We start from the raw sequence: 141,032 nt of genomic DNA, 5'->3' as shown, positions 1-141,032 counted from the left end.
GGTCCGTGACTGGCTCTCCTCTGTGGAGGATCCCGGAGCTGAGATCTCATCTTTCTGGCTCATCACCAGCATTTACTACTATTTGCATCACCGTAGTGGCAGAGAATCTCATTTCTGAACCGATAGCCAGGCTGTGTAGGTACAGAAATTGGAGTCCTGGAGGAGATTCAGGTCACCAAAGACAAGCTTTCTGAGAAAGCAGTTTGTTTCAGCCCCGACTCTGTACCTACACTGATCACATGAACTGGGCTAAACGAGCCAGGGAGTCAGGAAGGATCAGCTCAGAGGGAGATATTTGTCCTTGTGGATGTCTAAAATTAGGCAATATTAGTCCTTTGATGAAGTGCATCCAAACCTGATCAAGGCCTGACATTTTTTAAAGAGTAAATACTGCTTTGTGGATCTGATCTGGTGTTCCTGTCTATCTGTGGGACAGAGGACTCAATCTGAGCATCCCCAGTTGTCTCCTGTTGCAGCTCACCAGAGGAAGAGAGTGGCAGGATCTGAATGGAACAGTTCAGGTGTACTCGGCCACCCTCTGAGTCCAAGTGGAGATCCCTGCCTTCCTACTTCTGTGGTGTTCCCATCCTGCCATGTAGAAGGTAAGGATGCAGTTTTCTTCCTCTCAACACACCCACAAAGTATGTCCTTTCTCCCCGTTTCCCCATCTTTTGCTGCCATCTTAGCAGGAGCTGGAGTGCTTCAAGAGCTCACAAAGGGAAGGCTTTATCCTTCTCCTGACCACATGTCCCCAGCATGGCTGGATGCAGCTGAAGGAATGGGTAACAGCTCCCCCACAGGACTGTTGGGTGCCTTCTCCTCCAAGAAACAATCCCCAACCCCTCCATGCTCCCCTCCCCCCCTCCAAGGCCTCCAGGGTTCTGAATTACAGTTGTGTCACAATGGGACAGAGTTTTCCCTTGACCCTGGAAACCCGTGGCCACATAGGCATTGGTGGATCCCATCCCAGACATAACCTGTCCCAGGAGGTCACACCTGTTCACCCTCTGGGTGGCTCTGGGGCTGCTGGTGGTGGGATGCCTCCGTCTCATCCCTTCTGGGTTCCAACAGGCTGCTCCCCTGAGGTGTCCATCTCCGTACGTCCTGGTTGGGTAAATTTTGCTTTGCTGAACTTGAATGAAGTCAGTCACACTCTTGCCAATTTGAGTGCCCAGGGGTCTTACGGCCCCAGCTGAACCCCTTTCCTCCTGCCAGTAGCCAGCTTCAGACCTCCAGGTCCCCTATCCCTCATCGTGGGATGGAGGAGTGGATTGGTTTGCTGGTTTTTAACTGAGTGACTTTTCTGGTGCAGGTTCCTGGTTCACCATGGACCTGATGAAGAAAGCAAGGCGATGGAAGGTGAAGTACGCACAGGACTCTCATCCCCAGTGGTGTTTGAGTAATGGGTTTGCTGGGTCTGCTGGTCTGGGAAGATAATAGGAACGGGTGACAATGGGATCCTGGGTCCTGGCCAAAGGCAGACACTGGTCTGGGAAGCCCAGAGGAGGAAAGAGAGGAATGTTAGGAAAAAAAATACTGAGAATATAAAATATAAAATATAGAATCATAGAATATAAAAGTGGATGACTAGCAAGGCAAGGTGTAAGGAGCCCTCCCTAAGGTGCTGTGTGCCAGTGGATTTATTAGTAGGGGATTATTATTAGTAGGGATTCCTTTTAATCACAGGGAAATGGGAATGCAGACCCTGCCTTGGCTGGCCAAGCCACACCTGTGTGGTGGATGTGTCTGTGTAGCAGTGGAGATCACAGTAACACCTTCAATTAGAGCTCATCTCCCCCAGCCCTTGCCATGCACTGACAAGTTATCACATCTAATGCTCTAGTATGAAAACAGCTCTTGGACCAGCCTGAAAGCTCATCTCACCAGCTTTCCTGGCTGTGACAGTGCTCATGGTGCATGCTGAGGGAGGAGACAGAGCTAGTGCTTTCTCCCTAAAATCTTCTCCCAGTCTCCAGAAGTTTGCACTGCAGGGATTTTCAGGGCTAGGGCAGGTGTCACTGGCCTCATATCCCCTGGCAGAGTTTTCCTCTGTGGTTTCTCCAGTCACTTTGCAGAATGAGTATTGACATTAGCCAGCACTTTAAATATGGGATAACCACATAGGAAATGTTACTGAAATAGAAGATGGAAGCATGTGCTGATTTAACTTGAGAGACACTGGACCTCAGCAGCTGATCAAAGTATTTCAGCAGCTTTATATTAATGCTCTGCCTGGGGCCATCCAGGCAGTCAGAGGAAGCTTGAGAGAGGCAGAAGGAAGGTGTTGTTGCAAGGGACTGCCTGGGACAAGAAGAGACCCAGAAACCATTGCCAAAAGAGGACAGGACCTTCCTGGCCACCCTGCTTGGGGCTTAACTGAGCAAGGAGTTGCCTCTGTTGCCTCAGGTGGCCCACGGGACAGACTGTGCCCAGAAGAGCAGCTTATCCTCTCCTGAGCTATGAGGGAGCATTTTGGGTTTGTGACATTGCTTTTGAAGGCTTCCTCTGAGACTTAGTGTTTCTTTGTGTTTGCCTTCTCTCGCTTTTAGCTGCCTGCAGCACTGGACATGTACAAGAGTATGTACCAGAAAGACTTTTGCTGGCACAACACCTACGAGCCACCCAACCAGGAGAACGTACCGGTACCGTGGTCTTTTCCTTGCTTGTCTCCTTAGCCCCTTGCTGTCAGCCCCTCTCGTGGCTACAGGACAGTTGGGGACTGGGATGGTGCCAGGGGGCAGCGGGCATGGGTGCTGCCTGCACTGGCAGGGTCTGCTTTGGTCCCCACCACTGTGACCCACCAGCAGGTCCCATCACGCCCAAATGCCCTTGGCTTGTGCCCCCATCCCTTCTGCTGGAAATCCCCCTTGCACCCTCCGGTAAAGCTGTTCGTGGGGAGGGATGCTAATTACGCTCATTAAGTCAGGGCACTAACGACTGGTTGCTGAACCGGTGCCTAAGCCTTGGACTCCTCTTGCTCCCCGTGGGGCTGATGGAGTGCGTCAGGATTAGACCCATCCCGGTACCGCCTTGAGGAGGGGGATTGCGTTTGGGATGGAGATGGCTCCTTGCCCTGACAGGGGCCTGAGAAGACTCGGGGAAGCTGAGGTTGTTTTTTCTCTAATCTCCTTGCAGTGCGAGCGACCCCCTGAGCTATTTAATCTGATTTGCCTCGCTCCGCCTGCCCTGGCTTAATTGCTTGTGGCAGCCCGGTGGGGACAGCTGCGGTTTGCACTGGGCCACTGCGGAGAAGTGGTGGGGGGCATGTTCGGTTGCTAAAGTGCTTTGGGCTCATACGAGAGAGGAAAAAAAAAAAAAGTTGAACTGGGGAGGAAAAGGGGGGACAGCAACAGAGAAATCATTGTGTGAAGGTGCCCACCGGGGCAGAGGGGCTGTCTGCGGCCACCGCTGCCATCCTTGCCTGGGCAGCAGCCTGGGGAGCCCTCTCCTCTCTTCCCCTTCTCCCCTCTCCCCTCCTCCTGCCCCGGGGAGCGCTCCCGCTGCCAGCAGCCTTCATTAGCGGTCCTGCTCGGGGCTCCCGCTGTTCTCCGGGCTGGCGAGGGCTTCCCGGGCAGCCCCAGCCTTAGGTGGCTGCTCCACTTCCAGGAGCCCAGACCCTGGCTGGAAGGGCAGAGTTTAACCCCTGCCTGCTGGAGCACAGTTTCCAAGCCATGCATCTCAATTTCTTCTTCGTTTTTTTTTTCTTTTCCTTTATTTATTTAATTTATTTAAGAAAAAATATTAATTTTATTTTCTGAAGGCTGCACGCTTGCTGTGGAGGTTGTGATGTAGTTTGGGAGATAAGAAAGCAGGGAGCTATATCTGATTCTCTTGGGTCGCAACTCCCTTTGGCTCCTTATTAGTTCCTAAGCCCTGCTGAGGAAAGCTCTCCCACTGGAGAGCATGATGATGAGGTACTTGGGAGGCCCAGGTTTCCCTCTTGACCCTGATAGGATTTGTTCTTTTTTAAGCGGATAAAACAAGTGTGATGTGAAATTTTGGGCAGTGACCTGCTCCCAAGGGAAAGGTGGAGAGCTCCTTGGGTTAAGGAAGAAAGCACTGGCTGGTGAACCACCTGCACCATGGGCTCCTGGAGGCTCCTGTGCCTCTGGAGATGCCCTGTGAGGAACTCTGGCCATCCTCAGTGGGGGAAGCCCCCAGATACAGTTCCTGTAGCTCTGCAGCCTCCACCTGCCCTACTGTCAGCATGACGAAGGAGAAATCACCTTTGGGAGAGCCCTGAGGACCTTGGAGACTCAAAACAAAACCCACAGAGACCCAACAACCACCTGTGAAGATGATTCTTGCTGGCCCCAGCAGCATGGCAGAGCTCATAGCAGGATAGTCCCTTCCCAAGCCCCTAGAAAGAAGCATCTGGAGATCCAGTTGCAGCTGGAGAGGCTGGAGGCAGCAGCTCCTCCAGATCAGCCACACCAGCAACCCCTTTAGCCTTTCCCTGACATGACTCTCTCCCACCATCAAACCAGTGCTTGTGCTGTGGCTCCCTTCCTCCCTCCTACTGGCCAGCAGAGTCCCAAGCTGTAAGACAGACAGACAGACAGGGAAGCTGTCCCTGCACTTTCAATGACAGTTATGGATCTGCCCTGTGGCTGTTGTATCCTCAGGGATACCAACCCCACCAAAGCCCAGGCTTTGCTGTGCACAGGTAGTGAGTGGTGCACAGGTAGTGATGGTGCTTTACAGCTGCCCTTCCCAGTCGCTGCCTCTCCGTTCACATGGGGCTTTTTTTCCTGCAGATAACTTCATACCATCCTACTTCAGATGGCTACGTACCACGGTGCTACCTACCCAAGTCCGAGCCTCCCATCCAAGCGACACCGGGCCGGTCGGGGAAGTTGGAGATCCTCGCTGAGCCGCAGGAAGGGCTGCTCTGTTGTTGCCGGGATCTCCCACCTCCTGCTCAGGCAGCCGAAACAGAAGGTAACCCCCCGTGCTGGTGCCAGCCACTCTCAGACAGCTGACTGACCACATCCAGCCACCTGAGGGTCTGTCTACCTGGGCCTCTGCCAGCCCCACTGGCCCGTGGTCCATGCTGGCTGCACACACATGGATGGCAGCATCCCAATGGTGTGTCGGTGCTGGGCTGAGCCTGGCGAGGATTAGCAGCATGGGCACAGCACCCTGTCACCACAAATGCATCTCCCAGGCCAGCTCAAAGCACAGATTGCAGTGAGCTGGGGTCTTGGAAACATCTCAGTGCATGAAGAGCCCCTGCTAGCGAGGCAGAGTCTCTTAAGGGTTCTTCACAGCTCTGTTGAGACAGAGAGAGATGCAGTTAATCCCACGTTGCAGATCATGAACAGAAATGCAGGGAGGCAAAAGGACTCTGGGGTTGAGCATGGGGGATTTGGGTGGTTCAAGCCCCTTCTGTTAGGGGTATCTGTCTGACAGCAAATGCAGCAGAGGGGCTCGTAGCCAGCCCTCAACCACGCCTTTTAACAGCTTGCTTGCAAGGATTAAAATGCTGATGGGAAGACAGGAAAGCTCCTGCTTGAGGGGAAGAGAGCAGCATTGCTCAGCAATGCTTCAGGAGCAAACAGAAGACATGGCCAGGAATGTCCTCTCTGTTCCCTGAGCTGACCTCTCCCAGGGTGGGATGTCTTTGTCTGGATCCTTTCACAATCAGTGGGGAGCAAAGGCACAGCCATCCTGTAGCTTAAATGCCACCCTGAAGATAAGTTGAAGTAAGCCCCAGGAGGCTTTCTGTCTCTCCACTTACTAGAAGGAGATTCTGACAAGCAGCTCATACGGATATGTCTCCACATGGACAGTCAATTGTCCATTTGGACAGTCCATTTAGGCTCCACTTAACATCTGAGGACTTTGAGCATCTCCTTGCCAAGCCCATCTGAAGCTGTCTTGTGATGACAAACTCCTGAGGGGTTTTCCCTTCCTGCTCTGCCCCTGTGTATCCCAACAGTGCAGGACTTCCTACAAACCTTTCCCTTTCATACACAGACCTCCTGCCCTCCAGGGCAACGTGGAGAAATCATGGCTCCTTCCACTTGCTTTGCATCAACATAAATCCCTGCCTACTTGCGTCATGAACCAGATCAATGCAAAATTGATGCACCTCAGCAAAACTCTGCTGAGCTGACTGGGTCTCCCTGATTTATGCCAGCTGAGACTCCAACTTGCTCTGGTTGTTTACTTGCTCCCACCCAAGGGTAGGATTTGGGTGAGTGACTGATGGTGATTCCTGACTAATGCATCTTCTCTCCTCCAATGTCTCAGGGACGATGCTGCACAGGGAAAAAGTGTCCCCAGGCTTGGTCTCCTACGTGCAATTCACCCAGGATTTGTACCGGGAAAGGCTGGACAATGCTGATCAATACAAAAACAAGAACCTGAGCTCATCTGTTGTGATGGAAGGTCAGTGGATGGAGGTTCTGGCAGCTGCCCCTTGTGATGACTGGGGCCTTCAACCTGGCTTTGGGTTTTTTAATTTAACATGAGACTGAGGAAGGTGAAGGGAAGGTGATGGCACAGGAAGAGTCCACAGAGCCCCATAACCACCTGCCCATCATTGGGGAGAAGCAAGGCAGGGAAAACATTTATCTTCTAGAAGAGGCTGGAGGTTGTAAATGATTTTTCTTTTCATCCCGATCCTACCTCAACACTATTCCCCAACCCACATTTTCCATATGGCCACCATGGAGCACAGCCCTGCTCAAGTGGTCTCCTGGAAATAATGTCCCAGCACAGGAACTGCTGCTGCAAACCACCCAGGTGCATTAACAGCCTGACATGGTCATGCACGTGTGAGATACCTGTGACCTCAGCCTCGGTAAAACAACAAAATTACTTTACTAATGACTCATTATAGAAATGTGTCATTTTTAAAACACACGGAAAATCTGAAATATCTGCAATGGGCAACCCCGCTTTGTTGTGAGAGACGTTGTGAGATGTTTATCCACAGGCAGATATGCTCAATCAGGACACATCAAGCTGTTAACATACAGATGAGACATCTCTGGAAGGGTTGGATAGGAGATGGTGCCCCTTCAAACCACTTCCACAAGGATTTTTGGGGAAGATGATAGCATAACAGATGTGATGGTCCTCACTTAGGGGTTAAGTGGGCCATGAATCTCTTCCCTTGTTTAGTTCCTACTTAATGGCATGATGGAAAAGAAAATCTAGGCAGGTGGGGAAAATATATACCAGGTGACAAGTCAATGTCCAGACGGGAAGAGCACAAGATATCATTTCCAGGTCTGCTTTGTGTGGCTTCCCTCACATAAAAGGCTATGGAAAATAAGGGCTGGATAATCTCATCTAAAAGACCTTATCTATACCAGGGAAGCAATTTTTGCATTTTTCCTTGGCTAGTCCCTTCATTGTGGTGGCTCCAGCAGGAGCACTGGAAGCACAAACAGCCGATGGAGCTCAGAAGGGGAACACTCAGACTGCACGATACAGGAGACAGAGACCTCAAAAAAGTCTCTAAATTATTTGGACTCTCTTTCACTAGACTGCTCTGTACTGACTGAGAGAAGTACCTACCAGCTGGATTTCCCGCGCCGGACAGGAGTCCATGGTGGATTGTACACAGAGCAGACGAGGCCTTCTCCCGTTTTCCCTGCAGACGGCCGCTTCAACCAGTAAGGCAGAAGTGGGCTGGGGAGGAGAGGGTGGATGGTGGGAGTTGGAGACAGGGTAAGAGTAGGGCAGGGAGGTTTTGGAGCTGGTTGGAATTGGACGGTGTTCTCAAGTGTATTTCTTCCTGTTCATGTCATGAAATCAGCCCAAAGGAATTCTCTCAGGGACAAATCCATTCTCAAAACCTGTTTAGCCTTTTTTGAAAAGTTTTGCAGTTGGGTTGATAAGGGTGGGGAGACAACTGCTGGGACAGCCTCATCCCTGTAGAAAGAAGGTGCTGAGATCTCTGTGGAGCTGGGGCAGGAGGCATGTCTCATCATTTCCATGCCCAGGCTTCCCCTGGGAAAGGGCTCTCTCAAATCAAACAAGGCAGGAGCTGTTTGCAATGTGACTCATCTGCACACTATGAACCAAACAGGCATAAACGGCTCCTGAGTTCTCATTTCTCACTGAAAGGCAATTCTCCCTGCTGCCTCATGCCCCCCACCTTCCCCTAACACACATATATTTCAGCTCTGCATTGAAGATTTTGATCTGTGATCCTGGAGTTATATGTGGGCTGGAGACCGAGCCTGTGTAATGGTTGATCCAGGTGGGAGATTGATCCCAGTGACAGCCGTGGTGTCGCAGCATCTGCGCCATTCCTGATGGAGACAGGCTGTTCCCTCTCTCCCCAATGCCAGCTGGATGTGGTTTTGTTTGCTCTACACAGTCTCCTGGCTGGGAGGTCAAATGTTGCAGAAGGGGAAGCAGGTTCCTTGTCCTGGTGCAAGAAGCAGAGGATGGAGCTTCTCTCCTTCTCCCCTTCTCTGTGTTTTCTGCAGGGGCCGCTGGGTATCTGAGTATGCAGACAGCTACAGTGTTTCTTGAAGAAACTGGACTGGTCCACTCCAATCCCTTGTCCATGGATGCTGTCTGGAAGGACATGCGATGGAGACCGCGATGCACACCGCGATGCCCTGAGTGGTGCTAAGATGACCATGGTAAGTACCAGGATTACCCATTTGGCCCTGAGACTTGGGATTTCAGGGCCTGAGGTAGTGGGAAAAAGTATATTCAGTCGTAGGGGCTGGTACAAAATACCATGAGACCTGAGATAAAATGGTAAGAGCTTCGCTGCTGGAATGTTCTTCTGAGCAGCAGCATTTGTCCCTTCATTGCAGGAGGGCTGGACTAGATGACCTTCAAAGGCCTGTTCCAACCCAAACCATTCTAGATTCTACAGTTTTCTGGGCTCCTAGAAAGTGGTTATCCAATCAGATCTAATTAGTGGGAGAATATTTTCACCATGAGGGTGGTGAAACACTGTCTGGGTACAGAAGAGGGAGGGGAATGGCATGAAGATGTTCACTGGGTGATAAGACTGGGTCTGAGCAGCCTCATCTAAGCGGCCCTGCTGGACCATGACACCTACATTATTCCATGGTTTTCTGGTTTCTTTTAGTACGTGTTACCTATGTTGTTCTGTGGTTACAGCTCTTTGGCCCTCCAAGCTGCCTGTAATATTGCTCATCCAAGACGCTGAAAGCCTGGAAACCTCCTCTCTTCCAAACCATGTCTGTCAGATGTGAAACGTATGGCAAAGACCTCTTTAAGTGCAAATTATCATTAAAATCTCCCAAGAACCTCAGCTTTTATCATTGTCAGAAAAAGACTTTTTGGGGGAACAGTGTGGGCTACAGAGCCAAGTCCACTTAGGCAGTTTCAATTTATGTACTTTAAAGAAAGCTTGATCGTAAACTTTGTCTCTCAGCAAGAAGTATTGTGCGTTAAACAGCACTGCTGTGTTAATTTACTCTCTAAATCCTTGTGCACTCAGGGGGTGAAAAATATCCATGTTATCCAGGGCGGTTGAGTGCCAGCCTTGCAGAACTCCTTCCCCTCGTTTGTATTAAACACCTTTTTGCAGGGTTTGGCCATCAATTTCAGCTAATGCTCGGCAAGCTGGAATTGAGTTTGCCGTGTCAATTTTGGAGATTTCTAGGATTTCTGAAAGGAGCAAGGCGGCTCCCAGCCTCAAGATGGCAATGGAGAGCCGCCGATCCCAGACCCCGGAAGGGCTGATAGCCCTTTTGCTGTGGCTTTAGCGACCTGACTTTGGGTCTTCTAAATTGAAGCCAGAATTGTCCTGGAGTAGATGGTGTAGAGAAACCTCTCCCTGACTCTTGAAAGGCATTCCTTTTAATGGACATCCTTGCAGTATTGAGGGATAAGCATGAGCTAAAATATCAATATTAAAGACAGCAAATAACTTATTTTACAGTATCAAGCATCCCTGGACCTGCTGGTGACAGGGACTATGCAGACACAGTAGCACTGGTCCCTGCCTCAAGGAGTTCATCATCTAAGGGAATCACCTCTCCTGCTTCCTTACACTCTGCAGGTGTTTCAGCTCATCACCACTTACTCATGGCAAATTTACCAATTCACTTGCTGTAGAACCTTAGGAAAGTCACATGCTGGCTGTGTTTCCCCATGGGAAGAGAAGCACTGGGGGATTTAGCAAAATGACGTCTGGCAAGGCCAAGCTCCAACCAGATGCTGCAGGGAAGTAGAAGGGTCCAGTATTCTGCAAAGCTGCTCTGGCCTGGGGCATTGCTGACCACAGCTCATGGATCCTGAGGGTGACATAGAGAATTTCCACTGGAGTTAAGTATAGTGGACTAGTGCCAATTTTGGAGGGGAGAAACAATGAAACTACCTTTAACTTAAAATACAGGGGAAAATACTTGCTTACATCAGAGACCCCTGAGGAGACAGTTTGACTTCTTTGGGGAACGAGACCATGAGACTAGAGATGTTCTCAATGGGAAGACATACTTTTGCACCACTTAGAATTAATCCCATGGCCTTACTGATAGTTTCTCTTACAAAAAAGCATCTTTATCCTACGTCCCAGTGGTTCAGACAGGCTCCTCCAGCTGATTTCTGTGCTGCTCCCCTGTATCGTTTGTTACACTGACTGGGGCTGTGTCTAGACGAAAGCTCAGAGCACATATACAAGGTAAAACCACTAGGAAAAAGCACGTTGCTAAATGTTAATCGAGATGGGCAACCACGGTGGAAACAAATGTCTGAATCAGAATATACAGTTGTGCTACACCCCGTCAGGAGCACTAATGAGGATAATCAATCCACAGATGGATGCTGGGTTTGCTAAAGTGGTCCTTAACTGTGTGCCAGGGAGAAGGAAGGAAGCTGCTGATATTGAAGATAAATGTCCTTCCTGGGTTTTCTGGCAGCCATGCTTGTTTAGGCACTTCTCACTTTTGGAGACCAGCCTTAGAGACATGGCTTTGGAAACCTGCTCTCACACATTTCAGTCCCTGCCCAGGATCCAGCCTGTTCTATCCTTGTCTCCTGCCATTTCTTTTCCCAGAATTACATTTATTTTCTTCCAAACATTTGTTTCTTCAGTCCTCATTGCCCCATCCCAACATGTCTACCATGGCAGTGATTGCTGTTAATGCTTTTTTGCCCTTCCCACTCCGTGCTAATGGAAATGGTGATGGTCCCATGGCAGTTCAAACACACAAAAGGGCTCTCATGCTGCCCCAGGGAGTCACTTCTGTGTTGTAACAGGGGACATTCAGACTGCATGCAAATATATCCAGGTGACAGAAAATCAGCTTCTCTATTTCCCTGGTGCTTCCGTGGATGGATTCTCTTCACCTGAGTGACACAGGGTTAACATCAAAGAGCACTGGGGTCAAAAAGAGGTGAGAAGCTCTAGCTAATACTGGCATTACCTCAACATCATTAGTTCTCAGTCCTTTTTCTGCACAACCTGGGCTCACAGCACCAGATGACGCCAGCCATGACCTCAACAGGATTCAAAAAGGAATGCACCAGGTTTTACACTAGTAGCAAAGTCCAAGAGGAAACCTCCAAAACAACAGAGAGAAACAAGTTGGGCATGAGTCAGAATGTGGCTGGTGGAGATTAAGAGATGCTTTCCAGGACCTTGTTGCCTTGTTATAGCTATGGTTGACCCAAGGCATATTTCTTCAAAGCATTTGGTGCTACCCTGTATCCAAAACAAAGGAACTTCTGGATGGAGGCTGCTGTGATCCACCATTTCTCTGGTGGGAAACTCACTGGAGCCATGAGAAGGACTTCAAGTACAAGTGATAGCATCCACAGAGAGTCAGAAACATGTTTCCTCTTAGGACACTCGGTACCATCACAACCCAGTGAATGCAAAGTTTGCAGGTTTTCTCCCCAAAATACATCTCCATATACAACTTTAGGGAAAACAGGTTTTTGGTAAGGCTGAAGTGATGCTTTTTGTGTGGTGAGGTAGTGCCATCTCCTGGGTGGAAGGGGAAATTCTCATTCTGGAAGTGGAACACGTGGTCCCAACCCCTGGCTGTGCACGTTCAGTCACCAGCAGCTGGGTGTGTGCCTCCTCCTGCTAAACTGCTAAAGAAATGTCTTCCTCATGATTCATAATGGAGATGTCTGTTGAGGGCAAAGGGTACTCTGGGTTCATCCCTCATCACCATGAATATTGAAGTCATGTTTTCCATCTTTAACTTCTTTTCTATTTCCAGTGTGGAGAGCAGACTGAACCCTAAGCCTTACTTCATGCATCCTTTATGGAAATATTCATTCAAAATGATCATAGGTTGGGTAATCCAATAATGACTGGTTTTATACTTTGAGGCTTTTTAGATCTGTCCACAAATTGTCTCATTATACATCAGAGGCGTAAAACTTCCTTGTTCAGTAGTTTAGTGAATCTCACAGTGCTGAAAGGCAGGATAAAATATGTCTGTGACCATGCTGGCCCACCACAGAGCACCTACTTTACCAAGGAGTGACTGAACCCTCAAATGTATTTGATGCTGCCTGCAGCTTGCATGGGAACAGGAAAAATTCCACTACAAGCAGCTTCATTGGAAGAGCATGGTTAGGAAGACGTGGTGGTTTGTGACAGAACAGGCATAAATTTTCAGATGTAATGGGAAGCTGAATTTAGCCCAGAAGAGTCCCAAGCATCAGTGCTTGGGATTTCAGTGGTATAATGTGACTCTTATAAAGAGAAGCACCTGCACTAACACTGCTTGCACACCTTCACTGCCCTGCAAACAGTGTTGGTCATGAATGCTACCACCGCTTGGAAGGTTGCAAGGACATTCAAGGACTGATCCTCAGCCCATCATTAAGCAATCGCCTTTTCTTGTTTTGGACAAAATTCTTCCCATGGCTACCACCCAACTCACAATTATGCAAATAATCCAGCATATGCTTATTGTTAATAGAGCAACAGTTAAGGATGTAAATCCACTGTTTCTGAAGCCAGGTCTTCTCTGGTCAACCCTGACCACGGCTCAGCAACAACCTGAGCAGAAATTATAAGCAAAGGGAAAGAACTTGCCAATTAATATTTCACCAAACTATGATTTTTATCAAGGGATGATGGTAAAACAACTCTTTTTGAGTAATATGGTTTAATGAAACTTTCTTGGACAAATGATAGAGTCCAAAACAGATGGAGAGAAAGAAAGAGAAGAAGCATAAAAGGTTTATTGTGGTGCCTTGGCAGTCCAGAACAAAAGCAACTGCCAGCTACTACACCCCATTTCCCTAAATTAAGTCTTTTGCTTTCCAACCAGCCTCAACTGGCCTCATGCCTGTTTCCATGCTGTTTCTGTGTGGTAGCTCAAGTGCTGTCAGTGTTTGGGACCACATCCCAGGCTTGAATGTGGGACACCACCTTCACAGAAATTCATAAGCACTTAAATGGTCTTCACTGCCTTTTTTGGGCTTGCTTAGATGAAGAGAGTTTCTTTGACTGGGTTAAAAATGACATAAATCATCCCAGCAGAAAATGAAAGGGTTGTATTCCTGAGCTGTATGGTTCCATTTCTGGTGCACAGATCTGCCTGATGCTGCTGCCAGACAAACGTGAGTTTGCAGTTATAAATGACCACATGAAGATGGCAAGTCCTCTGCATGCAACTGCCTGACCTGTGCTCTGCTCAGAGGCAGGTACCAAAAGCTTTGTCTCAGTTCTTGTTCTTTTGGAAAGAGACACATGTACCTGCTGTTGGGCTTGGCACTGGCTCCTCCATGTGCCTCATGGTCAGCTTGCTCACTGCTTGATGGATTTGCCTCCATCAGATACAAACCATCCTGGTAAAATTGGAGTTTTCCACTGATACTATTTTTTTTTTTAAATTACAAGCAACATATTCTGTAATACATTTTGATTTTGCCCATATTTTTCAGTTCTCCTTTGATGAGTCAAAGTAAAATGTTTCAGCCAGGGCTGGGCTGACTCCTCCATGTTTTACTTTTCTCTTTAGATATTTGGTCACTGGACCTTCAGAAAACTGTCTTTGGGTGGCTTGAGCCTTCCCTTTACTTTGCAGGTCATTCCTGGTGCAGAGGACCATCTCAGGTATGGTGGGATTATGTGGCCTTTGTAGACCTAAGCATTGATGCTCTCTCAGTGAAGAGTGGTGCCATCCAGCCAGGCCTGTCCTCCAGAGCAGGAGTCAGTCTTACATGGAACTCAACCAATATGAAACATTTCCCTTTTTTTTTTTAACATTGTTAAATGGAAACATGCTAATATTTGGAGACATCCAGCTATATGTGTCACTCGGTGGTAAAACGAGATGCCAGAGCAATAGGAAAAAATAAGTAGGTTTTAATTCTCTGCAGGCTGGATATCAAGGGAAAATATTCCCACAGATGATACATGGCTCCTGGGTGGGTTGCTGATAATGAACCAATTAATTAAACAAGTCAACAGGGCAAACAGTCACATCAGAAAGCTCCTGCTCTAATCAACATGTGAGAGCCTTCCAGCATGGAAGCTGCTCCTTCCTCTGCCAACTGCTCCTGGTTTCCATCATGGTTCACACTATGAGATTCCACTGTATTTATCTGAGGAATGTGCATATAAAGACATAAATAATTACAAAAGTTAAAACAAGCACTTCAGTGTTTTATTTTAATCATATTGTCTCAAGTGCCACATCGAAGAGCAGATACAGGCTGAGATGTTCCACCTGTATAATTACCTATACTTTCTTCAATTCAGCTGTGACACTTTCTAGCAAAAAAACCTAATTTGCCTGGAAGGCCAGATCAGCTGCCTTGCACCATATGTGACAGAAGGGTTCCCAAAATCAGATTTAATTTCTTACTGTGGCATGATCACCCCTGTGCGTTCCTGCGGGGACTGGTGGGTTCACATACCCTGAAAACTGCATCCAAAGGCTACTAAATTCCCTGGAAAGATTTCTTCTAGTTTTGATGGGCTCAGAATTTTTAGCAAATAAGTAAAAAATTTTTAAAATTAAAATTAATAAAAATCAGTGAGAGGAGCCCCCCACCATGGCTCTTTGCAGTCCCAAAGCTAAAAGTACTCACCTTCCTCATCGCCCTTCCCTGCCATGGTTCCTGCAGTTGTTCCATCTCCCTGTAATAAACCAAATAAACCCAATTTTGCTGCTACAAATACCAGCCTGCAGGCTTTATGCTAACTGAGCCTTGCACTGGCTTTGCAAGACGCTAGTGCTGAGTGAGGCTTGTTCACAGAGTGGTGCTGGACGTGATGGAGCAGTAGAGATGAGGTAATAACAGAACCCTCGAAAATAGGGGCACTGGTTCAAAACAGAGCCCTGAACCTGTGAACACCTCACTGAGGATGCTGGAGAAGTACAGCCTTGAGAAGTGGGAAACATATGTTTCAAACCTAGCAAAGAAATCAAGAAGTGATGAAACAGAAGGAAAGCAGTTTAGCAGCAACTGGTGTGCTTGGGGAATAAGATGCTCTCTGAGTCCGTGCAGCACTTGGGGGCTGCCTAGAGGCTCTGACATCTTATATGTGACCTTGAGCTTGGAGGAGGCTGAGAGGCTCATCAAAGGGGATGAAGCTCCTTGTGGGGTCACTGGAGCAGCAAACACACTGCCTGCCCCAGGGACACTGATGTTTCAAGGAGCTTTTGGCGTGTGGGAGGATGATGGAGGACTTGGTGCGGTGGGACATGTGCCTGGATGGTGATGAAACCATTACTTAGATCAGTGTTATTTGTGCCTGCCTTGAAATCCAGGCACATATAGGGAATGGTGTGTGTTCAGCAGCCACGCTGCTTGTATCAGTTTCCTGTTTGCCTGTTATATAATAGATGGGTTTTGTTCCAAATGGAGCTGTGTGGCCAGCTGGAGAAATGCCAGCTCTGATGCTCTGGCTTTTCATACAATTCTTTCTGATTCCAATATTGTGTTTGCATGAAAAACATCAAATCAACCATTTCTGCAATCCTTGGAAGTCATCCAACTCCAGTCCTCCCTGAAGGTCGCACTGGTGAGACATGAAGGAGAAGACCATACAGAGTTCCTCTGTTAACTAAGAAAGGGGTGGGGGGCTTAGGAGAAGAGGGTTGTGGTATGGATATGTGGGATGGAGAACAATCTGGAGATCCCCAGGCAGAAAGGAATGACTGCAGGTTGTGGGAAGCAGATAATTCTGGTTGGGAATGGGGTGTAGAATGTCAGGTGAGTGTGAGGATGGGGTGTTTTGTGGTTTGGGGAGCAAATTGCTATAGGTCAAAAGAAGTTTGGGAATAGTTTTTGAACTGGAATCAGACCTTTTCCTTTCACTGGCACATTCCCAGCTTTTAAAGAGGACAGAAAAACAAAGGAACTGTGGCAAAGACAATACTTGGTGTTTTAGAAAATGATAATCCTCTTTTTCCGTTCATTTTGGACCTAACTTGATCAACCCCCTTTCCCAGGGCAGAATCAGCAGTCCCTACAGTCAGCATCACCCTAACCATGCTTGCACATGATGTTGGGTAAAATCCACCTGAGTTTTCATGTGGTTTTGTGGCCAAGACAGTTTTTCATCCTGAATGAACACTGCATTAAAGGGGACTCTCTCTTCCCCCCATATTTCACCTCTGGGAAGGAGAGGAAAAGTTCCTGAGTGTGAGTCCCAAATTCCCAGGCCTGCAGCTGCTGGGGAAGCAGTGACTGGGGGATTTGGGATGCTCTTGAAGATGGGACTTGCATGACAGGAGAGAAATCTCAGGGGCTGGAGAGAAACGCTCCCTCTGAGTCACCTCAGCTCTGCAATGCAGGTGCTTGCCTGTCACTGTATTCCTCACTATTTTGACCACTATTCTGGGGATGACCAATGTCTGAGTCACCCCTCATAAAGCTGCTCATGGATTCACATTTTCCCCGGTTACTCCACATCCTGCAATAGATGTTTTCCTATTCAAGAACTGTTTGGGGTTTTTTTTTTTCCTCATTGGGCGTGGCAGAAACCCACTCCTCCATCCCTTGATCACTCAAAACTTTGACCAATATGAATAATCAGTAGTCTTGTCTTGGAGGGGGAAGGGTAGCACTGAAAACTGTTAAGTCTTTTTGTTTGTTTTTATTTTATGGTTTCCAAATCTAAACAGACTGTGGAGAATGGGTTTAAAAGGAATCCTGTGATGCTAAATGAGATGGTCAGGGAAATCAGCTGAAGCACTGGAACACGGTGGTCCACATAACTGAATTAATGGCTTAGTCCAGGACTCTGCAGGACAAACCTGCTGTAAAGGATAAGTGACAGTCCATGTGAATGAGAGCCAGTTCTGACTGCTCAGCTTTGTGGCCAGGGTTTGGTCTTGACCACTTTTGACTTAGCACTGTGTGTATATACATTTGTGTGCATGTATGTGTATGCATGTGTGTGTCTCAGCCTAATTACAGGCTCAACACTGTGTTTGCAGGAAAAATCAGCATGTGCACCCCACGCTCCAGGTGTCCCAAGTGTCCAAGTTACAGCTCCTCTTAATCAATTCCTTGTGCATCACACCATACCTCCCTCACACAGTCTCCATCTGCCATTTATCCATCACAAATCATTCATTGATACAACTCTTTTACCCACTTGTTCAACACCCAGGCAAGCTCCAGGAAGAATTCAGCTTTGGGAGTTCAAGTTTTAATGCCACAGTTGGAATTGTCTGGCTGCACACCTTCCTCTACACAGTACTGTGAGCTAACCTTTGCTTGTCTTGTGATACTTTAGAGACATTTATTGAGAGATATTAAAAAATGATAAATATTCTTCTCTTGAGCCTACGTCAGGTGCCATCATCATGTAGTTTTTCTGGCAGCAAAGACTCTGCAGAGAGCTGAGAATGGGTGGTTACACACCTGACACAGCATGGGAAGGAGCATATTTAGCTGCCAGATCACAAATGGTGAGTGGTGATATCCATTAACACAGAAACATCCCGGTGGTGCCTGCATGCCCCTCACCTCCAGGTCAGCACTAATTGCATTGCCAGGCTTGGCCACACAGCACAACACACTGTGACAACTAGCAGCACTTTTCTTGTGAAGAAAGCTCGTAGATTCAACCAGCTGAATATAAATCTCCATTGGCAACTCATGAAATCTGCATTTTTCCCCCCCATCCTGTGTCCGGGAATACAGCACTGATGCTCTGTGGAAGCCTATTATGGGTCAGTGGGAGCTCTGCAGTTATAAAACAGAGCAAGCTCTTTCTTCAGTCAATTTATTGTGCCAAGTGCAAAATGAAGCTTCAGCTTTTCACGTTGTGAACCAAATATTAAACCCCCAGGGTCTGGTTTTGTTTCGTGAGGCTGCCATGTGGCACTGGGTAACGAGTATTGGTTTGGTCTAACACTGAACTGGGAACTTCTGTGCAGCTCAGACAACTTTATTCTCAGGCTTTTTCTGACCTTCAGACTAATTCTTATTGCAGAAGCACTGGCTTCCAGGTGTGGACCACTGATGGCTACCAACACAGGTGTGTTTCACTGCTGGGGGGTTTTGCCTTCTCAGAATTGCACTGTAGCAGTGACAAATGGGCACAGCAGCAGCAGTTGGAGTCACCAGCTGGAGACTCACAGGGCACAGTGTGAAAACCAGTATGGCCAGAGTTCTCACTGGGGACTTTGGCTTATACCAGGAGTCTCAAAAACACCCTCGGGACAGGTGAGAGCACTGTAAGTAGGCTTAAATCCTCCTTACATCCCTGTTCAGACTCATGCCTTGTTTCCTTTGAGCCCTGGGTGGGCTCAGAAAGCTGTGGGTCAGTCCTGGTGTGCAGAAACCCGTTGTTTTTGTGAACAGATCTCTGAGTGCCTACAGGAGCCCTGCAGACTCCAGCAGATTCCTTCCCCATGTTTGTTCATCCCCAGCTGACATCCCAACTGACCACACTTGGCAGGCACTGTCAGATGCATTTGCTAAAGGGTTCCTGCAGGTAAAAAGGAAAACAAACCCCTGGTTTTGCTTTATCAATGCTGAAGAAGTATTTTCTAAAGGAGGGTCGCTTCCCAAAGTGAGTTAGAGGCCAATGTCTATGCCATAAAGGGATTCAAGTACACAAGTCCCAGTTATGGCTTTACTAGGCAGTACTGGAAGTCCATGTGTTCCCTGTGTTTTTGGTAGGAAAGGTCTTTAGGCAGTTGATCATTTGACAAAAAAAGAGGATCCTAGTAGTCTTCATGGATGATCCAAGTCCATCTATAATTCACATTTGGGTTATCATTTGGGACTGATGACCTTTCAAACAGGACCTGGTCTTGCACAACTGCTGAGAAGGCAGAGGCTGGGAACCAGGCTGGGGTGGGGGAAGCTGCCCAAGCCCTTCTGCTCTGCTGCAGTTCCTCTGCACACTGAGTTCCCACCAGTCTTCAGGACTGGCAGAGACCAGAGGGCCAGGAGCTTACAAACCACTGGAAAATTCCTCAGTATGGCAGGAAGTATGGCTCTTTGGGGAAGGTGGACAGAAATGCTCAGAGCATCCACCTTACAACACCATTATCCTCTTTTAGACACTCATCTGTCTGGGTTTGGTGCCTTTGACCCCACCACAATGCAAAGGGAGAACTGGGAATGTTGGAAACATGATCCAGAAACAGTGGAATGGGAAAGCTGCATGCTTTATGCGAGGTAATGTTGAGCCCAGCTATTCCCTGGGAAATCAGGTAACTCCCCCCGTTTTCATGGGCAAAAAGAAATTTCTCTTCTTCATGACCTTTTCCTTGTAGCTCAGCCCTGGGATCTGGTGGTGAGGGCCATGGTTGAGAGGAGGTGACACTTAGCTTTGGAAAAGCATCTGAAGAGATAACTGTTCATTTGCTAGTTTCTACCTGCTATCAGATTGAAAAAAAGCAAAAACAAAACAAACACTTGTTTCTCAGTTCAATAAAATAAAAATAAAAATTCTTTGTGTTTTGCTGACTTGAAAAAGGTGACAGTGGTCCCCTATTTCAAGGAACAAAGAATGATGAATAACAGGAACCTAAATCTTTAAAGAGCAAACCGGCTTTTTTTGCTTAAACACAGAGCTGGAAGTGTAAATTTAAATCCAAGCACTAAGTGGAAACAGGCTATTTTTCATGTGTCGAAGTTTGAAATGAAAAATATTGATTCGCTCCCGCCTCATTTTTTTTAATTCCACGTTTATCCTTGATAGGGATGAGGGCAAATTACGGAAAAAAAGGATGCCACTTCAGAAGAAACAGCAAGTGTGACACTGTAACTGGTAACCCATAAATTATACAGGGAGAATTGCTGCTTGTTTAATCTCAGACTCAAAGCCAATCAATACATTTTCTAGCTTGCACTGATGGAAGTTCACAGAGACTCCCGGGTACCTTGGTAGCATGTTTTGGGTGAGCATTGACTCTGCTGCTAAATCTCCACCTCTGAGGACCCACTTCTGCCTCTGCAGTAACGTATTTTCATTATTTTATGCTACACCACAAGCCAGTGAAGAGGTGCTGCTAGGTAACTCCAGCTAAGGAGTTTAGAAGATCTTCAGAGGAAGACATTTTCTTCTTTGAAAAGATATGAACACTGAATTTTCCCTTTATTGCTTTCCTATAGTTTTGGTCTTACAGAAAAGCAATTTCACCTGAGAATCACCTGAGACTAATGTATCTTTATAAAATATTCTTGTCTTCACTTTGGAGATGGTTGTTTTTCGCTGTACATGATTTGTTTCTCAGCCAAACTAAAAATATTTTTGCATTTTTGGTGGGATTTTTCATTTTCTAACAAAACACGCAGCAGCCCTACACGCAATCAGGTTTGTGAAGATTCCAAATAAGTTTCCCTTTCCCCAATACCAAGTACGAAAAACTGGATTTCAGACTCATCCTGCTAACAGCAATGTTTCCTGTATCCTGCTGTCCCTCTCTTATGGATTTTGGGTGGTTTTGGTAAACACAAAGCAATAAGTACACCGAAGTTGTTGTTTTTTTTTATATCAACGCCATCAGCCACCTCTTCTGGACACCAAGTATTTAAGTACCCTCTCAAGACATTGCACAAAGGAGACTCCATAAGAGTTTATGTTATTTTATCTTTCTTTTTTGCCTCTCTTCAGGCATTTTTTGCCAGTCTCACTCCAGCTTTTGAGACCAGTTCCTTTAAAACATGTATTATCATTCAAGTGGCGGAGGATGCTGGCGCAGATCAATTACTGCACACGCTCCTGCTTTAACAGAATTGCACATATTGGCCTTGCAACCCACAGAAGCACGGAGCCCACAAATGAGATGCTGCTTATTTTTGAAATGGCAGCATTTCTATCACAGGGACCTGGGGAATATGGTCAATACATAAATCAGCACATAGGGAAAAAGAAATTTGAGTGGCAAGGTTCTGCTCCGAGACCTTCAATTTCGTGAGTCATGCGGTTCACAAGCAAAGGTTAAAAATGTTCTTGGGCTTTAACTTGTTGTAATGCAGGGGCTGCCAAACTCCACTGACTGCTGGGTCTCTAGAAAAAAAAAAAAAAGGAAGAAATTTAATATGCAAGATTCTTCTCCTAATGCATGTTTAATTAAAAACTTAATTGGTTTGAGCTAAGTATTTCTGAACTCTGGTAAAGTAAATGAATATTTAAAGCTCCCTTGGGGCCATGATGGCAAGCACTAGCCAGAAAAAATAGGATTTTGTTTTACCAAAAAATGAAGGCTTTAACATGACACGATGTAGCACCAGGACCTGTCAAGCAGCCAAAAGTCTGAAATGGGCAGTGGGGGGGAAACCTAATATTGCAGGGTTTTTTTCTCTTGCCAGAAACTCAGTTTTGTTTTCTGTTTTCCAACAAATGTTTCTTATGGGGTTTTTTGTTTGTTTGTTTTTTGAAAATTTTTTTGGTTTTGGTTTGGTTTGGGTTTGTTGTTGTTTTGGGTAGTTTTTTGTGTTTTTTTTTTTTTTTTTGGTGGGGGCAGGAAGTAGGGGGTCAGAAGGTGTTGAGGAGGTTTCTGTGTAATATTTTTTCTTCTGTTTAATGGAGTAGCATTTCTTAGGCAGTCACCTCACTGGAAAGTGCTAAAATTGCTCTAATTAGAGCAGCCTTTTGGGACATTTCTGGATGTTCATTAAAAAAAGAGACAGCACACAGTACTCTTCATTAATACTCCATGCAACATGAACTATAGAAAAGAAAAAAGGAAAAGCCATTGTCAGAAAAAAATATCTTCAGGTCCCTCTTAACCTTCTGCAATAATCTACATAAAATATCTGACAGCCTAAAAGATGATGACCCATCAAAGGAACCCATTCACCAGGATGAAGCTTTTTGTTCAGATGTGTTGTGGCTGCTCCATCCCTGGAAGTGTTCAAGGCCAGGTTGGATGGGACTTGGAGCAACCTGGTCCAGTGGAAGATGTCCCTGCCCATGGCAGGGGGGTGGAACTGATGACCTTTAAGGTCCCTCCAAACCAGGCCTTTCTGTGATGCTATGATTCTACGAAATGCAGGATTCTGTGTTCTGTGACTTTGACTTGCAGCTAAATCTCTGCTGGGTTTTCCACACAAACCTCAGACATTTGGAGACCACCCAGCAGAGGCCAGACAACAAGGATGGTCACCTTTGGGAAGGTGCACAGAGAAGAGGACAGAGACCCTTCCCCACAGTAAGAGCCAAAAAGCTGGAGCTCTGCTTCTTGCAGTGTCTGATTTTAGCACATCAGAAGCTGAAATCACTATCACCTCATCTTCCTCTGTTGGCTCATCCCCAAGCTGCAGGAATGTACTTATCCCTCAGAATTAATGAAGCAGAGCATGTAAAATGCTTTAATTCAGTCTCTTACATGAGAAGGGCTCAGATCCTCCCTTGGATGCTTGGGGACATGCCCATTTCTTAGAACATAGATCTGAAGCTGGTAGCATCCTACCCCTGGTTATGTAGCTTGTGAAGTCTTTGCTGTCTGTGGTGATGGTTTCAGTTCAGGTCATTTTCCTCATTTTATTCCTGGTATAATGTGGGATTCATCCCTCAGAGCCAAAGGACTCTTCTTCTGCCATGGTTTTAATGGATAAGCACTAAATTTTTTAGTATGAGTTTCTGTAAAATGCAGCCACTTCCAGTCAGATTGCCCAAAGACTCCTAGAGATGCTCTGCCAGCTGTGCCAAGCAAACCACTGGATGGTGGGATGAGAAGGTTTCCTCAGCCCTCTCACTGGGTTGCTTTGTACCTCCTGAATGAAGGGACCCAGGAAAGCTTCTCCTGCTCCTCAGACATTTTGCCACACACTTGAGCTCCTGAGGTGGCCACTGAGCTCAAAAGGACATTTATAGGAACATCTGAAAAAAATAAGAGGAAATAAACTCCCACTCTGGATGAACCCACACCCCACCAGTGACAGAGGTACTGCAGATCTCCTCTGATTTGAATCCATGTCTCTGTGCTACCACACATCCCTACCTACGCACACTCATGTCCCAGCCGAGCAGACAATGTGGACAGAAAATCAGAGGACAACATGCATTTCTGGTATTGTCAACCCTTATTTCTCCATAAAGGAGCTGAGTTTCTGTTGCTTTTGAGACAAGACCAAGCAATTTTCCCATTGTGACAGCTGGATACATATTCCCCAGAGCTTAGAGAAGTCCTTGGTATGAGGTGGTGAATGAAAAGTACCTCAGGTGTGTATGCTGTCTAGATAAAGGAAAGAAAAGTCCTGCTTAACTCACTCTCAAACAGAAAAGAGCTGAGAAAATCCTGAAATTGCAATAGAAGGGAGAAAAGTATTGCTTAACTCACTCTCAAATAGGAGAGAGCCAAGAAAATGTTTCTGAAATTGCTTTATTGAGATAGGATGCAGAGAGCAAAGCTTTGCTTCAGGTGGTGTTCACAGTCAGACCCAAACAGGACAGTGCCTCCCACCAGTGTCCTGGTGAGCCTGAAGGTCACTCTGACCTTAATCTGCTTTTTGTGGATGTACCTGATCTGGGAAATACCAACTTTGTGGCTATGGATAGTGTCAGATCTAAAGGGGTGAATGGCAACTTCATCATTAAAGTCAGAAAAACATAGTTTTGCAAAGGAAATAAAATGTGTCAGAACATCTTATAACCTGTGTTCTTGTTTGTATATGGTTCCTTTTCTATGTCCAGATTTTATTTCCTTACCTTGATTAAAACTGACTCAGTCAAGCTGCTAACATAAATAGGCTGGATACCAATGCTTTGAATCCAACCTATATTTATCTGGCATAAACTATATTTGTCCAGCAAAATTCAGTGTCAAATAAACAAACATAGCCTGGCTTCCATGAAGACAGACATGAAAAATGGAATAACCAAAAAAAAAAAAAAGGTTTAGTATTCTAGATTAGGCAATGGGAAGCAGATAATTATCGGGAAAAGAGGTCTTTGGGGGTCCTTAGAAGTCAAGCCTGACACAGCTGTCAACAGAAGTAAATTTTCAGACTTTGTTCATAAGTTACTGGTTAGATAAAGCAATTAGTTTCATAGTTCCACACAGAGAGAGCACCTGGTGCATTGCTTTATGTGAATGCTTGGGAGAGAATTACTGAGCTGGGATATCAGGGGGAAAGGGGGAAAAAACCAAATATGAGAAAGCAATGAAATGATACAGAGATCTGCTGGGTGGACACGATTCTGGCAAGGCAATGTGCACTCACTCTCACCCCCTGCCCCCAGTTTCTGTCATCCTCATCAATGATGTTGTTTTTCATTCCCTTCCTCACTCTCTTTATATCTGTTCCTGGAAAGGACAAGGTTTTGATGAGAAGGATTTTTGTCCTGCCCCTGAAGGGCCATGTAATCCAGCTCAAAGTAGTTCATCATTTTATCAGACAAGATGTATTTTCCTCTATTCAGCCTCTTCTATATCACGATTTATCAAATGAATCTCCCTCCCTCCTGCTCCTTCTGAAAGCCAGCAGATGCAATTGCAAGGTGGCAGAGGGCACAGCTGGGCACAGCTGGGCATCCCCAGTACAGATGCCAGGAGCCGCTGGCAGGAACACAGGCCTCTAACAACCTACCAACATGTGAAATGATTCTTGCTGCCCTCCAAACTGTTTCATTTTTTCATCTGCCTTCCCTGGCTTCGTATTTATATTCCAGTCCTTCTCTTGCCATCCAGATTTAATGGCCAATAATATTCACACATCATGCAAAATCAAAAATCCTTGGAGTATAATACATAATTTCCAACACATGCTTCTTTAATCTCCCTGAGGTTTACTTATCTTTGGAAGAAAGCACCATTTCCAGAGTTTAATTTCCCATCACAGTGAAGCGGTGTGTTTCTCATCCTGCCAGTTCAAACACATCCTCATTTCTACAAACACTTCCATAGACATTCGGATCAGGTGTGTGTTTTCAGCACAATTATCCCACAATTATCCCACAATTCCTGGTGGAACAGCAAAGCTTTGACTTCTCTGATCAGCTTTCCACCCATGGTGCTGTGAGGCATATTGCAGCATCAGTTAAGCTTAAAAAGACAAGTGATGTGTGCTTTTACATGCAAATGTTCTATGGATATGTCATCACCATGTTACTGAAGTTAGTAGAAGGTTTTTCTATACTGGCAAGAGAGTTATGTTATACAGCTCTAAAGTATTTTGTAACTGTAATTGTCGTTTTATTGACAGGTACTGGAAGGAGGGATCATATTCTTAAAAAAAAACAAACAACACCTTCCACTAGATCAGGCTGCACAAAGTCCCATCCAGCCTGGCCTTGAGTACTGCCAGGGATGGGGCATCCAGAATTTGCTGCAAAAAACTGTTCGTAGTTCAGGCCTTAAGGCTTGTAAATAATTTTTAGCTCCTCAAGTGAAAATCCATATTAAAATGTGAAATATTAACCTTGCCAGGCAACATTTTATCCTTCAGCTAACGAATCACATCAGTAAACAAGTCTCTCCTGGATTCAAGATGAAATACCTTGGGGAAAAAAGACTATTAATGTGCTGTTACTGTGCTCTTCACCATAAGGTAGTCTACATTGTGTTTGTATTTATGTCCATTCCACTTGATCTGGGTAGGAAGGGATAAGATTTGAAGGGTGATGTCCAATTAAAGATAAAAATAAGCCACAGATTTACTTGCCCAGTGACAAAAACATGATGCAGCTTTCTGTAGAGAAGAGCACAACATCTCAGTGCAGCGTAGGATGGTCTGAGATATTGACAGTCAGAGCCCAGCTCTTCTCCTGCACACAATTTCCCTGTCCACCTGAGGATTTCTTTGTGATTTGTCATTTCCTACCGAGGATCTTTTCTGAAGAGCAGGCACCACCACCCTGACGTCACCCAGCGAGATAAAAGTCTGTGCTCCAGGCTCCTTGGAAGGAGCCATCGGAGTGGAAACACACACATTTCACAGCTCAGCAGCCAGACTTGGCTCCAGTCATGCCAGGAAATGCTGTGCATGTGAATGAGACTCAGCACTATGCTCTGGGGATGGGACATTAAACAGTGAGAAAAACATTTTCCGATGGGATTGTAAAATAGAAATGAGACTGGCTCTTGCTGGAAATGGCAGGTCCTGGCATCAGTGCCATGGAATCTGAGGAAGAGCATTTAAGAAACTCTGTGTTTCAGAAGTACATTGCCCATCTTGCTATGAAAGGATGAGTTTCTTCAAAATTCTCCAGGATTTCAGAAGTAACTTTGACTTTTTAAAAAAGTTACCTATTTATTAAATAGGTAACCTATCTACAGCAGATTCATCACGTCTGGTGTTGTGAGATTGAGACTTAGTCTTTTGATCCCATCTTCTACTCAGCCCAGTGCATTTTTCTTTGGCTCTGGTCTGCTCTGACGTGCTTAGAATTGCAGAATCACAGAATGCTTTGGGTTGGAAGGGACCTTAAAGATCAGCCAGTTCCAGCCCCTCTGCCATAGGCAGGGACACCTTCCACTAGCCCAGGTTGTTCACAGCTTTTCCAGTCAACCTGTTCCAGTGCCTCACCACCCTCACAGTAAAGAATTTCTTCCTAATATCTAATCTAAACCTACACTGTGTCAGTTTGAAACCGTTCCTCCTCATCCTGTCTTCTATGACCTTGTAAATAGTCCCTCTTCATCTCTCCTGTAACTGCTTTAGGCCCTGGAAGTGGTTCATGTCTCCCTGGAGCCTTCTTCTCCAGGCTGAACAACTCCAGCTCACCCAGCCGGTCTCCAGAGCAGAGGTGCTCAGGCCTTCGGATCATCTTCATGGGACTCCTCTGAACTGTTCCAACTGGTTCCCATGTCCTGCTTGTATTGGAGGTCTCAGAGGTGGACACCGCACTGCAGGAGGCCTCAATATCTGTTTGTAGTCCCAGGCAGAGGAGAAGCTGTGCTGCGATAACCAGAAGGATTTTCTGGTCTTCCCCTGAGGTTTGTGAGGAAGTAAAATGCTTACTGCACTGCCACTTTGCAGCCATGTGAGAGGGGGCATCCCAGTGAGGATGTCTGGGGTCTCACCATGGTGTACTGGAGACCCTCCTCTGCACCACCTGGTCCAGAGCAGAGCTTTCCAGGTACCAGCCTTGCTCCTGCACGGGAGGTGCCCATGAAGATGTAATTCAGAAGAGGGTTCCACTTTTTTCTTTAAAACAGGAAGCCCAAATGATGGTTTAACAGCCCTTTATTTTAGATGCAAAGCTACATTTGAATTCCTAGATTAAAATTGAATTCCTGGACAGCCTGATTAAGGCAGGGCAACCCCCAGAGAAGCTCTCAGCTTGTGTCTGTGGTAAAAATGTAGCTTGCAGTCCCATCACAGTGCTTCCCGAGGTTTATCCAGGGCCAGAAGTTCAAGCTGTGATAGCAAAGGTTCAGTAGGAGCAAGCTTTGGGTTTGGTTTCTGTGGCTGCTGCAGTAAGAGAGTGCATGAGAAGAAGCAATTCCCAGGGGATGGTGGTGTTCAAGACATTGTTCTTCTTGGGCATTGCAAAATGTGGGTGTCTCCTCTTCCACTTGGCCAATGGTTTGTTCTTCATCTCTTCTGGGATGCACAAACGTATCACCCTGTGATGGGGAGCGTCGCTGAAGGCACTGGATTGTCCTTAGTGGCTTATCTTCTGCAATGTTTCCAGCATGCAATAATCCCAGATGCCTGGTGAAATCTTCCTCCCATCTTCTCCCAATCACTCAGCCTAATCCTTTCCAGTCTGTAATCGAGCCAAGCAGCCTTGAGAGACACTAATGTGTTTTGTGATTGTAGTTTGCTTGCCAGCGTTTATGACATTTGGAAAGACAGTGGTGAGTCATGCGAGACAAATGGTTAGTGCCTTCTATTTTTTTTATGTACGTATATAATTAGATTTTTCAGCACAAGAGGAAAACAGCCCCTGTCCCCTTGTCAGGAGAACAATAAAAAGGAAAAGAAATTTTCTTTGCAACTTTTTGCAGGCTGACAAGTGGTTGTGAGGATAAGTTTCTTAGATGGCTTTTTTTCTTTCAGAGCTACACAATAATTTCAGCGTTGTTGCTAGAAATACATAACAGAGCCAGGAAACATAATTATTGGAAGCAAGTAAAACATGGCAACTATTCAAATAGATACTCTATCCTGATACAGTGTGTAGGACATACTGACTTTTTCCTCCAGTCGTTTGTGTGTGGGCATTTAGTGCTCTCCTCCCTCCCAGGACACATTTTGTGTATCACTGTGCCCCTGGTGTCTTTTCTTCCAAGGTTAACAAAAGCCTTTGCATCTGCCCTGGTGGTCTCTGCAACAGATCTCTAGTGTCTACTCAGTGGAATTGCTGACTAGATTTATCATTTTCCTCCCTCCCTCACATCTGACGTGGTCTAATAGATAACACGCAGAACCAGGGTTTTTGTTTCAGACCATGACGTTGAGTCATTATGCTGTTTTTGGCAGGCAGTGAAGCTTAAAAAAATGTCCACTCACTTCTGATGACTCAGTTTAAGCATCTTCATACCTCTTGGGCTTGAATTTTCCGATGGTCTTTGAGAACTCAAAGAACACACAAGGCTTTGTTGCACAACCCCACTGCAAACCCAGCCAACGCATCCCAATCTGGGTGCTGAGGAACGGAGGTGGCCATAATTAGGGAGCACTTTGGGGAACGTTGGTCTTACTCACCGGGTTTCGGTTGATTCCTTATTAACATAAGGGTAAAAATACCAAGGCTCCTTCCTGCCAATGGGCTTCTGTTTGCACAACACAGGGATGCTCAGTGAAAGTGCCGCGGTGTAAACAAGGGCAGGGAGCGTGCCCATGTTGAAACCCTGACCATCTGATAACTGGGACATGCCCTACACATGCAAAAACATTTTGCTTAGAAGTACCATCAAACTTCTGGAGAAATTTCCCCCACAAATGAAAGGCATCTGCCCAACAGCTACGAAGAGATAAACAAGCCACTTCAGAGATGTGAACAAGCAATTTCGTGAGAACACGCAGCAGATGCGTGCGCAGTCCAGTGCAAGCTATCCAAAGTTCCCAGGGAGTGTCCTGATGTCTAACAGCTGGTCCTACTGTAAAAATCATTATTGCTTTCAAGAAAACTCAGGGATGGTTTCCTGACAGCCTTATATACCTCCGTGCGAACTATAGGATACCTGAAGCACAGCTCTGGTTGTTATATTATCAGCCAGTGCAAAAGGACTGCGATCTGGCAGCATCAGATCTATTATGCCTCTACAGAATGAACTGCCCAAGGTATTCCCATGGAGTGATGAAGATGCAGCTGGAGCTGCTCACTGCTGTGTGGAGGGACACCAGAGTGTGGCTGAAACGAAGCCACAACGAAAGACTCAAACATTCAAGGGCATTCAGGAGCTGTCACTGTTACAAGTCACAAGGCAGAGCTATGCCATTTCTGTTTCTGAACATGCTTTTACAGCTTATGAGCCTCAAACTCTTCACTAGCTCAAGGGTCCATCCATAATAGAGCAGAATTTGGACACAAAACTCCATATATCAATTAAGTCAGTTAAGTACCTACAGCCCTGCAGCTGAGGGGTTGTGAGCTGAGGTATGGGGAGAGTGACCACAGCTCCGTCTGGCAACCACACTTTGCTTGTTGGTACCAGCTTGTGTAGAATGACAGAAAAAATGGATTTTGAAACTCATTTTCATCATCAAACAGCTACCAAGGGATACACTGTCCTCTCAAATGAGTCAGGCAGTCTGTACCTCAGCAGTGCCCCTGCAAACCAGCCCTCTGCACTGCTCTGGTCTCTGCCAGAGCTGGCCAGTCCTGCTCTCTGTCAGAGACTACATCCACATCCTGAACTCCAGGAAAGACTGGACTGGGTCTGCACTTGAGTGGGAGATGCCTGCCACATTTTACAGTTTGGGTTTTGAAGAGAGAAATTATGACTGCTCTTCTTCCTCTCCAAGTGGAAGTGATCCAATGATCCAAAATTGCCTGTAACTGTATATCCATCTTCCTCCCTTGAATTAATGGACGATGTGAAAATAAATTCTGATAAACTCTCTCCTGGGCTCTAGTAATTCCCATGGATTTCGCTAAGAATGTTTTAGGTCTTTCCAGTTCCCTTGAAAATTGGGAATATGCTCATTTTTCAACAGAGCGACACAGGCTGCAGTTCAGCTGAGGCACACACAGAGACGTGGAGGTATTTGCAGAGTTAAAAGTGTATCCAGAGAAACATTGCTGGAAGGCAAATGTGGAAGGCAGTAGGAATACCTGTACTATTTATTTCCAGAATATACATTACATAATTTAGACAGGAGAAATTAGGAGTTTATATCTCCCACACAGCCATTGGAGAGAAGTGGGACCACTTTTGGGGTCCGAGGGGCAAGTGGAAGCAATGTAGAACAGTTGAGATGAGTGCCTGGCACAGGCAATAAAGTAATCCCTCAGCGTTCATCTTAGGAGTGAATAAGTCAAGGTAGAAAGATTACAAATCCCACCTGAAAAAGGAAATATAAATATATGAGTTCTGATGAGGGAAAATTGCAAGTGAAATTGTCAGGTAGAATTCATCAAGCACAAGAAATGTCTCAGACGCTACAACACATAAGATATTGAAAAAAGCACAATCAGAGAGCTCAGCAGGTATCATGTGTCAAAGGAACTTCATTGCCTGGGCTGATGACTAACACCACTTACAGAGAAATCAAGCCCAGCATGCCAATGCAACCTGACAGTGAGCACATCTCAGAGGCAGCTGCCTCTGATTTGTAGGGCTGCCAGAAAAGTGGTTAGCAAGTGCCTTCAGAGGTTTCTGTTCAGAAATCCTGTCAATCAGCAGAGTTAGTAAAGAGTTATTTAACAGTCGAGACAACTGCTTGTACAGTTTCACACCTGGACAGACAGGAAAGCAAATGCTCATTTCTTCCTTCTACTTCTCACACCGCTGCCCTAAGAAGGGGCTGAACAAGAGGCAGCGCCATCAGTGCCCCCCTTTCAAGAGGCAAGGGAAGAGAAAACACCAAAACAAACCTGCCACTCCTACAGCCCTATTTACCCAATTCCACGTGATTTACAGGCCTTTCTTATCTGTTATTCTCTGTGCATTTCTTAAATCTCCACATGTGGTGGGGCTGTCATATGCCATGGCAGCTGCCCCACTGCTGAAGCCGTGAAGTCTAAAAGCCACCAAGGAAAGTGTTTTCTTGTATCCTTCCACTTGGAAATGAAACACATTTGGTCTGAGCTCCTTCCCCCACTCCTCAAGGGTTTTAACAATGCTTTCCAAGTGGGTACCAAGTGGAAATGAAGTCTCAAATCATTCTGAGTATCCCATCCCCTGTACCATCTTGTTTGCCAATTTAAGGAGTTGTACCTCAGTATCTGCATAAACAGCTCTACTACTCCTCAAATTTTCTGAGATCAGGATGCTTTTTATATACAAAAGACTCTGCAATGTACATTTCCTATTACTCTGCTCGTGGTAAAGATCAGAAAGCCAGATAAATTCTATTTTCTCTCACTTCTCCCTTTCCAGATAGCACTGAATATAATGTAAAACCAGAACCCCAACAACCCGTGACATCCTAAGAATTCCTGCTTGACAATACCCTTGAAATTCCAGTAAATATTAAATTGTGTCATGTTTTTTGATGGTCTGTAACATCAATCAAAGATGGGATTAATACAAGTGTCTGACACAGTATTTGCAAGATCTCTGTCCAAGCCACTTTATTCCTCTTCTAGCTGTTATTTCCTCTGCCCTTTTTTCTGAAATTGGTGCTATTGAAGAGCTGCAGGCCTTTGCTATTATTCTCTACTCCATAAAAACTCAATTATTGGAGTCTGATAGCCTGCCTAGATTACATGAGGACAAAGAAAAGCCCAGCAGGAGGAAAGCATGGCCAGGTGACCCTCTGATACTATGGACAGAGGCAGAGACCCCTCCAGCCCCCCCGGAAAGGTAATTAGGTAGAGAGGCAAATTCTTTTGGATTTTTGAACTATTTTTGCACTATCAATTCAAGGGAAAGAGAGGTGGAGAAAAAGGGGGGTTCAGCAAGGCCAAATGCAAGGTCCTGCACCTGGGTCGGGGCAACTCCTGGTATCAACTCAGTCTGGGGATGAAAGGAATGAGAGCAGCCCTGGAGAAGGATTTGGGGGTGATAGTGGATGAGAGGATGGATGTGAGCCTACAATGTGCTCTGGTAGCCCAGAAAGCCAATTGTAGCCTGGGCTGCATCCAAAGCAGTGTGGGCAGCAAGTGAGGGGAGGATTCTGCCCCTCTACTCTGCTCTGGTGAGACCCCACCTGCAGTGCTGCATCCAGCTCTGGACCCCAAACATAAGAAGGATGTGGACCTGTTGGAACAAGTCCAGAGGAGGCCACAAAGATGCTCAGGGGGCTGGAGCACTTCTACTATGGAGACAGGCTGAGAGATATGGGGGTGTTCAGCCTGGAGAAGAGAAGGCTCTGGGGAGATCTTACAGCACCTTCCAGGGCCTAAAGGAAATTATGAGAAACATGGGGGCAGACGTTTTAGCAAGGCCTGTTGCCACAGGAAAGGGATGAAGTTTTTAAACTAAGAGAGGGTAGATTCAGACTAGAGATAAGGAAGAAATCTTTTGCAGTGAGGGTGGTGAGGCCTTGGCACAGGTTGCCCAGAGAAGCTGTAGATGCCCCATCCCTGGAAGTGTTCAAGGCCAGGTTGGATGGGGCTTTGAGTGACCTGGTCTAGTGGAAGGTGTCCTTGCCTATGGCAGGGGGGTTGGAACTGAATGACTCCAAAATGTTCCTTTCAACACAAAATATTCTATGATTCTGTGATTCTATGGAAAATATGCTTTAGGAAAGTTCTGTTTAAAAAAAACCAACTAGCTATTATTTAAAATTACAAGGTTTTTCTCATTTGCATAATTTTATATATAATATATAATTTTAAAATATTAATATAAAATGCGCTATACTTAATATAAATATGTAGATTTATATATAATTTAACTCTATTTGTCGCTGTTTGGTTGTCAGTAAATGGAGAAATAACAGACTCGGTACCAGATTTTAAATAAAACTCTCAATCCAGAAATTATTTTTATTATAACTTTGCTCCTTTTCCCTGAGTGGCTCCAAGAGCTCAGCTGGCAAAGAGGACTGGTGAACCACAGACAGAAACTTTTCTTCAGGTTTGAATACTGTTGATTTTGATTAAAATAAAATATTTTTCTCAAATTTCAGTTTCTATAAAAGCCTTTTTTAAATAAAATGTAAATTAGAAGATAACTTGAAACACAATATTAAAGAATTTTACACCAAAGTTGTCAAAGCTGACATTTTCAGAAACAGATGGAAGCTTATGTTGACTAAAGTAATGGAATCAATCAAAATTCATAAAATACTCTGATCCACAAATAAGAAATACTTATTTCTCCAGCTTTTCCTTCCTTCCTCCCTTCTTTCCTTCCTGTCTTCCTTCCTTCCCTCCTTCCCTCCCTTCCCTCTAGTGGAAAAACATAATTTAAACACTATTTTATTATTGTCAAAGGGTAGTCTGCTATTTCTGAATACAAAATGATCCAAACATGCTCTTCCATCACAGTTTAGTTATCAATGTCAAACACAAACCCAAAACCTGGGAGGCCAATGGCCAGCCAAGAGCTGGGCTATTCCAGGGAGAGAACAGTAAATCTGGGTTTCTTTGTTTTTCACCAATCCTACTCAACAGATTTCTTTTCCAGACTCACTGAGAAAACTCTCCAAGGACGTTTTTGGTTATACGTGAAGCCACAGTCCAAAACCTCTGCAATTCTATTTGGAAAACAGGTGGGAAAGGAGAGGGACTTACTGGTGACAGCAAGCCAGTGTGAAGAGTTGATGCATTTGGGTGTGATTTAGGGGGTTGTTTTGGAACAGGGGCTATGGATGAGGTTTCCACCCAGGCACTCACAGAACGAGATTTTCACACCTTTTCTTGCCAAGCTCATTTTCTACCAGCTCATTAAGTTGAGTGAGCTCCCAGAGGAGTCCGAGAGGTGTCAGTCACTCCCTCAAGCTCAGACCTGCAGCTGGGAAGGGGGCTTCTCCTTTGCAGGCAGCCAATTTAGCCAAGTTTGCCCCCGGGACACGCCTAAACAACCCACCGCCCAGCTTCCAGCTGCTCCAAAACCCAACACCCACCATCCCATCGCTCCGAACCCGACCCAACTTCCCTGGCAAGGCAGGGAGGGACTGGGCAGGTGACATGTCACCAACGCTGATGCCACAGGTTCCCCTTCCAGTCTGTTTTGTTTTTTTTTTGGCATTTTGATTCATGAACAGAACACCCTATTTAGCAACAGAGGAGACAACCCCACTGAACGCCGCTTATTTTTATTTTCATGCATCAGATCGCCGTGCCCCTGCAGCTGCGGCGGGGCGGAGGAGTGGGAAGGGCTGGTTTGAAGGCAGGGGAAAAAAAAAAAAAAAAAAAAAAAAAAAAAAAGCACCGTTTCTACGGGGAGCCCCGGCTCCTAGAGGGATGAAACGGCTCCCGGCTGGGAGCGGGGAGGCGCGGGGAGGAGCGGGGCAGGGGGAGGCGCGGGGCAGAGGAACGAGCGGGGTGGCTTCCAGAGGGCTCTCTCGGTAAGTGCTGCCGCCGGCATCCTCATCCCCATCCCCGGGCAGATCCTGAGATCCCCTCCGCGGGCAGGGCTCCCCGTGGGCTGTACTGCCGCCCCTCGCCGCTCCGGGTGGGACTCCCTCTTTAGCAGGCTTCCCCCAGGCAGGTCCTGTGCCCCCCGCCCAAAGGACACACATCCCCAGATAGCGTCTCCCAGCCCGGGCAGGGCTTCTCCCGCTCCTTCCCCATCCCCGAGACAGACCCCGGGCTGGTTCCCCCTGCCCCGGGCTGATGCAGGCGCAGATGTGCTCTCCAGCATCCTCGGGATTTTGCCCTACCAGTGGCCGGGGGCTTTGCTCCCCGGAGGGTTGGCATTCTTACTCCCCGAGTTTCGGAATTTTGTACCCCCGGGAGTTGGGTTTGGAACCCCGGGGCTCCCGATTTGCACCCCAGAGGTTGGTGTTTTTGCGCTCAGGGACTGGGGATTTGGCACCCCAGGGCTTGGTAGTTTGGCAGCACAGGGACTGTGTGTTTGGCACCCCGGCTCAGTCGCTCCCCCAACACCAAAGGGCACCCCCATGTTTGCAGAGCGGGTTTAACTTCGCCTTGAGTTTTACTGCTGTGGTTACGGTCCAGTCTCTCCTCTCTCCTCGGAGCAGTGGTTGCGAGAGAGTTGCTCTGGCTGTGGAGGAGCGTGCCCGTCTGCCGGGGGGTGATCCCAAACCGCTGTGCCGGCTGTAGGTGCGGGTTCCATGTCCTGCGCTGGGGCAGGAGTCATCAGCCTCACGCAGCCGGGCTGGGAGAAGCTCCGTGGGGAGGGATCCAGGAGCCCCGAGAGCTGCTCTGAGTCCTTTGTACCCTGCTGCTGAGCAAGATCCACGCTCCGGGCTCAGGGATACTGCTCAGCTGCTTCAAGCCGGCCGGCTGCGTTCAGCTGTCAGCTTTGAAGGTAAGGGTACTGTTCTTTGCCGGGTTTCCAGCCCCGGAGCTGGCAGAGAGGCCGTGGGAATTGTTCTGTGCCGATTCCACATCTTTAAATGTGGAAAGAAACCATTCGTGCCCCGAGAAATGCTGCCCTTCAAGTGGGAAAGTTGGATAGAGGGAGGGAGAAGGAAAGTCAGTGCAGAGGCTCGGTCGCTGTGTGGCCTCCTTGAATGCAGATTGTACGGGTGGAAGCATCCCCAGGGATGTTCCTGCTCCTTTATCACCACACAGAGCCTTGCACTGTAATGCACTGTTCAACAAATTACTGAGCTGATGCAGTTTTCACTCACGGGGAGGAGGAGGAGGGAAATGTGTTTGAGGTCCTGGGGCAGGTGTGATTTTCGAACCTGCTGCCGTACGTTTGTTCGTTCTTGGTTTAGCAGAAGAGCAGAGTCTGACAGCAAATATGTTTCCAGTAATATATTTCCATTTTTCATCATTCCTGTAAGATTTTAAAGTGCAGTCAGCCTTGAGATTGCAGAGCTTGTTTCTTTTTTTCCTCCCTTTCCTACCTTTTACTGACGAAATTAACCTTTTGCTTGGGATTTTTCTGCAGAATAAATTAGGTCAAACTTTCTGGATATTAAAGGGAAACTGAAATGATGGGGTTGCTTTGCTCAGGCAACCTGAGAGCAGAATCTCAGGCAACCTGAGAGCCCATGAGTTTTTTTGAAGGGAAGTAAAACTGTAATAAGAACAAATAAGAACAGTGCAAACCCTGAGGCATCTGAGATCCCCAGGAAACCTGGAATGATACCACATCATGGTACAACTGGGCATTTATCCTGTTGGTTTAAGAGGGCTCCTTACAGAAAAGACTGAAAGACTGATGTTGTAGAAAGACTCTGGGGTGTATGAGCATCACAACCCCAAGGGGTTGGTGCAGCTCATGGGAGAATTTAAAAGCTGCAATATTTTAAGCTGTGGAAGTACGTCCCTGGGAAGGATCGCACATCCTGCTTTGTCCCAGTAATTTCCACAGAGATGTTAGGGTTGTCTCATCTCCCACTTTCCTGCATTAACAATTCTCCAGGTGGAGAAGCAGCACTTCTCAGTTAACAGGGACTGTGGATGAGCTTCCAAGGCCCCTCTGCCTGGGGATCCTTGAAAAGGAATCAGGAGCAGGAAGATCCTGTTGTCTGCACTCTAAATTAGGGTTCAGGGTCCAGGCCTTTAGTTTCAAGCAGCCATCATCCCTTTCTTTTGTCGTAGAGAAGTCATGGATGTCAAATAAGGACAGCCTTATTTCCAGTCCTCAGCCTGTCTTTGTGTTGACCAAAGAACAGTAAGACAAGAGAGTTTTTCCCTAATGTTTTTTGAGTGTGGGCACATCTGTCTCCTGGTTTTGTTCATCACTGAGTCATACTCCTGGATATATCCTGCGTTAAGGAACCTTCTGTGAGTTTTTCACTTGAGAAGACCTTTTAACCCAGGCTGGTAGCTAAAATGGCACTTGAGGAGCACAGGGCACTTGCAAAGAGGAACTCTAATAACTGTGTGCTAATGCTACTTAAAGTTTGAGAGTGGTGTGTATTTGCAGAGCAGTAGCAGGGCAATGTTCTGTAAGTAACAATCTGCTTTAATTAGAGCTGTACTAACACTGATACAGACTTAATGACCGTCTGGGAACAGTCATTTGCAGAAAAAGGAAAATGTGGCTTTGAAACCTTCTTGTTTCAGAGTTACATCTAAAAAACCCCAAATAATTAATCCAGACTTCTCCTCTATCATTCTCATCTATCCAAGGCTATAGAACAAAAATCTGACACCATTTTTTTTAAACCTTAAGACCTGGTGTTTTACAAACCAATGCCAGATTTTAAGGTTTAAACCATAGGTTTTTCGTCAAAACTGATTTTTGCTGTTCATGTCTTAGAAGCCCCATGGTCTTCTGGGACAACGTGGGACTGACTGGGTGGTGCTCATTATTTCCATTAAACTGGTTAGGGGTCAGCTTGAGGTGGGAATCAGAGGACTGTTTCCAGACCTTACAGAGGTACCAGAGGTGTGAGGACACCAGCATCTCCCAGCAGATATGGGACATGAGCTGGGAGATGGACGTGGAGCACGGAATGGCCCTTGCAGTGGCAGGTTCTGGAGTTTGGCTGGTTCTGTGGCCACGGGTTGTCTCCATGTGGTTTTCCCAGCTGGCAGTCACTGTGCTGTCTGTGCAGAGCATGCAGGGGGGGAGAATAGGCTGAACAGTTTTCCTGCCAGGAAGTGTGGCTGCATTGAAATCCAACTGTTCTGCAGGAGCTCATCCAGCCTGGTGACATCCTCAGTGGGGCTGTTACAAAGAGTGGCGCAGATTATCCCCTTTCCTGTCAGTAACAGAAGAGCTGGAGACAGGATGCTTTATTTTATTTTTATGGGGTGATACTGGGATGTGAAATGTTGTCCAAGGAACATTTTCATTAAGACTGAGGTACTTAAGACACCCTGCAGACTTCTAGCAGTGCTGGCTCAGGGGGCTGCCACAGAGATGATGTCCAAAAAATGTGCCTGTTCATCTCAGCTTGGCTGAGTAGAAGCTTTCTTTCTTACCTTCTTATTTATTTCTAGACAGCTTTAGTTATTTCTTGATTTTACTTTTTTTTTCTATTAACTTGAAAAAAAGGAAACCACTAAATCCAGCAAATAAATAGAAGTAAAGGGAGGGAGCTGAGGATTTTGAAGGATGAGTGAATGCATGTAATACATGATTACATCCAAGGACAAGGTCAGCACTGCTTTCAGAAAAAGCAGCCCAGCTTCACAATCATATAGGAGTGCCTGGAAGAAGTGAGCAGGTATGTGGATGAGAAGCACCTAGTTGGTGTAGCCTGCTTGGATTTCAGAAAGGTTTTCAATATGGTCCCTCATGGTGGGGGATTTTAAGGAAACTTAATAGCCCTGAGCTAAGAAGGAAGTTCTTTGTGTGAATAAATACTCGTCTTGAAGGTGAAATGCGGGGGGGGGGGGGGGGGGGAAGGGGACAGTGAGTCAGCATGTGGAAGAGAGGCCAGTGATGCTCTTTGCAAGGATAGGGGCTGGGATATGTGGGAACCTATAAACCTCCAGCTGGAAAAATCATGAATCCTGAAGTGGTGACATTCGCAGGTGAAACAAAGTTTAATCAGGGCATGAAGGATAAGGAAGGCCTGACTCAATGAATTGTAGAAAAGGTTTTATGAGGCTCAGTGAGCATTAAATTGGAAGAAGAAACTCAACTGTGAAGTGATGGAGTTTGGGGAAGATGAAGATGAACTTAATTTCCTCATTCTATCCTATTTTCCCATCTAAAGCTGCTGTTACTGCTCAGGAACAAAACCTTTGGGTGGTGACAGCCCAATGGAAAGGTCAGTTCAGTGCTCAGCACCAATCAAACCAGCAAACCGAGCCTGGAATGGTCATAAAAGGGAAGCAGGACGAAACAGAGATTATGCCCTTAGATAAACCCACAGTCCATTTACCTTTTGGAATTTTTTTTGAGTTTTGGTCCATCCCAGAGGCACAGAAGAGCAGGAGGGAGGCACAGGAATCCTCCATTGCTTCTGTACGAGGAATGAGCAAATTGGCAGAGGCTCTTCAGCCTCACTGAGAGAAGAAGAGGGGCCTTGGGGATGTGACAGAGGTTAAAGAGCCCACCAGTGCCATTGAGAGAGAGGATGGGGATTGTTTGCATGATGTGTCTTCCAAGGACCAGCGGGCACCAAATGAAACTAGCTGGTGACAGGCTCAGAACAAGCAAAACCAGGTGTTTCTTTTCATGGTGCATAGCTGAGCTGTGGGAGGTGTTGCTATGGGAGGTCATGGATGCTAAAAGTTTGCTGGGCCAAAGGGGAAGCAGGACAACTTCATGATTTAGAAGATCTCAGAACCATCTTTAGAGGTAATTCTGGATCATAGGCTGCTGGAAGGAAAAACAGATACTGGGGACATTTTGCTACATTCTACCTTACTCTTACAATGCTCCCAAGGCAAAGTTTGGCCACTGTGAGATGAGACATGTAGGACTACAGGGGTTTTTATGGAGACCCACCCTCAGGCTGCACTCAGTAGTGATGCCCTGGAGACATGGGATTGACCTGAGGGTACTGTGCAAGCAGAGCCTGGTCACAGGAGAAGTGATGGTATTTAAATAATAACAGTTTGACGTCTGGAAATAATTCTATACTTCTCTTTTCTCCACAGGTTTTGTCTTTGCCCTTAGCCACACCAGTGTGTTTCAAACTGCTGGATTTTCTGAAGAACATCATTCCCACCTTCCCAGGTGTTTGTGGCACCACTCAGTCAAAGTCTGGGAACTGAGCTGTGGACACAAACACATGAATTTCCTCAACTGGAAAATCCAAATTGAAAAATGATTAAGCTCCCTGTGTGGTTACAGGCAGCACTGCATGGCCATTCAGATTGGAAGATGAAGCTGCCCATGATGGCAGTAAAAAACCTCTTAACTTCAGAGCCTGAAAAAGCACCAGGACAACGCAGGGCAGGGCATGGGCTGGACAGTGGGGTTATGGGAGCAGCCAGCCTCGGCAAGCAGCCTCAGCTGGTCTGGGGGTGGCAAAGATAATGATGATGAGAATGTAGAATCATAGAACGGTTTAGCTTGAAAGGGACTTTAAAGATCATCTGGTTCCAACCCCCACACTTTGTGGACATGGCACGCTGTTCAATGGGATTTAGCCCAGCTGCTTTAATTTTTGCTTTCAGATGTTTGCTTGTCCTTTCTCTGATCTCAGTACATTTCTTTTTTCTTTTTTTTTTCTTTTGTCTCACGCTTCATCTGATGATGCGTTTTTGTTCGCAGAAGGGCTTTTAATTGCCATGAAGGACTTATGCTGCACATTTATCCTCACCCTTAGGATTTCAGACACTTCTAATGGACTCATAACCATGGGACAGTGATGGCACAGGCACAGCAGGGTATGTGAATTTTCCTTGGAGTAAATAAAGCGTAAACAATATTTCTGTCCTTCATTTCACACACCTACAAGTCGTGCATCAAAGTAATTTTGTTTTTCCCCTTTCCTCTCTTTCAGATTTTAACAGTGGGAAGATGCTGATGGACAAAAATGAAACTTGGCTCTCTAATTTCTCCTCTGCTGCCTCCTCCTTTGTGAGGAGAGGGATCGGGCTCCAAGAGGTGGCCATTGGCCTGATCCTCACCCTCATCGACCTGATCACCCTCCTGGGAAACACCGTGGTCTTCCTCTGCCCCGTGGTGGAGAAGAGGCTGCGCACTGTCACCTACATGTTCATCATGTCCTTAGCCATGGCAGACTTCCTTGTGGCCTGTCTGGTCATGCCTTTCAGGTGAGGAGTGTCACTGGTACAGTGACACGTGCACGAACGTCCTTTCCCCCTGCTCTGCATCCGCTCTTTGAGCAGGGCTGGCTGGAAGTTCACCTGCTGGGCTTAACTGTGAGTTGGTGATTATTTGTCCTTCCATGTCTCTACCCTGTGTTATGGATCCCCTCATAATGGATGGAGAGACAATTCCCAAGGGTGTTTCTCCTGCTGGCCACACAGGGACCCTGGCTATCTGAACTAGATATCCAGCTTTGCCCGTGATTCCAGGACAATGAGTCCCCTCTTCCAGGAACAGCTCTGTGTTGCACGTGGGGCCAGCATGGTTGGTAGATGATTTTGCGGGCTCCAACTGTTTGGGGAATGTGAGCTGAGGACTGCATTAAGAGCAGTGACTGCTGATGGAGTGGTTGTTGTATCCCATCTTTTCTGCTGTCTTGGCTTTCTATCTATGTTGCTCCCTTGAATTTCAGTTTGCTCCTCAGTTGGCATGCTAGCACATGCCAAAGAGAAGGAAAAGAAGTGACCTTAGGAGCCAGCTTGGCTCAGGAAAATGTGACAGAAAGGAAAAACAAGGTAGTCACCTGGTGCCTTAATCTCAAGAGTAAAACATCTATTTTGTTCCTGGCTTGGCTTGTTTGAAGGAGTGGCTCAGCTGAGCTTAGCTTGTTGTCTGGGTACTCCAGCCAGCCCAGTCATTTCCAGGCTGAGGATTTCCAGCTACTCTTGCCTTTTGCAAGTGTAAGTGAAACACAGAGGTGGCTTCACTTCTGCTCAAGCTGTGCATTTTTTTTTTTTTTTGGCTATTACTATTCCTTCTTACCCAGCATCATTTCCAAGCTGCAGAGAGACCTTTTACATCAGAGAAGAGGGAACAGGCGTCCACTACCCTGCGGTGTGAGAACATCTGCTAGGACAGCTGCAGATGAGAGCCAGGCACCTCCTCAGCTGGGGTCTGTGTGTGGGAATGTCCTGACAGTAGCATGGATGCTTCTGGAAGGCCACAGCACTCACACCACAGGTTCTGCAGCACCTCTGGGGATAAGGAGGGCTCTAAGGAATGGCAACAAGGCACCCCAGTCCACGACTGAACCCTTGCTTCAATTCTGCATGTCATTTCCCCATCTGAAAAAGAGCCATGAAACCTTCCCATGTGTGTGCAGTGGGACCCTCCATGATGCCTTCATGAGGACCATCACAGTGTAGGGACAGGCTCTGCTGTAGATCGATGTTTGCTTGAATTTTTGCTGGTCATCCCCCAGAACAAAGAGCTGCCAAGGGCTGGGACCTTTTAGCTGCACTGCACCCAACTACAGCAGTTGTTGTGCTCTGGAACAACCTTCACAAGTAATTTTAAAGAGTTGTTGCCAATCAGATGTAGACCAGGCATTGTTTTATCTCTCCTCTGACATCAAATTACTCTTTCTGCCCTTGCTGGAAGCAGAGCCCACCTGAGCTCTGCAGAGCAACAGCCTTGATCTCACTGCATTTAACCAGCAAGCTGGGAAGTTACAGGATAATTAAAGCTTTGCAGGACTAGGGAGTTACTCATCAAATTCACACACAATGATTTCAGAAGCACCCCAGGAGTTGCAGAAAGCTGGTGAAAGAAAGGGGAAGTGAATGGCATCTCATTGAATGCTATAGAAACATGCATCAGCCTTCCTACAGCTGCCATATGTTCCTTCCCTCGCTGCTCACTTCTCACAGGCCCCTCTTCACTTTACTGGAGGTATTTTTGGTATAGTGTCTGCTTTTTGCTAGTGTGTTTACCTCACTGAGGCATTTATGAGCTACATAATGTACAAGCTGCATAGTCTTCCTACCAGAATTTTTTTTTTTTTTTAACCAAGAGTTGAAATCCTCTAGTTTTGAAGGGTGAGATCAGATGTAAAGTGGATCTCTTAGGGCACTGGAAAAAAGCTGTGATAAATGAAGCTGTGCAGATGTAAATTTGGGGAGCTTTGTGGGGCAAAGCCCTTCTCTCAAGGCACCTTCTCGGGATGCAGGCAAGAAGCACAGGTTTGGTTTTTAGCCATGCTCCACCTGTGGGTTATTGCCCTGGGTTGTGCTTTGAGGATGAATACCTGCTGTCAGAGCTGCATCCTCATCTTTAGTATGATGAAATATGGCATTACCTCCGTGCAGTCATGAAGAAATAGAATCACAGAATGGTTTGGGTTGGAAGGGACCTTAAAAATCATTTAGTTCCGCAACCCTGCCATGAGCAGGGACACCTTCCACTAGACCAGGTTGCTCAGAGGCCCATCCAACCTGGCCTTGAAAACTTCCAGGGAATGCACAAACTCAGCCCTTCGAGCTTTGATTTCCACCTGTTTTCTCTCACAGTATCATTTACGAGGTGACAGGGATGTGGCTGTTTGGGAAGCTTTTCTGCAAAGTCTGGATCTCCTTTGATGTCATGTTCTGCACGGCATCCATTGTCACACTGTGCTTCATCAGCCTGGACAGATACTGCTCCGTGGTGACCCCCTACCACTACTCCAGAAGGATGTCCCGTGGCAGGTGAGTGGAGTTGCTTCTCGCTTTGGTTTCCTCCAAATTGTCACTTGGGCGTGGCCTGCATTGAATTTGGACCAAATGAGCTACTGACAGCTGCTGCCCAGAAGCAGAGTGTTGTGGCAAAAGGGTCTTTGCACTGTTTAAATCTCTACTGAAAATGTTCCACGTGGTGCCAGAGAAGAGGAGGATTCAGCTGAGCTGGTTTGATGGTGCTCCTGGAAAAGCAGTTTTTGAGCTAAGGATGGGTTGCAAAATGGGTAGAAACCAGTGATACGGGCTGATTGGACCTAAAACTTTCACCCTTTAAAGGCATTTCTTGGGCATTTCATAGAATCACAGAATGGTTTGGGCTGGAAGAGACCTTAAAGATCATCCAGCTCCAACCTCCCTGCCGTGGGCAGGGGCACCTTCAACTAGATCAGGCTGCTCAAAGCCCCATCCAGCCTGGCCTTGAACACTGCCATGGATGGGGAAGGACTTTGAAGCACTTCCAAGGACTAGGGGAAAGAGACCCAGAAGAATGCATGTAGCACTACTCTTCCCTCTCTTAAGCTCATCATGTTTTCTGAAGTGATATTCAGGGAAAACCAGAAGAGTGTATAAGCTCCTGGGCTGGTTTCATGCAGAAGGTTGAAATGAGGACTGAAGGGTAGGGAAAGTCGTCTGAGAGTGGGCAGAGAGGACACTGCAGCAGTGGGATGCTTTACAGGGGGAGTTCAGGCTCCTTTGGGCATATTTTTCTGCCTCTGTACCCCTTGGTTTGTATGATATGCTGAATGTGTGCAGTTGCAAAAGTGAGGAAGGGGCTGTGTGGCCACCCATGTGCAGGTTCTGTGATGTTGTGTCCATCAGCTCCACCCCCATCATGCCTCAGAGGGTGAGAAAATGGCCAGATATTAAAGCTGAAAACAAACTGAAAAATCCTCATGCTGTTGTTTTAAATAGTAACAAACATCCTCTGTAAAACCTTTCCTCCTCATTTTTCAGCCAACTCTGAGCATTCCTTTTGCCACCCCCAATTCTGTAAACCACCGACCAATTACCCAGTTGTTAGAGATATTCACGTCTGGACTTGTTGTACCCCAGCTTTTTCCCTTCTCCAAGCCCTGCTGGACTGCTGAGCAGTGATATCCCACACAGGTTACCATGGGGATTGAATCGTACTGGATGTTCTCAACTCAAAATTACTCAGACCCTCTCTCCCCTCCCCGTCTCTTTCCTTTTGCAGATGCATTGTGATGACCTGCATGGTCTGGGTGTATTCCTCCCTCATTTCCTTCCTTCCTGTCATGCAAGGCTGGAACGAGATCCCCGGGGTGGACTTTGATGCGGGCAGGGAATGCATCTTTGTCACCAACTGGATTTTTGCCATCGTGGCTTCTGCCCTGGCGTTTTTCGTTCCCTTCATGGTGATGTGCAGCATGTATTTCTTCATCTACCGAGCTTCACGGCTCAAGGCCACCCGTATCATGTCCCAGACCCTGGAGATTCACTACCACCCCAACAGCAAGCGGCAGAACCACCTGCAGCTGGAGAACAAGGCCACGAGGACCATCAGCATCATCATCTCAGTCTTTGTGCTCTGCTGGCTGCCCTACTTCGTCCTGAACGTCTGGCTCGCTGCCAGGGGCACCGACTCCACCAGCACGGTCCTGGTCGACACCTTCAAGATCATCACCTGGTTGGGATACTGCAACTCCACCATCAACCCAATGCTCTACGCCTTCCTGAACAGGGACTTCCAGCGGGCCCTGAAGAAGCTGCTCATTTGCAGGCACAGGTCCCAGGTGGACATTGGAGAAGACATGGTTTCCATCGCCACCTTCTCCAAGACTGCTCCAGATCTGGAATACAGCACAGCGGTGCCGGTGCCCAACGGTGCCCTGAAGGGCAAACCCAAGTCATAGGGATGCAGGGTCAGTTGCTGGAGGTGGTAATACAGAAAGTGCCAGAGCACATCCTAATGGAAAAATAATGGGTAGCAAAATAAAGGAAGGAGGAGCTGGAATACTGCAGCCGGGGACATACAACAAAGATGCATTTCTTAACCTTCCACAGTTATTAGAATGAGGAACTTTGATATTTTCGGGACAATTTGTGATACTAATGGAGTTAATTCCTTCCTGGATATTTTTTTTTTTTTTTAATGAGCATTTCTCAAGACAAATTCAACCATAATGTTGGGAAAAAAATATCAGTATGATAATGTGAACTCATCTTTGTGTGCATCCTGGTGATCTGTGTCAGGTGGGACAGTGTTTCTTATCAAGCCACTGTAGCTCTCAACTTCATTACAGACTTGCCCAGTTTCGGTAACTCCACGTGTATCAGTCTGGGTGTGGGAATTAGGAGGGATGTGGCCAAAGAGCAGAGCTCACTTGTTACTGAGGCACCAGTCTGCAGCCTGGGCTGTTGCTCAGGGTTCAGCTCTCTTGCTTCTGAGATACTGAGAGGTTTAGAGCTTTCTGGGGCTTTCTGTGAATTATCTGTGAGCTAATTCTGGAAGGGAACATCCTATGTGGCAAAGCCCAGGAGATGAGCAAGACTCGCTGTGATGCCAAGAGCACTGAGTGCCCAGGAGTTTCAAAGGGGGCTTTGGCTGACACCCCCCAAAGAGAGGATGTGAAGAGGAATCATTACTCACCTGTGTGTTTTGCACTGTGATGTCTATGGATCACACAGACATAAAAAAAAATCATGATAAATGGGAACCACCATTTTTACTACTTCCAAGTGCTTGTCTAGACTTCCAACAGCTTTTCTGTAGCAGGGTGACATGAGGGCTGGTGACCCCTGAGACAACAGCCATCGCTTCCCCAGCACAGTTGTGGTGGGGTCTCACACTGGTTTACGTGGGAGGGTCGCTGCACTCAGAGCCTGCTCTTAGACTGATCTTCTGTGGGCACGAAACACTTCAAAGATGGTTTCTGAAATATCTCCTTGTGAGTGTCAATCACTTCCTTGGGACAGGCAAGGCTTCTGCAGCCTAGGAAGCAGAGCAAGCACAGCAGAAAGATGTCCAGGCTAACATTTAATGCTAAAACTACCAGACTGAGGCACTGAGAGGGGTGAAGAACTTCGTTTTGTTGAAAAATTAAAAAAAAGGGAAGATAATACATGTCCTGAGTCCTTCTGCTCTTCCACCTCAACAGTAGCTGAGGACTGTCCTCAGAGGTGTAGCAAAATGCAAGTATGTCCTGCCTGGAGCAGCTCAGCTACTGAAAACACGGGTACTAGGGTCAGGAGTTCTCTCTCAAGAGTCTGGTAGAAAAAACATCCCTGACCTGGGGTTGCAACACTGGTTCTCTCCTGTCAAATGGCTCTTCATGGAATGGGTTAGGTCTCCCAGATCCTATGACTCCAGTAACAACATGGAAATGGTAAGTAGAGTAACTACACCTTATTCTGGGGGCAGCATCTAAGTCCAGTGGGCACAAGGGTGGACAGGGCAGGATTCTTGCTGCTGCCACCCTGTTAATTTTGATAAAACAGGACAAGGAATGATGTTCCAGCCCCAAGAGCTTTGGGGGGGGGGAAGGCAGCTGAGGGACAGGTAATATCCTCTGTAAGAAGGGGATTGGGACAGTGCATCACAGCCCCAGTCAAAGCCCTTCCTGCAGGGATGTAGGCTCCCAGCTATCCCAGTACAGATGTCCTTCCACAAAAACAGCTGGCAGGAAGGAACACACCGTTCACAGGAGAACCTCTCTGATCAGGGAAAAGGCTTTCTCAGTCAATCCCTGGGGCAAAGAGGTGCAAAGACAGGGACAACACATTCCAGCAAAGACTGACCCAGGCAGTGAGGGGCTGAGCATGGCCAGATGCTTTTGTGGGCATGGGCCACACAGGGGAGGGTTTGTACACACCTTTGAGGGCAAGTGTAACATCCCAGAGTATGCAGACACACCTAGTGTGAACACATATACCAGTGCTGGTACTGAAATGCTGCAGGGCCCTTGGAATAGGCAGCTGCCTACAACAAGTTAAAAATACCTTATTCCTCATTCCTGTGCTCCCATCTGTAATCACCGAGCTGGCAGGGAAGCCAGAGAAGTTTCAGATGTGGCCATTTCACTGTGCTGCTGTAGCTGATGCAAACTGGGAAATCCAAGGGAAGAGGACACACTTAACTGTCTTCTGCTTTAACCCAGCTGAAAGCAATTAAATTCTGTTTCTGACCAAATATTCTCTGCAGCATTCTGGCTTCACCTGGACAAGCCAGTATCTAAGACAGTTATCCAAGAGCACAGGGGAGACCATCTTTGTAATTCACCTCAGTCTTATCACAAAGCTGCAGAGTGTCAGCAGAGTGTCAGCTGGTTTAATTGCTGGTCACAGTGTCACACCACAGTGCAGTGATACCCAGAAGGATTTGCATCCAACACCTTTTTAGGAAACTGATTTCAGAGGCTACAACTTTAACAAATTTAACTCTGTGAAATGTAAAAATGCATTTCTAAGAGCAGTTCTAACAGCGAAAGAATTATCCCTTCTTCTTCCTTCTCTGTTAACAGGTGAGAGATTGCCTCCACAATCCACTCAGTTTAGAGCCCAATTCCCTTCTTTCTCCAGATCATATCTCACATCCAAGCAGCACATTTGGTTTTGCGTCATCACACATCTCAGTGTGAGACAGGAAAGCAAAGGAAGTTACAGGAATGCAGAGCCCATCCTGTTCCCACTGCACAGGGCTGCCACCTGCAGCATGCACAGATCTGGGCTTCCCACAGAAGCAACCACTATTTAGTCTTATAAATAAAAAAAGTTTATTAAATCATTTAGACTTGAAAGAAGTCACAATAATCAATGCACTCAACAATTACAGCAAGTGCATCCTGTACACCACCAACCCAAATGGATTGATTCTGTATTTTATAAATAAAAATTAACATATTTACAGTGAGAAATAAAAGCATGGCATTAGGCAGTTAAATTAGCAGATTACACAAATGCCTACCAGTTGATTTTTTTTTTTTTTTAAAAAGTACAAATCTACAAGATTACATACGACACGTATGACTTCATTAGCTTTAAATTTTCAGAATCACAACATTTTCGTACATAATTTTGACTATGGCTCTTCCAACCACCGCCTATAAAACCCCCCATTTAATGGCAAAAAGCTCCTTTTCCTTCTCTACAGCTTCATCTGTATAAGATGCATTCCCTAAGATCTACAGTAGTGCAGAAATATGAAATGATTTCCTCTAATGACTGGCTATGGACAGTGACAATATGTACAACTGTGGTACTTTTTTGCTTTAAAAATAGTGCAGATTCCCAGTTTACCCACCAGGGACAAAAATGGAGTCATAGTTCATTTCAAAATCATCTTCATTTCACCAAAGAGCAAGTGATCCAGATAGATACTCACTAGGCTTAGAGACTGTAATTTGGTCTATAAAAATACAGTATTTTAATTCTATTTACACGTTACAGATCTCTCACTTACCCAGCAAGCTGACATTTACAAGCTTCAAAAAACCCCAAGAAACCCAAAAAAACTGACAATGGAGCACAACATTGGTAAGCACAGTAGCTGGACCCGTCCGCCTCAGAAAGTTAAGGTAAGGAAAATGGAATGTGGAAAGGGTGGTTACTGGATTTCCTTGGCTGTCAAAGTAAAGGAAAATCTGTCCAACATGTCTTATACACTAAACATGGCAAAAAAAAGTTTAGGTAAACTGTTTCCAAGATAAACATTCTGCATCATAGGATCCTTCTGCTGAACAATCCCTGTAAAACCTGCCGAGTGGAAGAAGTGATCCTGAGGATAGTTATTTGCTTGGTTGTCTGGAATGTTTATTTCCTGATAGACTCATTGTCCGTGACCTCTGCCTAAGCACAGGTTTGGGTGGGAGCTCCAAGTCTTCAAAGACAGGATTTTCTATGATTGCTGCAGCCTCTGGTCTTTCAGTGGGACTTGGAGAGAGCATGTCCTTCACCATGGTGTACTGAAAGAAAACACGACACGTTTTACATGAACCAGTTCATAAAGTCTTTCTTCTTTAACGTTCTGACTTCAACTGTGGCTGTGTGAACAAGCATTAAATCCCCCCAGTTCTTTCTGAGTAATTTGGGTGTTAGTGCTTTGCCTCAGCAGCTAGCAGTGCATTAAGTATTTTAAAATGTATCAGTGTGCATCTGTTAAACTGGCTTCACTGTCAAGGAAGCCAGTTTTTGGCAAACCAAATCTGATCCAAGATTTAAGAGTTATAAAAACCTTTATATTATTTGCAATCAAAAAAAAATTAAATATGTGAAATATAATTTACAAGTGATTTTTAGCTTCATGTTTAAGCCGCCATGTTTTAAGTCACGCAGTAATTCACAGTTTCACAGCAAATCAGAGGTTTTTCCTTTAAATATAAAGGTAATTTGAATATTTACTTCAAATTTAATCAGAATTAGTGTCCTGCTGCAGCTGAGCACAGCACATCACCTTCCCCCAGGCAGCCTACAGCTGTAAAGCAGGAAAGGCTGGTCTTATTTAGCTGCTGGACTGAAGCTACCATGAACACCTGAAAGCACCTCAGCCTTTTACTGGAGTGGTTTTGTGCATCACCTCCTCTTTATCTGCAACCACATCACTTTACAGACCTGACTAATAAGAACACAGCACAATTTGCTCATATGTTTTCCCACTTGGGAGATCCAGTTCCTGGAGGGAGATCCCATCCAGCCATGGATGTGCTACCTACAGTCTCCCCTCTGTCTGTCTGGAACTCTGCACTTTCTCCTTGGGAATACGGATTTATTGCAAGAAATCATATCATGAAGTATGTGAAATGAATGACTGCAAGTGACAAAGGGAGGCCAGGTAATACTGTACAGTTATTGGAGGTAAACTTTGTGGCAAAAGTATCATCATCCACATTACTGGAATGTCATAGCTTTGAAATGTAAAGTACAGGGATAGAGAAATGCATCTTAATAACACTAAAGTGGGGTTTTTTTCTCTGTTTTTACCTGCAAAGCAATTGGAAAACAAAGAAAAAAGCTACAATGATTAAAGAAAAAGGTATCATTAATAGCATCAGATGTACTTACCTCTTGTGCATATTTCTGAGTGAACAATGGTGGAAACTTCAAATTTCTAACATCACTTAAGGTCTGCAATAATAGGAAGAACAACATATAACTTTCCCAAAATAGCATTCTTCAGTAATATTACTCTATTCTTCAAAAATATGCAAACTATGCAAACAAATCACCCTCATGGAAAAAAATTTCTTTTAAAAAAGTCTAGCTTTAGTGATTAAAAAAATCACAACACACTTGAACAGACAAGTTGCTGCTTCTCCATGTATAAAGCCTGCAACAGGAGTTACAAGAATTGTGATCTCTGCAGTTTTAAATCAGTCAGATACACAAACTTGTACTTTCTCGCTTCAGCTCAACGAAGTCAACAGATCTGTGCACCACCCATAACCCCCAAGGTGGTCTACACCAGTATTAAGGCATGTGAAATGACTGTCTCTGTCTTAGCAACACAAGCACCAGTCTTTATTTAACATTTATGGAGGAATGAGCAGATTTATCAGCAGTTGTGATGGGTATTTCTGTGTTTCTTCCATACCAAGGCCACTGGCTCCATCTAGTGACAGTACTTTTACCATGTTCAGCCAGAAGCACAATATTCAGCCCTTCATTTCTTTTAGGAAGGATCTCCTTTTTCAAATGTTTGAGCACATAATATAAAAATTCCAAAGTTAAACCAAAATTCAATTCACTGTTACTCCACTGAACGTATAAACTGACCAGTTAATAGTGATGGGCAACAGTCACACTCCTGCTCAAGAGAACTGAGTTTTATGACATTAAAATGCTTCAAAAAACTTTTCTCCTTCTCTCCCAATTCAGTCTGCAACTAGTGACCTATTTCAAAACATCTAATTTGGAAATAAATTGCACTGCCACAGACCAACTGCTAACAGCTTGAGACAGAGGCAGGTCTCATGCTCCACCTCTGGGGATTTTTCCAGCCAGTTGTCACAGATTCCTAGAATTTGCTGGGTTGCTTGCTCAGGCAGAGCATGTTTTGCTTCAGCAAGCAATGCTAATGCTTGGCTGATGCCAATGAAAACCTTGGTGTAACAACTCAGAAAAAACTCCTGAAGTAGCCAAATTTCAGAACTTGGCAATGAAGGGGGTTGGACGTTCCTTCTGGATTTTAGCAAAAGGAGCAGGATGATAGTGAAAATCATGGGAGATCAGGGCACTCTTTTAACCCTTTTTTGAAGTAAAACATTGGAATTAGATGCAATTTAAATGTGATTCTAATTACTTGCTAACTGGAAGGGCAAAGTTTGTAGTCTCTGCTGTGAGAGAGAGAGAATCCAGGATGGCTCTTTATTGGGAATCTTTTTTTACTAAAACTGATTTAAGGAAATTGAATTTGGTTTCAGTGCAAGAGGTTAAAATTAAACACTAGTTCCTCCCCTAGACTATGCTCCTTTATGCCATAAAAAGCTGGAGCATTTTAAGCAAGAGACTGCAATGGGTGGAGCACTTGGTCAGGCTGTTGTTGTTTCTTACCTCTTTGCTAAACCCACTCCATCCTCACATGAGAATGTAACCCCCCCAAGCACATATAAATGATAAATACGAATTATAATGACTCTTTCTCTCCTGCACAGGTCACTGGTCACCATGCACAAGAGGAAAAGCCTTCCTGGCTGTCGCCCTTGTTCTCTATGAACTTGTTCCTGAGTAAGATGGATCTCATTGTAACAGGAAGCAAGAGCTGTAAGGAACCACCAAACATCCCAAATCCACATTTGATGCAATGAAGGTCATCAGTTATGGGGAGACTGTGCCTGAAGCTGAGTGAGACTCACAGCTAAGACTCACTACAGGAAAAAGAACAGTAATTTTTCACAAAGTGCTTTGGGTGAAAAAGCAGTGCAGACACAAACGCAGGAAGAAATCATAAAAATGCACCGCATGGTTCCAGTTCTTGAATGAAAACCAAGCTGGTAGGCTTAAAGTCACAAGCTATATTTGTTGCTTGAGTTCTTGGATATCCTAGTTCAATAGTTTCTCTTACTTGGCTTGACAACAGAGGAGCTTTGTGAAGAAATTAAAGCCTCCATTCAACTGCACACATTCGGAAGGCTGCAATTTATTTTCCGTGATTCAGGGGGTCTGTACAAGGCTGATAAAGAAGTTGTGCTGCTAATTGCAAGGCTTTCTCAAAACTGACAGGAACCTCTTGCCAGTGTTCCACCAAGTGAATAGCTACTTTAAACAAATGCTCCAACTGAGGATAACCCAAACACATAAATACCTTGACCCTCTCCATCTGTGTGCTGAAAGGGTAAAGCAGCTCAAAGAGAATCAGTCCCAGAGAAAAGATATCCACTTTGTGCGAGTAGGTGTTCCCACAGATCTGAAAAGGCAAAATCAGGGTTAGGGCAATCAAGCTACTCACTGCATGTCATTATGTACCAGGTAAACAGCACCCTTTCAAGGTCACCTATGGAAGTGGTCAGCCCTGTGTGGGGCTGAAAGCTACAGCACAGGCACGTTGGCAAACTTCAGCAATGAGCATCAGGGACCAAGATCCTGGTCTGATCCTCAGCTCCTCTGTGCACACCCAGCTGCAAAGCAACATGTTTCACCTTACTTAAACCCCATGCAGGAGGAGTGTGTCCTCCTGCAATTAACTGAAATGTTACACAGTTATCCTTGTACAGCATTCAAAGCAAGAAAAATGATTACATCACGTTTAAATCATTAGCCGCTTTTTTGCTATAATAAATATTATATTAAAATACTGGTTTTGGAATTCAATTTAGCTCAAAACTCTGCGTTGCTGAGGAAGAATTTAAGTGGCTTGACTGCAACAATTTACTAGGAGTGCCTGATCTTTGAGCTCCCAGGAACTCAGGGCTCTTCCAGGCATTGCCAAATACAGCTTTAAAGCAGAGAGCACAAACCTGTTCCGGGCTCATGTAGAGTTTGGTCCCTACTTGTCCTGTGTGCCTGGCATAAGCTGGCATTGGGGTCAGTACCGATTCCTCCTCCTCATCTTGGTCCATAGCAGTTACCAGTCCAAAATCCCCAACCTTTACTATGTCATCCATTGTGAAAAATATATTGGAAGGCTGAGAAAACAAAAAGGTGAAAAGAAAAAATGAGCACTAAACAAGTGTCTGTGTTTCAACCATTACAACACTTGGTTCTAATTCAGAAGCCATGCTGTCGGGGTTAAAAACACTCATTAAACTGCTGAAGTGTAACAGCTAAGAACTGCAGCTACTGAGGAAACACGAATTACTCCTGCATTAAACACTGTCCCTTCCTAAAACTCAAACTGCTCATTTCTTGCCATTCAGCAGAGGTTTACCAGCACCACACAGGTCTGCTGAGGAACGTACCCAAGAGTCAACAGCTGCTGGGAACAGCAGAGATTAGTTATCCAGCTCCCCATCACATGGCACATTCACACCAGATGCTGCAGTTCTGACTCCTGGTCTTTCTTATTCTAATCTCGAAGTGCTAAACTCATTCGCTTTATTATTAACCAGCACACAGTATTTCATCCTAACATTAAATTATAGATAATGGAAGCCTGGGAACAAGGTCTGCTTTTCAGCTGCAGTGTAAATGCGCAGTTTGACTGGGGAGCAGCTGTCAGCATAACAGAATTGAAAGTTTATTTTTGATAGAAGCTTAAGGACTTGGCAATTCACAAGAGCAGCAACAGTGATGATCTGGCTTCAACTTTCCTTTAGCTTGTTTGCTACCTACCACCATCCTTGGCTTAAGCTGATAAGAGACTGGAACTGAGATGTCCCTTTGCTAATGGTCCATTAAATGGATCATTTAAAAACCAGATGATTTTTCAAGAGATTTGCATCCTGGCTGATAGAACAGCACCCACAAAATGAATGATTATTTCTTTGAAATAAAACCACTCTGCCTCTGTTACAAATACAGATGAACACACAGTTTTGAGGAAAAAAGAGACTGATCCTGCAAGCGCGAGGAAACAGCAGGATAATGTACAGGGAAAGGGCCAAGGTGTGGTGAAGAGGCAGGTGGTGCTGGGTAAGGTCCTCTCAGAGCTCCTGGACCCTCAAGACTGGGAGAACATGGTCCATGCTTTGCTGACACAAATGCTGGAACAGGAGGAGGCAGACAGAGAGAGGGTAATATTTTTTCACTAGATTAAGGGACTACAAAACTGACCTATTTCAGAGCCCATCCAACTTCTTCAGTTAAAGACAAACCCACTGTGTGCAAGAGAGAAACGAGATCGAAAAAAGGCTTCTTGGCTTTTTTTTTTTAAGCAACAGACAGCTCTGAGATAAGCACTGCAGAAACAGCTCCACAGTGCCCACATCCTGCCTCTGAAACTGCCTTCTGAGCCAGGTCTTATCTCCCCTACATTTCCCTGTAATGAATGTCAAACCCTTCAGAGTCACAGCACACTTAGGGCACAAAAGCTACTACCCTGTAAGCCCACAGGATCTCCAGGCTCTTGCTGAAGCATTTGCAGAGCACCCACCCTCCGACTGCACAGCCATGCTGCCAAACACCTTTGCATCAGAATTTTAATGCTCAAGGATCAAATGTCTCCATTAGGGGTTTGTATCCCACTGCCTTGATCCTCATTCTCCTCCTCCAACAAACACAGAAGAGTTCAACAAGATCTGTCTTGCTTCATGGAGGAAAAACTCTTCTTAAGAGGAAGTTTTATTTTTATACTTCTCTGGCTGGACACAGACTGTGTCTGAATAGGTTGGTGTACAGTTTATACAATTTAAGGAGAAGGGACTCTCTGCTATTGCAAAGTACCAGCAAAAATAAATCCCCCAGATCTCATTTGGAAAGACGAAGTCTAAGGCAGATGCACGCAATTTTGATTTAAATCATCAGAAGACTGCATCAAATATAACCACCCTCTAGTTTAGTTATCTTGCCACCTGCACAAAGAAATTTCTCTCCATATTCTTCAGTCAGAGCAAGAACTCTCATCTTTTCACAGACATGAATAAGCTTCTCACACATCTGGAAGACTCTGTTTAATTTAATTAATGCTGTAAAATGTATCCAAGACTGTTCTTGCAGTTCTATGAAAGTGATAATTTCTTTTGAGCTGCCAAGCATGACCGACAGCTTATCCTGGGAATAACATTAAATTCACTTGACAGACAGACTTTTGTTTCTGTAATCCATTTTCTTCAAAAGAATTTGAACTGTGACCTACTCACTTGCCTACCTAAATTCCTGCCAGTATCTCTGATTAGCAGGAGCCTAGCTAATGCATCTTAATGTGCACTGTTAATTTAAATACTTAAAATGTCTTCTTGGATCTTTTAACATTCATACATACAAATTTATTTACACACAGATCTACCAGTTCTTGTTGGTGCCAATGGGAGCAAGAACTGGCCTCTGCTACCACTTAGCTCTGCCTGTAGGAAGCCCAAAGCAGCTTTGCAGGTTATTCACTTGTTAGCACTGGCATGAACTCAGGGTTGCATGACCAACCTCTTGGACAAATTACAAAATTAGGTGAGATCTGTTCCAAGAAGCTTCTGAAAAGTACAGAAAATAATTAAATATACTGCATGTTTTTTTGGGCAAATTAACACATAACAGACAAACTCTGGGATCCAAGAATAACATCTGTACAAGCACAGAAAGTTTCCTGAAGGAGGAAGTTGTTCATTCAGGGAGAGCCTTTCCTAGTTGGTTATACCAAGTAAACAAAATTAAATCTCTTGTTCAAATTGCTGCCAGCACTGAACTTTTAAAATGTTCCAACAAAACCCTCCACACCTAGTGATTAAGACTAATACAGTTGTAAGTGAAGCTCTACATAAAGTTTACTGAACAGTGATCTCAGTGAAGGGAGCTACAACTGACAGTATTGTTAAGAAAGGTTATTAATTAACATGTCTAGCAACATATTAGTACAGGGATTTAATTACTTTTATGGTCAGTTTCTCAAGCACTAAAGATTGTTCAGATAACTTGTTCAAGGTAATTGCCTAATGCTGATGGGAAAAGAAAATACTTGGATGGGTTAATGAGTTTTTCTAACTTTGACATATCCTTTCAGTATTACTGAATTTGAATCCCCTTTTACTGCCACATCTGAGATGGCATTTTTACCTTTTGCTTCTACTGATATCAAATGATTACCATTTGAGAAGCTACAACAGCAGTTACAGCTATTTCAGTGATGACTCCACTAAGGTGGGTATTAATGCCTCCTCAAACAAGCAAAGAGAAACAGGAACTGCCTCTCCACTTTAGCAAAAGGGATCCATTTGTCAGAGCTTGTGCTAATAAAATTAACTTAAGCTGGGCTCTTCAATTAAATTCTGGTATTTGGTAACACATACAGTACTTTAAATTTCAGCAAAATTAGGCACTAACATAGGAGGATCATAAGCAGAATGAAAGAAAAGGTGCAACAAGTTACTCCTGACTTCAGTTACATTGAATACCAGAGGTTAAACCCACTTTTCCCAGTATGTCTGGATGCTATCAGGCATTAAAAATACTATGAATCCTGCAGAAAGCTGCATTGTGATAGTTGGCATTGACTCAGAATTCAACTCTAGGACAGTTTTCATTTCAATCCCAGAGCACTAATAATCAAATTTTACTTTCTCTAACCAAGAGTAACACCCTCCTCTTAGGCTGTATTGCTATAGAAAGAAGGAAAATAGAATCACAGAATCATAGAATTATTTAGGTTGGAAAAGACCTCTAAGATTGAGTCCAACTGCAAACTTAACTTTGCCAATTATCTGCTTCACTTGAAATGGTAGAACAGGATCCAAAATATCTTTGTCACACAGTTCAGCACTGAACAACTCTGTCTAAAGAACATGAATTAAAGATGCCATAAAACAAATGCAACTGATCTGTGCCAGGTACAAGAAGTCTAGCTGTAAGAAAGACTTTAATTGCAATAAGCAATGATGAATGTTTATTTCCTGGAGCACTGCACCTCCAGATTACTGTACAGACGTTAACCCAGCTTTTGTAACACCCATGCTGAGGTCACTGATAAGAGTCAGCTATTTTAGCAGGATTTGTCTCCAGTGCCATATTACTCCCACATATGAAACAATTTTACCTCTATCCACACACTCATCATCTGTCAGTTTAAAGCAGAACTTGATCCTGAACTAACCAACCTGGCACTGCTGCTTTAGGATCACTGAAACTTGGAACTGTTGACGCCCAATGTAATGTAGCAGAGGGACAGTTACTCTGTGATACCATTTGAGTCAGTAAAATGTTCCAGGAATTTTACAGCACCAGAGACTTCTGTGAGATATTTGGGCACAGGTAATTCAAGTTAGGATAGCTCCAAAGATAATCCCACAGTACTAAACCAGAAAACGTTTGCCCACAGGACACAGTGACTGAGATAACCGTTACAAGCACAATGTGCAAAGTTCAGGCGTTCGGTGATGATCATGGCAAGAAATAAATAAAATTAAAAATCCAACATATTTTCTACAGTAACCTATGAATACAAACCTTGAGATCCCTGTGCATTAATCCTTTGCTATGCAGAAAGTCAACTGCCTCAGCTATCTGCAGAAATATCTGCAGACACTCTGTCCTTTCCCTCTCCTCTATCTCACACCTTCTGCTCATCCAGTCTTTGAGGTTCTCTTTCCGGCAGAGCTGCATCTGGATGTAAAGATACACCTTTGGAGACGTGGGTTTGACTTTTTCTGCAGTATTTTTAGAAAGGTCCAGGCTTAAACTTGTTGGCCTTGGTGGAGAAACAGAGAGGGGACTTCCTGAAGCAGATTTCTTGTTATCAGACTCCTTTGTACTTTTCCCTTTATCCTCAGAAAGATTCTCATCATGTGAAACATCAACTTTATCTTCCTTACTAGAAGCATTTCCACAGCCAGAATCTTCAAACACAATGGAAGAGGAGGTCCCTTCCTTCAGGTGTACAACAGGAACAGCTGAAGAGCAAATTTCCAGGGAGGAATTTTCCAGCTCATTACTGTTGATAGTACTGTCTTCTACATCACAGCCCGTAAGGACACTGTCCTGAAGGTTTAACAGTGGATCTTCTGAGTGCTCTAAGTCCCTGTTGTCTGTCTCAGAAAATTCCAGAGGAGAAAAATGGCTTCCAGATGAATTTGACTGACCACAGGGTATCCCCACAGATCCCACCCCCTCGGATGAAGTGGCAATAATTTCAATGTGTTCCTGTGTCGAAAATGGCTCTGTCCTGATCTTAAATGATGGGACATCCATTGGGCTGGGAGAGCTGAGTGGCCAGTCAGTGCTGGAAAGCAAAATTGAGAGATCAATACTACAGAAATTGTAGAAGGTTCCATCATTCCACTCATTCCACTAGAAATGCGTTTTCAGAAGATTTTAACAACTGCTACCTCTGAGATCCATGTCATACCGTAACGGTGAAGGACTACCCAAGTGTGGGAATCACTAACAACCAGGATTTAGCATCCGTTTGCCTTAGCAAGGATAATGTTTTCTCATTGAGACAAAAGTGTTGATAAAGGAAAATTCAGCAATCTCTGCTGCCTGGACTCCCAATGTGCAATCAGGCTTATCTTCAGCTTGAAAAAAATTCAGTCCTTTGGAACACGCACTGCAATGACTATTTAAAGTGCCTTGGAGGAATTACAGCTGTGAAATGTTAATTTGATGCCTGAAATATAAAGGTCGCTGTATTCTAAAAATTGTGAGGCATGTTAAGATGTTATTATGAGACCACTCAATAGTCTTGCACTAGGCCTCATTCTTTAAATGCCAACATACACCCACTTTTTCCTTTCTCTTTACACTCTCTAAACTCCTATATCTAACTTACCATTTTTAACCTACTTCTACCGAGCTTTACAAATCGTCACTCTGATTATCCCTCGCATATTTCTGCTGAAATAAATTCACTGAAGCCTTGGAGTACTGAATCAGATCCATCTAAACCAAGATAGCAAAGAGGAGGAAAGCAATAGAAATCCAGTCACCCAAAGATTCAATTACACCAGTTAAATTAAGAACTACATGATGTTTCCTAAGCTGAAAGAAGGACCCTGACACAACAGAGGATCAAAAAATAGAGAGACTCTATGCAGAAGGGTAATATACTTGTACCTTGTTCAATTGAACAGTTAACAGGCCAAGTTAATAACTCTTCCCTGCACAGTCTCTCAATTCTCCTGGATCCTCTACCACTTCTCCAGTTCTGCTGATGCACAATCTCAAATTTAACTGTTAGAGAGAAACCCCTATGAGTTACCTTTCATCTTTTAACCACTGCTCATCCATCTTTTCCTGCCATCTCTCAGGTGGAGCTTCCAGCCACGCGTTGAAATACCGGACGATCCCTGGATGTTCGAGTTTAGCCAATGCCTTGACTTCCCTCATCACCTTTTCCCGAGCCAGCTCCCTACGATTTGGGGTGAGGACAACAACGAGAGACATGGTCACAAAAAGCAACAGCACAGCACATAAATTTCTACAAAGGATTTAATAAAAGTTGCCCCAGCACAAACCAGGCCAGTAGTATTGCTTTTCACATCAAAAGACAAGTATGTTTTAAATTCCTCAGAGTAACTCCTTTAGGTTAGAGTGTGGAGGAGCAGTATGTGCTCACAGTGGCTAAATATTTAGTCATCCCTTTTCACATAATCACAGGCAGCAAAACTGAGAAGGTAAAAAAAATCACTAAACAGCAATATTCTACAGGGATATAGAAGACACTGACACAAAAGATGGACAGCAATACCTTAGGATTTGTTTTTAATTGGAATAATGTAAGGAGACTGCATAAGAACTATCTCTGTCCTGTGGACAGGAAAGCAGGTAGCCTTCTGTCTCACTGAAGTAATTTATCTCTCTTCATAAGTCTAACTGAATCAAATGAAGTCTGATGGTTTTATTTAATGGGTTTGAATATGCTTGGAAACGAAGAATTCAGGCTACCTGAAATTTCTGAACAAAATTTTTTATCTTAAATAGTCACACTTATTTAACACATTCAAAAAAAATAGTAATTCTAGATTTCATAGCTTTACCCCCTCCCTCTTGCTGTTCTAACTTGAGATTTCCAGCAGCAGTGTCTCCCATCTCCCACTAAAAGGAAGTGCTGCAAGCTCTGGGTAGGGTAATTCAGCAGCATGGCTTGACCACCTATGACTGAGAGAAAAGGTAGGGGTTGTGGGACCAGAAATGAAAATAACAGACAAACAGAGGCAGAATAGCTGGTGAGGGAGAGAGAAAAGAAAGAGAAGGTGGAGTAGGAAAGGTAAGGAGAGGAAGGAGAGAAGCAAATTAACAGTGTGCTACAATAACCGGTCCTGTTAGCAAAGGCTCTATTCATCAAGGAAATCACAGGAGTTCCCATGGAGCCGCAGCATCCTCACAAGGGTCCTGCTATCCAAGTATTTTAGCCAGGCAGGTCACCCCTCTGCTGTGATTACATATGCCAAATTCTTGATGCCAAAACTAAGCCAGCCCCCCCATTAAAAAGTGTGTCATTCATCCCAATGAAATATCTGGGAATTCAGCTCAGGAGCAGATGGTTCAGGGTAGGACAGGATTCCACCATTCACTCATTACTTCTGTGTCTCAACAAACCCATTCATTACCTGTTGGGCAAACGGATCCTTTTGATAGCATAGTTGCAGTCATCCACTTTATTTCTGGCTTCAAAAACCACTCCAAAACCTCCACGACCCAGACACTGAATTGGTTCAAAATCTGTCAGATATCTGTGAGCAGCAGAGTGTGAGGAGGGGACAGAAGAGTAGAGGGAGGTAGAGGAGAAAAATGCATTAGCATAGATAGAAAAATAAAGTAATTTATGACTTTGACTGAAGTAGTTTTGTAAGGGCAAAACACGCTGAATGACTTGAAGCATTTCTTGTTTTTCCCTGCTCGCCCACTGAAGCTGTCAGATGGTTCTCTATTTATGAACTGGGCAGTTGCTGATTGTGCCCTTATTCAGTGTCTATCCTAACCCAGCAGGATCCATTCTGCATGCACTGGACCAACTGAAGAGGTTTTTCAGAATATCAGGTTGAACGCTTGCTGGATCATGGACCACAAGGATGTAACCTAAGTTTCTACAGCAAACCAGGTGGTGACAGCTAAGTATTTTCTGAATCATGATTTGCCTTTAGCCCTACCCCAAATAACTATTTCTGCAACTAGTCCTTCTAAATATCCTTTCCAAAACATCACTGTCCCTAAACCTTTCTTATTTTTCCTCACTTCAAATACTCCAGTTCTTGCTTTCCAAGCAAATGTACAGGAAATGGTCACATTTGCTCCAGAGTAAGTATCCTGACATGCCCCTATGAAGCATTCTGTCTTAACCAACTCCTTTGTAACAGCAACAAAGGTTTTCTCTCAAGTATAGACTGCTTATTGTGCAGAGTATATAAAACGTCACCTGTTTCCACCTGCAATTGCCTTTCTCTGCCTTAAACCATAAACACAGAAACAGAGGGAGTAAACACTGATAAAGACCTTCAAGAATCAATCAATCTCCCATCTTGCATATCAGCAAGAAATATGACAGCAACCTTCCTGATGACATGTAACCTGTTGACTCTCTGGAATTGCTTAGACTCATCATAACTGCAATGTCCTGTCAGTAATGGGGTCACAGAGTTCTTTGTGTCGGCTGCTGATCATCCTACAAAGTCAGAGGACTAGGAGTACTTAGGTAAGAACAAGTGAACACCTACTCTTCTATCTCCAGACAGCATTAGTTGTGACACTGACAACACCCTGTTCATGTTGTGTTGGACAGAGCTCACCTTGACACGTATCCAGAGTTCTTGACATCACTCCAGCTGTTGTCTTTAACGTCTCCACAAGTGGGCTCATATTTGCAATCAGTCTGACACTGTGTTTCAGATTCCTTCCGCAGCTAACCACGGTTTCCAAAACAAGAACAAAACAAACAAACAAAGAAAATCAACTCCTTAAGTACCTGAAACTAGTTTGTACCCCAGATACAGCATTAAATAAATATCTCCCGAGATGTTGAAGCAGTCTAATCTACTTGCTGAAGCCGTTAAGCAAATTGTGGCAGCTGGCAGCCTTCACAGACAGATTAAACAGTAAATTTAGGCTTTTGATTTTTTTAATCTCATTAGCTATTAACTTAGTAATATTACTCACTGCAGACTCAAAACTGAAAGAAGCAGCTAAAACAATAACCTCTTAGAACTCAGGAAAAAAACCCACTTACTCTGCTGTAAGGATGGGGATGGAAAAGTTTGCGTACGATAAAAGTTGTGGCCACGATGCAAAATATGATGGTGCCAACAATTTCCTTCCACCAGTGGAGCAGGAGAACAGGATCTTTTTTGCGAATGTTCTTGTAATTCGTATCATCAAAAAATCGAACAGTGATCTGGTTGCTACGTTTGTTTCTCTCTCTCTTGTAGTAGGGTAAATAATAACCATTATCTGTGTACGAAAGACACGGAGAGACAAGATTTACTTGCAGGTAACTACAAAACAATTTTGGCTTCTCATTAATAAGGTTTCCTACACAGACACAGGGTATTTTTATTTGCACGCCCCATGATTTTAAATGGCACATGAGGAAATTCAGTAAATCAAGGTGGTGGACAGCAACCAGGTCACCCATCAAAGTTAGTCTCTTCAGGAAGCCTGACCACTGATAGCTTTAAGCCAGAATATCTTCCATATGGAAAACTTTCCACCACCAGGCTGTGGTGGTAGCACAGTTAGCAAATTCTAAATAACATAATTCTCAAGCTTTTTCCACTTGGACCAACTATCAGGGGCAATGGCAGCACACACAACAGCTCTGCAGTAGCAATTCCAGGCACTCTGAAGTGCTCTGCGTGGCACTCGCTGTACCTACACCACAACCTGGAAATCCTGATTTGGACAATGATTTCCTAGTTCATTAAATGTTAAAAAAAAAAACATGTATTTAAGATCAAACAACTGGACATCTGTCGAATTTCACAGACAATAAATGGGTGAACCTGGCTACTTGAAACACTTAAAATTTGGAACTTCACCTACCATAAGGATACTGCAGAACTGACAGTGCTCCATTACTGTACTCCTCATGAGAATACTTGTCATTGCTGAGGCACTTATCAAACTCATCGGAGCCCACCAACACTGGAGTCCTGGAAGGAGAATCTAAGCAGAAAAGACACAGTTTTCTGAGCTGAACTGTTCTAGAAACTCTGTTCTCATATTAATGAGAACTCCAACTGCATAATCTTAGAAAATCCCTCTTGGACCAGACCACGAGAAGCAAATTTCATGCAAGGAAACATTAATAAGGATGTTTTAAGGTTACAGTTACCTAACACCTTCCCCCCTTGCTAAAAGAGTAGTTTTGGACAAGTCAATTCACTCATATTCACATCACTGCAAAAAGCTTCTTCCTCTTTTTGTTGGAAAATTCAATTTAGAAGACCCAACACTTCATTATTTAAAAAGACCCTGTCAAATCCATAGTAAAAGCAAGCAGACATTAAACATTTAATTAGAAAAAAAATAAACACTTAATAAAGCACAGAAATAGTTTCTGAACTGCTTTACAGCTTGGAACATACTGGAAATCAGAAAGATGTCCTGTTTTTTTTCCGAGCTAAGCTAACTCTGAATTGTTACTTACGGATTAAAGGTTTCCACTTGATTTTGGGAAGAGGAATAATTGCATTATCATTCTTGGATTCCAGAGCCTTTGGGTTGGTTGGGAATTTCTCAGAAAGTCTGACTGATGACTGAAGATACAACTGGCCCCTGAACATACCTAAGTAATAAATCAGAGAGCACATTAGTCTTTAGATTTAGTTCTCTTCACTCTCATAATAAAATTGCCGGTAAAATGTGGTTAAAACCATTTTTGAAAATGTTTCTTTATATTCTGAGAACCAGAGATACAGACTCTGATTGTTAGGCTGGATGAATTCAAGTAATATGTTTCCCCTGTTCTAGAAAATCAAGAGGTCAGGACACCTCATTTTCACTGCTGGAGAGCTGGTGCTACAGGAAAATGCCAGAAATTTTTAAGAGCTATAAGGCAGCTTGGGCTTTGCATAGGTAAAACCCCTCTCAAACTTCCTATCCTTGTTAATGCTGTAGAGATTACTCCTCAACAGCCACCACCAGGGAGGCTGGAACTATCTGGCTTCTTCCTAGTGCTGTTCTTTATCTATTATTCTAACCACTAACAGGAAAGCTACGAGGTGTAAAGATTTGGAGAAAAAGGCAAAGGCAAACCAAGACTTAGAAAACCAAAGCACATTTACCTCCCAGACACAGACAGACAGCTGAGAAGGAGGACCTGGGGCCATTATTTCAAATTATTACAAGCCACATCCAATGAATTCTGAAAGCTGGATGAAAACCTACTCCTGTAAAAACTTATCTGAATTTTCTTCATGGTAAGTTATTGCAATCAGTGTACAAATTAGCAGGCAATAAGACTGCCTTGTTAGCTATAAACCTGTCTTTTAAAGTTTCAAGACTTTTAGTTCTCTCCAATGTACTGAAACTATGAAGCAGAGAACATTTCAGAACCATAATGGAAAAGATTTATAGTTTTGAAATCTACCAGTACAAAAAGATCTTTACTACAACCTCAACAGGGAAATGAATAACATTTACTACAGATAATGCTGCAATTGGTGTCTCACCCAAATAGACACTGGATTCTGTGGCCCCTCTGGCAGCTTCCACAAGATCTTCTTCATCTTCCAGTACCTCATTATTTGCAGTGTAACTTGTGTCATCAAACAGACTGATTGGAATTACTTTGCCATCCTTAAGCAGCCATGCAGAAGCAATTGGAGTGCAAAACTGAAGGAGAGAGAGGTAATTGGAAAATTAATGTTGTATTAACGAGCTATTATATAAGAATAATGCTAAACAATGTGCCTAAATTCCTTGTTTTAATTTTTGTAACAGATGCAGCAGCTCAAAGTCAGAACTTTAGTTAAAAAATTACAAGCAGATGTGTGCTCTTTTACAAAGACAGCACCCGAAACCCAAGATGAACGACATCTTCAAAACTTCTACTTTTGTGATATTTAATAGTCAGTCTTTTCCCCTACCTGGTATTCCCATTCCAGATGTCCTCCTCGTTTGTTAAAAGCCATCACTTTCCAGTCAGCCACCGAGACCTTTATCACTGTGTCTTTCATCATAGCTTCCTGCTCCTCCACATCTGAAATGATTTTTGTTTCTTCTTTGTTCATAGTTGATTTAAAATTGCTCTCAATGTATCCTGCTCTGCTTTCAATATCTGGGACATAGCGCAGCTCAAAGTGACCAACACTGAAATTCCACCTTAAAGAAAAAGAGAAAAACTTTGTAGAAGCAACTTGTGTATTCCAAGGAAGTCCCAGATCCTCTGTCCAGAAGATTCCTAAACTGAATTACCTATATTTGGCCCATATTTTCACAGTAAACTCTCAGACTGTCAGATGAACAGAACTGTACCAGGAGGGGAGTGCTAATCCAAAGCATAAACCAAACAAACTTGAGAAATCTTGCCTAACATGATGGGTGAGCTGAGAAAACAGCTGGTGAAGTAGGGCCAATGCCATTGAAGGTTTAGTATAAGGAGAGGGCAATTAAAATCATCAAACGGTACAGCTGGGTCTGCTTAGTAGGAAAACATTGTGGAGCTGATGAAAGCAACAAGTACAAAGCTTTTATGAAGCAGTATCCTACACAAGACATATTTCTCTTCACTAATTGAGTGGATTTAATTGGAAATGTAAGATTTTTCAAACTGAAGAAGGGACAACGCTTTTTTTCTTTGTTTTAACCCAACATACAACCTAACACAGATCCCTTGGCAGATACTTCATGAAACCAGGACCACTCGTGTCCCATCGGTTAACACTCAAAAAAGACAACTACATAATGAACTGTATAAAGAACACAGAGTTTTACTGCATAGCAAAAAGCTCTTCAATTCTTGTAAACCAACAAAGATACAGATGGGAAAGGATGCCAAGTTTGTATCCTGAACAGCACAAAGGGGTAAATACTCTTGAACAGTATGTTTGGATATCCAGAGTTTCTTATCAGTCTGGCAACCACCAGCAGCCTAAACTGTCTCCTTAAGGAATTTACACCCTTATGGTAAACGTTTGACATATTTTACATACATGTTTCTTTCTCTGAATTAAACCCCCAGATCTATCCCATTCATTCCATGTCACCAGGAAAGGCACCTCTGTTTCTAACCACAAAGACAGGAGAATTCTGGTGCACAAGGTGCAATACTATGGTTTTGACACACCTCTCCCTGCTCATATCAGTCTCCAAGAATCACAGAAACCCAGATTTATCTTTTTAGACATCTGATCTGAGATGATCAGATCTGAACTCTAATCTACTGGAGTTCCCATTAGGTCATCCCTGATACACTACAGATGCACAACCTGTCACATCCTGCTACAAACAGAAGAGGGAGCAGGGGAACAGGGAATGATGAATTCTCCACTAAATTGCTGGGCAGTTACTGTATCTACATACAGTAACCAGCCTTCTAAATCTGTATTTTATCAAATGGGTTTTGCTGGGCTTTTTTAGCAGAATACATGTCTGCATCTTTATAAAAATCTTAATGTATTAAAACTTAAACGTTACTGCATTAGGAAAACCACAGATTGAACGAACCAGTTTCTACAACTTGTAAAAAACAGACCACCTACATTATGAAATGAACAACACAGATCTAAGAATGATTTAAAATATCAACTTAAAATGAAAGCTAAAGACATCAAGCATAAAAAACCCACCAGAGACAGTTACCATGAGTAACTAAAGAACTTAACCATGAATCAGTAGATTGTAAGAAGACTTTTAAACTGCCCCTTCTTGTACAAAAAGCAACAGTTACAACTAAAATTAGTGACATTTGCCTTGTGCAGCAGAACAGTGATAAACTGAGGTATGCAAGGACAAGGAAAGTAATTGTCATTTGACTCATATCTTTTCTGTCTGACCCTAAAACTGAAGCCCAAAACATTTTCAAAAGCACTGAGGAGCAAAAGGGTTCGATCCTTGCCAACAGTCCGGTGCACTCCTCTGGTTAACAATCTAAGCTCCCTGTGCAATTCCTAAACTGATGAGAGTAAAAAGAAGGTCAAATCCTTAAAACATTACACATCAAGAACCGTGTCTCTGGGACTGTCTCTGAACTCACTTTTCATTGCCGCTGCGGGGTCCAACAGCACGGACCGTTTTCTGGGTTCGGTGTAACAGGAGCGTCTCCTCCTGCTCCGTCTCATCGTCGTCCCACCGGCGACAGCCCACAGCCGAGCAGATGTACTTCACCTAAGGGACAAGGGACAAGGCAGGAGACTCCCCTGTGCAACTTCAAAACAAGTGTAACCAACAGCGACACTCAAAGCCAACAATCCTCACAACACATTTTTGGCTGCCGGGCAATTTCGAGCACAGTGACTTTAGACGCTCGACTTGAGGGGTGTTGAAAAGCCTGGTTTAAGAGATAAGGGCTTTTCAGAACTAGGATTTTCGAAGGATCCTAGAAAGTTTACAGCTTGTGGTATTTTGACTACCATTTGAGTACATTTTGCATGTATTTCTACTTCTAACAGAAAGAAATCTTAGCTTTCTCTTTTCCCACTATTTTTATGGACATCAAAAGAGCATTCCTACAAGACCCACAGCACAGTTCTGCTTTCATGTCATATTTGTCTCAGCATAACTCTATCAGCTTCAAACGAAGTACTACTGAAATCAAAATACCACAGAGCCTTCCCCCTTTGCCTTGTCAGATATTTAGGGGAAAGAAAACCTTATTGAACTCTCACAGTCACACAGACTTTGCAACAGTCCAAATCTCAAACAGAATTTGCATTATATGAGCAACTGTATTTTGAAAAGGGAGTTGAACACACCTAAGAAGTTTGGATTGACACCAAACTGCCAAAGACAAGAGATTGCCTGAACTCTTAGGAAGGAAGAGTCAGGCACTATTTCTCCTATGAGACACCACTGCTACTGTGAGTGTAAAGAAGGAATAAAACCAGAAATTAAAACCTCCACTTCCTGAGCACTGGGGGAGAAGCAGTCTGTTGGTGCACAGAGCCCAGTGAGGAAATCAAAAGGAATGCATGAACTCTTGTTTTGGGTCTATGCTCTTTAGCACTAGTGATGACTCTACATCACACCATGGAAGTGTTCTACACTAAAATGTGTGGTGAAAATGAAAAAAAACCAACACCCTGATTTTGTTGAAAACAAACATTGGAAAGTCTAAATTTTTTTAACCGAATCTATTTTTTAACTTGTTTCAAAATGTAGCAATGTTTCCGATTTACCAAATGTCTGATCTTCACTACACAAAGTATCTACAAGCACTAACAATATCTGACATTAAAGAGGGGGATGGGTATGTCAGTTCTAGGACTCTGAATAACGCAATTAATTCCTGGGCTTTTTCTAGCCTTTTTTCCATCTGTGCTCTTTCAGGACACACAATTTTGAACCAGCGAGTTTCAGAGGAAAAACACCTTCTGTACTAGTCAGAGAGCAAGTAGTTTTTAACTTTTACATATGACTCTACAACGTAAGAGCTGCTTCTGAGAGATAGTAAACACACTGACAACTACAAGTCTTAAACTTTTGAATATGTTGAATGTTTTTTCTCTTCTCATTAGTTTGGGAAAATCTGAAATTAGTTATGAGAAAAGTGTCACCTAAAGCCTTAACTGATATGCAGTAAGCAAAGTCTACTTCAAGCAGAGCCAGGTGATAAAGCTGAACTCCTCTCCCAGCTTGGTAGAAAGGGGTCATCCCTCTTATCCTCCCACTCGCTTCTGGTCACAAACCCCCTGTCCCTTCCCTTGTCCTGGCTCTGGCACTCCCTGACCCCTTCCTACAGCTCACCCAGCATAAAACTAATCCAATAAAAACTGGGCAGTGCTCTGCTGCGTTTGCAAGTCAAATCAGCTGAGCAAAGGGTGAGACAAGGCTTAAAGCCAGCACAGGGGATGCAGCGGGAGCTCCCAGGCAGGAGGAGATGGCAGTGAGGGGCTCAGCCATGCCACCTACTCCAGCCCACTGCAGCTGTTGCCCAAGAAGCTCAGACTCTGCCCTTTTTGCCCCTGTATATCCTTGAGCTGTACCACAGTTTAAATCTCAAGAGTTACAAAAGTTTGCAAGATAGTGCTCAAAACACACACACACACACACACACAAGACAACTTTTCAGGCTCTTACCTTCCCTGAGTAGGAGCTCAGCCCATAGGTCGTCAAAGACTTTCCCCCAACCAGGACCACGTCCTCGCCAAATTTGTAGGATGACTCCAAAAGAGATTCTACTGTGAAAGGAACTGCTTCCATGCTCTCTCGATCCCGATCCCACTGGAAAAGGTCCCCATCCAAGGAAGGGATTATCATCTTATTTCCAAATACCTAAAATAATTGAACTGAAGGTTAGCTACGATTTAACCACAATTTTATCAAAATACACAGACCACAAATGGAAACAGAAATGCTGTAGAAGCAAGTCCAGTTCATTATATTCCTGTGTCCTATTTTATGGTTTCGTATCCCAGAGTCTTATTTTTCAGAGTCACACTGAAGACAGAAAACTTTCAGGCCTTCAAATCAAATCCATATTTCACTATTCTTATTTGAAAAATAGTTCAGTGAGTGACACTTCTTCAAAACATTTTAAAGCTCAAACAGCTGACAGGTCAGTGTTCATCTAAACTGCAGAAAATATGATGTGGGTAGAAGCATTCTCCCACTGGTGAAAGTGCAAAGTTTTGCAATCATTTGTGATAGTTTCAAGACAGTGGTCTTTTAAAAGAAAAACTGAGGCTGTTTTTACAATTAATGACTACTCCAGAATATCTAAGGTTCTGTTAGGCAGGGAGAGCAATTATCACTGAAATCAGAGCTCACATTTCTCCTTTGCCTTTCCAGACAGTTAAATCTGACTACTCAGAATTTATGTTTAACCACACTGTTCCTTTAAAACCTGCCTGGCTTTTTCCTAAACGTACAAGTAAAAAAACCAAAACAAAACAAAAAAAAATCTTCACAGGGATACGAGGTTTCATCCATTACAGTGAGATTTTCAAGGAGATCCTGGTTCGGAAGTATGAGTCATTGTCAGTGAGTACTAAGGGACTTATTAAGAAACTCATTATCAGCATGATGGACCGTAACTAATACTGTGGAGCCACAGTGGCTGTGCCCATCAAGAACAGTGAGAAACTGTTATCCACATAATCTTAGCTATGGAGGATATGGATTAACATGGAACATTTCAATGCTTTTCCAGAACCTCTGTCCAGTTGGGCAGTATCCTACAACATTATTACATTAAATTCAGATACTTTAAGCATTAGGATTTAAAGGCTACTTCTAGTACACATACACTAGTCACTTCAAACAAAATATTCCTGCTCAGACTCTGAGGCACACACGTGTATTATTACGAAGTGATACAAAAGATGCAGAAGGTTTCTGGTTATTATTTCTGGAACCACTGTGAGGATCTGAAACCATGTCTTCTACATGATTCAAATTCTCTCTAACATGAGACTTTTTATTCCTCTAACTGGGTCACAGACGAGCAAAGAGCATTAAGCAAAGTTGGGATTCACCTAAACAGGGAGGGAACGGCAGATGTTGTAAACGTGTGCATGTCATGACTAATATCTCTCTCCCCTTACACTGTTTGACACACCTCATTCACAGAGAAAATTCAGGTGAGCTACCCGACAGTGTTGGTGACTTTTAAGATCCCCAAAGGATTCAACACCCATACTTTCTGGCTTTGAAAAGCCTCACGATGACTGACAATTAAAATATAAACTCCTCTCAGGAGCACAATGTGTAATTGAACAAAGATAAAAACAAATCCCTGAGAGTAGTTGTGAAGCTCCTTACAAAGCAAAATGAGGTGTGTTCTTTCCCTCCCAGATACTTACCTTATGGCAAAAAAGACCAAATATCCTGGAAGAGACACTGAATGAGATATGTGTGATACACAATAAATGTTGCATTAAGGCCTACCATCTGGGAGGAAAAATAAACAGATGTAGCTCTATATACACATAGAAATAAATCAACAAAAAAGGTAACATTCCTGGGGCAGGGAGGGGTCATTTGTAAAAATCACCTGATCAGTGGGGGGAAAAAGTAAACAAATAAGGTTTACATAAGCATTCATATTCAGGAGCTGCCTTGTGATCCTGAGGAACAAAGGCACGCAGATTTTGGAAAACACCTTTTTAAAAACAAAATATGCCAGTGCCAAAGTTGCAGCTGCAACCATGGTGGAGAACCTTGTTAAAACATGCATCACAGAAGAGTAATATCACAAAATGTTTTTGTAATGTATTCTTTCAAAAATGCGTAATAATTCTGGTGACAACGCTTAGCCTGTGTAGCTGTCACCTTGCATTAATAAATCCTCTGTAAGGTTTCTTCCTGCACATGATCAATATACCTGCCAGCAGCTTGGAGGCTCATGCTCACCTCCAGCAAAATGAGATATCCTGCTCCAAGGGCTGCAGACCACCCCATCAGTTTGTGAAGAGAGGAGGCAGCGGTGTAAACTGCCCAGCAATTGCTTCTGAGCAAGGAAGGCTCTCGGGGGGCAACTGTGAGCTCTGGGGACAGTGTGACACAGGTCACCTTAAGCGTTTCCCTTGTCCCAAAGCTCTTGCTCCAGGGTCCTGAGCATGAAATTTTCCACTAGCAAAAAACACAGAAACGTTGGCCATTTCTAGGAATCACACACCCAAATCCCCAGCACGCATCAAGATCACTCAGCAACACACACTTGTAATACTCCTAAGATACGGATCAAATCAAGTCATGCCTTCAGAACTTCCCTGGTAGTGGGTCACTCATCCATCACAGCCTCGGTTTCCATAGGCTGTGGAGGACAGATGACACCATGTGGTCAGCTCTGTGATCACCTGCCCGTGCTCCCAGCCTTGAGGGCATCTGTGGGAGCAGCACGTCCTGCGTGACATTGGGAAGGAAAGGCTGAGAAAAGACACAACTGCCATGGGTAAACACATCAGGAAAGGGAGAACAGGCAGCAGGAAGAGCTGTGGCAGTGAAGGACAAAGCCAGGGCAGGAGCAGATGGGGTTAAACCGACCATGAGTAAGTGCCAGCCAGACATTTGGGTTACTATCACAAACGTGGTGTTTCACTACAGAAACAGAAGAGGGGAAAAATCACCTTCTTTTAAGATTACTCTATCTGTAAGAGGGATTACATTATACAGTGCTGACCAGGGACTGCACCTGATACTGCAAAGGTCTTCTTTTACTAAAATAGCTTTATTTGAAGAAAGGGGCAGGTATGCAAATGTGCCACTTGCAGGTGCCCATATACACACGTAACAAAAGCCATTTGTGGCCATTTGGACATCTGGTTTTCAAAGGAGCAGTTCAGCCAGAGGCTTTGGAAGGACATTAATAAAAACATCAACTCCTATCCAAATTATGCAGCTCATTCTCTAGTAGATCAGAAGCAGCAAAGGGACTTTCCTTGAAAGTACTAGCAACTAGCATCGGCATGCAGCTCAGGTAAAGGAATGACATCACCCTGTATCTCAAAAGCATTACCTCATCTCCTAATCCAAGGAGTGAGTCACCCAGGCAGTCAGCTGCAAATCTCTTGGCACAGAAAATGTAGGTTACCACGATGCACTTACACATTCCTCTGATCTGTCAATGTAAATAGCTATTTGTTCAGCTTCACCGGTCAGCAATATGGCACATAATTGTTAAGTGGCTTGTCTTTCAGAAGTAACACTTAAAAAAAAAACCCCAAAACCCCCCCCCCACACATTAACTATCGAGCCCTAAATGAGACGCTGCTCTTTTCGCTCATTAAAGAGTTTGAAGCCCAAGTTCTCCATTGGCTCTGCGCGGGGCTCTGCAGCCCTATCAGCGGCGCGGGCTGCGCAATCTCCAGGCCGACGGGTGAGGTAATGCAGTTTCTAAAAAGCCCTCACAAAAAAAGCGAAAAGGCAATAACGATCCGAAATGGCATTCGCTACCAGGGAATTTGCTGTCTAGACTCTTTACTGGAAAGGAGGGCACCGTGCGCCAGGTGCCGCGGCAGGTTGATGGGCACGGGGAGCTGATGATTTATAGCGCTGGGGGAAAGGGAAACGGAGAGAGAAAGGAAAAAAAAAAAAATGTGTAAACAGAGATCAAAACGAGCTGAAGTACTAAAGCTTCCAGGAGCGGCTTAACAGCAAGCGTGACATTCTACCCCATTCCCTACACTCTTTATCATCTGAAGCTAAAATCAAGCCTGCTCACGTGCAGACACATCTGAGCCAGGTCTGGTGCCAAAACAGTCAATAGTATTGTTTACAGATGGGCTGGACTGTCTAATAACTTCAAGGAAACAACTAAGCACAAGTAAAATATCTTCTTTAGAACAGGAAGCTTTATTTTACGCCTTAATGTTTTTCTCACACTTTAGCTTGTAGTTTTCAAACCTCGCTGTTACTATAAACTGTGAGAGCTTCATTCCAATTACTAATTAACTAAGACTAACCTGTATGATCTTAAATCATAAGGGCACCAATTTTTTTCCCCTCTATGATTATCCCTGCAATAGGATCACTGTAACGAACAGGATCAAAGCCAACATCAAGCACCCTCTTAAGAAAGCTACTTCTCACTGAGAACTGCATCTTTTAAGCCTCCTTAAAATTAATCTAGGCAACATATTAAAAGTCACATACGGCAGCTTCATTCTAAAGGGTAGAAACAAGAGTCTGCACAAACAAATCTGGGAAAGAGAAAGCCATCTTGCATGCTCCACATTAAAAAACAAACAAATAAAAAACCCAAACCCCACAGACAGACAGTAATGCAGGTATTCCTACTGTAAATGTTTACAAATTTTTCAGGTTAGAGATACACACACACACACACACACACACACACACATTTTTTGAGATGTCCCTAGTTTGGGCTGGTCAGGAACTGATTTATTGTCTGTTCTTTCTTGCTTAGCATGCAAGATCTTATCTGCACAGATCCACCGGTTTATGACTTCCTTTCAGTAGAAGAGGTTATTTCTCCTCTTCACCTTAGATTTCACGATGCTGATTCACCTGTTTTTCCTCCAGATACCTGGAGAAATCCTGAAGCACAGGACACTACAAGGGTGACATTTTAGTATTACTAACAGGCAAACCCTAATGAAACAGCAGCACACTGGGGTGACCAGCTAGAAACTTCAAACTTCTGCAAGGCCCACAACAGCCCCGCTTCCACAAGAAGAGAACAAAGAGAACATTAGTACAATCTTTTGAAAAACAAAGGCTGTTGAGTTAAGCTATTGCACTGCGTAAAGCACTGGTAAAAGAGCAAAGTATTCTTCAGAGCATACAATGCTGTTTAACCAGCCAAGGAAGAAGAAAATTGACTGCAAAGGGGAGTCCCTGATTTACATCAGTGAAACAACCTTCCCAGTCGTGTTCAAGGGCAACAAGGAAGCTGCAGCGGGAAATACCAACAGGCAGGTGGTTGTTTGTCTAGAAAAATCTTTCCTCGTGAGTGGTATTATTTCTGATCTCAGCACTACACTTGTTTACAAAGTGCATACCTGTTCCTGACCACCTCCTGTGTCTGTTAAGCAGAGCACATGCCCAGACCAGTTTCAGGACCCGGACCGTGAGAAAAGCTGCACCTGGACATCGGATAAATCAGTATTTTATTGAGCTGTTTATGAGGCAGGATCAGGTGGCCTTCCTCCTCTGAACAGGTAAGAGCCAGCCCGTGCCAGAGCGGCACATCAGAGGAGCCATGGAAATAAGGTTTTGTCTCAGCTGAGGTGTGACAGACTGAAAGAGCACACACACACCAGCTCTGCACAGCAACAGTGAGAAGAGAGGTGTCTCAAACCTCAGGCTGATTTTTACCCGGGTGTACAGCTCACCCAGCAACAGTTCACAGCATCTGTCTACTGGCCAAACCTGGTTCCCAGCTCCTGCCTACATTAAGATCCTTATGAGACAAGTTTAGATCTATTACAGTCGTTCACCTTCCACTATCTCCCATAATCCACAAGCTCGTAGTTTCGGTTTCATTTTCACGAATACATGAAAAGAAGTCATAAATGCAACTTGCACGGCCCTGTACTTTGTGTATGATGAGCACATGAGGTGTTGCTGTAACCCTGTGCCTGGATAAGTACTGGGGAACTCATTTCCAAACTCCTTTTTTCTCTGTCCTCAAAGCAACACCTGCAACATCCTTCCCACAACTCTAATAAGTGACAGGGGTTGGCATCTCTGTCATGATCCTACACTTCAGATCTTAAAATCTGATCAGTTGTAACCACCAGGGTCCCGGCAAAACTGTCTTTTACACCAACAGTGTAAAAAGCAACAGATGACAGCAGCATAGTAGAGAACTACACTCTCCAACATCAGGGGCACAGTATCTTGTTTAGCTTGAGTTTGCCCTTAAAAGAATTACTCCTACTCTGTCCTCTGCCCTCCCTTGAAGAGTCATTCAGGGAATCGGAGGAATCACACTGTGTTAACCAGGCCACCCCAGCTTCAAAAGAGATCACAACCCAATAGTGTTTGCTGTGCAATCAAACAGACCCTTCTTCTGAAGACAAGCAAACTAAAATACCACTCTTACTTTAATCATAGTCAAACAAGACTTGGGGCTTTGACTACAGATATGCCAGCCTGCTCTGCTGCCATGGTAACAGACTTTTAAAAACTGTTCTCCTTAATAATAATAAAAAATCCAACTGCACAGTGCTTTAAGAAAGACTTTATTTTGACATTATTCCATCCCCCTCTTTTTCATGGCAAGTTTTATTAGTAAGACTGTAAGTCTCCTGAAACTTAAGAGCAGTGCTTTCTGAGGCAAACTGGTGCTGCTGCTACAGAGCCCATCACTGAGCTCCTTGAAACTAACAGCACATAAGGGAGTAGATTAGTGAGGAAAATGAAAATTATTCAAAGCCTTGCCTCTCCAGAGAGAGGCCTTACAAAGAAGTTCATCAGCCACCATGGCAAAATTGGTGTTTGTATTGGGTTTGCATGGCAAGGCTTTGGTACTGGGTGGGGGGACTACAGGGCTGGGAGGGACCCTGTGCTGGAGCAGGGGGAGAACATGAGGAATCCTCCCATGAGGAGGAAGATTTGGTTTTATTTCTCATTATCCTACTCTGGTTTGATTGGTAATAAAACTAGTTTTCCCAAGTCTTTTTTGGCTGTGACAAAACTGGTAAGTGATCTCTCCCTGTCCTTATCAAGCCTTTCAATGTATTTTCCTTCCCCCGTCCAGCTGAGGAGGGGAGTGACAAAGTAGCTTTGGTGGGCACCTGGCATCCAGCCAGGGTCAACCCACCACAGTCCTATTCCAGTATTGGGATGTTTTAAGAAAATGTTTTAACTCTACCCCACCTCAAAGCTCTCCTGCAGACTACCTGGACTCCTACAGCACCACTGAGAGCTGACCAAGATGCTGCTCTTCAGAGACACAGACCATGGGCAATAGCAGAAGCTCATGGCACTCCAGGGGTCCAGGATTCAAGCTGATCTTGGCTGGATCTTGAGTGTTTCTTCCCCTGGCCCTGCCTGGACAGGTTGATGTTTCAGATAAGGACACAAAGCCTGTGTGTCTTGAAAAATTAAGCCATAGAGCAACTCCTATAGGAAGAGAGCCTGAAAGGAGGAGGACAGAACACAGAAAATCACAGTCTCCTCTTTCAAGGATGCAAAGAAAGTAGAGTGAACGAAACATGCAGTGAGTCTGACAGAAAGATTAATAGTTACCTCCTTATGGAGCACAAAGTCCAGAAGAAATTCGGAAATGAGATGTCAGCAGCTGTGCTGCTGGAGAAATGATTTGCTAAACTGTCTAAAATGTTTAGCCCTTGAAACAGGCACTTCTGTATACTGATAAAGACACAGGTTGAAAGTTAAAAAAGCCTTTAGAGCACAGTAAATTACTTTGTTGTGTACTGGGCAGCTGAATCCCAACTAAGTTATCCATTACCTGAAACAAGTATTTGTCTACAAATTACTAGATCCATTTTTATATCTGTAAACACCAGAACTGTTCACCATACAGTGTGCTGTAGGCAATTAAATTATGAACTCTCTCCCTGCCCTTATCTTGACCCAGTAGGTAAAAGGTCCAGAGCACAAGACTTGCAACAAGCAGCTGAGGGAGCTGGGGTTATTTAGACTGGGGAAAAAAGGAGGCTCAGGGAAGACCTTATTGCTTTCTACAGCTACCTGAAAGGAGGTTGTAGCCAGGTGGGTCAGACTCTTTACCCACTAAACAAGCAAAAGGACAAGAGGAAATGGCCTCAAGTTGTACCAGGAGAGATTTATATCGGCTATAAGGAAAACTTTCTTCACTGAAAGGGTGATCAAGCATTTGAACAGACTGCTCCAGGGCAGTGGTGGAGCCACTATCCCTGGAGGGATTTCAAAACCATGCAGATGTGGCATTTAGGGATGTGGTTTAGTGGTGGCCTTGGCAATGCTGGGTTAAGGGTTGGACTCCGTGATCTCAGAGGTCTATCCCAACTAAACCATTTCATGTTTCCATTAAAGACAATTAAACAATAGAGACTGTGCTGATGGCAAACATCCTTTCCAACATTTGCATGATTTTGACTATATCTGTGAGCATGAAATGAAAGTTAGTTGTAAACATTAGCCCAGAGTGACTTGGAGAAACTTTCCTGGCTTTGTTCAAGGCAGAGCATCACTTGTGAGGACCAGAGTTGAGAGCTCTGGTATCACACAAGCCACAAAATCCTGTTCTGTAGCTGCCCACACGTCTCATAACAGAGGTTGTCATCCCCTCCAAACATCCTTAAAGCACAGTGAAAGGACACACATCAGCACTTCATCAGGGCTTTATCAGTGCTAACTACAACCAGTGTCAGCAAGGCAGCCACCGATCTGCAGCTTCAGGAAGTCTTTTGGTTTTTCAATTGAACAAGACATTGAACTAAGATGACTGAAGATGTGCAGTGTCGATAAATACACAAGACTACTTGTCTAAGCAATGGCCCTACTTGTCATCTCAACAAAAAAAACACGGTACTGCATCATACTAAGCACCAACTCAGCTCAGGCATCCCTCAGCAATTCCCATTCTCCTCAAGGAGGTTTACCACTTCCACTAAAAGAGCTGGTTGAGTTTCCTAGAGTAGCACAACATCCAGCTATCAGAGTACTTTAAACCCATCTTTTGTTGGTGACTTTTTGTCCACTAAACATCATTAGGAGTTTATTTTCAGGAGAATTATAATTGATACGTTTTAGTTTCACCAAGAAAGCAGCAAAAATCTGTCCTCAGAAATCCACAGGTGTCTCTAGTGAAGTTTCCCAAGCCCGTCACCTCTTCATGTCCACGCACACCGTGTGTGTTTCCAGCAACAGAATTAAAAGGAACCGCTTGTTCCATCAGGAATCCTAACACATCCATGGAGTTAGAGAGCAGTCACATCCATTCTCTCCCTGCAAAACACAGGCTCCACACCCCTGGAAGCCCTAATAAGCCTTCTCTTCATCAATTGCAATTAGAATTTATCTTGCTTTGAAGTACAATTCTGGACACTCACTTCTTATTCATTACGAGCTTTTCCAGGACCGTTTAAGACACTAATCTCTCTCTCTCTCTCTCTCTCTCTTCCCCGCAGGCAACACAGATCACATTTCCTTGCCCTGCAGAGCAATGGAGATGGCAGCTGATAACCTGTCACGGGATCTCTCAGTACACAGTTTTTTCAGTTCTGAACTGGTCATCTCCAACCTTCAACAACAAAACTGCTGTAATCAAACCCCACGTCTTGTATTTCATTTAGTACAGTTTAATTTCATTTCTATTATAGAAAACCTGTACTGTTGAGAACCAGATGATGCCTCAGCCTTCCTCTAGAGGAATCATATCTTCAGCTATCAAAGCATCTGGCGGTCTCAGTAGTACACAAAAATAAGGGTCAGCTACAGGACATTAGAATGCTCTTTTACACTCTTAGACAACCAAAAATTATACCACCTTACCTACAAGGAAATAGATTTTCCCCAGATAAGGCAATAACCAGACCACTGATTTACACTCTGCCTGCTTGAACAGAGTGGCAATTCAGGGCTTTACACCTGGTCACAGCATACTACAGTTGGAAAGTAATTTTACAGCATTAACAGATTTTTAAAAAATTTTATTCTTCCTTTTGAGTAAAACTGTCCTTTAAAAACTTGCACACACTCAAACACTTCAGAGAACCAACGTGCTATTATTCTCTGTATATGAAAGTCTGACCCCACAGCACAGATCTGCTCCTGTGAAAAACCTTACAGTGCACAAAGATTCTTCCAAGGAGAGATCGGTTCTGTTGCTGGTGTGTCCCAGGCCAGATGCTTTTAAGTTGCACAAATACATTAAAAGTTAAAATTAACAATAGCAAGCTAGACAGAGCCATTCCTTTTTAAGCAGAATTCAGAGAGAAAGCCATTTTCTCAGAATGTTGTAGTTTGAGACAAACCTCCTTTTTGTTTGTCCAGTGAGTGTTAGCAGAGTCAGAATAGTTTTATGCACGATTAATATAAATTCCTAATATTCAGCACTGCATTTAACAGCTGCTGTAATAACCTTTTAAGTGAAAACACTCAAGTCTGACTGACAGCCTTAAGTGTTCCCCACCCATACCCAAGACAAACATATCTCAGCTTTTCCTTGGATGATATTTACAGGCAGTGACTCAACTGAAAAACAACCATAGTAAAAAGCTGTGAACCAAACAAAACCCTAATTTTTATTCAAACTAATAAAATGCTGCTGCAGGAGTGCCCTAAGTGGTGGGTGAGACTTTCCTAATTCTTTCAAAGTTAAATTATTCACCCTCCCCAAACCTCTGGGAGGGCACATAAAAGAAATCACAATTTAAGCCCCTCAGAGGGCGTTTTCACCTCTTGTCTTGCCCTGACCCTTTTCAGTGTGGATTTTGCGTTTTCTTCCATTCCAAAGTGTAAGAGGTCGAAGGATGAGAATTGCTGAGTTTCCTCCTGTGTTCCCAAAGCAACCCAAGGCAGATTTTGGCTCTTCTCTGGATTGAATGGTTACAGAGGTTGCCTTGTCCAAAGAGCAGGAAAGTGCAGGCAGTCAGTACCTCAAAGTGAATCCCAGGTGACTGGACACTTCACAGCAGAATTTAGTATTTCTCTGGGGAACCAAATCACTGAAAATTTGGAAAGGTTTATGATGCTGATAAAGGGAAGGAAAAAGAACCCCCCCCAAAAAAGAAGACACATTCATAGTGTGCATTAAATCCAGGCACTAGTGGATTTTTCTGAGATTTCAAAATCTTATCCCAACTCACTGCTCTCAGCATCAGTTTGTCTTCTCCAAAGGGTAAAAAAGGAACAATTTGCTAAAGGTATTTATGGGTTCATTTTGCCTACAATGCAATGAGGTGTCAGATGACTTCAGTATAAAAATTCCTTGCATCTCCACATTTCTCTGGAGAAAAAATATAATTCCACAAAAACATGCCACTTTTATGTCCAAAAAAGATGACAAAGATGCCTCAGTTTGTACAAGACTTGATTTTAAGTGGCTATCACAATATAAAAATTAAGATATATACGTATACAGTGCAATTCTAAGGTCATAACAGTCTTTACAGGCATAAGGGTGCTGACAGATCTGGTGACATGGCATAACAATTATTCCATTTTTCCAGGATACAGTGGCATGTTTACTCTGACTGCTATAAATGTCAGCCTTGAGGGCTGAAACTGATTTTGTCCCATGATCCCCAATGTCTCAAATAAGGAAATAAGGTGCTTACTTAGGGATTAGTCTCTAACAGCCCAAGCCCGAGCCAAGGCAGTTACTTTTATCAGGTCCATCCCAGCGCAGCCTCTGCCCAGAGCACTGAAACAACTTCGAGCTCCTGCAGCACTTGTGACAGCACAGGGAAAAGTGGTGTCACCTTCCTGGAAGTGTTTTTAAGCTGTTACTTTTGCCTCATCACCACCCAGTATCCAGCTATTCTCCCCTTCCTCATCAAACACCAGCCACTAGCTCTTACACAGGAGTATCTCCACCATCCACCCAACCCACAGGAGGGTTTTTTTCCCTGACTCCATCTCTTCTCCAGCTTCCCACTGTCCCACCAACCATGCCAGCCACTGCTGGCCAGTCATTTTAATATACAGGCAAGTTCACCTTGTATTTCTCTCATTAATAGATCCTTTAAAATACAGAAACCCATTAAGGAATGTAGTATAAAGCCTTGAAGGTAAGAGAATGTACCATCCTTATTAGCAAATGACAACAGTCTTATGATGTGCTATGGACCATTCCCACTGCTTAAGAGGCAGTTCTCCATTTTCACTATGATTGAGCATCATTACTTCAACAGGCTGATTCTCCCAAAAGTATTCTAAGTATAGCCAATGTATTAATTACAAACCTAAATTTTAAAGAGTAAAGTGTTTCCATTAAAAGTAAGCTCTCTTTTCTAAAAGTTGTGACTCGGTGACTTTTCTCTGAACTTCATCAAGCAATCTTTACATGCAAGTAATAAGAAGACTTGGAGTTGTAACTGTACAGAGAAGGGTTTTCCATTTTACCTCAACTGATAGGGAAACAGAGTTTTTTAATTCTTATGCACAAGACTGAAATGCAGAGTCATAACTTTTCAGCATTGGCACCCTGACCATGATTTGTTTATGCTGGAGCTTAGAGCCAAGGAAAGAATTTTAGCATTTTAGTTACCCAGACACACAATTAGTTCTTCAGCAGCCTTTCCTTTCTAATTGATCTGTTCACATGACAAATGATGAACATCTCACTTGTCAGTGTCTTAAGCAGTAGTTTCAAGATCTGAGGCATCTGACAGAGCTGCTGGAACACTTGAAATTTCACTACCTCACTTTGCTAATTAACACACGAGCTCCAGACAGCCAGGTTGACATTTTACAGGCAAAGGAAGTAACTACAGTTCTACTAAACACTGCAAGTTTGAAGATCTTAACGTCTATTCTTACAAAGCACTTGGAAAGTAAATCCATGCTTTTGCCCCACAGCCTAGAACTACAGTTCATTGCACCCTCACTCAAGACAGTTAAAAAAACTCTCATCAAAACAATGAAGACACAGCAGCACACACTTTGCTCGCTCTACAAGAACACAAATCTTTATCACTGCAAGCGTAAAAGAGTTTCTCATCTGCCATTTCTTGCAAGAAGATGTAGGTTAACAGCTTACATAATAATACTGTTTTGTGATTAATTATTTGTGGTTGCTAGCACAGAAACCCTTGTTACCTCAAAAATGTTGGAAGAGGAAGAAAAAGCCTCAATACTTAGTTTGAGAGAGTAAAACTTAACATGCCACATGTCCAAATCAGAGAGGAAATACCATCGAGCGGGAAGATGACAGATTCTAAACTTCAGTGAATTTAGTATTTTGACCTAAACTAGAATTTTCCCAACACTGATGCAAATTACTCAAGTGATTCTAGGTTCACCGCATTAAGTCCTTCAGCTGATACCAACAGTAGATTAAACACTTAAATATTAAGTGCAGTTTATTCGGAGTATTCATTACTTTTGTTTCTTGTTAAATTCTGTCTTAACAGAATTTGTTTACATGACAGTAAGTCTAAAAAGGCCCATATTCATAACACTTAACAGCTTCTAAAAGGCCAAAATGAAGTTTTACTTCCAAAATTAGTTCTCTGATAGGCTCTGCATCTTAACTGCCAAAATCCATCAGTGTCTTCAGCCACAGATGTAGAACTGAAACAAGCTTATCTGGAAGCTCAACTTCCTCTGTGCATAACAAACTCTCTTTAAAAGTGTATTTTTATGACTCCTATGACCTACTGACTTGTAGCCACAAAAGACAATTAAATATTGCACGAACAAGATACAATTTTTGTTGTTTGATCATCAACCTTTAGTTTCTACAGTCATACCACATTGGGAAAATATCAGAACTCTGGGCAGACCAGTTGAGTGACAAAAACTAGATGTGCAAAAGCACTTCTTTAGTCTGAAATGCTTGCATTCCCAAAAATGTTTAAAAGCCTGGGCTCCTGCCTTATTTTGCAGCAAAGTTTATATTTGCTCAGATTTCAAATATATGCTTTGTATAACTGGTGATTTTATTTTCAAGTGGTCATTTGCAGCAACAGGTAACAGATCAGTATTTTAAGTATCTGGCATTGAAAACATTTGTGAAGGATCACACTATCACTGACACCTTCCACTTTACAGTTCTCCACAGTTTCTGCACTCTTTTCAATTCTGCTCTTGAACATATTTTTAGGGGGAAGTTCTTCTTTCCTACAGAGTTTTTTCTAAGCCACAAAAACACACCTGAACAAATCTCAAAAAGCTGCATCCATAAATAAAATTCCCTCTCAGAAACAAAGGAACATGAATTAATATTCACATTACTTTTGCAATCTGAGATACTCGTTACTAGCTCTCATCCTTACACTAGCACCTAAACAGATCAAATCTTTCCTTAGACTTCTTTACACCAGAACAGAGGTTGTCTCCACAGACAGCAACAAAGAACCACAAGCAAGAAACTCATACAATATGAATAACCCTGAATTCAACTTTCACTCTCTGATGATCATTGAGCAAAAGTATGATATAGGACTGGTCATCAAATCTAACCATCCATGACAGGGAAGGACCGTGTACTTTGTCATCACTACATTGGTGTTTTTATTCCTCCTCATTCTAGGAGAGAATGACTCAGAGATCTCACTTCTGCAGTGCAGGCAAAAAAAATAAAAAACAAACAAAAAAATCCAAACAAACAAAAAACAAACAAACAAATAACAACAACAACCAAAAAAACACGAAAAAATCCCTTGTTTCTAACTTTTAGCCCAAGTGTATTCAAACTGATGGTGGAAATAGCACCAAACAGGAAATTTAACTCTAGATTTTCTTCCAACAGTTCACCAGCAAGAAGTGATGCAACCCTCCCTTTATAACTGAGTACTTCAGGGTGACCTTCAGCACTGTTTAATTGCTAAGACATTGTGTTTCACAGGCAGCCTGCTTATCTAGTCTAAAACACTCAAAACAATCCTTTGTTCATCTATTAAGTCACAAGGACTTTTGCTTTTCTTGAGGGAAAAAAAAAAAAAGCCTGTACTTGCCAAAACATACTTTAGTAATACAAAGCAGATGATCCTTTTATTTGCTTCAAATTACAAGTAACTTGTTTTCAATCAGCAATTACCTACAGTTCCCAAACTCAGTTACATCATCTGGTTTGATAGTTATCACATACATCAATGCCAAGGCCAAAATGCTGACACACTCTAGTTTGAAATGGCAACATGATGTAAGCACTCCAAAAAAAAAAGTTTCAGAACAGTCTGGATAAAGTTCTGTAGCTAAAAGTTTGCTGCATTATTTAACATCTACCAAACAAGGAGGAAGCTGCTTTCATTTTATTAGAAACAATTCCATTTTTAAAGATTTTGTCAGGACAGAGATTAAGCCTTACCTCTGGTTTGCTGAGACTGGATGACACAAGAGAACCTGATCCCACATCCAGATCCCACTGTTTTCTCCCACTGTTTTCTGGATCCAGTGCAGCAATTCGTCCATCCAAAGTGCTGATGATTACTAGAGATCTGCAAGTTGAAAACGTTCACAGTCAAAACTACAGCAGTATGGACTTCACCTATTTTATGTTTAGTAAAATGCAACTCCAAAGTTAAGTCTCTATACTCTGCAGAACAGCAGTTCAGCTTGGTAGCTCTACCCAGACCAACAACAGTGTAGAAGAGCTGAAGTCTCTGGTTGAATGTCATAAACTAATTTACACGTTATAAGACACTTTCAGAGTTCAGTTTCTAGGTAAGATACTTGACTTTTTGCTCCCACAAATGCAGATGTTACCACCTCAACACTGAACGAGATAATATTTTTTGAGGTATCTATAAGGCCAGTATAGATCCTACTTTTCCCAATCCCTTCCAAACTGATCTTTAACCCATCCTTTCAAAGCAACCTAAACCTGAAACTTGCAGCCCAGCAAATCAGGAGGTAAGAAATACTAAGTTGCAGCTAACTTTTCAATGGCTTTGGATCAAACACGGAAATACTGGATATTTGACAAGTCTCTCAAGTCCCTCCTAAGGCACTCACAGGGCACTGGAAACAACCTCCAACACCTGCAGACCACAAAGCAAGGAAAGTGGTCAGCTCAGGCTTTAAGCAGTCTGATGTCTGGGGTTATGTGGCCATGGCAGGCTGGCTGCTGATTTCTACAGCCTCTGAAGCTCCTTGATTTCAGTAAATCTTCTTTCTTACACAGCTGTACAATTAGAATAAGCTTTTCTGGTTGGGCTAGAACTCCAGCATTAAAATAAACAAACAAACAAACAAAATAAACAACACATCAGAGACAAAGCACTGACAAGGCACTTTTGAAGGGCCTTTTTTTTCCTTGAAGATTGTTTCTCCCTGACCTGAAAAAGCTGGGATTGTGTTGTCAGTTTTGGCTTGCAGCAGGCTCAACAATCTTCAAAGGCTGTGGGAGTGGAGCTTGATCACTTTACAGGCTGCTTGCACTGAGGGGGGGCTGGATCTGGTGACCCAGAAGGACCTTTATAGTCACTGGTTTCAATGAGAATAAGAGACTGTGCAAATAAAGTGATGGGGAGATTAACCATTTTCAGGTGGAGGTGAAAGGGCAGGGGGCCGGTAATGCACACATGGACATGTATAGGAATCTTTATTTTAAACAATAAGGGACAATAAATTATTGTGTAGAACTGAAGTCAAATATATTCGCTTGTCTGAAGTCACCGGGGTAGTAACATGAAATTTAGGGAGGAAACGACAGAGGCTTTCTGTGTGCTTTAAGGAGGGAAAAACCAAAAGCATGATCTTAAAAACACATTCAGGAATAATGGCTTGTTACATCACTTATAACAAAGGTCATGTAAAACATGGCAGTTTTACATGTAAAAGCAACCCACACAATTAATAGGACCTTATAATGTACTATAGCACTATACTATTAATAAATAGAAAAGTAAATACATCTTCAACCTCTGCCAGAAATACCACAGCAGCTCCTACTTCTGAAGGCAGCCAAGCATCACATTCCTCCAAAAGCTAAGTTTAAGAAACTGTTAGAAAAATACCAATTGTGCAAATATTTGCACAGTAGGAGACATAAATTTTTATAAGCTGAGTACAAACACTTATTCCAACTGTACAGAAACCAAGACTGGGTTAATAATAAACCAGGCTGCAGGAGTCTGACTATTCTCAAGCACTGTGAACAAGTGCTCTCGCACTAAAAGGCCTTGGACACACATTTAACAGCATCTGTTTGCTTTATGGTAAAACAGCCTTTCTGAAGCCCCTCTTGCATTGCATAAAAAAATATTATTCCAAGTGGGTCTACTTAAATTTTATGTTGATCCTCCTGACAACTAGGTTATAAAAAAAAAAGGTAGAAATGTAGCTGGAATGAAGGGAATTTTGGCAGCAATAACGCAGAGAAGAAAAATCCCAAAAATCACACTGTGAAATGTTTGCTTCCCATGTACTCCCATTGTTTTCCTTTATCTAATTCTTCACATTTGACTTCTCCCTCAGGTAACAAATGTTTTATGCCTTTGTATCTTACCTTTCCATATTATCTTTCCCCACCAGATGCAAACCTGAGCCTTCCCTACGAGTTCCCTCGCTACTTAATCCTCTCCAGTGACTATAACTGCCACTCAAGAGGGCAGTTTTGGAATCTGCACCTGCATCCTGCCCTCCAGCCACCCAAATCACAGTGTAACCACACTTCAGTTTTAAGTTTAGATGATTAGGAAAGAGGAGGAGAGGGTGTGGGGAACCTTTGCACCAACAGCACACACTTGGAGAAACTGGTTTAACAAACTGCTTCTGCAACTCAAAAAAATCCTGGCTTTTCTTGGGTGCAATGGAACTCTTTTATTTGTCCCCTTGGCCACAGCTCTAGAATGGACTTTGTTTCACCTCCTGAGCAAACACTTCCATGACACATAGGAACAGGACCAGCTTGGCTATACCTTTATCTTGCAGGTGGCTACCTTTAGAACTGGAAGTAGGTACAAGAAAAAGATCCATTTCTCTCTGATTTTTTAATGAGTGACTCATTTTGAACTAAATAGCCATGTTTCTGGTTACACCTTTATCTTGCTCTTCAAAAATAATACTGCATGTGAGAAAAAAAAATTGCTAAAAATCCTTACTCTTGTAATAAAATCCTTCAGTACTTATTCTGTTTTTCTAAGAATTAAAATCTTAATACCCATTCTCCTCTTCTCTGATGGACTCCAGTAAGTTTAAATCCTGTCACTTGAACTCTAATTGGTGTAAAATCCTAAATTTGTCTACACGTGCCCAAGACCCATGCTAGTGTTACACTTTCTCACTATCAGATTTTCCATTTTTTCAAGTTTCCCCCCTTACCCTGTGAGATTCCACTGCTTGCAGTTTTTGTACTGAGAGTATGAAGTGGTGACAAGAGACCTTCCCGTTGCTCAGGTAATCTAATCAAGCACTAGAATTAACCTGTTCTGATAAAAGCAGTTCAGGCAACTGCTTCAGGGAACTATTTCAGAGCTTAAAAAATAGGCAGGGGACTTGGGGTGACAACTCCACAGCACTATTGAGAGTTTACTGCAGTGTATTATGCCCAATTCTTACAGGAAATTCTTAGAAACACCAGCAGAATACAGCCACAATTCAAGAATAAAGAGGGTCCTTTCAGCCATCTGTTTGCAAGCCTTTGCTGGCTGAAGGTGTCAGGGCTGTACCTGTAATTCCATTACAATAAACTGAAAAAACCACTATTTTGGACGCATCCTTGGGACACCTGATTGAGAAATTGCAACGAAAAGGAATTTCTGAAGCAGTTTCTATTTTGGTCAAGCCTGATAAACTCTCCCATTCTCTGAAAAACTACACCTTATCACTGGCTTTATCAACATCACCTCCTGACTGGGATAGAGCTTAAAGACTACCCTGACCAACAAAACCAGCTCCCAGCAACACACAGGTCTGAGAACACCACCAAACCAGACTCCATCCTGCATACCACCATCCCACAGAAAACACCAGACATTACCCAACTTCGGGGCAAAGGTCAAAAGCCACAACTGCAACACCAAGGAAGTGAGGAGGATAGAGACAAACAGCATCAAGGCTGCACATTCCTGAAACAAGATATTTGTTGGAAGTAAATCATGGACCAGACTGGGGAGTGAAACACATCACAGAGATATTAGAGATGGGAAAAAAAAATGAGCACCAACACCACAAACCCACAATTCAATAGTCTCCACGAGCCTGGACCAGAACAAAAAAGATATAAAAAGGAATTACTCCAGATTAGGCAGTTACTTAAATCCAGGATCCATTAACTAGACACCTGAAAAACGAACATCAGTAAAATAAAGATATGAACTTCACCTTGCCTGTAACTCCTGGTCCAGAATACATTATGAACCAAGGGATGGAGGAGAAGAAAATCCCTTCTGGGCCCTTATAGATGGCCAGCACAGGCCTAAAGCAAGGGGCCAGTACGCAGAGCATACAAAGATATCAGCAGTCAGAGCAGCTGGCAGGGAACAAGCTATTGCTGTATAGTCAGATTTTATTTGCATTTTGTCACTATGAAAACACATCTAGACATACTTCCCCCACCCTGACCATCTAGAAACAGCCTCCAGGGCTAAAGGAAAATGTTTTCTTACCCTCTCCTATTCCCTTTTGCTCACAGACAGGAGCTTGTTATTCGAGTGCAGTGATAATGTTCCCCCTTGAAACTATGCAAAACATCTACTACAAACTTCCAGGTACATTGACAAACGGCCATTTCCGGGCCTTAAATCCTTTATTTGTATCCCATCAGGAAAACAGACCACTTTTTGAGATCAAATGGCCTGATCTACCTTACAGAATTGAAGGTATCTGATTTACCTGCAAAGAGAAGGAAAGGGCTAAGGTGGCAAGGGAAGATGTAAACAGGACAGAGGAGGAACACTTCTCTAGTTCACCTCCACCCTTTCACTGCACCAAAACTTTGTACTGATTCAAATAAGCTGCTTTTGTTAGAAAAACAAAGCAGAACTTGCCATCATTTTGGTACAGCATTTACCACTATTCCTGTTTCAGTTTAAAAGAACCCTTAACACTAATAACCTCAACACTCAAAAGCCATTTGGGACATTGCAAGTACAGCTGTTTGTCAAACTTGAACTCTAAGCAGCTATTCTAACAGCCAAACCTGCACGTTTGTATGCAAAGAGCACAGTAATTCACTAATCCTCACATTTTCTCCTAGGAAATTTAAAAATATCTTGAAACCCAAACATTAATTTGTCTACAGCAAAAAATAGGTGAGGTTTTGGTTTTGTTCTTTTTTTTCCAGCTTATACTGCCCTGTTATATCACATAGATATTGCTGAAGAACAATTACCTGAGGTGAGTAGAAATCTCACAAATACAGATGAAAAAAAATAAAGAAATGCAGGCAAACACTATGGCCAGGCAGCCATTCTATTTTTATTTGATGACAGCAAATCTGTTCCTACGCACTAATCAATTACAGAACAGCTACATTTAATCTCAGGCTTAATTTACTACATTGAACATCTTCGGTGTATTCTGGTTAGCTCTAGTAGTCAAAGAGAAAATGTATTTTTAAAAATTTTCAGGGCTAAATAAACAAAGGTGTTAATAAAAATTGAATACAGTAGAATTGCAATAAATTAGGTAGGATTTTGATGAGCTGATACACAAAAGAATGATCCTGTTGCTAACTGGTGAGACTGCCCTCAAAGAAAAGAGGATGCGAAGTTATCAGCCAGTTTATTCCTCTAAGTGAATGCTCAGATATACTAACAACAAGCTCTGGGCTATTCATTTTTAGAAGAGGTTCTCAAATACAGCATTTAGTCATGCTCTTCTTCCTTTAAACTCTGGCTGTGGCTTATCACCTCATCGCTCCCAGCCAATTCAGAAACAGACGGGAAACGGCTCAGTAACATTTCTGCACTTGAGTCATTCATCTAAATCGTGCTTTTGCCAGAGCTTCTTGCCACACGCAGTTATTAAGTATTTTATTTCCCCTTGTTATATTCTGAAACTTGTTCATCAATTTGTCCTGCTCGTCTGCCTTCCCTTCAGGCACACCCCGGTGTCTGTGCTTTAACAGGCAATCAAGTAAACAGGAGAACTGAATTTTCTTTAAAACAGAAAGAAGCGGTGACAGAGGGACACGATGCTCTGAACAACTGTGAGTTGCAGGTGTTGGGAAGAGTTTATAGACCACAGATGCGGTGCTTTAGGGTCTCCTTCCCGCAGGCACAGAACTGCCACCTGGGACCAGGGCAAGGAAGGGATCGAGACGTGGTATTACCAGGGTAAGGAGACGGGCCAGATGTCACATAGCGTGACATCCGGTAGCTTATTTGTCTAAGAACTAAGGCACCCTTTCTCCTTGCTAACAACGGCGTGAAGAACAAGCACTTCAGCGCTGGCGAGGTCCCGAAGTTCCCTTTGCTCATTGTCACATCCTCCCCCTCGGTCCAGCCTGTCCATCACTGCAGCCCCATCATGGGACTCACATCTTCCACTCCCTTCTCCCTGCGCCTCTCCTCCCGACCGGGACGCTTCCCTGCGTGTCCCACAGCCCAACATCACTCCATCTCTGACTCTCCCGCTTCTCCTCTCCGCTTTTTTCACTCCGACGCTTCCGACCCATCCCAGCGCTATTCCCACACCCGCACGGCCCCTTCCCCGCACGCGACCCTCGGGACCTCGCAGCTCCTTTCCTCCTCCCCGGCACCCCCAGATGCTGATTTCCAGCCCAGGCACAGTCGCGTCTGCCCCCTGCACCCCCAAACACCGACCCTGGACACTCCTCTGAGGCACCGACCCCCACCCAGTCACTGACCCACTGACCCACTCACTCTCACCAGGCACTCAGCCCTCTTCAGAAGCCCCAGGTACTGACCCCTGATTCCTTCAGCAGCCCCAGGCACCCACCCCAACCCAGACCACCCCTGACCTCCCTGAGCATCCCCAGAAAACTGACCCCCCCCTCACCAGCCCCACCCACCGACCCCCCCCTCAGCAGCCCCAGGCACCTGACCCTCCCTAACTATTCCCACTCACCGACCCCTCCTCAGCATCCCCAGCCCCCATCACCCTCCCCGCCCACCTGCTGCCGCTCCGGGCCTCTCCGCTCCCCTCCGCCTCCTGCTCTCCAGGGGACGCCGCGGGGGCCACGCTGCCCTCATCGTCCTCCACCGTCACGTCGGCGGGCCCGGCGGGCAGGGCGGCGGGCGCCGCGGCCGCCCCCAGCCCGAACGCGGCCTCCACGGCGGCCGCGGCATCTCCCGGACGCGGCGGCTCCGGGCCGCCCGCCGCTCCCCCCCACAGCACCACCGCCAGCAGCGCGAAGGCGGCCAGAGCGCTGCGGCCCCGCGGCCCCCGCATGGAGGGGCCCGGCTCGCCCGCCGCCGCTCCCCGTTAGGACATTGAACGCCGCTGTCGCCGCTGTCGCTGTCGCCGCTGTCGCCGCCGCGGAATGGGCGCCCGCCGCGCGCGCCGCCCTGACCGCCGCGCCCCGCCCTGCCCGCCACGTACCGGCACCGCGCGCGCGCCCGCCCCCCGGCGAGGCGGACGCGCGCGCCATTGGCCCGGCGACACGCCGCTCAGTCCTCCCCTCCGCTCTGATTGGCGGGGGACGCGGCGAGGGGGCGGGACGGAGCCGGGGTGTTTGTCAACAGAGCCCGCCGGGCCAATGGGAGCCACGTCGCACTCTCCACCTCCTCCGCCCGCCGCGCCGGCCAATGGCCGAGCGCATGATTCACCGGGCCGCCCCGCCATTGGCTGCCACCAGGCGCGCGCGGGCGGTGTGGCCCCGCCCCCTACCCTGCCAGGTTGGAGACGTGGCTTTTCCTGCGCGCGGGAGGGGCGGGGCCAGCGGAGCGAACCACCTCGGGGCGGGGGGGGGAGCGGGGAACACCCCCCCTGGAGCGACATGGACTCGCCGCGCGGGAGCGGCACCCGCGGAGCCTTTGGGAATGGGATGTCCAGGGAATTGAGGGAGCGACCGCCGCTGGGGGTGTGTGGGGAGAGACTGGACGTGGCACGCGGTTATCGCAGAGATCTTGCCCAACCTCATTGATTCTGTGAGTCCCAGGTAACCTCCCCGGGCGGTCCAGGGCAGGACAGGTGTTCCCCTACCTGTGCACACCCCAGGTGATCCCACACCTGTGCCCGCTCCAGGTGATCCCACACCTGTGATCCCACACCTGTGTCCATCCCAGGTGCTTCCACACCTGTGTGCACCCCAGGTGAGCCCACACCGGTGCTCGCACACCTGTACCCACTCCAGGTCACCCCACGCCTGTGCCCAGCCAGGTGATCCCACACTTTTTGTGTCCATATTCATCCCCATAGGGGTAGTTTATCAAGCTGCACTTTTATTGTCTTTGTGACAAACCAAGTTAGTTACAAACTCTACATTGTGAGGCATCTCCTCCTGCCCTTAAATTACAGTTTCCTGTCCCCTTTTTTCAGTTTTTTCAGCACTGCATTTCAGAATATGGAGATTTAGGATGCTGTGTCCATCCACATCCAGGGTAGGAGAGGCTGTAGTGCACCCCCAGGTGTGTCCCCCTTTGCACAGAGGGTGACTGTAACCCACAGAGAGCACACAGCAGGTTTCTTTCCTCCCCCTGTGTACCTGTGCACACCTGAGATAGGTGCCTTTGTGTCTGGCTGCCTTGTGAGCCAGTCCCTTTATCCAGACCCAGGTTACCCTGCTTTGAACAGGCCCTTGTCATCCTGATGATACCACCCAGCTGCTGCAGACGTTGTCTGCAAATTGCATTAGGACTGATTTTGTATTTACTTCCAAATGACTAATGAAAATATTGATTAAGTACATGTGTAGTACAGCACACATGATCCTGGAATGTCCCATTAGAAGTAGCCTTATTCAGTAATGATTTATAACCACTTCTGAAAAAAATAATCTCCATGGCCAGTGTTCAACGTATTCTTAATGGATGCTTTATAACTCTGTTTAATTAAAATGTTGTGCAGTTCTAGGCAAAAATCCTTTTAAAAGTTTATTACACCTTCCAGAGGAAATTGAATTATTTGTTGTCCTTTTGAAGCATGAAATGAGATTTCTATTAGACCTCTGACCAGCATTACTAATTCTTTAATGAGTCACATAACACCCTTTTTTGGTATTTATCCAGCACATTATCCATAGATCTAATGTTATTGGATCTACATTTACTATATATCATTTTAAATGCCTTTCCTGAAGACAGACACCAACCTGGCACGTTTTTAGCTTTCTAGAATTGCCCTAATATATCAAGGTTTACTAAAGAGGAACATCAACAGGCAAGGGGTCTCTGCAGTCAGCTGTTTCTGTGCTCCTGGGCCACAGTACTCCCTAAAAGACTAGAGCTTCACTGGCTACTAATGGACTGAGATCTATTAAATCACAGTTAAGTAATCCCACCACATATCTTCCTGTTTCTTTACAAACATAGATCATAAATGTTCAATGAACACTTCTGCATTGTTATTGACATTTTAATCATGTCCATCTAGTAATGGGCCAGAAATATTACTGGGGGTTTCTGAGATTTAGCCTTGACAGGTATGGATTTCCTTTGATGTGCTTCACTTCCAATAACTACTCTGCTTCTCATAACTTCTCATTTATACCAACACTTTTTTATTTCTTGCTTTCTCCATTTTGGCTATTATTTTTTCGTTTTTACTCAGTCTCTCCAGCCCACTAATAAAACAGGAGTTGTCAATGTATTTTCTCTCTCGATTTTGAAGTTGTGGCTCTTTGATTACCCAATGGACTCTTTAAAAAGAGCTTGTAATTGCCTTTTTTAGACTTCTACCTAAATTTTTCTTCCTGCTTGCACTCTCATTGAGTGAGTTGAAAATACAGCTCTTTTAAAGGACCAGATATATGCAAAGTCAGGTCACGAACACTGCTCCCCTGCCAGCCATTGAATTGCAATCCAGAGGTTTTTGTTTGGGTTTTTTTACTTCATTATAACACAGTCCAAAAGAATTTACCTTGTGCCACATGCCAAATGGCTCGTGTCATTTTTAGTAACTTAAATGACATTTTATTACTTTACCCATATGGTCTTGTGCTACTATTTTCTTTATTTAGATAACTCCTCTCTCTTGAGTGTCTCCCTGTTCATACGTTTATAAAGAGTAATCAAGTTCCTTGTTCTGCTAAGCAAACCAAGCCAAAGGCTTTTATTCTCTCCTCACACTTTTGGCTCTCTGCTCTCACTTGCCCTCCCCTGCACCTGCCTCCATTTAAATTAATTTTTCTTGCATAGTGATGTTTTGAACAGTCATGTTGAAGGGTAACTATTTAAATTTTAAACGCCATTATATTTTTTAGGTTATGAAGAAAAGCTGGTTCTGTGCCATGCTTTTTACAATAACTTATCTCTTGTCCCACCAGTTATTGGAGGGACTTAAGAGACAGATACACCACAACCAAGTTCCAGAATGTCAGAATATGTCACAAGTAGACTTGCACTCCTACCTTTGTGCTGGTTTATTTATGGTTTGTTATGAAGGTTTATTTATTATGCTTCAGGCAAGGCAATAACAATCATGAGCAAGTGTCTCTGTCTCACCCATAAGCATGACCTCATTTTCTTGTGTTACCTCCCAACCCCCGCCCCACATCAGACTCTTCCAATTGCAGCCCTTTATTGTAAGGGAGGCTCTAAGAATTTTCACCAAGTGCACGTTTTCTTCTAGACTCCTCCCAGATTCCATAGCACCGAGGAATAAGGAATAACAATCAGAATGTAAAAGCTCTTATTTTTCTGTTTTGGAAACATTTCTCTAACGGATGGACAATGTTATTCTCGAATCCTTATGACAAACATGGCAACACAGCCGTATAATTCTCTGTATTAAAAATTTGTGCCAATAAAACCAAACTTCCTGCTTTTTGCAAAGCATGACTCACATCCTCCATTCTGTTTTGACTGACTGACATAAGAGATCTATTTCAGTCATATGACAATAACTTTGAATCTGACTAGCCATTTATGTGGAAATCAAAGCCCGTTCTTGCAGGGTGGATGGATGTTAAACAGGAATGGTGTTTTACCTAACTCCGTTGAGGATCTGCCTGCTTTTCCCGAATAACTTGCTCTTGGAATAGCAAGGCACAGCAGTGAAAGCCCAGCGTGCCACCTCGTGGCTGCCCTGTGCCCAGGGCCATTGGTAGTGCCCTGGAAGAGGATCATTTATAGCCTCCCTTTTCCATGAGAATTCAGACCATATGTTGTAATTAACATACCAGCACCCCTGCTGGAGTCTTTTCACAAGCAGAATAAACCCAAGTAATTCTTCATCCAACAGATCAAAACAGAGACAGGCAGGGAGGCAGGTGTTATTCAGAGGAAATGCCACTGAACTGGAGTTTGCAGGATAAAAAATTAGGTCGCAGGAATGTAAATTGCTGGGATGTGACAGGCTTGGGGTGCTGCTGCCAACTAGAAAGAGAGTTTATCTGGAAAGATGAGTCAGAAATGTAAGTGATGGACCATAGGGTGGGAATGCTCCTTTTTGGGGACAGTGCTGTTTTAGGCCAGGGTAGCTTAAGGTGGTTACAAAACTCCCTTTCAGAGAGATATATTAAGTTTGGCTGACTCAGTTCAACCTCACTCACCTGGCAAGAAGAAAATGATTTTTTTCTGGCTGTGTGGCAAGGTGAGTCAGCACAGGGTCATGGGAATGCCAGAGCCAGCATAAACTCTGTACCCAGGTTGAGAGGGGATGGTGGCTGAAGGGAAGGAAGAGCAGGATCTTCCCTTTGTGTCAACAACAAGCTGTCAGCTACCATGTAATTTCCTACCCTGTAATTTCAGCCTCAGATGCAGAATTCAGCATCCAGAATCACAGTCACCCTCACAGCTCGGTGGGCTGATCTGCTCCGTTCATCAGAGTGGAGTTTTCTCGGGGTTAACACCTCACAGGTTTAACAAGCAGAATGTCTGTTCAAATAAAGCAAGGTTCAAACACCTCCTCATAATGAAGCAAGGAGGGTTTGACTTGGCTCTGGGAGAGGCTTTGACATGGAGCAAACAAAGGCTTGTACAAAAGGACTTAAAGGTGTTTGCAAACAGAATAAGTTGTTGCTGAAATTCACAGAAAATCCATTTCTAAAATGTCCAACACCACGTTTTTGTGCATAGGCAAGGCTCAGCACACCATAAATGAAAGATTTTCTGCCTTCACCGGAGCTGTAGCTCACCAGCAGATTCAGATAAATTGCTAACAGAAAGCCCATTATCTAGAAGTGGAAATGTTTGTGTTTCCCCAGGCAGAGGTACTGCAAGATGTGTTTCAAACCAAAACCATCAGCTGTTGCTGTGGAGATATCAACAGGTTTATGACCCCACACTTTGGGCTAACAGTCTCTGCTCTGATGGGATTTGAGAGATGCCCACATGTAAGGACGGCCTTCCTGAATCAGTGTAAAATGACTGTTCTTTGTTTCAGGTAGCAGTCAAACATTTAGGACACTGAATGCAATAGTCATAGAATCACAGAATGCCCTGGGTTGGACAAGACCTTAAAGACCATCTAATTCCAACCCCCCTGCCATGGGTAGGGACACCTTTCACTAGACTGGGTTGCTCAGAGCTCCATCCAACTTGGCTTTAAACACTCTCAGGGATGGGGCAGCCACAGCTTCTCTGGGGAACCTGTGCCAGGGCCTCACTACCCTCACAGTAAAGAATTTTTTCCCTAGTATTTAATCTAAACCTACTCTCAGTTTGAAGCCATTCCCCCTGGTCCTGTCACTACATGTCACTATATGCCCTCACAAAGTCATACATAGTCTCTCCCAAAATCCAGTCAGTTGCTCCTTCCCTTTTACCCTTATCACACCATGGAAGAGTACTGTGCTTTGGACTGATTCTCTCTGAATATATACGCCACTAGATGTGCATATTTACCCTTTAAATGGGTAACTTGCAGGAAAGATCTTTGCCAGACAGTGAAAAACACCGAGCCACTGTATATAACCACTGTATATAACCACGTGCTGCTCTTAATAGCAAGTCACCTGCTCTGTACAGAAAGGTAAGGCCTCACCACACTGAGATAAGCCTGGGTAATGATAATAGAGTCTTTGTTGAAATCCCACCCCATTGTTCAAGGACTAGTGTGTCAGCCCAGGGAAAACAAAAGGAAATGTTTCTAGTCCTTGAAAATCACAGCAGAATCGCAGAGGTTGGCAACAGAGCCAGCCATGCATAGAATTTAAAAAGAGAAGTCAACAGCGGCTTTTCTGTTGTGCAAATAAAAAGATTATTCTCTACACCATCGTGGCCTGACCTTGGAGTGAGTAGTAAGGGGTGAATACCTGCAATTCTCATTCACCTTGGTGGGATTTCAGCCTGGAGAGAAACTGAGGTGCCTGGGCTTGGTCTTTATGTGGCTCCCAGGACTGAAAATGCTGCTGCAGAAAGACTTCAAGGTTGATCTGCCTCTCTAAAATGTTTCAGAAATAATTTCATCAGATGCCAACCCAGGATAGAGGGGGAAAAATATGGTACATGAAAAAAAAAGGCCTGTGTGCTTCAGGACAGGAGACTTCCATGGGGTTTCATCCTGATCCTCCTGCAGGGTGGGTGAAAGACTAGTGAGTTCTGGTTGATACGTGCTCAGAGGACTGGTGAAAGTTTTAATTTCACAGAATATTCTGAGCTGGGAGGGACCCACAAGGATCATCACATCCAGCTCTTAAACAAATGGCCCATCCAGGGGTCAAAACCACAAACCTTGTCTTTTTTAGCATCATGCTCTAACCAACCGAGCTAATCTCAGTTTTCATGCTCATGTTGCAACTTCCGAGGGAAATCGTGTTACAAAGTTAGAGTAAAACTCCAAGAAAGGCTCTTCCTCAACTTCCTCGACACCTGTGAGTTACAGTAACCCCCGGGGGCTCAGTGCATGGCCTGGGCCGTGCAGGGTCTCCTCCCCCCCCCCCGCCATCCTCTCTCCTCCTCCATCACCTCCAGGGAGGACACTTTGCGGGATTGTCTCAACCCCTCCCGCTCTGTCAAACTCGATCCATAGATACTTATACATGCCCATACATCGATGCAACAAGTTGCTCCGGGGACTCTCGGGCATTGTGGGAGCTGTAGTTCCGCGGCTCGCAGCACTACAAGTCCCATCCTCCCGGAGGAGGGAGAAGGAGGAGGCGGTGGCGGAGGAGGAGGAGGAGAGGAGCCGGCACGGCCCAGGCCTGCAGCCCGTGAGGAAGAGCCCCCCGGGGGCGGGCCGCGGCGGCATGCGGCTCCCCGGCCGGCTCGCCCTGCTCCGCAGCACGCCCCTGGCTGCCCGGCCGCCGGGGAGGCTCCGAGCGGGGCGGGCGGCGGCGCGGCGCGGCTTCACCCGCGGGCGGCTCGGCGGAACCATGGCAGAGGAGGCCAAGAGACGGGCCGCCTGCGCCGCCGTGGACAAGCACGTCCAGGTGAGGCGGCCCCGGCGATGCTGCGGGGCACGGGGGGCTCGGAGCGGCGGCGGGGGGACGCGGAGCGCCCGGGGCACGGAGCCTCCCGGGGCGCACGGGCGGACCCCGGAGTGCGCGGAGGGGCTGCGGGGACCCCCCCAAAGCAGAGAGTGGCTCCAGGGTGCGGGAGGGACCCCCCTGAGCACGGAGCGGCTCTGGGGCGCAGGGACCTCCCCCCAAAGCACAGAGCGGCTGCGGGGTGCAGGGGGACCACCCGATGCACGCAGTGGCCTTGGGGTGCACGGAGCTTCCAAGTGTCTCCGGGCCGCCGGGACAGGCTCTGGGGTGCCGGGACCCCCCAATAGACGGAGCGGCTGTGGGGTGCACGGAGCTTCCAAGTGCACGGAGCGGCTCCGGGACGCCGGGGACAGGCTCTGGGGTGCCGGGATGCCCCCCTTTCCCCTCTCCCGCCAATACTCGGGGCGGTGTAGGGGTGAACGGAGTACACAGACTGACCCTGGGGTACAGGGACAGGCTCTGGGGTGCCGGGACCCCCCACTGCAGGGAGCAGCCATGGGGTGCGCGGAGCTTCCAAGTGTATGGAGCAGCTCCGGGGTGCCCGGACAGGCTCTGGGGGGTGCCGGGACTCCCCAGAGCACAGAGCGGCTGCGGGGTGCAGGGGGGACCCCCCAGTCCACGCGGTGGCCATGGAGTGCACGGAGCTTCCAAGCGCATGGGGTGGCTCGGGGGTGCCGGGACAGACTCTGAGGTGCCGGGACACCCCTCCTCCACCAATACATGGAGCGGCTCCGGGATGCCAGGACGGGCTCTGGGGTGTCGGGACCTTTCCCCGCCAATTCATGGAGTGGCACTGGGGTGCACGGAGTCCCCTGTACACAGTATCCCCGGGATGGAGGGACAGGCTCTGGGGTGCCGGGACCCCCAATGCACGGAGCGGTTGTGGGGTGCACGGAGCTTCCAAGTGCACGGAATGGCTCGGGGGTGCCGGGACAGGCTCTGGGGTGCCGGGACCCTTCCCCGCCAATTCATACAGTGGCATTGGGGTACACGGAGTCCCCGGTAGACAGAGTGGCCTCGGGGTTCCGGGACAGACTCTGGAGTGCCGGGACCCCCCTCCAGTACACGGAGCGGCCGGGGGGTGCACGGAGCCTCCCAGTGCACGGACGGGCTCTGGGGTGCGCGGATCCCCCAGTACGCAGAGTGGCCCCCGGGTGCCGGGACAGGCTCTGGGATGCCGGGACCCCCCAGTGCACGGAGCGACTGTGGCGTGCACGGAGCCTCCCGGGGCACGGACGGATCCCGGGATTTGCAGAGCGGCTCCGGGCGCAGGGACAGGCTCTGGGCTGCGGGAACCTACAGACCCCGGAATGCACGGAGCGACTCGGAGGTGCCGGGACCCCAAAAAGCACAGGGGGGCCACGGTGTGCAGGGACCCCGTAATACAGGCAGTGACCACGGGGCACGCGGAGCTCCCTGGAGCAAGGACGGAGGTCAGGGTGCACAGAGCGGCTCCAAGTGCAGGGACAGGCTCTTGGGTGCCAGGACCCCTCAATGCACAGAGGGGCCATGGGGTGCACGGAGCCTTCCAGCGCATGAAACGGCTCCGGGTGCAGGGACAGGCTCTGGGGTGCTGGACTCCCCAGTGTGTGGAGGGGCTGTGGGGTGCACGGAGCTTCCCCGTGCATGGATGGGCTCTGGGATGCACAGATCCCCCAGCACAGAGTGACTCCAGGGTTCAGGGGCAGGCTCAGGACTGCCAGGACTCCCCAGTACATGAAGCAGCCATGGGGTGCCCGGAGCCTGCCAGTGCATGAACAGGCTTCAGTTTGCATGGACCCTTCCAGTGCATGGAGCAGCTCTGTGGTGCGTGGATGGGTTGTGAGGTGCACAGACAACCCCACTTGGAACATGGACCGTCCCGGAGTACAAGGATGGACCCTGGAATGGACAGAGCCGCTTTCTCCTTTGTTTTGGACTGTGCACCTTTAGTTGAAATGAAGAGAGAAAACTACTTTTCCCTCCCCCACTGATCACCTCCCCGGCAGCAGCTCCATGCCTTGCCCAGCTCAACACCATGCACACCGACTTGGGGTAGCATCTTGCACCTCCAGACTTTCACCGTGCACCCTCCTGAGAGCTGGGCTGTGCTGGGAGTTCAGGCTGATGTCGTGCTCTGCTCCTTTCTCCAAGTCCAAGTCCAAGTGCTCTGCTGCTGCACCCCGTTTTTGAGCACCCAAGCAACAGCCTCAAACCAGGGAGTGGTGTCCTGTCCTCTGCAGGGAAGGGAATGCAGCAAGGGGCTTGAATGTCAAATAGGACTGGAGCTGCTGGAGTTTTGGCACAGCCTGATCGTGAAGGCTTGGAGGATCAACGGTTAATGTCCCACAGGGGTTTATCACAGTGTTTGCTGTGCAAGCCCTTTTGCAACAGCAGTGATGAAACCAGGGTGAAGAGTTGCTGCCAAGGAGTTAGATATTAGCAGTTGGGGAGGGGGGGAAATTCCCTTCCCCTTCCTGCTCCCTCTCACAGGGTTAGTGTTCTGAGGTTCAGTTGCTGAGGGCTCCCTGTATGTCCTATAAAAGTTTGGCTTGCTTTGCAGCCTCGTTCCTCTGAGCAGTCTGTCCCTGCCAGGCTAACATGATCAAAAATAGTTTGTGGGATGGGGGAGCCTGGGGATTCTGACAGCTGCATAAAAATCCCCTTTCTTACCCAAGGCAAGCAAAAATTGTGCATTGAGGGGTTGCAGAAGGAAGTTATGTCAGGGGAGGTTTAGGCTGGATGTTAGAAAAAGGTTCTTCACACCGAGGGTGGTTGGGTAGCGGAACAGGCTCCTCAGGGAAGTGGTCACAGCACCAAGGCTGCCAGAGTTCAAGAAGGATTTGGATGATACTCTCAGGCACAGGGTGTGACTCTTGGGGAGGATCCTGTGCAGAGCTAAGGGTTGGACTCGAGGAGCCTTGGGGGTCCCTTCCAACTCGGCATATTCTGTGATTCTGTGACTTGTGTTGCAAGTTGTGGAGCCAAGGCACAGCTGCTGCTGTGAGTTATCCTGAGCTCGGTGTGCCTTTGATTTGGGGTAAAGCCAGGACTTTTGGATTTTCCTAGTGAGACAGCTGGCCTTTGTGGTGTTTTATGGTCAAGCAAATTTAGGATAATGTTTCTGGCTGTGTCCCAGCTGACTGAAGTTCAGTGCCCAACTAATGATGCTGATTAAGTAAATTAGACAGTGTCTGGGGCAATACCTCAATGCTTGTTGTGCAAGTTGGCTTGAACCTGTAGTGGAGAAGCAGGTTAGAGTCAATGCCAAAGAGTTGGATGGTCATGGCTGTCAGTTTGCACTCTCAGGGTGCAACTGCTCTTTGTAATGGATAAGTTTGTGTTTGGTTGTTAATTATCACTGTTAACCAAGGGAGCAACCTTATCTCCGAAAACAAAGCTACAGGCTTCCTTCCTTGCACAGCAGGGGTGTGTGAGAGAAGCCATTGGCTTCAGGGTTTGATTCTGCTGGACAAATGTCTCTTGCTTAACTGTGCTGAAAATCCATGGCACTGGGGGCTTGGTGCTGGGTGAGGCTTCTCTCTTGGCATCCTCCTTCACACCCATCCGTGCCTGTGCCAGCACAGCAGTTCCCTGTGCACCTTGTGGCAGGTGTAAACCTGGGAGTGGGTGGAGGGATTAGGAGAAGAGAACTTCTTTCTCTTTTTTTTAATTAAAGCCAGGTTGTGTACCCACAGCACTTGTTCACAGACAGCTGTGGGAGTAGAGTTTCTTCATTGTGGAGCAGACACTGAGATGACCAACCTCAGAAACCATGGGCTGTGAGGCCATGACAGCTCAGAGTAGCAGGGCTGCCACAGGGCTTGGGGCTTTAGAGCTGTAAGCTGCTTGGGGAGAGCTGGCTTTGCATTTATACAACACCTCTGAAGGCAGGCCTTGCGAGCGCCTCCCTCAGAAATGAAAATACGGGTGAGAACCCAAGGTCCTGCTGCCCCAGAGAGGACTGAGCAAGCTTTGGGCTTTGCTCTATATTTATCTCTTGCTTTTAGCAGGAACTCTTTGCTCTCTAATCTTGGAAAGTAACACTGGACCAGTCCACCCCTGTGCCGATACTGCTCGATGTGTTGCCTTGTCAGCTTCTGTAGTGCTGGGCAGTGTCTTTAGGCCCTTGGGTTAGCTGAGAAAATGCTGTGGTTGCTGCCAGCTTCACCCATACACGGGTCCTCAGCTGTGCTGTGTCTCAGTGCCTTGGTTTTGTTTGCTGGGGTTTTGGTAAGCAATCCGAAATGTAATTTTTTTGCATGAGGTGCTGCTCCTTCAGTGCTCTGCTTCTTGCCAGTGTTTGCCCTGCCCCTGTTTTTAAAAGTGGATGTTTTTTGGTTGGTTTTACCCCTGCTTTAGCTGGGGTTGGAGCTGAGGAGGGAGAGCTGGGAGGTGCAGTAAGGCAGGAGTTGCGGCAGCATCCATTTAGACTGACTTTAAACTGTTTTTCTGGGAAATCCACCTAGTCCAAGCTCATACTGTCACCTAAGGGAGAGTGCTTCACCCCTCATCACTGATCAGTGGATGAGCTGGGACCCTTGTGAACTCTTCCCCTTTCATTACAGTGGAGTGGCTGATGCTGAGGCTTTCCCCATCCCTTTAGGGCACCCAGCTGCTCCAGGAAGCTGTCCCACACCACAGAAATGAGGGCAGAGAGAAGAAACTGCCTATTCCCAGGTTGAAACGAGTTTCTTGGGAACACTGGTACTGCCCATGTCCTACCAGCCTCTGTGTAGCTTTGCTTGCCCCTTGGCTGGCTGTGCTTGGCTCTACCTGATGGGCTGGTGGAACTGAGAAGCCTCTGGAGCTGTTGGGTTTCTGCTGGCAACGCTGCAGGTGTGCGGCTCTGGCCTGTTGCTTTGCCCATCTTTTGCAGAGCCAGCGAGGGCTGGGGTGTAAGCTCAGTCTCTGGTTTTGGAGATGTTCTGTTTTCTTTAAGCTTTTAACTTGCAGAAGCAAGAGAAATGAGGAATCCTGGGGGAGTGTGACCTATCTTGAACTCCACCTTTCCAGGCGAGTTAGCGTGCCAGAAAGGCTTTAGCTGGTTGAAGTGCTGCAGGTGTGGCTTTTTCCACAGCTGCCAAACTCTGGATTTGCTGCACATGGGGAAAGAGCTCCAGATCTGCCTAATGTCCAAGAGATAATGCACAACAGCTCTGTGCCTGCATCTCTGGCTGGCTCCAAGTCTTTCTCATGTGAAGTCTCTGTAGTGATACTGGGCCTCTTTAAGTCAATTTAAGCTTTGGATCCCATCCAAAGGAAGGGAATTACACTGAAAATGGGAAAAGTGCAAGAGGCTACAGGGAGTGGGAGACTGAGCTGATAATAAACAGAGATTTATGTGGCAGAGGAGACGTCTTGGAGAAGTAACACAAGTGCACCCATCCACCCTCAGTCTGCAGCACCTTTTAGGAGTGTACCTGTGTTACAGATGAGACAGTAACGATCCTTCTCAAACCAGACCATAAGCAGGGAAAGGCCAGGATGGAGCTGTGGTTAAAATTTGATCCTCTTCATCACATGCTGCCAGGCTCACCCACCTTCAGAGTGTTGCTGGACTCTCATATAGGCAGTTTTACACTCTGTTTTGGAGAACAGTTTTTATTATCCACAGGAACAGCTGCTGCACTCTCTGCTTTGGCTGCTGGTGCATCTGTGCTGTTTACTAACAATACAGTTGGCAGCAAACCCACCCAGGCTTTTACTGTTCGGCTTCCTCGGGAGATGTTATCTTGAGGTTGTTTCCGCTTCTTCCTCTGTGGTGTTGTTTGAAACTCACAGCTTTCCGGCAGGAGAGGATGGATGGAGTGCCAGCAACTAGCCATGAGTGTGCACTGAACACCCCGAGATCAGAGCATGGTGGTAATTAGCAAACACATGTTTTTTAATGAGAGGGCAAGTTGCTTAAAATCCCTTGGCCGTGGACCATGGTTGTGCCCTCGCTGGCACAGCGTGTTCCCTTCCTTGCCTGCAGTGTTGTGTATCGCCTTGCATCTCTGGGCAAGGCTCCTCTTGCATGTGTTTATAATATCAGTTTTGCCAGAAAAAGTGGACAGCTTGTGTGCTGAGCCCCCAGTAAGAGCTCTCTCTGTCTCTCTTTGATTTGCAGAACAATCAAGTTCTCGGGATCGGAAGCGGTTCTACGATTGTACACGCGGTGCATCGATTAGGTAGGGTGCTCTCCTTGTGCTCCCCTTCCTGGCCCTCCCACCACAAACAGTCCTCTTGTCCATCTGTCCCAACTACTTGAAAAACACACTAAATCATCTGGATGCTGTCTTATAGCTCGTGCCCTGGGTCATTGTTTGGGGTGTTGTTTGCCCCTTGTTTGGGACTGCTTGAAGCTGAAGGTTAAAACAGGGCTCCAAATTTGTGGCATAGAGAATTCTGAGGAGGTAATGATTTGCCACCTGTTCTGCCCATACAGCCAGGAAAAGCGCTCTGCTGGCACCCACCACAAACTGGAGCTAAACTCCTCGGTCTTATTCCAGCTTTGCCCAGCTCTGCCCAGTGCTGACTTGCTGTGTGGCTTTGGGCCATGCAGCTGCTCTGCTTCCTTTAACCCATTCATCTGCAGCTCACACTGCTTCCCACATCCACCTGATTCACACTGAGGGGCCTGCTGAGGTGTAATGAAAACGAGGAATGTGAAAGCCTCCTGCATTTTATTTATATACCCCACAGCCAGGTTTATCTGCTCGCTCCAGGGGCAGGTTTGCTCAGGGTGTGATTCAGAAAATTTCAGTAAAATATTCAAGTGAGGCAAATGCAATTTTGCAAAGTGAATGTGAGGGTTAATTATCCTCACGCCTCATTACAGTGTGTGCAGAGGTTTAAAGTTCCTTTGCAGGGCACTCTCAGCCCCAGGGCAGATCTGCTTGTGGGGTTGCTGAACCTTGGATGTCCTTGAATGTGGAACAGAGCAGCTGTGGGTGCCATGGCAGGTTGGGAGTGCAGGATCAGCCCTGTTGTTCTTGGGGGTCTTGCTTGGACACAGAGGGGGAATGAACAGAATCATAAATGTTGGAAAAGACCTCCAAGATCATCGAATCCAACCATTAAGCCAGCATCACCATGTTCACCACTAAACCATATTCCCAAGTGCTACATCCACACGTATTTTAAATACCTCCAGGCATGAAGATTCCACCACTTCCCTGGGCAGCAGAGTTCAGTGTTTCACAGCTGGGTGGCTCTGCATGGCTGGGGAGTCCCCTGGTGACCTCCAGCTGCCTTGGGCAGAGCCGTCCCACAGCCCACACTGGGCTGAGGTCTGAGCATGAGGCATCCCTTCACTTTGCAGGGACACAGCAGGGCTGGTGCTGTGCCTGTCCCTTGGCACCCACCTGACCCCAAGCTCTGTGTGTGTGTGATACCCTTTAATTTTCTGGGAGCTGCGGTTCAGCCTTCTGGGTTTGGCTCAGTGTTGCAACCACCCCCGCCCTGAACACAGAATCAGCCTCTAAATAAATGGGTATTGTATTTAAAGAGGAGTGCCTGTTCCAGGCTGCAAATTCTGGCTTTTCACGTCTCCTGACTGCGTTTGCACAGGGATGTGGCTTGTAATAACATACAGCCTCATGTATTGCATCTTCAGTCCTTCCAGCAGCAGCGTTACCTTGGCTTGCTCTGGTGCTCTTGCTGTTGGCTTGTGCCTAAGTATTGTAATTACTAAAATAACATTTTGTCCATAATGATATCTTAGTAATAGGTTTTAGTCATTTGAGGTTAGCCTCAGGGAGGAAATATTTCCTTCCATTTAATGGAATACTGTACTTTATTAGTCCTTTCCCTGCCATATATTTAAATGTTCTATAATAAATTAATGTGATGTCCCCAGGGCAACAAGCCAGCAAACCTTTCAGACAGCTGCTGGAGCTCTCTGTTTACACGGAGAGCAGCAAAAACCTGTCTAATGGAGTGAGAGAGGGGCGTGGGACTAATTTCCCAGGTGAGGATTTGCTGATGGGGCTCCTCTACTGCTGGAGACATAAAGGTTAATGGCTCATGGTGGCTTGGGCTGAGCCAGGGTGGGTGTTTGAACATTTCTGACTGTTGAAACTGAGCCTCAGTCTAAGCAGGGTGGCACCTGTTTGCATTTTGAGCGTGACTGAGTTATTTGCAAGCCAAGCAAGTAATTGAAATGAATCAGAGGGGCTGCTCCAAACTGAGATTTCTTAAAGTGAAAGTTGGTATGTTTTTTCTTTCTATAATGAACAAACCAAGGCTTCTGCTTTTTTTCCCCTGCAGCTGAGCGGGTTAAAGAGGAAAACCTGACAATTGTCTGCATCCCTACGTCTTTTCAGGTGAGCACTTCCCTCCTTTGCTTTCTGCTATTCCACTGGATCTTCCCCTTGGTGAGTTAACCAAAAGCACTGGTGAAAGCAGTCGTGATGCAGCCTGCAGAGAGATCCCATGGAGGTGATGGTGCTGTGTTACCCTGACGTGAACTCGGGGGTGCCTTAGGGCTGGGAGGTGTGTTTTGAGCCAGTGTGGTAAGGCTGGTTGTGTCAGGGTTGGTGTGTGGCTTCCTCTGGATCCCACTTGCAGAAAAATGCTGCTTAGTGGTGAACCAGACTCGTAATTCAAAGCTCACTGGAGACTCTTTGAGTCTGTATCAAGCCCTGAAAGCCGTAAAGAATAATAGTGAGCTCCTCTGTTTTCAGGAGGAGCTTAAAATGCTTCAGCTGGATTTTATAAGAAATTGCAGAAGAGAAATTGGCTTAACCTTTCCTTTGCTGCACAGCTTTTGCAGGAAGTGGTTCATACCAAGCCAGATGTAGAGAGGTTTGCAGGGAAAGGGGGAACCTGGCTTGGTGGTGAAATGCAGAGCTGCTGGGGAAGCTTCTGAGCTTCTTCCACGCCTTTGGCAACTGGCTTTGGTCTCTTTGCCTCAGTTCCCTGAGGTGGGAACCTCCCTGTGGGCAGGGAGAGGTGTCATGATGGGGACCACCCAGGGGGTTTTCAGGGCTGGGTGGCAATACCCTGCTCAAGGAATTGGGTGTGTCCTTCTCATAGTCCTGGTGTGGACCTGGGGATTGTACTTTTGTCACAACAGTGTCACTGTGAGGACAGTCCAGCAGTGCAGGAGAAGGTGCAGAGCCTGTGCTGTGAGGTTTTCAGGAAAGAACTGAGTGGGTAAAACCCTGAGCAACCTGGTAGCTGACCCTGCTTTGACCTGGAGGTTAGATAGCAACCAACCTGAATTATCCTAAAATCTTATGAAAACTTAACATCCTCTTACCCTGCAGATGCTTAAATGTGAGTGTGGAGTGATAGGACTCTCTGTCTTCCCAGCTGTTGCAAACGTCCAGTGGCCAACTGGAGTATAAAGTAAGGTGCTGCAAAGGGCAAAAAGTGAAAAAAAAAATTTTTTTTAGCCTATATCAGTACTTCTGTTGCATATATGGACTTGTGGTCAGAGTCTTGTCTTCAAACTGTCTAAAATGATTCCCATCCTGTTATAGTCCCATCCTGTTATATTCTCATCCTGATACTATATTCCTTTTGAACCTAGGATAAGTGCTCTGAGTTCAGCCTGTAGGTCTTAAAGAAAATTGATAAAGCTCCTGTACTGAACATGAGCTGGAGCCTGTCCTGCCTTGAATTGTTGCTGTAGTTCATTTACCACTACAGAGTTTCTTACCAGTAAAACAAAAAGGTTGCTGTTAAAGGGAAGAGGGAGATCCACAGCCAATATCCCCAGCATGGGGCTGCCTCATATGTTTTGCAGTCTCTTAGACCTCGACCAACTCCTACTGAAGCTTTCCCAAGTCAGCAAAACAGCATTTTATTTTCACTACGTACAGGTGTAAATGGCTGCCTGAGGTCACTGGCAAGGAAGAATTGGTTTCAGTGGGCTTTTATACTCCTCCCTTCCCTGTTGTCAGGTTGGGTTATTCCACCACCACCAGTAAAGCTAGAGCCGGGGTAAGTATCTGTCCCTTGGCTTTTGCGTGGTTTCTTTTCACCTGGACGTGTGCCCAGAGCACGGAGTGGGACTGTTCCTGGCAAGTGCTGTGCAGTTACCACCACCTTTCCCCCAGTTGTGGGAGCTCTGCTTTTGATTCCTGCTGGCCTTGCAAGCAGAGCCTGAGGAAAGCCAAGACACCTCGTTTCCACACTTGCTGACTCTAAGCCTGTTCAGGATCTGGCCTGCATGTGCAGCACCGTGTTTTTCAATGCTTTCAATTCCCAGATCCCTGAAATCTTCTTTATGTGGACACCATGTGATGAATGTCAACCCACTGATTTTTATTCCTTCTATTTTGTGAGTCCTTAGGTTCCCACAGCCCAGGGGTGTTAAAGCTGCATGCTATGAAATGCCATGTTAAACTATCGAAGTCATATCTCATTGCCAGGAGTACCACCTGCTAATTCTAACAGTTCTGGGATGCCAATACATGTAACTGGTGCACTTTGTTAGTGTTGGTGGGTAAAATCCAAGGGAATCAGTTGATCCAGGCTGTCACACTGGGGTTTCTTGGTCCAGCTACAGCATGGTGGCAAGTTTGGACTCGAGCAGAGTCTGTGCAAGGAGGGAGTCTCTCTTAGATGGTGATTTGTTACATAGAAAATTCAACCAGTTCAGGATTCTGCAGATGACACCAAGTTGGGTGGGAGTGTTGATCTGCAGAGGGATTTGGACAGGCTGCAGAGATGGGCTGAGGCCAATGGAATGAGGTTCAACAAGGCTGAGTGCCTTTGGTCACAACAAACCCATGAGAGGTCCAGGTTGGGGGAAGAGGGGCTGGAAAGCTACCCAGCAGGAAAGGACTTGGGGGTGCTGGTCCCATAGTGGCTGAACATGAGCCAGGAGTGTGTGCCCTGGTGGCCAAGAAGGCCAAGGGCATCCTGGCTTGGATCAACAATTGTGTGGCCAGCAGGACCAGGGCAGTGATTCTCCCCTGTCCTGGGCACTGGTGAGGTTACACCTTGAGTGCCGTGTTCAGTTCTGGGCCCTTCAGGGCAAGAAGGACATTGAGGTGCTGGAGCATGTCCAGAGAGGGGCAACAGACCTGGGGGAGGGTCTGGAGCACAAGTCCTTTGAGGAGCAGCTGAGGGAGCTGGGGGTGTTGAGCCTGGAGAAGAGAAGGCTCGGAGGTGATCTTATTGCTCTCCACAACTCTCTGATGAGAGGTTGTAGCCAGGTGGGGATTGATCTCTTCTCCCAAGTAACAAGTGACAGGACAAGAGGAAATGGCCTCAAGTTGTGCCAGGAGAGGTTTAGATTGGATATTGGGAAAAGTTTCTTCGTGAAAAGGGTGGCCAAGCACTGGAACAGGCTACCCAGGGCTGTGGTGGAGTCCCCATCCCTGGAGGTATTGAAGAGGTGCGTAGATGTGGCACTTGGGGACAGTGTTTAGTGGTGACTGTGGCAGTTCTGGGGTAATGGTTGGATTTATGATATTAAGGGTTTTTTTACAACCTGAACAATTCTGTGATTCCTGGTTTAAACTGAGGGATGGAGCAGAGGGCAGCTCTGGGCACTCTGTGATGTGTTGCCACTAGAGGGAAATACGCAGCCACTTCAGGAAAAGCAGATCAGAGCCACCAAGTAGCTGTTTCAGGAGCTTCCCACACTTTTTTCCACACTTTTGAGTTGTGCTTTCCCCCTTTTTTTTTGTTTATTTCCAATATGAAAAATATTTTCATTGTTAGTCCCACATTGCTGTGGTGTAAATATTTAATTTTCTTGCTCACATTTTTCAGCCAAAGGAGATCAGAGGGCTGGATGAGTGCAAGGGAGAATGATTTCTGAGCTGAAATAACACAGGACTCAAAAATTCTGTATCTGCTTTAGTGCTTAGATACAAGTGATTCCCACCAAGCTCATGGGGCCTCTTGCTATTTAGTATGGAGAGACCTGAACCCAGGATTCCTGTTGCACCATCTGAGCATTTTAATTCACGTCAGCAGCAGGGTTTTATTTTGATTAAAGTACTCTGGTCTGGAAGCATCATTTTCTCCTTGCTGTTCCTGCTGCTGGCTGCAGCCCCTCCTCAGGGAGGAGCAGTGGAGCTCTCCCAGGGAGACCCCGTCCTTGCTGCAGCTGGGCAATGACACCACAAGCCTGTTTTCCTTTTCTGCCCCTGGTAAATGGTGTTTGCTGTCTTCTTGGTGCACAGGCCCGTCAGCTGATCCTGCAGAATGGCTTAACACTAAGTGACTTGGACCGACATCCAGAGGTAAGTGGGAGTGCAGAGGTGAGACCTCACCTGACCTTCCTCTCGCCTGGTCCTTCATAAAGCATCAGGCTCCTTTGTCCTCCCCTGAGGATGTGTTTGGACAGCCACACTGCAGAACACGAGTGAGAACTCGTGAGTTAGGACAAGAGGAAACGGCCTCAAGTTGCACCAGGGGAGGTTTAGACTGGATATTGGGGAAAAATTTCTTTGCTGAAAGGGTGGTCAAGCATTGGAACAGGCTGCCCAGGGAAGTGGTGGAATCACCATCCCTGGCACTGTACAAAAACCACATACATTTGATGCTTAGGGACATGGATTAGTAGGGACCTGGCAGTGTTAATTTAATGTTCGGACTCAATGATCTTAGAGGGTCTTGTCCAACCTTAAGGATTCTATGATTCTAACAGGCTTAGTTTATTTTTTCCCCCAAGCCTTAGTCTTGTCCTAGTTCTTGTCCCTTTAGATGGCAAGTAGGTTGCTGGATTGTGTTTTCTCCAAGTGTTAGGCGTCTCATCCAGACTGAGCCTTGCTGGCCTGAGGCAGGGATATTGTGCTGCTGAACTGTAGCCAGGATTTTCCCTGGGAAAATCTTGCCTGCTGGTCCTTAAATGACGCTAGAGGCTGACGTGATGTGCCTTGCAGGCCTGCAGTTGGTTGTGGTTTCTCTTCCTCCTCTTCTCACATGCCTGTGGTTTAGAGTGGCTCCTCCTTTTCCCACAGCTCGACGTTGCCATCGATGGAGCGGATGAAGTGGACTCTGACCTCAACCTTATCAAAGGTGGCGGGTGAGCCCTGCTGTCTGTCTGTCTGTCTGTGCATGGGGCTGGTGGGGGGGGGGGCTCTGTCTGCCTGTGGATCTCTCTGGGGTGGGCTGGAGAGGCTGAGGGGACTCTGTGCAGGGTTGTGTGTGCACTCACTGTGGGAGATGGCCCCTGACCAAGGGTGTGTGCAAGGGACAAGAGGGATAAAGTGATGTGTGAGGATAAGGAGAATAAGGGGAGGGGCAATGGCAGCACCAAAACCAGCAAGCATGTGGTGGAGGGGACTGGACTTTGAGGCCATCAGGCATAGTGAGGAGCAGTCTGATGTTTCCTGGTTTTATTTTTATTTTTTTCCCCCCCTTGCAGTGGCTGCTTGACACAGGAGAAGATAGTTGCAGGATATGCAAAGTGCTTCATTGTAATTGCTGATTACAGGTGAAAATATTACTATCATTATACCTCTGGGAGGATTTGGATGGTCCTATGTTAGGCCATTATTGTCCCTCCAGTGGGTCAGGGGAGCAGGAATAGGTGGAAATGAGCCTGGCTCACAGTGCTTCAGCATTTCAATTTCTCTTTTTTTTCTTAATTTTCAACTCAGCAGGCCTGCTTGGGAGTGAGCAGAGCTTGTGGGCAAATGGCTGCTCTGCTCTCTGAGCTCAGTGATTGTCAGCACAGGATAAATTTCCTGTTCTGTACAAACAGCCATGGGGCTGTGGAAAAAACAACTTCTGTCCTTGTCCAAAACAGGTCAAAATAGGGCTTGTGAGTCAACAGAGCATCATGCATTAAACAGGCTCCTCCTGTACATGGGCACATGTGAACTGACCACTGTGTCCTCCAGGGCCTTGTGCCTGAGGGGTTTGCAAGAGGGACTGGGGTGATGTTAACGTAATGTCCAACACCAATCCCACCTCAAACTGTGTCCTCAGGAAAAAATCAGAGAACCTTGGGGAGCAGTGGAAGAAAGGAATTCCGATTGAGGTCATCCCCATGGCTTACGTCCCTGTCACCAGAGCCCTGACCAGAAAATTTGGAGGTGTGGTGGAGCTGCGGATGGCTGTCAGCAAAGCAGTGAGTGCCCCTGTCAGCCCTGCTGCCCCAGAGGAACCACCTGAACGTGGGCAAATGCAGGACCAGAGGTCTGGCCTTCCATCTAATGAAATTCTGGGCTTTCACTCCCAGAGAGGCATCCTGTGTTATTTCTCCCAATTGTACCTTGGTTAATGAACATGTTTAGGTGTTCAGACCTCTTTGAAAGCCTCTCTGTCTCATGTCTCCTAAAGAAGCGTCCCAGAGCAGGGAGCAGAGGGATTTGCCAGTCTGAGTCTAACCTGCTGCTCTGTGGGGATTTTGGGGTGCTGGAGGGCAGTCTGTGCTGCCAGAGAGGGTCTTGAGCTGGGGGGGCAGCTCATGCTGGGTGATGGTTGTGGTGGACTGCCCTGATTTACTTGAATGATGACTCTAAACCGTTGCAGAGGGGACAGCTGGTCCCAGTGAGGGCTGTGACAGTCCCTGACTGGACTCAGGAGACAAGGAGCTCATGTCATGACAACTGGGTTTGCTTCCCAGGGCCCTGTGGTGACAGACAACGGGAACTTCATCCTGGACTGGAAGTTTGACAAGGTTCATCAATGGAGTGAAGTGAACACTGCTATAAAAATGATACCAGGTAGTTTCTGTGATTTTTTTAAAAACCACAAAATCTGGCTAAGGTTTGGTTGTGCTAGGCAAACTGGACTGTGGGAGCTCCCCCCTGGATATAAGGAAATGTGTGTGTGTGTTTACTGCCCTGCTGTGGGTCCCTACATTTGTTTCTACTTGAGAGATCTGTCAGCTGAATTGGCACAACTGTACCCACGTGGCTTTTTCATTTGGTGATGAAAACGTGGGCTGATGGTGGTTGATGTTGACACTGTTTCCCATTAGGCACAACAGTCCTGTGCTCTTCCTTACTCTCCTTAACTCTCCCATTTAGAGAGTCGCTTTTAGTGGAAACACTGGTGGACTCTGGAGGGAGGATTTGCACTGTGTTATGGTATTTTCCAGCTCTGCATCCCATTTCCAATGGGAAGCCCTACGGGCTCGCTTTGCTGTGGGGATGCAACATATCCAAGTTCTTGCTGTGCAAGAGCAGCAGTGCTTGATCCCTCTGTTTGTAAACAAAACAGCCTCTCTGCAAGGACTCCTGCCTTGCACGAGACCTGCTGCCCAGACCAGAGTTGCTTCTGGACCAGCCAGGTCTGCCTGGGGGCACTGGCACTCTCTGAACTTCAGGGAAGCAGCGTCTGGATGTCTGTCTGGTTATCTTAAGCAAAGTCTGCTCTTCATCTGGTCAGCTTTTGAATACATGTTGTATCTTTTATCTTTGAGTATATCCCAGGCCTGCCTGGCCCTGAAGTTCATAACACAAGTGCTTTCACTGACTGCTCATGTGTTGTCAGAACATGCAGGAACAGGTTGGGATCCTGTTACACAAATCCCAACATCCCCACAAAGCAGCAATATATTGTCCTGGCACCACAGTTAAAACACAGGAGCAGGCAGAGGCCATGGGTGTAGGCTGGGTGAAGAGTCACCAGTAACTTCTAGTTGCTTTTGTTCAGTGGCTTTGCTTCCCTCAATGGTGCTTATAAGCTGATTTACTGAAAATACACACATTTTCTTTTTCCCTGCTCTAGGAGCAAACTGCCAGGATTCTGCTTCTGGCAGTAGATGGCAGGTTCAGACCTTTGGCAGAAGCAGATCTACCCAAAACAGTGACTGATCCAAATGAACCAGTGACTGTTGCTGGTCTGGACTGTCCCTGGTGCTCCTTATCCTAATCCAGTTGCTTCCCAAGGCTGTACAAATGTCTGTATCATTAGAGCTGTTTTTGTGCAAGAGGCAAACAGTGGCTGGTTATGCTGTTTGCAAATGAAGCAGCAGGGACTTCTTCCTTGCATTTCTTTGTGGTGGAGAAAGGAATGGGCAATGATGGGACATATTCCATCGTGTCAGTGTGGAGATGGTCTCAGCACTGTTTGCTGCTCAGAAATGGACCTGCTGAGGGGAGAAGAGCATCTTCCCGAAGCAGAAGTGGATGAGCAGAACTGTTAAAGCCTAAATACAGTGGTGGTAGCAGGGCTCTGGCCACCCTGTGGTTGTGGTAGCCCTTGTCCTCCCTTTCTATCCACCTTCCTGGCCTCTGGCTGCGTTTCAGTGATCACTGGGAAGTTCTAGTTCACCCCACAATTAAATGCAACCACAGGTACCTTTGCAAATGGGCGACAAATTGCAGAGGTAGCATCAAACCTGCAGAGTCTTAACATTTGAACAAGTTATCCAGGTGTTCTCCAACAGGATAGTCTTTTAAATGTGTTCAAAGGCAAAGAGAATAATCCTGTGGGTGCATGTGTAGCTTCCTCTTGCTCCTGTGGGTCACCAGGTGAGGTCACCAGTGAGGCTGAAAATGCCTCACTTGTGGTTGTGTAATGGGAGTGGCTGGGGTGGTGTGAACATTGAGGGAACTTTGGTAGTTGTTTCTCAGTCTCTGGAGAGTTTCTCCAGCAGCAGGGGGTGGCTGCATGGGAAAGACTTCCCGGAGGCTCCCTGTGTGGCTGGTAGAACATCCCCCAGTGTTGGACACTTCTCCAAACCTCTGATGGAGTCACTGGTGCCTTTTAATGATCAAAACGAGGGGCAGAGCAGAGGGTCCAAGTGAAGGGGTGGCTCTGGCATTAACCAGCACGTGACCTCTTGTTCCCCAGGTGTGGTGGAGACAGGGCTGTTCATCGACATGGCTGAGGTGGTGTATTTTGGGATGGAGGACGGCTCGGTCAGCGTGAGGGAGAAGCAGCCTCGCTGACAGGGCTCTGCTGGCTCTGCCTTGCCTTCAGCCCAGTTGGATTCAGCTGTTGTAAAGGTGCCAACCCGATGTTTTGCCTTAACAAGCAGCGGTTATCGCAGGAGACTGATGGGAAGCTGATCAGAATCCGCTGATGTGTTACTGAATGTCTTTTTATAAAAAAAACCAGACAAATGAAAAAAAAAATAGAATCTATTTCTATATATATATTTTTACTTTACAGGAACGTTGTCTTTTTTTAATGAATCATTTAAACAAATTGCTTTAATGTTTTTATTTTCTTTTCTAAGAAATACTTACCAAAAAAAGTACTCCCTGGTTTTGTGTTTGCTTTTTTTTTTTTTTTCTTTTTTCTCGAAGAGAACTTGAACCCTTCTGGTTGCTCGGAGGGCTTAATGATTGAGGTCAGAAATACAATCCTAATGCATCATTCCTAACCACCCTGGCTGGGAGGGTGACGTACGTAACAGGAGCACATCCAGTTGGGACCTGCTGATGCCTTATTTGGAACCTTTTTGGTTCGGTATTTTATGCCTTTTATTTTTCTATACCACTGTTTTTTAATAGTTCAGGATGTCTAGTTGTCCTCTGTGCACATGACAATTCTCTGAGCCTAGGGTGGTCTCTACATCCCCTTCTCTGGGACACTAATAAGGGCCTTTTCTGGCCTCTGTATGGAGGAGACACTCATCCTTTGAGCCAAATTCTGCTCTCATTGATTCAGTACCTCTGATTAAAGTCTGCCCTGTAGCTGGAGATGTTTGGGACTTCATCCTTCTAAGCAGAGAGCAGAACTGGGTCCTTGATCAAGTTTACAGGAGCATATTTTAGCAGCTTAGGTTCAGTGGCAAATGGTTTGGTTTGGAATGAAGGTTAATTATCACTCCTCACAGCTGGTTGATTTGTGGAAGGACATAGCAGAACGCACAGGAAAATGGAGTCTTCCTGCCTCAATTTTCCACATGTAGCAGGAGAGAGACACTCGTTAAATATCTCTTTTTTGGTGTGTAGGTGCTTTGCATGGTTCTGATGTTGAAATGCAAGCCCTCTTTTTGTGTTTTAGACACTGAAATAAAAGAGCTGTTATACCAGACTTGGTTGTAATTTGTTTCTTAAAGTAACTTATTTTGTGGACAATGGGGCAGATCATGGTCAGAGTAACTTCTGCTGTAATTTGCCCTTTACAAGAGCCCCTCCTCACCCAGGCCAAATTCACCCTTCTGCATTTGATTTCTTTTTGCTTAAGGTAAATACATTATTTATAATTAACCAGATTATCTGGTCAACACTTGTTATCTGCAGTGCATGCCTCAATAGAGAATATCTTAAATTTGCACATCCAAAACCTGTGCATCTAAATGCAGATCCTTTTTTTTTTTTTTTTTTTTTTTTACAAAAAGGAGCTATTTTTACATTTTTAGATCTTCCTCTTCCCCTTCCTGCACATCTATTCTGTTAATTCTGAAGCACTTGTAGAAAGTAACTGGGCTGCCAACAACTTGCTGGAAACACTGGAATATCTCTTCCCATAAGCCTGGTGCTCCAGGAGCCATTTGCAAAGCCTCAGTTCTTGCCCTGGGCTGTATTCAGATGCCTTTGGGCTCCTAATGTAACCCTGGGTAAACAGAGAGCAACCGAGCACAGCTTTGTGCCCAAGTGCCTTTCACTCAGTGCTGCTGGAAATGGGATTAGCGGGAGCAAATGCTGCTGTTGACTCTCCTCTCTCTGAAATCAAACAGCTCCTTCTCAAAAAGCCAATAAAACCATTACTGCACCATTACTTTCTGGCCCTGGACCAGCTGTGATCTCACTCAGCTTTGTGCTTAGCAGGGTCTCCTTAGATCTAAGGCTGAAAGTGGCAGGTGTGATTCTTGAGCTGCTCTGGGTGCCTTGGGAGCAGGTAGCACCTGTGGGTGCTTTTGCAAGAGATTCCCCTGCTGGAATGGGAGTTTGAGTGGGCCTTAGGCTGTGGATTATGGGTACAGTGTGCCACTGTTCCACACAGATGGAATTAAAATGTCTGTGTGGAATTAAATTGCTGGAATGCCAGAGAAAATTTAGTGTCTGAGCCAGTTCTGGAGGCTTTGTGCAGATTTCTCTTGTGCAAACTGCCCCAGCCCACACTTGCAGAGTCAGTAGATAGGTGTTTGAGTTAAGGGGCTCTTAAGGATGGTCTGATCCTTTCCCTTTGGAGGCTGCCAGGCTCCCTGACCTGTCATGACCTTCATCTGCCAGCACGTCTGGGGCACACTTAGGTGTGGTGCAGGGAGTCCATCCCCTCCTGGGGTGGCTTTAGCATGCCCTGTCCCTGACACAGCCCTGCTTATGCTGATGCTTAGCTGCCTAGCCACGAGCATGTTTGATGAAAATTAAATGTATAGGTAGCAGAGGTATTTCTAGTCCCTGTTTTTTGCTTTTCTAGAAATTATTACACATGTTTTTTTGGAGATCTAACAGTTTGTAGATGAGCATGCCATGGTAGATCTCCAGATAAAGGCAGGTACTGTAGACACCCATGACTTCCTTGGGTAGGAGCAGCTCAACTGTGTCCTCAGCTGCTCCCAAGAGCTCCTGGGCTCGAGTTTACTGAATTTGATTTTGCCACCTTGGCTGTTTCACTGTGGCATTTGCTTTGGACTTTCTGTTTTTTCAAGATGCTCTTCAAAGGAGCCTTCAGAAGCCTTTAGAAATGGGGCTGCCAGTTCTATCCCACCCTGCCCCCTTGCACCTTGGGAAGAAAAGCAGGGACATATTTTTAGAGGATGGCATTGGGAAAAAATGGTATCAAAAGCAGGTGGAAGGAGGTGTCCTTTTAAAGCCCAAGGCAGCTGGTTGTGGCTATTTAGGGTGCATTCCTGCAGTGGGTCCTGTTACCTGATGTGATCCAGCCCCTGCATGTTGCCTTTCAGGTTGTGCACAGAGGCTAATGCACAGCTGATTTACCATTAGCATTGAATTATGGATTAACTTGGCCCTGGAGGAAACAAACATTTCAAGAAACAGCAACAGCAGCACTAAAATTAATGAGCAAGGGAGGTAATGAAACACTAGTTCCATTCCAAAAAAAAAAAAAAGCAATATAAATATAGTAAGAGAGTGCACCAGATTCAATTTAATTAACCTGTGGTTTATAGGTTAAATAATTAAGATGAATTAATTAAACTAACTAGAAAGAAATTATGTGTTTAGTTAAACCAAATCATCTTGTTCCATGTTACAAAGCAAGTATTACTGTCTGCCAAGTTCTTATTATTGTCACTGTAGGATGGGATTTATGATCTGACATAATTATTGTTTTGAGAAATGTGACATAAAAAGAGGTGAAAATAATTAAGCAGGCAGCATAGAGGATGTGTGCTCTGGGTATTAAACCAAATGATTAGAGCTAAAGTAATAAAGAAAATAAGCACAGCATAACTGTAATGAGTATTAGTAAACTGTAACAAGTATTAATATTTTTTAAACATAATGCCAGATCCATTTTTTAACCATGTGGATTTAACAAAAAGTTTTGTAATAACTCTGGCTTTGGTCTAGTTGCACCAGGAAAGAAGGAGGAAATGGAGAGATTTCCTCATTTTCAAAGAGATACTTCAAAGCTATCAAGCCTTATGAATCCTCCAAAACGTTTTTGTAGTCTTATTTCACTCAGTACATCAGCAAAAAGGTGACACATTTCAGACTGAAGATGAACCTAAAGACCTATAAACTGCCAGGTTTTTGTACTGAAAACTTCTAAAGTTTACTCATTTCCCCTTCCAGTAATTTTAATGGGAGTTGTATCATCCCTGTAACTCCGTAACCCTGATAACCAGGTTTTTATTGTTTTCAGATCACTAGACTTTCCTGTTTGCATTTTTACAGCTACTGACACAAACATCTTTTAAACTTCCTTAATTACACTTTCACCCTTGTGAAAGTCTTGTCAAATCATCAAGGTAAATGTAGTGAGCAAAAGAGTAAAGGATCAGTGACTTGGGTTTGACCATAAGAAATTACATATTACTTTTTTTTAGTGAAAACAGAAGACTTTGTACAAGAATATCTTGGTGTAAATATTCTTAATCATGCTAAACTCAAAATTCATCTCATGGCATAGTTAAAAATGTGTGCATGTAACTTTAATCATAAAAAAAAAAAAAAATCAGAGAAGCTGAAGTTCCTGCTAACTAGAATGGTCTTTTTACTGTGCACAAACTACAGGTTCCCTCCTGGTGGTCTTCCAGTGCATGATTAATTAAAGAAAACACTGCATCAAGTATCTTTTCTATTATAAATGTCTTGCAGGTTTATGTAATCTCTTACTGAAGCTATTACTGGAATGCCTTATAGATCAAAATCACTAATTAAACATTAATTCCCTTAAAACATTTTCAAAGCTTTAATTTCAGTAACTTGCAAGTTATTTGCCTGCCACAGTACACTGTCTTCTTGCAATCAGTATTTAATAACCCATACAGTTTTAATCCCAAAGTAATGTATTTAGCAATGACAAATTAAATTGAAAAACCCCACTCTAAATCTAGATGGTACACCTGGATGCTTTTCTTACTATCTTAATTTCTTCCTGAAAAAAAAGGACAGTCCTGCCTTCCTCTAACCCTCAAATGAGTGTTATTTTTTGAAGGGTAGATTATCATTCTCTCTTTTACTTTTATATGTAGCTTAGTGAGGGCTGGACCAGATGAGTGAAGAGTCAAATCCAACAGCTCGTAACTAATGTACCAAAATCCTGTATGATTGAAGAGCGAGCAGATATTCACAGTTTTTCTTTACTGAGATGGTCACATGGCTTTAGGATATGATCCATGATATGAGCATCTTGGGAAAACTCAGCCACTTTGCTGCAGACCACCACTTTTTTGACAGGTTACTTGCAGGTTTCTCTGCAGGTCAGCTGGGAGCAGAAGGCTCCTGTGGTTGTGGGTTATCATTTATGAAAAGGTTCTTTTCGTCTTTCTTTGAGAGCTCAAGCAACACATGGGGCTTTGAGGTCTGCACTGTGTGTTTTTGTTCAGGCTCTACATTTTTCCTGGTGATTTGCTGATGTGACCAGCCCTGCCTATCTACACCCTTTTCAAGTGTGCCTTCATGCCAGCCTCCTCCCTGGGCTCTCCTGGGCAGGAAGATCCCCAGCAGCCCAAGGCCACTGTCACTCTGTCACCTGATCTCTGGAAGCTCCTCAAGGAGCTGCTCTGCTGTCATTTGTACTCCATGAGGCTCTGTCTGTGGGGAAGCCCCTGCAGCAGGATTTTCATCCCTGATAACAGAACTGAGACCCCACAAAGAATCTCCTCCATCCCCTACCCCCTCACAGCACTCCTTTCCTCCAGGATGGAAGAACTGCTGAAAACCATTAAAAAATTGACTTAATGGTCATTATCCATCCTGGTTATCCAGGAGACCAGGGAGCTGCACACTCCCCACCCTCTCAGCAGGGACATCAGCCCATGGGACAGGTTGGGTTTAGGTATTGGTATCTCTGATGCCCACAGGTACCCGACAGGCTTCATCTGCAGTTCCTGGGATGCTCTGCCTGACCAACACCATTGCCTCAGCAATAAGGCTGTCCACGAGCTTTTTACTGCTTTTAAATCAAGTCAGCAGGAAACTTTTAGCAGATTGAACACCTTCAGTTGTAGAATCATTAGAAAAATCTTCTCTGCTCACAGGATTGTGCAGCTGGATGTGTCAGCAAGGTTTTGCCACATGTGTTAGTCGCAGTCCCATTGAAACATTACTCATGGGTTTGGTATTTTTTAATCTATCCAGCCTGACCAATTTCTTTCCTTTACCACCTGGTTACTTAGTTGGGATTTTTCCCTGTAGTAAATCTAATATCTGAGCCTTAAAAGTCATGGATGTTCTAGAGATGATGAACAGAAATTCGGTAACATCTTCCCTATGCCAGGTCATCAGGGAATATTGCATCCAAGTTCCTTTTCTTTATCTCAAAATGACATTTCTTTGCCTAAAGTGCCGTGAATTCTGAACACCAGTCAGAGAATATTGTTCATTGGCATTGTGGGAGGCAGCAACTGGCAACCCAGCCAGGACATGACACCAACAAGACACCCCCAACCCAACCACCCTTGCCCTTGTGAGGGAATTCCACTGGCTGGATGTTAATTTGGAACACTCCACAGCTGGAACAGACATGTCCAGGAGATTCCCAACACATCTGGATAACAACTTCCTGGCACAGGGCCTCAGGGAGCTGACCCAAAGAGGTGCCCCTGTGAGTTCATGCTTGTTCCCAGAGAGGCTCTTGTGGGTGAGGTAGTGACTGGAGACTGTCTTGGCCACAGCAACCATGAAACCATCGAGTTTCAAATCTCTGATACTGCTGAAACCCGTCTGGCTCCTGAGATGGACCAGGCCCAGGCAAGCATGGTTGGAAAATCAGCATCTTTTACTGACGTGTCACCTCCCAGGGGAAAGCCACTGGTTGTTTTGAGTCTCTGCACCATGACGAAGGACAGTGACAACTTTCCAGAGGTCTTTGCAAAAATAAAAATATTTATAAACAACAAATGAACTGACTTGAATTCGAGACTGGCAGTGGGCACTAATCCTCTGGCTGTGCTGCCATACAGGAGCACCAGAACAGGCTGCAGAGAGTCTGCAGAGCCTGCCTGGAGTGGGAGGGCTGCAGTGTGTGGGAACCCTGCTGCTCGCTGGGGGTCTGGGCCGACAGCAGGGCGGACGAGGAACTGGAAGGGCAGTAGGAGCTGTGCCGGGCAGAGACCTGGCTCTGTGACCCTGCTGCTGGCACCTGCCCGCCCGAGTCAGAAGGAGCTGCTGCCTCTGCCCGCTCCTGGGAAACCGTGTGGGTTTTCTGCAAGAGCTCCGTGTACTGGGGGTTGACCCAGATCGTGTGGATGGTGATGCGTTCCCAGCTCTCGTGTGACGACATTTGGTCGCTGCTGTCCTCGCCTTGGGACAGCTCTGGGTGTCCACTGAGCTCCCCCTCAGAAAGCTCTTGTCCAGTGTGGTCTTCCCCGTCCTGCAGCTGCCGGGGACTGCAGAGCTTCCTCTCTCCCTCCTTGGCCAAGGCCCTCTCCTTGGTCTCCAGCGCTGCCGGCGCTGCCCCTGCCCGCTGCCCGCCGAGGACATGGGCTGCCAGTGGGGCAGGTGAGGGGCTGGGGGGGCAGCAGGGGCTGTGTGGGGCAGGGCCCTGGGTCTGTGCCCCTGCTGCTGGCACCTGCTCGCCCGAGGCAGGAGCAGGTCCTGCCTTTGCCGCCTCCTGTGCCTCGGGAGGACGAGCTGGGCAGTGCTGCTCTTCCTGTGGCTGCCTGAGGTCCACCTGTGGGAAAGAGGAGGAGGCATGGGATGAAGGCAGCTGCCTTGGCACAGCTCAATCCCGTCCCACCACCCTCCTGCCCCATCCCTCACACTTTGCCTCCTCTGCAGTTTTGGCAGCCCCTCAGTGGGCTGGGATTTGGGGTTTGTCTCCTCCTCCTTGGGCATCTCCGTTGTGCTCTGCCAGAGACACTCCCGGGAGCAGCTGCCTCCTGAAAGAGGGCCTCTCCTGGGAGTGGGTGCCCCAGGGCTCTGAACCCCTGAAACCCCCCTGGGGTCACAATGACCTCTGGGCCTGGCACAGCTCCCATATCACAAAGCACCCTGGAATCTGCCTCTGTCACAAAGGGACACCCTGGCACCCCCAGCAATCATGGAAACATCTGGAACCACCTGGAACCAGCTAGGTCTGGCACGGGGCAGCCCCTGCTCTCCCATCCTGAGGGGAGAGAGCCCTGGTGCCCACGGCCCCACAGAGACCCTCACTCAGGATTTCTGGCTCCCTCTGGCTCAGGACCGACTTGGCCTTGGGCCTTTATTTTATTCCCAGCCTTGACGGCAGCATCTCACATGGGGGCTCATATGCCATTTCTGTACGTGTCCTGTGTCTTAACACAGCTCTTACTCTCAGCTTCATAAAAGTGGTGCAGTCATTAAGTGCTTAAAGTGAGCACTTGTAGCTTATTTCAATCATCCAAGTTGGGAACATTTTGGTTATAAATGAACAAACAAGCTTTGTTTGGTCAATGAATTCTTAGAAAACCTGAACATTTTTGGATTAAATAATACTGAAAGTTCCAAACTGAATATTCAGTAAATGAGATGGAAAAGCCTGACATCTTTCTAGTCTTCATTTGACTAAGTTGAGAGAAATATATAAGATACAACCAATCTGAGAGTCCACATAATGCTGTTACTCTGTGGTGGGTGGCTGCCTTTCCCAAGAAAAATTCTGTGGAGAAATTCATGCCCTAAGGCCTGTATTTACTGCTTGAGGAGTAAGTTAGGTATTTTAGGGGTGTCATTTTTTACAAGATCAATACTGTTATTTAGACAGATGGTTGAGTAAGCATGGACAAATACTGTCTGCTATAATACATTTTTTTGTCTATTGATACATCTCTACACCCATTTTGCTGATCCAATAGATGGCTTGTGCAGGACCAGGAGCAACTTATTCCTAGTTTTACCCCATCAGTAACAGGATTTGTCTCACATAAGTTCCCACTCAGAAGCTACATAAGCTTGAGCAAACGTGGAGCCCTGTGGAAAGAGTTGAGTGGATTCACCCCATGTATTTTAGGCAAGACCCATCACCTTCTGGGAATGCCTAACCCAGATAAAGGCAACTCACATCCCCTCCTGCCTCCAAGTCTCTCAACATAAGAGAACTGTAATAACACTTTAGCAAAGTGTTGCACTACTTAAAATTCAATTTTAGGAGAGATGGGTTGAAGTGAAAAGGATGAATACAAGATTTTCCTGAGTTCAAAATATTCAGTGGAGGATGCAGAGAGATTTTTTCAGATCTGCTCAAGTATAGAGGACTTCATGTTGGTCCAAGCTGTTGCTTGCTTGCTAGGAAAGTGCAATCTAGTAAAAGGCTTCCACTGATCAGACGGTGACAATCCACAGTCCCTCACCTCCACTCAAGGCAGGAACAACTCCAGTGAGGCAGGTGAAGCTCGTGAACCAGAAATCAGTGTCAGGTGTGGATGGATCCAAAGACAGAGAAGGAATATATTTTGAAATTTTGAATGAAATGCAGTTTTAAAAATACAGGTGATATATAGGAAAATCCCTGATGTGACACATTTATTGGACTTGTTCTGTGCCGAGTCTGCTCAGGGGAAGGATATTGAGATTCATGTGCTGAAAAATTCCATGAAAGCTGTGTGGGAGTGGGGGATGCTTTCTGGGAAAAAGCCAGGGCATGGGAGAAACACGACAGTTGATTTTTGCAGAGTGAGACAAAGGGCAACACCCCGAAATTTATGTTGTTACCTCTCCATCAGATGGATGGTGAAACGTGGCTGTGCTGGGGATGGGGCTGCTTGCCAGGCAGCCAAACACTCCCTACATCCAGTGCTTGCCATCATATCAGCCCTGTCATTGCCTTCATCACCCACAAAGGTCTGATTTAATGCACTCAGGTGCCAGCAGCCAGGTTGCTGAAGAGTATTTCTGGGTCGTGGCCAAACCTGACCAGCCGTGGGGTTGGTTTTTTTTTGCAATACAATTCCAAGAAGACAAAAGAGATGAGGGCTCTCAGTTTTCACCTGGCAGTACTAGTTGTCACCCCTGCTGATGAACAGGTGGTTTGAAATCATCCTGTTTTTCTGGAGACAGACAAGGACTCTCAGACAAACATATGCAGTGCTTGGGGAGGTCAGCCCATGCAGTGAAAGCAAAATACACAACAAACCTTTGGTGTCTTGAAGATGATCATCTGGGGCATGTCTGATACAGCTTCATCCCTCCTTGCCCTGAGGATTGCCTGGTCCAATTGGCACAGCTTGGGCAGTGCAACAATGTGAGGAAGCCACCCTGGGTCTCACATGGTGCTTCTCCAGGCTGACATGGGGCAGAAGAGGGGCTGTATCTACAGCTATGATTATTAATGCTTTCATGTAGGATTTACTAGACTGACTTAGGAAAAGCTGGGCTATGTATTGAGGGTAGGAGGGGGAAAAAAATGCTCCCTTTTTCCCTCTTCTTCCCTTCTGGGCTAAATTATGGGCTGAGTTTCTCTTCCCTCCAGTCATGAAGGGCAGTTGACACCAGGCTTGGGTGAGCTGTGATTTGGTATTATGTCCAAAGAACGTGTCACTGGGTCTAACAGAGATGCTCATTTGGCAAAGCGTGTCAGCATTAGCAGACCTTCTGGCCTCAGTTGGTTTTAGGCTGCATATGAAGTCAGACAGACAAAGCATTGCTTCAAAGTGCAGAAGAGGAATTTGACTAAAATCCCTCTACTAAATAATCTCATGACAAGCAAGTCGTGAAATCAGGCGAATGTAGACAAACAGGGTGGGAACCATCTGTCCAGCTTTGAGATGGATGATGGCTTGATGATGGACTGAGGCAGTTCAGACAGCTTTGTGCCACTCTGGGTTCATGTTACAGTCCATCAGTGGAGAGCCATGGGCCACTTACTCCCCCATGATCCATTTCCTAACCTGTGGTCCAGCTCCTCCTCTGCAGTTCACCCCAGCGTGGAAGAAGCACAGAAGGACAGTGTGGATGAGAAAGGGATACCAGCCTAAGCTCAAAGGTAACGGGCAAGTGCACAGGAGGTGGACGTGGAGAACTAGAGGGAATGTAAGGGCATTGCTTCAGGGAATAAAGGTGTTGGATGGATATCCAGTGAGCAGACGACTTGGTCCCTGCCTGTAGGACCTGTGCTGGCTCTGCCCTCCCACACTGTCAGATGATGCATTCCAAGTCTCTTCTGTGGCTCCATGTGCCTTTTCACATGTTAGAATTTATTTGTCATCTTTGGCTCATTAAGACTTTTAAGGTGAGGTGAAATTACAACCCTAGCTTTCCTCTACACAATATTTCCCTAATTTGTTTGGTCATAAGGAAGATATAAGTGACTGTGGAATCAGCCATTTCAAAACTTACCTTCCAAGTGTCTTTGTGTGTATCACCACACAAGGTATGATTTTCTTATTACTACACAAGTAAATTGAATCAAAATGATATTTTGTCACACAGAGGTGTATGACAAGTGGTGTTTTGCTGTGGTCTCCCTCAGGTCTTGGGCTTGCCTCATTCTAAACCTGTGAATAACCCCTGTGAATTTCAACACTGCAAATATTTCTGTTTGAGGGTAAATGTCCCTGTGTGCTTCAGTGGAGTGTGAGGGCAGACAGCTGACAATCCTCTGTGGTGCCCACTGAAGTGGTGTAACCAAGCAGAAACCCCACTCAGCTGAAAAATGCCCCTTGCTCAGGAAAAGCAGCCTCTGCCTGTGTGCTTCTGATGCCCTGTGGTGGGGTATCTCCCAGAGGGGTGAGAGAGCTGAGGATGGGAGAGTGTCTGGTGGGTTTCCTCTGGTACCCACCACAGGGCTGATCCAGAGCTCACTCAAGGTAAGAGTGCCATTTGTTTTTGTGGGTTTTAAATCTTTTTTTCCTGTTAAATGCACTCAGCTTTTAGAAAAGGACAATTGGCATATGAATGAATTTATCTAAAGAATTTAAATTCCTGGACTTTCCCACTTCATCTGCCTTGGAGGTAGAGTAGGAGCAGCCAGAAGAGTCAAGCCTGAAAGACTATCCTGGTAAATACACCAGGCTGGATGGTGTGTGAGGAATGATGTGGGCAGCTTACAGAAGAACTATATGGGTGTCAGTGTGGTCTGAGCCATGGTCTGAACTGTGTACCTCTAGTGTGCATGAAAATTCATCAGCACTGGGCTGGGGATGGCTGCAAGTTATCCTGGTGAACACGCAGGAGCTTTCCTGCTCTGTGTGGAGACAGCAATTGGAATGAATGCTCTTCATCCTTGGGCTCTCTAAAAGGAATTCAATAGAAAGCAGCTGGTTGCTGCTGTGAGGTGCCACAGGCAGCAGTGCTGGGCAGGGATGCAGATGTGATGCTGTGGAAATGATAGAAAGTAGAAGCTGTGCAAGGCTGATGTCTGTTGTACCAAATCAGCACAGTGAGAACACTCCCATCAACATGTCCACAGCTTTTTGTAAGGTAATGTTGTTCTGACAATCAAACACTTTTGCCTTCTTTTTCGTTTTACTTTTTTATTTGTTTTAGTCTTTCTTTCCTCCCCTCCGCCCCCCCCCTTCAGGGAATGCTTTAATAGCAATTTCACAGGAATTCAGTTTTGGTTTTGTTTGTAATAACTGTTGTCATTGGAGTGAAAAAGGAATCCGCAGGAGCAATTACTGGTCATAAGAGAGCGAGTGAATGAATTAATTATCTTCAGCTTTGTTATTATTTTCATGTGCATAATGATGGCACAGGCTGGTGCACTGACTACGCTGTGTTTAGGGGAGGAAGGAAAAACTCTCTCTGAAAGCCTGTGGGAGATAATTAGTTTGAACCTCCCTCCGAAAATGGTGTATTTTTTTTTTTTTGTGATGATCTCAGTGCTAAGTCCTGAAGATGAACAGGTTCCTACAGATGACACCACAGGAGACAGAAATCATATTACCCTGGGAACAGGGGAAGAATGTTCTTCCCTGACCTTCACATGGGCTGAAGCAACTGTGCTCACTCCTTCACCTTCCAATCATTTGCCTCTCTGCCACAAGCTGCTAAAATAGAACAGAGATGCTGCCAGCCTCTGTAGCAGTTTGGCACTATAATTAGCTCCTTCAACAGAAAACACCTCGAGTTTGGCCTAATTATGTTCAGTTGATGTTATTGCTATTTCTTCACTGTTTCAGCAGGAGGAAGTGGGTGGGTGTTCACGTGTTCCAGGACCATCAAGCATCACAAACCACAGTGACAACACAAATGTCCTACCCTATAACTAGAGAGAGTACAGAAAAGTTACTTCCAGCACCAAAATTACCAGGATAAAGGCAAAAGCAATATTCTGTGGTCACTTTGCTTTCCTGCCTTCAGCACAGGTTTTTTTGTGTCCCACTTCAAACCTCTTCTCCCCAATTTTCTGCCGTAGCTGCAAAGGGTCAGGGAGGCCCTGCACGTTAGTTTCCTTCACGTTGAACAAACTGCAGACTCTTTTTGTGCCCAAAACGAGAGGATTTGAGAAACACATCAAGAAAGGTCTTGAGCATCGTCCACGTCCTGAGGACAAAATCTTGATTTTGTTTAGTTGCACGGCCTTTGTGGTTTGGTCCTCGGGTAAACCTGCGAAAGTCCTTTTCGAGCCAAGGCTGTTGAGGAAAACGGCCCTGGGAGAGCAAACAGCGAGGCAGTTGTGACATCTAGTGGTGGTTTTGGTTGTTACACTGCAGGGAAAAAATCACGGAATCGTGGAATGGTTTGGGTTGGAAAGGAGCTTTAAGACCATCTAGTTCACACCCCCTGCCATGGGCAAGGACGCCTTCCATAGACCTGGATGCTCTAAGCCCCATCCAACCTGGCCTTGAACACTTCCAGGGATGGGGCAGCCACAGCTTCTCTGGGCAATGAAAAATATATACAAAATAATGTTAGGAATGCATGGACAGGTATATTTAGTGAAAGCTGATTTAGTGCTTTTAAGGATACGTAGCCAGAGGGATCTCAAAGAGATCACAAGGTCTCAAGTGCTGCAATTGCGGTGCCTCCACTGCCATTCCAAATTTAGCTACAAGTATGTGAAATGAGCATTAGCCCCTTTGGATTTAGTTTAGACATTTGTCTGCAATTTAAGAACTAATCATGAAGCAAAGAATTTCAGTAGAACATTAACTTGGTCCTGCAGAACTTTGCACAGTGACATTGCTGGGTCAGCAAGATTTCAGGAAAATTAAAACCTCAGAGAAAACTCTTCACTTTAGAAAGAATCTGGGTTCTTTTTATGTTGTCAGTTATTTTTGCAAGGACAAAAGTGACTTCAGCATAAAAACAGTCCAGTTTGAGCAAAATCCTTTTTTTCTTTAGGTTCAGGACAAATCCTGTTATGGGATAAATCTATATTTATATGTTATTGTGGGGTTGTTAAATCTCCAGAGAAATGTTGGACAGAACTTCTACTCCTCATCAATTCCACAATGCCTGACAACAACAAAAACAATTTCAGCACAAGAACTTTCAACAGCTGTGTTTGTGAAGCTCCTGTAACCAACACTGGGATTTCCAGACTGCAGGTGATCTCTCTGACCGCTGCAAATGAGCCAATGGCATCCAATAAAACAGAGTAAAAAGGTGTAATTTGCCAGCTCAGAATTTCTTAAGGCTTCAACATATATTCAGATTGAACAAGGCTCTGAGCAACCTGGTCTTGTGGAAGGTGTCCCTGCTACTGGCAGGGGGGTTGGACTAGGTGGCCTTTAAAGGTCCCTTCCAACACAAACTATAAGAGCTGCAATTGAGCTTTGTTTGTGTTTTCATACCTGTGTTCCCAGGGGAGGTAGGTAGGTGAACATCACTGAAACTAAGGGAATAGCCCCAGGAGACTGTGGGAGGAAGAGGTTTGTCAGCTGGGGCTAATAGAGGTCACCAGTTCCTGCTCCATGACCACAGAGCCCAGCCCAGCCCAGCCCAGTGGTCCTGCATCCGAGTGACCTCCCCATGAAACAGCTGATGATGAAAATCATGGGGGTACAAAGCAAGATGGAAACAGCTGGATCTGCTGCTTTCTGTGGTGAAGGAGCTTGTTCCATGTGTTTGTGACCTCTGTGGACACTGGACCAGACCTGATCTGTTGTGGGCTGTGCTAGATTTAACCAGTTTGAGACCTTCCTCTTGGATATCTCCAAGACATCTCCAAGCACTGCTTTTGGGTACTCCCACTCCTTAACACTCTTTTGTTTTCTGATGCTGATTTTCAGATTTATGGCTTTCTTAAAGCCTGCAGGGATAAAAAAATAAAATTGCTCCATGCCTAATTATGCAAAGACAGAGGAACCAAAGTGTTTCCTCTGGGGTCAAAGAGAAGGTGCCTATTTCCACATCTGCAGCTCTGGCCCTTAGACATCAGTGTTGCATCAGCTTTCAGCTTAACTCCTGCTGCACCCCACAATCCTGAAACCTTAAAAGCCAGCCTGGCCTCTGGGGAAGGAGACTTGAGTTTATTTATCACACAGGGATTCAATGTTATTTAGAGGAGTCTCTTTCAGGGCAAAGAAGTACAGTTGGAGCTAGATGATCTTTAATGTCCCTTCCAACCCAAAGCATTTCATGATTCTATGAAAGAATTAACAGCCAAACTCAATTCCTTACAGCAGTGGGACAAGTCATGAGCAGGGGCTTTTCTGGCATTTAGATTTCAAGGAACTTACACCCCATTTTGCTCCTGCTCCTTCCTGGATGGCAGAGGTTCTGCAGGATCCTGTATCTTGCTTCAACACCAGGAAAACCCCGTGCAGGGCCTGTGAGAGCAGAATTTGTCCCAGTCTGTTGTTTTCCTGTTGTGAAACCCTCCATTCCTCGTGACCAGCAGTACAACCTGATGATCTGGAAGAGCAGGTGTCCAGAACGTGACCTTTCCCAGCAGGGTGGGGCAGCCCCAGGTCTGACACCTGTGTTTTCAATAAACTGGATCGTTGTGCTCAGCTGCCCCTGTTTCCAGGAGGGAGAAAGGCAGTGGGTTGTGTATGGCTGCAGCTCAGTGAACTGCTACAAAAAGCCCATCAAATGTCAAGCTTTTCTCTAAGACCTGGAGTTGCTGAAGCATTTCTGGCAAAATTTACTGAATAAAATGAGTAAGCTCTGATAAGCCTCTGATATGTGACAGAGCCAGGCTTGCTTCAGATCCCACAGCAAAGGATAATAACCAAGTATTTAGATGAAGATGACCACAGGTCTTCAGCAGCATCTTCCTTCCTGGAGAAATCCAAGCCACAATGGACCTGAAAGGGTCAGTGTGGGGCTGGCAGTCCATGGGTACCATTTCAGTGTCCACCCTTGGACTTACCACTGAAGTACTTCCGACGTTGAAACTGTGACCCCAGCTGGTGCCAAGCTGATATCTGAGCCCCTGTTTGTGAAGCACCATAGAAATGTGAGGCTCTCTAGAAATGCTAAGCCATAGCATTGCTTAGGGGAGAAGGGGGCAGTGTTTGTGTGCTTCCTTATTTTCATTTGACACTACTAATACTAAAAAAAAAATTTAAAAAAAATAAAATAACTATACTAATAGAAATACCACAAAAGTTTGCATGATGTTTCAGAGTAGAATTAAAAAATTGTTTGCTGAAAGCAGAAAGTATTACACAGAAAAAGAGCAAGTGAGATGTTCCCTTTCTTGCCCCACCTACACCCACCTTTCTTTCCCTGCCGTAACTCTCCTCTGGTCCTTATTTCTGCTCTCTGGAGTTACACCAGAAATCCCAGCAAGCCCATTTCTAACTAATTCCTTAGCAGGTGCTCTCAGCCATAGCTCTGTTACTGAAAAACCACAGGCTGTAGGGAAAAAATAAGGCAGGTTAAAGCACAAGTGTGGCTAATCCCTCCAGAGGGAACCCTCAGCTCTGAATTTCTCTGCGCTCCTTACAAAGGAAAAAGGATAGAAGTGGTCCAGCTCCTCCTGGTGACTCTCCCAGGGCTGAGATGCTGAGACTATTTTTACTTACAACCTGTAAATTAAAGTATAGAAAACCACAAACTAGTCTGGTTTTAGAAGGTTAAGCATCCTTAGCTGCTGGAAGCTGAATAGAGGTGAGGCCAGGATTTAGCTTCACACTTGGTCCCTGCCTTGATCCTGGGGGTATGGCAGAGAATGACCAATATGTTTGCACAGCCTTAAGTTCCAGTAATAGGAGATGATGATGCCACTAGAGCTAACAAGATGCTTGAAGATTTCAAAATGCAGGGTTGTTTTATTGAGGTTAAGATTGGGAGACAGTGATCAGACATCAGCTAATGCCAGGAGTGTAGGTCCAGAGTCATCAGCGATGTGAGTAAGGGCTAAACCAGCTGAAGAACTTGTCCCTGGTTTAGCAATTCTCTAAATACAGGCTTTCTCTCCAAGGATGGCCTTCCTGCTAAACCCTCCCTCTTGGAACCTGAATTTGTCAAAGGGATGTCTTTTAGCTCTGGGCAGCACCAGGAGACAGACCTGTTTCTGATTCTGAATGGGAAGTTTGGGGTATCTTCTATGCTATTAAATATCTGCCCACAAAGTCCATTTTGTGGCTTTACCTACTATACTGTTTGTACAGCTGCTGGGCTGAATACAACCCTAACATTTTTAATGTGTCTGAGTTTACTGTGGGGATCAAGTGTGTGATTCTGCCATAGAATCACAGAATGGTTTGTGTTGGAAGGGACATTAAAGACCATCTAGTTCCAAGCCCCCTGCTGTGGACAGGGACACCTTCCACTAGACCAGGTTGCTCAGAGCCCAGTCAAGCCTGGTTTTGAGTACCTCTAGGGATGGGGAGTCCACAACTTCTCTGGGCAGCAGGATTATCCCAAAGGGTTTCTGCTTGGCGTGAAGTTCACCACAATGTTTGTGGTATAAGGGGCTGCAGTCCTAAGGCAGTGACCAGCTGGGAGGGAAATGATGGAGAAGGTCCTTGAACAGAGCTCCAAATAGAATTGTTATCCTTGCCACACAGGAGGGAAATGCCACTTCTTATTTACTATTTAATATGCAACCAATATTTGGAAAACTTTGATGTTTACCATCTTTATGCCATGATCAGGTCCACATTCTGTTAAGAAGAGGTCTGCAGGAGCATGACATCCCTGAACAGCATTTCCTTCAGCTCAGAGATAAGTGCTGACAGCCCAGGCACCTGCTATTCACGGGAAACTGTGCTGTAGGAAATGCTGAAAACCTTGGAGTGAATAAGCTTGTTTCAGTTTTGACCTTCCATTTCAGTATGTGGGAAGAGATTGGTGGAATCCTACAAGCACCCACACCAATCAGTGTTACAGAAAAGGCAGGAGGGTCCACTTGGTCGGAGCAAAGAAGAAGGCATCCTCCTTTGTACCACTCTCTAATGATAACGTTTACAGAGACAGGAATGTATTGATGGGCCAGCTATGTCTACTGAAGCTGTCAGTCAAGTGCAAGGCTCGAATTCCTAAGAAACCTGTGGCAGCATTTAACCCCTGGCTGTGCAGATGTAACCAGCAAATGTAAACATGAACTATGATATGTGGTGGCAGCAGGATTCCCCCGGTGATCAGTGTACATTGTCACTCTCTGGCAAAGCAGTGACAGGGCTCCGAGTCATTTGTCATGACTGTGGGATAGGAAAAAGTGTCAAAGGCTTTATTCAAGAAAAGCAACTGTACTTTTAGTTTCATGCTGTAACAGCCCACTCTGCATGGTCTGCACAGTCGTTTTTTCATTCTGTGGTATAATATCAAACCTGGACTCTGGGGTGTAAACAGGACACCCTGAAAAACCCGGATGTCTAAAGCCTTTTTGCTGCTTTTAGTCCTTAGCTAAATGCAGACATTTAAGGGGTTGGTGATTTATTTGCATTGCACATTTTTGGGTGATGATGGAAGTAAACAAAGCATTAGCAACAACACCTCAAAAATATCAACAGAGTGTTTTTGTCTTCTGCTGTGGCTGAAGCTGCCGGGTAAGTCAACATGAACATGATGTTCCTTTGGGCTTTTTACTAGAAGATCAAGTGCTCTGTGAGAGATACTAAGCAGAAAGTCCTGTGTTTAATATTAGCAGATCTGCTTTCAAACAGGATTAAAGCCCAACTATGAGTAAGAAAGCAAGAAAAATGTTTTCACTAGAATTGAATTTGTCCCTGGGTGTGTGGTTTTCATCAGGTTCAGCTCCAGGATCTGTGTTGCTCTTAGAATGAAGTTCCTTATAAAAATGCATTAGAGAGTGACCCCACAAATTATTTGAGCTTTGGGCTTGCCACAGTGGTTGAAAATTATTGTTCTTGGATTAAATCCCCAAATCTTTCTTAATCTTTTGGCTATGCCACTAGAACTGGGTCTGTCCTGAACTTTTGTAAGTCAGCCCCTGGCACTGCTACCTGAGTGTTGCTAATTGCTATATTGTTTCTCCCTGGGCTGAATGGTTTCTTTCTAGGCAGTTGATTAAATCAGCTAAATTAATGTTGGTGGGACAGAGTGTTCTCTGATGAGAACCAAACCACTGCATTAAAACAATTGAAAATAGGTTTGTTTTTCTTCAGTTCCACCTATGTCTGCTCAATTATATATTGTACAGCTGTTTTCCATACCCTGAAACTTCAACAGTTAGAGTGATGATAGCTGGCATTGATATTAATTACAGAGTCAAAATACACAGTCAAAAGACTCTATATGCAGTCAGGTTTTGAATGTAAAGGACCGAAGAGATGTCTCTGCTACTGAGGTTGAAAAAAACCCCAAAACAACAGAACTACCAAACAACAACCCAAACACTCATCTTACATGATTCTATTGAAAACACTAAAAAACTGCAGTTGTCCTTATTTTTCCATATTGTTTGATTTCAGGCCTAAGTTATTTTAAGTGCCTTTGGTATCCAACAGATGGACTTCTAATACTACGTAGCTCAACACAAAAAGCAGAGCAAGAATAACTCACTGTATAATTTATTTAAGGTCAAAAGCTCCAGATCTCCCTGTTGGCAGGAGTGGGAGTCAGAATTCTCTGACCCTTGGCAGTGGGACAATCCTGCCTGTCACTGCCACCTATGATCCATGGTGAGGGGATCACTTAGGAACAGTTGGGCTTCTAATTGTTCCCTTTGGTTCTCTGATACCCAGTCTCCCTAAGTTCTTTGTGTGTTATTTTTCTACATCAGCTTCTCTCCCTTCCCATCCTGAAAATAAGAGTTTTGTTGAGAGACTGCTAAAAGCAAAATGTTCCTGTATACAGAATGACAATACAGCGGCATCTAAGTCAAATTCTATAATCCCCACAAGAATCTTAGTGAAAACCTCAAGGAAAAATTGATTTGGAAACGGATCCAGGTATAAATCTTTTAGTAGAGAGTATGTTCCTTATAATATCAGTGTGTGTGTCCTCCTAGGGATATCATAAGAAGCTGAACATTTGGATGCTCCATTTATTTATTACAGTCTTGGTTTTAGGGACACAAAATGAACTAATTAATTAAGAAAAAAATCAGAGTATGACAATTCCTGAGGGAATACTTTGTCTCTTCTGGCCCCTCTCCCAGATACCCAAATATTTGTACTGGATATATGCACAGAACATGTTTCTGGAGGCAGCTGATGGCACAGGAGATGAGCTGACCTGTGTCTGAAGCTCATGTGTATAAGTTAAAGCATTTAAAACCCCCTTATGTGAAGACTGATTGCAGAGTTCAGTGGTTTCTTGTGACACTGATCTGAAGTCAGTTCGCTCGTGGCTGTAAAAATTGCACATTTTTTTAATAAACGAGCTGACTTCACAGCTTTCCCTGATTTTTCTAACTTCCCTACAAGTCACAGGTACTGCATAGCCTCTGTTTGCTCTGTAGGCACTTCTCTGGTAACCATTGTCCTCGACACACACTCCTCTCAGGAATGTTTGCCTTGTCAAAAAAATGGAGCTGAGCCTTTCTTGTTGTTCATTAACCCTCTTCTCTTTCCGAACAGATGTCCCCTAAAATTTACAGAAAGAAAATGATGTTGCTAAGAATCTCTGTATGGAGAAAACACTAATTATTGTTTCAGAAAAGTGTTGTTTGATTTATTCAAATGCACTCTTTTCCTGCCCCAGGATCAGCTAGGTAAGTAAACTGTCCATGGTGAATGAGAGAGAGGATTGCCAGTTCTCTTTAATGTTTTTAAAAACAATTTAGTCTCAAACCATTTAGCTGCAATAAAGCAGTAGGTGGTCAGGACTGCTGCTTATCAGATTGACTATCCTGGGACCATCACTGATGTCCTCCTCATGCCATCCTTGTGGTCTTGGAGCATTTTCTTATGGCTCACTGGACATGGTCGGGACAGGGGTTTTGCTCCTTTTCTACAGTGCTTTGAGCAGATTACTAACAAAGGATGTCAGGTATCATAGGATCAGGATTGTTTGGGTTGGAAGGGACCTTGAAGATCACCCAGTTCCAACCCCCTGCCATGGGCAGGGACAACTTCCACTATCCCAGGTTGCTCCAAGCCCCGTCCAACCTGGCCTTGAACACTTTCAGGGATAGGGCAGCCACAGCTTCTCTGGGCAACCTCTGCCAGCACCTCATTGTAAAAAAAATTCTTCATTTTATCTAGTCTGAATCTACCCTCTTTCAGAGAGGTAATACATTTCATTTGATCGGTCATGTAACTTGCATGTGGGATTATAAATTGTTACTGAAATTGGCAATAAGAAACCCCTAAAACTCAATTTGTGAGCATTAGTGGGCAGACATTCTTTTATTATCAGTGCTGGGCACACAGGAGGATCGCTCCTCTGATCATGTGCGTGATCCATTCTCGGCTCAGCGTAGCTAATACTTACAATTTTATATATTCAGCAAATGTCTTTCATATTCACTACTTCTCTTATAAAGTTCATACGCACGTTAATTAGTCCTAAGAAGCTCTTCAGAAGTCCTTATTTGGTTACTAGGGGGTCTCCTGGTGATCTCTTGGTGGTCATTTGGAGCGTGAACTTTACTTGAACTTGCCCGTTGAGCAGCACGTTAACAGCCACTTGGTTATAGACCACCTTTGTTCAGTGTCTCTTATCCAAAACGTGGATACTCAATGCATAGAATCACAGAATCAGTCAGGTTGGAAAAGACCTCTGAGATCATCAAGTCCAACCCTTGATCCACTACCACAGTAGTTACTAGACCATGGCACTGATGCCACATCCAGTCTCATCTTAAAAACCTCCAGGGATGGAGAATCCACCACTTCCCCGGGCAGCCCATTCCAATGCCTGATTACCCTCTCTGTAAAGAGTTTCTCCCTAATATCTAACCCTAATATCTAACCCTAAACCTCTCCATACCCTTGTCTTACTAATAGTTGCCTGGGAGAAGAGACCAACCCCCTGGCTACAACCTCCTGTCAGGGAGTTGTAGGGAGTGAGGAGGTCTCCCCTGAGCCTCCTCTTCTCCGGGCTGAACAGCCCCAGCTCCCTCAGCCTCTCCTCACACGACCTGTGCTCCAGACCCTTCACCAGCCTCGTTGCTTTCCTCAGAAACTCGCTTATTCCGCAACCGCCTTAACACAAACTTCCGATAGAAAATTACCGAGTGGCAGATAATTATTGCTCTTATTTTTACATTGCGATAGGCCGGTGGGGGAAAAAAAAATCACAGAACAACGAGGGATTATTGCTCTCAACACCAGCCACTCAAAGAGATAAAACACCACCTTCTCCCCGAAAAAAACGCGACTTTTTTTTTTTCTTTTGGCTACGCCCCCTTCCCTTCCCTTCCCTCCCTCCCTCCCTCCCTCCCTCACGGCGACTACAGCCCCCAGAAGGCGGCGCGGGGCCGCCTTTCCGCCGCCGGGGCGGGGCAGGCCGAGCCGGGGCCGCCGCCGCCTTTGCGGACGGGAGGGACGATGTCTCGCTGCAGCCCCGCCGCCCGCCTGCTCGGCCGCGTCCTTCGCCGTGAGTACCGGGACGGGCCCTCCCCGCCGCCCGGCACCGCTGTGGGCACCGGGAGGGGGCGGCGCTGGAGCCCGGCCGGGAGGGGCAGGGACAGGGGCAGGGGCTGGGCAAGGTCACGGCCAAGGAGCGCGGCGCGGAGGGGCCGCGGCGGCGCCGGGGGTGTCCCCGGCGGGACCGGCGGTGTCCCCGGCGGTCGCAGCGCTGCTCCGGGCGCCGGCTGTGCCCTCCCCTGGGGGCTGGCACTGCTCTGGCGGGGCGGGGGCACGCCTGGCTGCGAGGAGGCTGGTTAATAAAATATATACGGGAAGTTTTTTTTTTTTCCCCCGTGTGGAGGGTGGGCGCCCGCGGGGACGGGGAGCAAGGAAGGTTGTTCTTCTCCGCGTTGCGGCCCCGGAAAGAATAAAAAGGTCAAGGGCCAGAGGAAGCTGGTAGAGGTGGGTGGTGGGTTGGGCGAGAGGCCGCTTGAGGCCCCTGAGTTACTCTGTGGTTTCAGAACAAGGCGGTGAAGTTGTTTTTGTGTGTTGGCCTCTTTTTGTGGAAAGCACGAGCAGTCCGACACTAATACTTCGTCTTGAAGCATTTACTGAGTGTTGTGGAGAGCATGAGCAGTCCGAGACTAGTACTTCACCCGGAAATATTTAATATGTGTTGTTCTGAACATCATAATAAAAAAAATAAAATGCTTCCTTTTTTTCTTTTTATTCCCTTTTTTTTTTTTTTCCCCATGCTTTTTTTGCTCAGTTGAAGTTACATTCTTTACTGAAGAGGAGACTTTGCAAGGGCTTTTAGTGCACAGAAGAGGGAATGGCTTTAAACTGAAATAAAGTAAGTTTAGGTTAGCTTTAGGAAGAAATTATTGACTGTAAGAGTGATGAGACCCTGGCACAGGTGTGGATGTCCCATCCCTGGAAGTGTCCAAGGCCAGGTTGGATGGGGCTTGGGGCAACCTGGTCTAGTGGAAAGTGCCCCTGCCCGTGGCAGGGGATTGGAACTGGGTGGTCTTGATGGTCCCTTCCAACCCAAACCATTCTGTGATTCCGTGAAATTAGTGTGGGTCACAAGAGCAGTTTCTTGGAGTCTGAACTGAGGAGATAGTGCATTAATTTGGTTCTTGCAGCTGAAAATGAATGGACAAAGTTAAATCTACCTCATTTCACTCCACACAAAGTGTTTTTGTCTCGTTGGGGTGGTGACTTGCAGGTCAGGGTCTGGCAACAGGATCTCACAGCCATAATCTGGTGTGAGTAGTTCCTGTGGCACACCTGCCGTCCAGTTGGGTATCCATTCCCGCCTCTTGTTCTCTGTGAACAGGAACAGAAAACTATTTTCTTACTATACAGTTAATTTCTGCCACTTTAGCTTTTGAATTGGCTCCCCTGAGCCTGATGACAATTGGTTCTGATAGAGGGGAACAGATGGCAATGTAGCACCTTCCAATTTAGTTTAATTTATACTCCCAGCAAAGCTACTCTTGGGTGCAGTTTTATGTGTTAAAACTGCACATTGTTCCCTTTACAAATAGCAGTAAGAGATTCAGGGAATAGTTCTTAAAATTATTTTGAGGGATAGAGGAAAAGAAGAGATATAAGTGGCTCAAGAAGTGTCTTTTTGCAGCTGTTCATGAAATCTTTTATAGAAACTCATGCAAGATAACATAGTCCTTCACTGGAAACCTTTGCTTGGTTTGATAGTCTTTACAAAATGTTAAAAAACTGCTGAAACCTTAAATTTGGGCTTTGTACATACATTTTCACTAACAAATAATTACCATCTGTTTTTCTTAGTGATTTAAAATCGGGAGTTTCTGGTGTTGTTCCATTGCAAAAGAGATGCAAACTCTTATTTTTATTGGTGCATTGCTGAGGGAAACATGCAACGTGTGTATCCTTAAGGTTTGGATCGGGAAGTTGCAAAAAGGGAGTATAAAATATGTCAATGAATGGCAAGTGCTGCTCAAAGGTGAGCTCAGAGCACTGGTTGTATGTGGATGGAGTCAGGAGAAACCTGTGCTGGTCTGTACCACACTTAGAAGAGTCTTTGTAGGCACCTGAACGGATTGGAGAGTCAGGATTAGGGATTTCATGTCCTGGGCCTGTTAGAAGGCTCTGGAGAGCTCTTAGATTAAAAGATTACGGTAATTATGTGAGTAACCCTGGCAAAGGATTGCTGCAGAAATAACAGCCCAAACTGAGGAATTCCTGAATTGTTTTTATGTCAACAGTGTGGAGGGAGGGAGGAAAGCTCACAAAGCTTTTCCTGCATGCGTTCTCAGTGGAGTGTGCCTTGGAGTGGGGAAAAACAGCTTGTTGGCATTAAAGAAATAGATGATTTCTGTTGAGAAGGAACTTTTGGTTTAGGAAAGAAAGATGTGTTGAAAGGGCTGAAATTTTTCTGCGTGTCATTTCCCATTAGTCCTAATTTCGTTTTGATTTGGTAGGTGTAGCACAGT

At 45.4% G+C, this 141,032-nt stretch overlaps 6 protein-coding genes across 15 annotated transcripts in view; 4 read left to right on the top strand and 2 right to left on the bottom strand.

The window, feature by feature from the left end:
• Positions 1–921: 921 nt before the first annotated feature.
• Positions 922–9,263, top strand: LOC116785918. Of its 3 annotated transcripts, none has more exons than XM_032686110.1 (9): positions 922–989; positions 1,072–1,236; positions 1,313–1,359; positions 2,550–2,642; positions 4,758–4,941; positions 6,256–6,393; positions 7,499–7,628; positions 8,451–8,609; positions 9,103–9,263. In XM_032686110.1, exons 3-8 carry the CDS (start codon positions 1,327–1,329, stop codon positions 8,494–8,496), a joined length of 624 nt encoding a protein of 207 aa, XP_032542001.1. In that variant the 5' UTR covers positions 922–989; positions 1,072–1,236; positions 1,313–1,326; the 3' UTR covers positions 8,497–8,609; positions 9,103–9,263. The 3 variants fall into 3 exon arrangements, with proteins under 3 accessions (XP_032542001.1, XP_032542000.1, XP_032542002.1); XM_032686111.1 differs by having other exon boundaries at positions 968–989; positions 1,072–1,112; XM_032686109.1 differs by having other exon boundaries at positions 923–1,236.
• Positions 9,264–35,758: 26,495 nt separating this feature from the next.
• LOC116785882 (octopamine receptor-like) lies at positions 35,759–47,053 on the top strand. Of its 6 annotated transcripts, none has more exons than XM_032686042.1 (6): positions 35,759–35,840; positions 39,160–39,213; positions 40,723–40,783; positions 40,900–41,173; positions 43,517–43,693; positions 44,919–47,053. In XM_032686042.1, exons 3-6 carry the CDS (start codon positions 40,765–40,767, stop codon positions 45,595–45,597), a joined length of 1,149 nt encoding a protein of 382 aa, XP_032541933.1. In that variant the 5' UTR covers positions 35,759–35,840; positions 39,160–39,213; positions 40,723–40,764; the 3' UTR covers positions 45,598–47,053. The 6 variants fall into 6 exon arrangements, with proteins under 6 accessions (XP_032541933.1, XP_032541931.1, XP_032541935.1 ...); XM_032686040.1 differs by having other exon boundaries at positions 40,668–40,783; XM_032686039.1 differs by having other exon boundaries at positions 35,787–35,840; positions 38,975–39,213; positions 40,668–40,783.
• A 1,384-nt stretch (positions 47,054–48,437) lies between these two features.
• EIF2AK3 (eukaryotic translation initiation factor 2 alpha kinase 3) lies at positions 48,438–92,254 on the bottom strand. The gene is made up of 17 exons (XM_032686311.1): positions 91,953–92,254; positions 85,239–85,368; positions 69,929–70,123; positions 67,887–68,017; positions 65,779–66,013; positions 65,362–65,524; positions 64,338–64,475; positions 63,731–63,853; positions 62,919–63,139; positions 62,482–62,594; positions 61,306–61,428; positions 59,955–60,104; positions 58,205–58,976; positions 53,632–53,799; positions 52,980–53,081; positions 50,741–50,803; positions 48,438–49,644 (listed from the first exon to the last, which is right to left on the bottom strand). The coding sequence occupies exons 1-17, from the start codon at positions 92,228–92,230 to the stop codon at positions 49,468–49,470; spliced, it is 3,282 nt and encodes a 1,093-aa protein (XP_032542202.1). The 5' UTR covers positions 92,231–92,254; the 3' UTR covers positions 48,438–49,467.
• A 6,568-nt stretch (positions 92,255–98,822) lies between these two features.
• On the top strand, positions 98,823–117,239 carry RPIA (ribose 5-phosphate isomerase A). 2 transcript variants are annotated; one of them, XM_032685801.1, is made up of 10 exons: positions 103,312–103,580; positions 105,460–105,520; positions 107,191–107,301; positions 107,601–107,656; positions 111,479–111,538; positions 112,259–112,323; positions 112,666–112,734; positions 113,232–113,373; positions 113,872–113,971; positions 116,049–117,239. In XM_032685801.1, the coding sequence occupies exons 1-10, from the start codon at positions 103,494–103,496 to the stop codon at positions 116,144–116,146; spliced, it is 849 nt and encodes a 282-aa protein (XP_032541692.1). In that variant the 5' UTR covers positions 103,312–103,493; the 3' UTR covers positions 116,147–117,239. The 2 variants fall into 2 exon arrangements, with proteins under 2 accessions (XP_032541691.1, XP_032541692.1); XM_032685800.1 differs by lacking the exons at positions 103,312–103,580; positions 107,191–107,301 and adding an exon at positions 98,823–99,311.
• A 5,085-nt stretch (positions 117,240–122,324) lies between these two features.
• LOC116785805 (protein VASP homolog) lies at positions 122,325–123,750 on the bottom strand. 2 transcript variants are annotated; one of them, XM_032685803.1, is made up of 2 exons: positions 123,542–123,750; positions 122,325–123,452 (listed from the first exon to the last, which is right to left on the bottom strand). In XM_032685803.1, exons 1-2 carry the CDS (start codon positions 123,614–123,616, stop codon positions 122,715–122,717), a joined length of 813 nt encoding a protein of 270 aa, XP_032541694.1. In that variant the 5' UTR covers positions 123,617–123,750; the 3' UTR covers positions 122,325–122,714. The 2 variants fall into 2 exon arrangements, with proteins under 2 accessions (XP_032541694.1, XP_032541693.1); XM_032685802.1 differs by having other exon boundaries at positions 123,549–123,750.
• A 14,730-nt stretch (positions 123,751–138,480) lies between these two features.
• Positions 138,481–141,032, top strand: part of SUCLG1 (succinate-CoA ligase GDP/ADP-forming subunit alpha) — a 17,669-nt gene continuing 15,117 nt past the window's right edge. Inside the window, exon 1 of the mRNA XM_032686100.1 lies at positions 138,481–138,583. Within this exon, the coding sequence (XP_032541991.1) occupies positions 138,535–138,583 (49 nt within the window). The 5' untranslated portion in view covers positions 138,481–138,534. The remainder of the gene's footprint in view (positions 138,584–141,032) is intronic.

This window comes from Chiroxiphia lanceolata, chromosome 4 (assembly GCF_009829145.1).
Source record: "Chiroxiphia lanceolata isolate bChiLan1 chromosome 4, bChiLan1.pri, whole genome shotgun sequence".
Taxonomy (NCBI): Eukaryota; Metazoa; Chordata; class Aves; order Passeriformes; family Pipridae; genus Chiroxiphia; species Chiroxiphia lanceolata.
This window is presented reverse-complemented; position numbering and strand designations above follow the sequence as displayed.

What these genes read in the sequence shown, in the direction of transcription:
- RPIA (XM_032685800.1), top strand. Translation starts at nt 98,922, where the DNA reads ATGCCCATACATCGATGCAACAAGTTGCTCCGGGGACTCTCGGGCATT. An exon ending in ACTTGGACCGACATCCAGAG is followed by an intron (nt 111,539 to 112,258) that starts GTAAGTGGGAGT and finishes CTTTTCCCACAG; the next exon opens with CTCGACGTTGCCATCGATGG. An exon ending in GGATGGCTGTCAGCAAAGCA is followed by an intron (nt 113,374 to 113,871) that starts GTGAGTGCCCCT and finishes TTTGCTTCCCAG; the next exon opens with GGCCCTGTGGTGACAGACAA.
- LOC116785882 (XM_032686042.1), top strand. An exon ending in TGTCTGGTCATGCCTTTCAG is followed by an intron (nt 41,174 to 43,516) that starts GTGAGGAGTGTC and finishes TTTCTCTCACAG; the next exon opens with TATCATTTACGAGGTGACAG. An exon ending in AGAAGGATGTCCCGTGGCAG is followed by an intron (nt 43,694 to 44,918) that starts GTGAGTGGAGTT and finishes TTCCTTTTGCAG; the next exon opens with ATGCATTGTGATGACCTGCA.
- LOC116785918 (XM_032686110.1), top strand. Translation starts at nt 1,327, where the DNA reads ATGGACCTGATGAAGAAAGCAAGGCGATGGAAG. An exon ending in TCAGGCAGCCGAAACAGAAG is followed by an intron (nt 4,942 to 6,255) that starts GTAACCCCCCGT and finishes CCAATGTCTCAG; the next exon opens with GGACGATGCTGCACAGGGAA. An exon ending in GCAGACGGCCGCTTCAACCA is followed by an intron (nt 7,629 to 8,450) that starts GTAAGGCAGAAG and finishes TGTTTTCTGCAG; the next exon opens with GGGCCGCTGGGTATCTGAGT.
- EIF2AK3 (XM_032686311.1), bottom strand. Translation starts at nt 92,230, where the DNA reads ATGCGGGGGCCGCGGGGCCGCAGCGCTCTGGCCGCCTTCGCGCTGCTG. An exon ending in TAATGCACAGGGATCTCAAG is followed by an intron (nt 53,800 to 58,204) that starts GTTTGTATTCAT and finishes TTGTTTTCTCAG; the next exon opens with CCTTCCAATATATTTTTCAC. An exon ending in CACAGATGGAGAGGGTCAAG is followed by an intron (nt 50,804 to 52,979) that starts GTATTTATGTGT and finishes CTATTATTGCAG; the next exon opens with ACCTTAAGTGATGTTAGAAA.
- LOC116785805 (XM_032685802.1), bottom strand. Translation starts at nt 123,616, where the DNA reads ATGCCCAAGGAGGAGGAGACAAACCCCAAATCCCAGCCCACTGAGGGG. An exon ending in CTGCCAAAACTGCAGAGGAG is followed by an intron (nt 123,453 to 123,548) that starts GCAAAGTGTGAG and finishes TCTTTCCCACAG; the next exon opens with GTGGACCTCAGGCAGCCACA.